Below are 101,205 nucleotides of genomic sequence, written 5' to 3' on the forward strand. Positions count from 1 at the left end.
ACTTCATACTGCCCCCCCTTGGTGGTCAGCCCCTCCCCACAGTCCCCCATCCACCCACCCAGCTCTGTTCTGTGACCCTACACCTTCTCCTGGGCCTGTTTCTTACGGTGAGGCGGCTGGGGAGTGGGCAGCCTTTCTCAGGGGCCATGAGCATGCCCCAGCACACACAGGCCACATTGTCTGTAGAGACAACCCCCCGGGGCCTCAGCGTGAGGAAGGAGGCCCCTAGCAGCCAGCTCCCTCTCCTCTCCCAGTGGAGGGCATGTTGGATGGGCGGCTGGAGGTGGGGGGATAGCCCCAGCGTGCTCTGGGCTGGCAGAGGGTGGGATCTGCCTGCCTCCCTGGCTCTGCCTACCCCAGGTACTCAGCGAGGACAGCTGGCTGTAGTGAGGCAGCCACCCAGAACCATCAGAACACAGGATGTGCTCTGGGGAGTAGCTGCTGCGATGTTTAAATTATCATCACTTCTTCTGCTGTGTGCCAGGCACTGGGCTAGACACCCCGATCCCCCAATCCGCCTACTGAATAGCAGTTCTTTGCTGACAGTAGGGTGTTAAGCCCCTTTACAAACAAGGACAGTGAGACTCAGGGAGGCTGAATGCTTTGCCCAAGATCAGACAGCTGAGACCTGACTTCAAGGTCTGTCTGACTCTAAAGTGATCAAAGATCACTCATAGTCAGGTTCAAATCCCAATGCCTCATTTTCCTAGTTGCTGTGTGCCTTTGGGGAAATTGCCTAACCTTTCTGAACTTCGGTGTCTTCATCTATAAAATGAAGATAGTGCATATCCCTGCCTTGCACAGTTGTTATGAGAATCAAATGTGACCTGTGTTTGGTGGATAGTGGGTTACACATTAAATACTGTCATGGGTTGAATTGTGTCCTCCCCACAAATTCACATGTTAAAGTCCTAACTGCCAGTACCTCTGAATGTGACCTTATTTAGAAATACGGTCTTCACAGATGTAACTAGTTAAGATGGGGTCATTAGGGTGGGTGCAAATCCAGTATGACTGGTGTCCTTATAAAAAAAAGGGAATTGGAACACAGAGACATGGACACAAGGAGACGAACATGTGAAGATGAAGGCAGAGATCATGGTGATGCTTCTTCAAGCCAAGGAACACTAAAGATAAGGCTAAGAATACAAAGAAGTTGAGCAACTTGTTCAGATTCCAAAGGTTGGCAAGTTGCTCAGTTTGCTTCTTTGCAAATGCGGCATGTAAAGATTATGCCCACCTACCTCATGGTGGCGGGTGTGACGATTAAATGCAATAATGTATGAAAAGTGCTTAGTGATGTCCTGCATGTCTTGGGGGTTCATAGCATTACCTGGTTGTGGCAAAGAATCCACTTGCCAATGCAGGAAACGTAAGAGACTCAGGTTCAATCCCTGGGTCAGGAAGGTCCCCTGGAGGAGGGTATGGCAACCCACCTCAGTATTCTTGCCTGGAGAATCCCATGGACAGAGGAACCTGGCAGGTTATGGTCCGTAGGGCTTCAAAGAGTCGGATCTGACTGAAGAGCCTAGCACACACACATGCACACACATGAGCTCCTCCACCCAGCCCAGCATGCGGTTTGCCCTCCCCAGAACACCATGTCTCTTTCCAATAGGACCTTCGCTCACCAGGCTGGCGGGGCTTCTCCTGGTTCTTCCCCATCGCTTGGGATGGGCTGTCCCTCTGCAAGAGGCCCGCCATTTACTCTCTCTCTCCTGACCCCTGTGACCCTGAACTACGATGAGGAGGCCGGACTGAGCACACTTGCTCTCTGGATGGCCGAGTTCCAGATGGACCCAGGATCCTCGGGCTCACTGCCCTCTTGCACAGTCCTTTTGGGCATCCCTGTGACCTGTTACTGCTGTCAGAGCCTTTTCAGTGTGTGGAGGGGTGATGAGGAAGCCCCCGTAAGCTCTTTTCTACCTGAGCAGATGCCTCTTTCTTGTTCCTGTCCTGGGAGTCACTGGTGGGCCTGGACAAGCTGTCAGGCTGTGTCGGCTTCCCTGCAGCTTTGGAAGTGCTGCTCTGGAAGAAAGGGAGGAGGATAGGCTGGAAGAAGTAGGGGAGACCGGTCCGCAGACTGACACAGATCAGCAGAGACCCCTGGCTCCTGCATGCCCACCAGTGTCCTTATGTGCCCAGTCTGCCTGGCACAGGGTCCTGGGTGGGCATCAGAGTGCCAGCTGGCTCCCGACTTGGAAAACTGTGAAACACTGAGATTCCAGGATGCCTGGTAAGGTACCAGATGCCTGGTAAGAACTCCCTCTGGACACCTCTCCAGTGAGGCCTAGCCCACTCCCCTTCTCTGGGAGGAGTGGTCCTGCCCTAGGAGACCTCCCCCACTCTGGAGTCCTTCAGCCTTCAGGGCTCTCTGCTTTCTTGACTTTCTGCCCGCAGCATCAGAGGCCATAGAAGCAGCAGACCAGCCTGGGGGTTCCCCATCTGGGCCCCCAGGCCTGATTCCTACATGGCAGTAGCTCTGGCCCAAGGGTACCTGGCTGGGAAGAACCAAACACCTGTACCCAAGCTCTGTTGGTTCCCGGCCCCTCAGGAGCTTCTTGCCCTGCCTTCACTACACACGTGATGTGCTCGTGCCACGACCCCCAGCCAGCCCACCCCTTAGGAGGCCAGAGGGACAGCCCGGACATCCCCTTCCCGCGATGAAGTGCCGAGAGGCCACGTGGGACAAATATCCTGCCCCTGCCCCCTCCCATAGTCTCACACACCAGCTCCTCCGGATCAGAGAGTGCCTCCTCTGGACTCCCAGAGCCGTCCTGGCTGTCCCTTCCCATCCAGGGTGGCTCTGGCCTCATTCCACCACCCTGAGGTCCAGATGTGAGCTGAGAAGAGGCCCCCCCTTGGGCTGACGCTGCCATCCTGGACACAGCTGAGCACCCCACCCCCCAACTTAGAGGGACAATAGTCCCAGCCACATAGGGGGTCCTGAGCCCTGGTTATAAGCTTCAGGGACTTGAGATGAACCTGGCTGAGAAGCCATGGGGCCTCCTGCTTCCCACATTGATGATGGGTGGTCCTCATGCATCTAGATGGGAACCCTCTCTCTGGTGGGGACACCTATGAATTCTAGGCTTCGGCCAAGTCTGCTTGGGACAAGCAGGAACACTGAAGTCTACAGCTGGTTCCTGTGGGACTGGGGTGGCCTCCATACCCACAAAGCAGGGACTCAGCCATTCCCACTGCCAGAGCCCTGGAAGCCTGCGGTTTCCAGGTTGGACTTCCTTCTCTTTCTTTTCCACCTTGTCCAAGAGCTGCATGCTCTAAAGTGAGTCCTTCAGACCGGCAGGAAGGATGGAGTCCCTGGCCCCTTCTTGGACACAGCCCAGGAGAGGGGAGGGAAGTGGTTTGAGCAAAGCACTGAACTAAGCAGATTTTAGGAGTGTCTGAATCAGACCAAGGGCAGATGGGAGGAAGGGGTACGAGGATGAGGATCTGGGCAAAAGGCATCCTCATGTCTCAGTGGGGCACATGATACAAGGCGGGGGACAGTTGGCAGAAGGACCAATGACGATTGCACCAAGAGGCAGGGCAGGGGGCAGGCGGCGTGGGGTGGAGGAGGACACTAAGACACCGAGCTGAGCTAGGAGCAAATTGCTGGGACATTTATTTACAGTGGATGGGGAGAAACTCAAGCAATAGTGAAATCTCGGGATCTGAGAGTTGAAGTGAGAAAGAGATGCAGAGATTGGAGTTTCTGAGGCATACCTGAGGATTTCAGGGACTCCTGGAACTGTGGGTTCAAGGTCCAGAGCAGAATCCATGGGCAAAGGGTGGGAGCCAGACTGCTGAGGACTAGGGAAAGGAGAAGGGCAGACCATGGAGACAAAGGGAAATAGCATTGGTTCTCTGTGGGCCTGGGGATGGACAAGGGCAGTCGCGGAGCTTCCTGGGACTCAGGCCATTGGAAGAAAGGGTGCAGATTTGGGAGAGGGGGGACGTGAGGTCGAGAGGCATCTGTGTGACAGTGCTGCCCGAGTGGGGGACTTCCAGCTCACCCCTCAGAGTGCTCCGAGGAGGATGGTTTAGTAAGAAAGGGGAAGGAAGCCCCAGTTGTGGCGTCCTGGGCCACAGTGATGCTTTCAGATACAGTATCATGTCCTCTGCAGGCAGGAGCCAGCGTGGCAGCATGAAGCCCTGGTCAGACCACATGGCGCCTCTGCTCAGCCTGTGCAGCGACCACGGGGCGCTCTTGGCCTGGGTCTGCTACTGAGGCACTGACTGTCTGTTTGGCTCCACAGAACGGAAGCTCCAGGAGGGCAGGGGAATTTAGACCGAGCTGCCTTTGATCGGCCACTTTCACCTGGCGCAGCTGAAGTTCTCACTGTGACTCTGCAGTTATCGTTCTCACATTACGGGCAGGACTTGGGGGTCCTCGGAGTCTGAGGTTTGCCCAGGATCAGACCATTCCTGAGGGGAGAGCCAGGGTGTGTCTCGGGCCAGCTGGATCCCAGAGCCCAGTGTCTCACCAATAAGTTCCCAGAAATGGGGGTGAATATCTAAGGGCCAGGCCGCCACGGGGAAGCCTGACAGCCCAGACTGAGGGGCCAGGTCTCCTGGAGGCGAGGTGTGGGGGGCGGGTCCCGGGCCTGTGTTGAGGGGACGGGTCTAGAGTCGGGAGGGGGCCTTGTCCGGCTGCCTGCAGGACCTCTAGGTTCTCTCCCCACCACTCACACTGGGCTTTCGGTTCCCTTTGGTGGTGTGGCTCCCCCCACCCCCAACCCCTGCACATATACACACGCACCATGGCTTCAACCGGAATCAGGCCTCTCACCACACCCTCAATCTGATGCCCCAACCAGGGGAAGTGGGGGCAGGGGCTGTCTCACCGTTGGAAATGAGAGGCGTGGACACACATCTCTGCCGAGGCTCCCGGGGCTGTGGAGGCCACGTCTTCTCGTTCCCTGTGTGTCTCGGCCCCACTGCGGGGGAACTTGGAGTGATCACATGGGGTAACTGATGCAGTCTCACTTCCCCTTTGCTTGAGCCTCACCATAAGACAGCATCCAGAAGCAAGGGGACCCTTCAATTTTGGAAAAGCCTGAGAGATGCTCTCTGTCCCCACCCCTTCTTCCTGATGCCGTGTCTCTGGCCCAGAGTGCTTCTTGGTTCAGGGTCTCCTGAACCTGGGGAAGGCAGGACCCAAGGGGTGTGGGCATAGCCCCTGGCCCTGGAGCTTCATGCCAATGCTGCGATCTCAATAGTACCATCACCTCCCCTTTTGCCGCAGGAAATGAGATTCACAGGACCTGCCTAAGGTCCCTGAACTTGAACACAGCAGAAGTGGATGCCAGCTCAAGGGCAGTGCCCCTGCTTCTACACACAGCCTCCAGAGGATTCTTTTTTTTAAACTTATTTGGCTGTGCCAGGGCTTAGGTGCAGCAGATGGGATCCACGTCCCTGACCAGGGATTGAACCCAGGCCCCCTGCATTGGGAGCACACAGCCTTAGCCACTGTACCACCAGGGAAATACCCCAAATGGCTTTAGATAAAGTTCAGAGGCTCTTAGGGTGGGGGTCCTCACCTGAGGACTGGGGATAGTGGTGGGGGCGGGCAGGGTGCAGGATCCTAGTCTTAGTCTCCCTTAGACTGTGGTGGGGGGTGCATTTAGCAATAAAAGAAGACTCTTCTTGACGATCATTCCAGATACATTTTCTAGTCCAACATAGAATACTTCCTATTAAGCACAACTCACCTCCAGTGAAGAAGGTTTGTATTTTGGGGGGAACTATTTTCAATTGAAATAGCAGTTTCACTTTTAAAGAAAGAAATACAGAACGATCTCCCTATCCTCATTTTCTGCATTCACACTTTAAATCTTAAAAATCTTAAATAGTGAAATATTCAGCAGATACAAATAATACAATACTTATATAAAATTATATTTCTATTTTATGTTAGGGCTACAAGAGTGGGGGAGAAGGAGAGAAATGCAAGAGAGGAGAAAAAGGACAACACATAATGAGCAATGATACAGATCAGGGGTGAAGATTAACCCAGGTATTTCTACAGAGATGGAGGCGGGAAGGGAAGGTCAAAGTTCTGATTCATCAACTAACTGCTACCCCTGTGTTTGTTAAAAACATAGGCGCTAAACTTTAAAGGGCAAAGAGTACTTTCTAGAACTTACGTATTTTAGTTTCTACCTAAGATTTAATCGATTGACGTAAATTTCCTTCATATAAAAATGTTTTTTATTAAAAGTTACTATAGAAAATAGGAGATGAAAAGACAGGCGTGGTTCCTGAGTAAGCTGATTCTAGTGGACATCAGACATTAAACTCCTAGGTGAAAACCAGTGAAGATAAGCCTCAGGGTCTGGGAACCCTACCCAGGAGACAAAGTCAAGGTAAACTTTTCAAAGGAGGTGATGCTGAAACAAAATTTGAAGAGGAGCAGGAGTTCCCAAGCGAAGAATGCTCCAGGGGAGGGAACTGGACAGTGTGAGGGTTGCGACCAGCGAGCAAGGCCTGCCTGTGGAACCAAAAAAACGTTCAGACTGGCAGACGGATGGTCAAGGTAGGGGTACGTGAAGAGGTGGGACAAGAGACCAAGGCGCTGGCCCACAGAGGTCCCCAGGGCGATCAGGGAGGGGGAGCAGGGGCAGGCAGGTGCGAAGGTTAAGGATTGGAAAGAAACAGAGTAGCCTGAGCATCCCTGTCTGTAGGCACCTCACGTGGAGCGAGTGTTTGAGTCTGGATGCCAGTGGCTGGGGATTGGGCGGCCCTCGGAAGGGTTCGCGTGCGCGTGGGACGAGGGCCAGGCGCTACTAGTCCCCCCACCGCGCTCGTACGTGGCTCGGTTGACCGCCAGTGTCCGCTCCGATCTAGAGCTCCCGGAGGGACAGGCTAGAAAGTTCCCGGGCCCAGCCGATCACCATGGCAGGGTGGGGTGGGGGGCTGAGGTTGTGGAACGACTCTTGTCGCCTCCAGATTTCTGAAGGAGCCCAGCAGTCCGTCCAGGCCACGCGCTGGCGCGCGTCTCCGCCAGGCCCTGAGCTGCAGGGGAACCAGCCTGGCCCGAGGCTCAGCCCCGTCCCTCGGTCGCTGCGTCTGCGCGGGGACCCCAGGGTGGCTCTGCGGGGCAGGGCGGGGCGCTGCCGGCGCACCGAGGCTGGGCGGCCGCGGCCCAGGGGCGGGGGCGGGTGATGCGGAAGTGGCGAGCGGGCGGGCGGACCCGCGCGGCTCCAGGACAGCGCGGCTCGGCCCCACCGCCTGGCCGAGGCTCCCGGGCGCAGCCACGCGGGCTCACAGCAGACAGGTAGGTCCCGGCGGCCGCGCGCTCCTCTCCGCGCCCGCGGGGCACCTGCTGGCGGCGGGCTGGGGACTGAAGCGGGGCGGGCGGGCGGGAGGGGTCAGCGTCCGGCTCTTCCAGGTGCCCGAGCTCGGGGTGGGGGAAGCCCAAGGCAGGACGCGCCCCGCCGTGGTGGGGGCCTCCAAGATGCCTCCTATGTCTTGATCAGAGTGGGGTGCCCCGCACCAGCAGCCTTGGTCCAGAAGGCACCCGAGGAGCCCCGAGGCGCGGGCGGCGGAGTCCGCACCGCTGCCAGGGGCGCCAGCTCTCCAGCTTCTCTCCCTTCCTCTCGCCTTCGCGGAGGATGGGCAGCGCCCGGCTGCCATGGGATGGGCAGAGCCCGGCTTGGGCCATGGAGGGAAAGCCCCGATTCCCCCTAGAATTCTGTGCTCTCCGATCCCCCTTCCCCGGGCAGCCCTCCCCTCATCCTTTCCAGAAAGAGAATGAGGTTTAAGAGGTTCATCTCTCCCTGGATCTTAAGGCCAATGGAAAGAATTCGGGCAGAGAGTGGGTAGGAAGATGGTGTCAGGCGAGGCGCCGGCTGTTCTTTTACTTGCAGCCAAGAAAAGAAGGTGCTGACCCTCCTAAGCGAGAAGTTCGGACGTGATACTTCGTAGACTAGTTTCTCTACGGCCTTCCCCCGAACATCAGAAGGAAACAATCGAGAATCTAAAAGTGGAGGGAAAGTGAGACCAGTGTGACCGTGTTGCGGGATAGGAGACGGTGAACACCTGCGCGGCCCGGGCGCGCAGTTGTCTCTCTGGCCCCGGAGGCACCGGATCTGGCTGTGGGGAGCTGGGGCGGAGGGGACTTCCCTGGCTTCGCCGCCACCCTGTGCCCATCAGAGCGGGGATGAGGGCGGTGGCGCCACCACCCTGAGGAGCGGTCTGAGAGGCAGACCCTAAACCAGCGCTCCGGGCCGGGGAGCGGATGGGGGTAGTTCAGTGGGCTGGGCCAAGAGGCGCGGCCAAGCTGCCCCGGGTGGCACCTGCGGGGACGGTCTTGTGAGCAGAGCCGAGCTGGGGCTCTCTGCGCGCCCAGAGAAGGGATGAGTGACCAGGACCAGTAAGGACGAGGGAGGGGTCGATGGAGAAAGCTAGAGTCTCCCGGGAGAGAGCAGGGTTATAGGGCTGGGTACTGGGGCTCCAGCAAGTCAAGGGAAGCCTTAGGAAACCACCCTTTTTTTGACCCTGGGGTTTCCCCCACTGCGCCTTGGCCTTACCCCATCATGCCCCCAGAGGAAGCCGAGGGAAGCGTCTTTCTGCCCACATCTGCCGCCCAGGAGTCTCAGCTCGTCTCCCCTGGAGGGGGAGGGGCTTAAGGTCTCGCTGGGCGCAGGGCACCCATGCCTTCTCCAGGAGTTTGGTGTGGAGTTTGCAGGAAACGTCTGAATCAAATTCAGGAGGTGCAAGGGCTTACTGATCGCGCACTACTGGGGGCTGCAGAGCCTCCTCCCCTAGGGGGTCCCTGGTACCCACGGTGTTTAGGCTTTCCTTGTGGCTGGTTCCTGGGACTTCAGGAGTTGTGGGGCCTGTGCACCTCTGGAGATGCTCCTGGGCTGCCCCTTCCCCTATAATAGGGCCTTCCTCAGGTCCTCAGCAGGCAACTCCTCCTTTGATGTTTCCATGGAAGCTAATGTATGCTCATCAGGCTTTCCCCCATCTTTCAGGGCTCTAATCCACAAGGCTAGTTTGGGGGCTGCAAACCTGCACAGCTGTTGAGGAGTCAGGGCAGACCCCCTGACCAGCCTGCATTCTGATGGGAAGTCAAGTCCTCCTCCCAGCAGCCACGAGGGGCATGTGTGTGTGTGTGTGTGTGTTTGTGTGTGTAGTTGCTCAGTTGTGTCCGACTCTTTGTGACCCCATGGACTGCAGCACACCAGGCTCCTCTGTCCAGGGGATTCTCCAGGCAAGAATACTGGAGTGGGTTGCCATGCCCTCCTCCAGGGGATCTTCCCCACCCAGAGATAGAACCTGGTATTCTAGAACAAAGTATTGCAGGCAGATTCTTTACCTCGTGAGCCACTTTCCTGGCGGGGGAGGGGTATAGGATGGACTTTCTCAGGGCTGCGCTTCTGGGACCCCCTGCGAATCTGAGTGACTGCTTCTATCTGGAGCCTGCTTCTATCTGGAGCGAAGCAGGGATGGAGCGCTAAGGCACTGAAATTCAGAACTCCTGGCATTGGGACAGCTTGCCTCAGGTCTAAGCCCATCTCCAGGCAGGAAGAAGCCTCCTTGGGGAGCTGATGCTGAGCCTGGTCCTGATGCCCCTAGATGCAGGCAGACCTGTGGCTGAAGCTCCCTGTGTGGCATGCTGGGAAGACCCTCTCTTGGCCCTGGCCAGGCTTTTGGTGGGAGGCCCTCTCCCGAGCCCAGCCCTGTGCTGCTAGAAGGGGCTGCACCTTACTGCCAAGAGGTCAGAGTTTGTGTTGTAGAGCAGTGCAGCGGGACTTGCCCTGACTTCCTCCTCGCCCTGGGCAGAGAAATCGACCTTCCTGGCCTCTCAGTTCACCACCTCTGGCACAACTGTAGCCTGGACTATGTGTGAGGGTCATCAGGGAAGCTTGCCTTGCCCTCTGTCAACAGAACTTTCCTCAGTCCACCTTCTCACACCCAGAATGGCCCGCTGCTATGACTGTCGCCTGTCTGTTCTAGGACCCAGGCCTTTGGGAGGCGTGGGGATGCTACATACACAAATTGGATGAAGCTCTCCAACGCTGTGAATCACACAATGGCCGATGACTGCCAGCGGGCTTGAGGGTTGGGGGATGGGCTACAGGATGAGAGATGGAGCATTTGGTCGGGGGGACCCAAATGTGATTTTCTCCACATCCCTTCCCTCCCCCAGCTCATAGTGAGTCAGGTTTCCGAGTTGTCCTGTCTGGCCACTTTCGTTTCCCCTAGGGCTGGGTGGAGGCTAGTTCAGAAAGGGGAACCGAGCCACCCATCTTCTGAGACCTGGGGGCAGGGCCGGGTGCTCTCCCACCCTCTCTGTTGCAGCCCAGCACTGAGCACTGCTCTGGGGAGAGGCCCACAGACGAGAATCCTTAGCAGCGTGGAGGTGGCACTTAGCCGCCACAACCCAGAAAGGTGCTGGGCAGGGAATTTCAGGGGACATTCTGAAGCAGGCCTAGATGATGGGGTGTGTGTGTGTGTGTGTGTGTGTGTGTCCCAGTGCAGGCCGGGAAGCCCACCAAGACTTGTGTACTCCCAGAAGCCTTTGCTCCCAGCAACAGTCCAGCCTGTGGTTGGGTGCCTTTGCTGAAGAGCAAGGATGTAGTCTGTCTCAGGGGAGGCTGTCTTGGTGTTGACTTGAACCCTAGTCTTTCTGCCACACGGGGGTATTTCTCATCCCCACCCCACTGAGTGTTTACATCAGCCACCCAGATACCTCATTTCCTTCAGTCATCCCTTCCCTGACAGGCCTGCCCACCTCAGACCCTCACCTGCCTCACAGGCCTCACAGCTTTCCTCTTGGGTCTGGTCTCACCTTTGAGTCAGAGGAGGATCCTGGGGAGAGCAGGGCTGGTTGGGGTGGCAGTGGGGTGGGGAGGGCGAGGACAGACGCCTCCAACACCTGGCTGGCCTTCCTTAGGTCCTACTTTGGTCCAGTAAGTGCAGATGCCCAGGAGGGGCGAGTGGTGAGGAAGAAAGAACGGGAGGCACTCCTGCCCTTGAAGAGGTTGCCCACTGACCTGAAAAGTAAGCAAGATGTCCGGGTCGGGGAGGCAGTGCAGGGTGGAATAAGAGCCCCACTTGTCTCAATGGAGAAGAGTTCAGGGCGGCCCATGGTGCTCTGGAGAGGGAGGTATGAGTGTTGGGGGACCCAGCCCGGAGGGCAAGTGTTGGCACCCTTGTTCCAGGAAGCATGACTTCTTAGGAAGACCCTGGCCCACCCCATCCCTATGCCACCGTCATGGCCACCACTCCCTCTCCGTCACTTATGGAGCATCTTCTACAGGGGACGGGTGGACCAGAGAGGTGGGAGAGGAGTGTGGTGCATGCGCAGTGTGTGTACTCTTACACACACAATTGCACGCCCACCTAACTCACATGTGCTCAGAAACCTAGGGCCCGGGGTGGCAGGCAGCCTCAGTTCTCATCGTGGCTCAGCCCTTTGTTCCTTCCTTGCCCATCGACAGAGTCTCCTCTGAGTCTCAGGACGGGGGCTCTGATGGCTCCGTCCCTTCTGTCGCTGACCCTGGGCTCACAGGTGAGGGGCAGGTGCAGGGGAGAAACCACGCAGGAGTGGGGCAGAGTGAGAGCGGGCTCAGGACAGGAAAGAGAAGTTTCAGTCCAGGGTCCGGAGAGGGGCTGGCAGGTGGAGGGGAGGAGGCAGGGATTCCCGGTGGCCAGCTGGCCTCTGACTAGGGAGGCAAGACTGTGGCCCAGGGTGGGGGTGGCGCTGGCTCCCGCGGGGACCGGATCTCTGTGGATCCCACAGCAAACATAAGGCGCTGCCGAACGAATGCATGGTTGGTGGAGGAACCAGAGTCTAGGAAATTGCTGCCTCGAAAAGCAGAAGTCCTAAGTTTGGTGGCCACTGTCCTTGCCAGCGATTCAGGCGGTAGATGGAGTTGGCTCATGGGATTTCTTTCAAGATATCTAGGTTGGGGGAGGATGGGAAGCTTTATCCCTGAGGGAAACCGAGGAAGGAAGGAAGCTCTGAGGTTTGGGTGTGGAAACCCCTCCCTGACTCACAGGTTCTGCCTTGTCTTAGCGGGGTTTCTTGGAAGTTGGTTTGGTGAGGGAGAGGGAGGGGGGACAGGGGAAGCAGGAAGAAAGCTAAGCAAGGATGTGGGCTCAGCTGGAGACTGGCTTCAGCGAGAACCTGTGGGGACCCTGGAGCGCTCATCTGCTCCACCTGAAGCAAGGGGACCGGCCCTTTGTCCCTGTGTGTGTCTCTGACTGTGGGCTGTCCCCCACAGACGGGTGGGGTGGGCCTGGCCCGAGTGGGGCGGCTGAGGGCAGTTCTCTCGTGATGGGCAGCTCCGTGCTGTGCTTGGACTCACAGCAGCTGGGGAATTGCTGCCCCGCCAGGCACAGAACGTCTGGGTGGGACACCCCTACAGCTGTGTACCCCTCCTTCCTTTCCCTCAAACACAAAGCCCAGACGCAGGGATCTTGTGACAGAAAAGCTGATGGTTGGAGAGGAGAACTGACTTAAGCATCTGGACAGGCTGGAGAGACTTGGGCCTCCTGTGCTGGGAGGGAGGGGGAGCCCTACGGGCCACGGCTCGGCCCCCTGATGTGCCCTGACCGCCCCCTGCTCTCTCCGGCAGACGCCTGTGCCATGAACCAGCCGGCCCCCGCCGCCCTGCTTCCGCCCCGCCGCGTGCGGCTGAAGCCCTGGCTGGTGGCCCAGGTCAACAGCTGCCAGTACCCAGGGCTTCAGTGGGTCAACGGGGAAAAGAAATTGTTTTACATCCCCTGGCGCCACGCCACGCGGCACGGCCCCAGCCATGACGGAGATAACACCATCTTCAAGGTAAGCCCTGGGCCCCTGAAGGCCCTTCCCTAGAAGAGGACTCCCCTCTACAGCTCAGACTGGCCACTCTGCCAGCTGCCTTGTGGCCGGCGACCCCAGGCCAGGGCTAAGGGGCTGCAGGCATCACTGCTGGGCAACCTTTCTAACCTGATTCCCGGAGCAAGGTGAGGACTGAGGGGCCCCAGGAGACCTTCGGGTAACTCCTCCTCCTCCTCCTCTTTGTACTTTTTCGTCACACGTGAGTGCCTGCCCAGGATGTACATTTGGTGTACACATGCACTTAAAGGACAACAGAATTCCCCCATAATCTTAATACTATGAATATTTTTTCGCTTGTATTATCAGTTTTCTCCGTGTGTATATGAAGTGCAAAGATGGAATTGAGCTATAGATTCTATTTTGTAATCTGCATTTTCTACCCAACATCAGGACTGGCTTTTCCACTCCAACAAATGCCACATTCAAATGCCACTGAATGTTCCATCGGAGCAGGGAGCACACTGGTCACCCAGTCCCAGATTTTGGACACCTCAGGTTGCTTTCAGGGTCTCTATGTTGAAGACCACACTCCCATGGACACCCTCTAAACGCTTATCCTTGGCACATCTCAAATGGTTTTCTTTGGGGTTAGTTCCTAGAGTTAAACACTTCTGGGTTGAAGAGACTGCTTATTTTTAAAGTTTTGGCCATGTATTGCTTAGTGTTTGCGCTTAGTGTTTGTCTTTTCAAGGTTCCTTTCAAATCCATTTCTCAGTTTTGAATAAGTAACATGGTCACATACTTCAACATTTAAAGTGTAAATTGCAAAAAGTCTTCCAGATGGGAGACAGTCCCCCAGACTCCCAACCTCCTTCTTTGGGACAGTTTGTATTCTTGGTCTCTTGTTTATCCTTCCTGAGGGATTTTTGTATATATGCAAGCAAATATGTGCCTATCCTTTCCCCTACTTTTGACAAAAATGGTAGATGTTTACATCTTCTTCTGCACCTCATATTTTGAAGATTACGACATGTCAGTACATAAAAAACTTCCTTCTTTTTTTTTCTTGTTGCCCAATATTCCATTTTATGGGTTGGCCATAATTTAACCAGCCCCCATTGATAGACATTTAGATAATTGAGGGTCTTTTTCTTTTAGAAACAGAGCTGCAATGAATAAGCTTATATATGTAAGCTTTTGTGTGGATGCATCTTTATCTGTCGGATAAATTCCCAGAAGTCAAATTACTGAGTTAAAGGATGGAAACATGTGTAATCCGGAGATCAACCAAATTATTCTCCAGAATAACAGTACTGGGAGTTCCCTGGTGATCTAGTGGTTAGGACTTGAACACTTTCATTGCCATGGCCTGATTCAATCCCTGGTCAGAGAGCTGAGGTCCCTTAAGCCACATGGTGAGGCCAAAAAAAAAAAAAAAAAGCATTATCATAATAATACCAACAGCCAAAGTGTACAGAGTCCACCCCGAGGGGAGACACAGCTCAGAGAGCTTTATGGGCATTAGGCCTGAGTCTTCACCACTGCGAGGCAGTGCCGTGATGGGGAGGCCAGAACAGAGAGAGGCAAAGTGACGCGACCCTGCACACAGGTGGCGGTGGCAGATTCCGATCCAAACCTAGTTCTTCTCCAGACCCCTCTTATCCACCATGTCATCCCATCCTCCTTAGAGATTATACCTGTTTGCCACCTTAAGACCAGTGAATATGATGCCTTTCAGAGCATCTAGATTTCCTTTAGCTTGTTGGAGCCTTAAGAGACTGGCCTCCTAACTCCCACTTTGCAGGTGGGCACTGGGCTTGGCCTGTGTGATGGTCTCATCCATAGCAGTGACTCCCCCCGGCCGGGAGGGGCTGGGCTTCGGTGAGGGGCGAGGTTCTCTGTGGTCGTCTGTCTTGTCTTCCTGCCCTAGGCCTGGGCCAAGGAGACGGGGAAGTACACCGAGGGTGTGGATGAGGCCGATCCGGCCAAGTGGAAGGCCAACCTGCGCTGTGCCCTGAACAAGAGCCGTGACTTCCGCCTCATCTATGACGGGCCCCGGGACATGCCGCCTCAGCCCTACAAGATCTACGAGGTCTGCTCCAATGGCCCGGCTCCCGCAGGTATCCAGCCTGGCTGTGTGTGGGCCACCTAGGGGACTATGCACAGAGGCCTGGGGTCCCTCCAGTGTGCAGTGGTTGGGGACGTGCCGCTCGGGCAGAAACCCAGGAGTGGATCACTGGTGAGGCTAGGAGCAGCCTGGCATGGACCAGGCCCCTCCCCACCGGGTTTGATTTCCTCACCCCATCCTGGTTCTTGGCTCCAGTGAATGTAGGTCAGGTGACCCAGGGAGGGGAACGCTGTGGGGTCAGGGGCAGGGTCCCCAGTGATTGCAGGTGGCTGAGCAGCCCTTCCCTCTGTGTTTGGGCAGCTCTAGGCAGGAGAGAAGCCACCTGGAGCCCTGAAGACCTTCCTCCCTCTCCCCCACCGACTCCCCTCTGGTCTTTCATTTCTGTCTCCCGCTGCAGAGTCACAGCCCAGTGAGGATAACGCTGAAGAGGAAGAAGAGGAAGAAGTGAGTTTAGGGGCACACTTGGCAGCCTGCACACGTTGGGCCTCACTAGGCCTGGTTGCTTATCCCACTCCACTGCAGGACTGGGCAGTTCCATTCCTCTGGAGCCTGCTGCTGTTTCTGCAGCCCTTCTCTGGGTTTCATCTCTTGGGATTCTGGGGACAGGAACAAAGTCACCACCTTGAACCTCCCTGGGACTCTGTTGGTAGAAAACATGCTCACGTATGGCCTCAGCCTCAGTGGTTGAGGCTTAGTAGGTATTCCCACCTGCAGAAGCAGAAACTGGGGCACCAAGAGCCTACTGACATGCCTGGGATGGCAGAGCTGGGCCTGAGGGTCTGGCCTCGCCTAAGATGAAGAACAAGGAGTTGCCTTGTGGGTCTCGTTCTTCAGCATCGGATCAGTTTAATAACCTGTCCTCCCTTCTCTCTCTGGCCTCCTCGCTCCTCCTTTGCCTGTGTCTTCTCTTCAGCTCCAGAAGATGTTACCAGGCCTGAGCATCACAGGTGGGGCTGGGAGGTGGTGTGGTTGGGGGTCTAGTATAAGGAGGAGCTGCGGGGACCACAGGTACCTGGGAGGGGGCTGAAGGGAGGCTGGGGGATGGCCCAGGGCTGAAAGTAGGTGAGCCTGGAGGCAGTTCCTAGAAGTGACATTAAAATTTTGTCCACTCCCACCTTCTATAGAAGCAGTGCAGCCCGGCCCTGCCATGGCACCCTATTCTTTACCCAAAGAGGATGTTAAGTGGCCACCCACTCTCCAGCCACCTGTGGTGTTGGCCCCCCCTGCTCCAGGCCCCAATCTTCTGATCCCTGCTCCTGGCAACGCCGCTGACTTTGGGGAGGTGTTTTCTGAGGTCCTGCCGAGCTCGCACCCGCAGCCTGGGCCCCTGTCTACCAGCCTGCCCCCCACAGGCGAACAACTCCTGCCCGACCTGTTGATCAGCCCCCACATGCTGCCTCGTAAGAACCCATGGGAGGAAGGGGAGGGCAGGCAGGGAGGAGCAGTTGGGAGGGTGGAGGATGACGAAGAGAAGAACAAAAATGCCCATACCAGTCCCTGCTTGGCTGGGAGGGAAGTGGGGAGGACTGATGATGGCCTGGCCGCAGGGCAGAGAGGGCAGAGAAGATCAGTGGGCGGCAGAATGGGGAGGCATGGGGCTCATGGGCGGGGCGGGCCTGCCTCTCTGTCCTGCAGTGACCGACCTGGAGATCAAGTTCCAATACCGGGGCCGGCCACCCCGGGCCCTCACCATCAGCAACCCTCAAGGCTGCCGGCTCTTCTACAGCCAACTGGAGGCCACCCAGGAGCAGGTGGAGCTCTTTGGCCCCGTGAGCCTGGAGCAAGTGCGCTTCCCCAGCCCCGAGGACATCCCCAGCGAGAAGCAGCGCTTTTATACCAACCAGCTGCTAGACGTCCTGGACCGTGGGCTCATCCTTCAGCTACAAGGCCAGGATCTGTATGCCATCCGCCTGTGCCAGTGCAAGGTGTTCTGGAGCGGGCCCTGTGCCTCAGCCCATGGCTCACACCCCAACCCCATCCAGCGGGAGGTCAAGACCAAACTCTTCAGCCTGGAGGACTTTCTCAATGGTGAGGGCCCCACCTTGTGTTCCTCTGGGTCTCTTTTTGTCCAGGGGCCTGGTGCCCGCCTCTGACTGGTTTTGATCTCAATGCAGAGCTCATCCTATTCCAGAAGGGCCAGACCAACACCCCACCCCCGTTTGAGATCTTCTTCTGCTTTGGGGAGGAGTGGCCTGACTGCAAACCCCGGGAGAAGAAGCTCATCACTGTACAGGTATACTCTGGTCACCAACCCCCCGAACTCAGCTTTGAATATTGGGGAATCCTGGGCCCTTGCCCCAGGGTGGAGGGGCAGGGCTGTCTGGGTAGTGTGAATTCAGCTGTTAGTTAATTGAGGACCGGCACTGCTCACACATACGCTGCCTTTTCATGAAGAAGCTGGGGCCCCTTCTGGCGGATGTAGACTACCACCTGCCCCCTGGTGGACCCCCTCATGCATAACTCGATCGGACAGCCCTGCCGATCCAGACGGTTCACCCTGTTCTGTCTCCTCTTCACCCGCTTAGGTGGTACCCGTAGCAGCCCGGCTGTTGTTGGAGATGTTCTCGGGGGAGCTTTCTTGGTCAGCTGACAGCATCCGGCTACAGATCTCAAACCCAGACCTCAAAGACCGCATGGTGGAACAGTTCAAGGAGCTCCATCACATCTGGCTGTCCCAGCAGCATCTGCAGCCTGTGGCCCAAACCCCTGCCATGCCCGGCCTCAGTGCTGCACAGGGACCCTGGCCCATGCACCCGGTTGACATGCAGTAAGGAGGCTGCAGGTAGTGACTGGCCCAGGTTTCCTGGGTGGCTGTGCAGAGATGTGGAGGGCGAAAGTTCCTGGGGGCACCTGATGAGCGGCAGGGTCCTATCTTGGGGTCTCCAGAAGTGAATCTGGGTGATGAAGAAGAGGGAAAAGAGGCCCGAGTTCCAGGTTCTCCTCAGAAGCTGAGGGAAGCTGGAAGCCAGTTTTTGCTTTGAGGACTCTGCCTTCCTGCATATGTCTCTCCTGGACTGGCTCTGGGGGAACTCGGCCACCAGCACCAGGGTGGAGGGAAGGAATTCTGCCAACTCAGGGGGGCCTAGTTGTACAGAGGGATTTGCCCCAAAGCAGTTCCTTCTTGTGGCTGCCTCATTTCTTCTGGCAAGAAGAGTCAAGTGCTGGGGGTCAGACCTCCCTGGCAGGTTCTCTGCAGGGCATGGGCCTGATTTGGGGGTTCCCTAGCTTTAGCATTGATCCCCTGGGGGAGGAAATGGCAGCCTACTCCAGTATTCTTGCCTGGAAAATCCCATGGACAGAGGAGCCTGCTGGGCTACAGTCCATGGGTTCACAGTTGGACATGACTGAGGGCGCGCGTGTGCGTGTGCACACACACACACACACACACACACACACACACAGAGCTTGAGCCTCATTTCCTCAAAACATCCAGACACACACACACACACACACACACACACACACACACACACACACACACAGAGCTTGAGCCTCATTTCCTCAAAACATCCAGAGACACACACACACACACACATACACACACAGCTTGAGCCTCATTTCCTCAAAACATCCAGAGACAGATTAAGTATTACACCAGATACTAAGTCTGGCAGCTACCTCCCTTGAGAGACTAAGAACCTGGGATAGAAAGGGGACATTTATGTATTTTTGGATTAATAAATATTAAAAACAGACTCAGTCATTGTTTTTCAGTACCAGTTGCTCCCATGCTGTTTACTGGACCATATTTCTCCTGCCAGCTAGCTCTCTTTACCCCAGCACCTGCCCTCCTGCTCTGGGGCTGTTGACACAGGGAGGGCCTGCCTTCCAGGCTGATGAGTCAGTGGGGCCTTCACAAGCACTCAGCTGGCTGGCTTTGCTTTCCAGGAGGAAGCCGGCTGAAGCAAGGGTGTGGACTTTTAAATATGTGCAGAGTCTAAGATCCTGTCCAAATAAATTTTCCCATAAGAAATGGTGAAAAAGGGCTGGATCTCAACCAAGGACCATTACTATCTGTTATCCTCATGTATATTCATTCATATGCTACTAAATATACTAGGACAATGCATACAAATTGGGAGGTCGCTGTTTGAATCTGGCTTATAGATGTAATTTTCTGACCTGAACAATTTTGCTGTTATCTTTTTATTATGGAATATTTTTAACATCTGTGAAAGTAGGGAGAATGGTATAAAATTCCCACATAGTAGCTTCAATAATTATCAATTCATAGTCTTTCTCATCTAAATTATCAACACTACAGTGGATAAGCCTGTGCATATTTATGTCTTTTTATTACTTTTGCCAGTGTATCTTTAGGATGGATCCACAGAAATGGGATTTCTGGGCCAAAGGATAAAAATGTGTCTAATTTTAGATATTGGCAGAATCTAGATAAATCTCTGAGTGTAGCTGTTTCCCCACAATCTCAACAGATTATAATGTCAATTTTTTGGATTTTTGCCAATCTGATAGGTGAGAAATAGTATCTCTACCATCTCTCATTATGAACAAGGATGAGCATCTTCATATGGTTAAGTGGCCTGTGCAGATTTTAGTGATTTTTTTAAAAAATCTTAAAATAGTTTTAGATTTACAGGAAAGTAGCTAATAGAGTGCCTATATAACCCACACCCAGTTTCCCTGACTGTTAACATCTTACACTGTACCTCACATTGCTACGGAACATTTGTCACAACTAATGAAACAAAATGCACACATCATTATTATCTAAATTCCACTCTTTATTCAGATTTCATTAGTTTTTAATCTCATACTTTTTCTGTTCTAGCACCCTATCCAAAGGATCACATTACATTTAGTGATCGTGTCTCCCCAGCCATCACTGATTTAACGGTTTCTCAGACTTCCCTGGTTTTTGATGATTTGGATGGCTTGGAGGGTACATTTTAGAATGTCTCTCAGTTTGGTTTTATCTGATGTCTCTCATGGTTTTTTGCAAGGAAGACACAGAGATGAAGTGCCATTCTCACCAGAGTAGATGAAATAATGAAGTAGGCGATCATCCCTGGACTGACTTCTCCAATACTGCAGGCAGTGCAGTGGCTACTGAGGATCCTCCTTTGGCTTCTACTTGGATTTTGATTTCTTAAATAAAACAAAACTGAAAGCAAAAAACAAAAAACCCCAGCATACCTGGCCATCATTTCCTGTATGGTAACTGTGTTGTAGTAGCCAGTGGTGGATGGAACACTAGCCGCTCTACTCCCGCCCCCTCCCCGCTCTGCTGGCCCCACAATAGCAGATATTGAATATCATTAAGTTCCAGAGTTTAAGCCAGGACAACGCCTTGCCATTCACTGCTCCCTAGCTACTAGGCTCCAGTTCCGCTTGGTAGTGGCCTTTGCCCTGGTGGCCTCTGCTAGTGTGCAGGTTGGAATCCACAGAATACTGATGCTTATGATCCCGGGGGTGAATACACCTCTTTAGCATCCAGTAGTTTCCCTCACTTCTTCAAGGCTTCTCCTCCCCAAGTTCATCCTTGTATCCGACATAATACTCCCTTTTAATTCAAGACTCCTTCCTTTTATTCAGCTTTTCACTAGCCTGAAGAACTTCTCAGCCTTTGTCCACTTGGAGAGAATATTGATAGCTTTCCCCCATTTTTGTCAGCGGAGTGTTCTCACAAGGCAACCTTCTCACTTGCTAGTAATACATCTGACCAAAATTTAGCATACCTTGTTGCAAAACCTTGGATATTTAACTTCTCTGGATTTTGGCTTTCATCCTTGTAAAGCGACTTAGTACCAGGGCTACACAAGGTGGACACATACTTTGCATTCATGAGGTGTGGATGCCATCCGAAAGATACCAACTTATTTGCAATACATTCTCAAGTTATTGATCTTTATAGAACAGATACATAAAAATTACAAGTTACATCTCCTTAGTAAAATCTTGCTGGGAATAGGCCCAATGGGTGATTTGTGTTTCACACAATTATGACTAAAATCTCTTGGCTAAGTCAGTCATGGAAATAAGGGAACAGCTCCATGGGAACTTTATGACAGATTAATTGAGGTATAAGACTCATTCTACTTCCACTAGACAATGTCAAGCAGGAAGACAATATTATATTAGGATACCTGATCCCAAACAGTTCCCTTTTAAACTGAAATATAGTTGGGTATCCTTGCTATGACAAAAATTGTTAGCAAGACTATCTGTATGAAGTAGTCTAAAGCAATCTGACACTGGAGACTCAGCAGTGAGAACAATTAACAAGAGTTCTGGTTTTCAATCCTGTAGCTGTGGAGATGTTCCTGATATATAATAGAATATATATTCCAAAGGCTATTTTTTGGTGGCTGGGGAGCTGCATTAAGCTTTCCATATTTTCCAGTCCCAGACACAACTTTCTGTGATAAAAGCCAAATTCCTTAAACAGACCAAAGTCAATGGGTCACTGTAAGGACCTAAGGCTGAATTAGGCTTCAAAATTTCCAGAAAATGAGCAGGATGGCTAAGGTAACATGCTGATCCCCAGAATTTGATCATCTTATTTCAAATACCGTTCCATGCTCAAGTTTTCTTCTCCACTTATAACACTGACTCTTAGAGAATAAAACTCAGAGCTGATATTATGCAGGGAGGTTTGTTTCAAGGACTCCAAATGCTAGATGCAACTTTGTGGTCAAGGTTATTAGCTCTAAGCCCAATTACTAAAACATACTGTATGATCTCATTTACATAAAGCTCAGGAAAATGCAAACTAATCCACAATGACAGGAAAGCAGTGGCTACTTGAGTGCAAGGGAGGATGGGAAGAGGCATGAAGAAACTTTTGGGAAAGAACTTATGTTCATTGTCTTTATGGTTTCATGTGTGTCAGTTTAGTTCAGTTGCTCAGTCGTGTCCGACTCTTTGCAACACAATGAACTGCAGCACGCCAGGCCTCCCTGTCCATCACCAACTCCCAGAGTCCACCCAAATCCATGTCCATTTTGTCAGTGATGCCATCCAACCATCTCATCCTCTGTCATCCCCTTCTCCTCCTGCCCTCAATCTCCCAGCATCAGGGTCTTTTCAAATGAGTCAGCTCTTTACATCAGGTGGCCAGAGTATTGGAGTTTCAGCTTCAACATCAGTCCTTCCAATGAACACCCAGAACTGATCTCCTTTAGGATGGACTGGTTGGATCTCCTTGCAGTCCAAGGGACTCTCAAGAGTCTTCTCCTATACCACAGTTCAAAAGCATCAATTCTTCTGCGCTCAGCTTTCTTTATAACCCAACTCTCACATACATGACCACTGGAAAAACCATAGCCTTGACTAGACGGAACTTTGTTGGCAAAGTAATGTCTCTGCTTTTTAATATGCTGTCTAGGTTGGTCGTAACTTTCCTTCCAAGGAGCAAGCATCTTTTAACTTCATGGCTGCAATCACCATCCACAGTGATTCTGGAGAGCAGAAAAATAAAGTCAGCCACTGTTTCCCCATCTATTTGCCATGAAGTGATGGGACCAGATGCCATGATCTTAGTTTTCTGAATGTTGAGCTTTAAGCCAACTTTTTCACTCTCCTCTTTCACTTTCATCAAGAGGCTCTTTAGTTCTTCTTCACTTTCTGCCCTAAGGGTGGTGTCATTTGCCTATCTGAGGTTATTGATATTTCTCCCGGCAATCTTGATTCCAGCTTGTGCTTCATCCAGCCCAGCATTTCTCATGATGTACTCTGCATATAAGTTAAATAAGCAGGGTGACAATATACAGCCTTGATGTACTCCTTTTCCTATTTGGAACCAGTCTGTTGTTCCATGTCCAGTTCTGTTGGTTCCTGACCTGTATACAGGTTTCTCAAGAGGCAGGTCAGGTGGTCTGGTATTCCCATCTCTTTCAGAATTTTCCACAGTTTATTGTGATCCACACAGTCAAAGGCTTTGGCATAGTCAATGAAGCAGAAATAGATGTTTTTCTGGAACTCTCTTGCTTTTTCAATGATCCAGCAGATGTTGGCAATTTGATCTCTGGTTCCTCTGCCTTTTCTATATCCAGCTTGAACATCTGGAAGTTCATGGTTCACATATTGTTGAAGCCTGGCTTGGAGAATTTTGAGCATTACTTTACTAGCGTGAAATGAGTGCAATTGTGCGGTAGTTTGAGCATTCTTTGGCATTACCTTTCTTTGGGATTTGAATGAAAACTGATTCCAGTCCTGTGGCCACTGCTTAATTTTCCAAATTTGCTGACATATTGAGTGCAGCACTTTCACAGCATCATTTTTTAGAATTTGAAACAGCTCAACTGGAATTCCATCACCTCCACTAGCTTTGTTCGTAGTGATGCTTCCCAAGGCCCACCTGACTTCACATTCCAGGATGTCCAGCTCTAGATGAGTGTGAGTGATCACACTTTCTTGATTATCTGGGTCCCCTATGTCAAAGCTTACCAACTGTATACCTTAAACACGTGCAGCTTATTTTATGTCAATGACACTTCATTACAGGGCTTTAAGATTGACTATTCAGTAGTTAGGAAACAGTCTACTTGGATGGCCACTGCAAGTGGCCACTTTGTTTAACTACATTTTGTTTAACATCACAAGTGACCCCTTCTCCTAACCACTGAGGCCACAAGGGAGGACAGAATGTAGCAGGAGTTTTAGGGTAAGCTGGAAGAATGAAAGACGCAGAGCAAGCCGCTCCCCTGAAATATGAAGGGTCTGGGCAGTGGGTGTGGCCTGGCTTTCAACCTCCCTCCGTACCCAGACATCTATTAGAGAACTAAGACTATTCACTCAGACAGTCACCAGCTGTACCATCTCAGATTTATGAGGCAGTGAAAAGAAGATAAAACAAACACTGATTAAATTTTAAAAAATTTATTGTTTTTTTCCTTTTGTTGCTGTTGATTTGTTCTTGAGGTGGCGACACCAGCAGACAAAACATGTCCTCGTGCCTAGCGCCTGTCAGGGCCACGATTCCTGTAAAGCATCAGGGCTTGCCTCAGCTTTCCTCTCCTGCCTCACCCCCATCAAGTCAACAATTTCCACATCTTTTAGTAATATGGTTAGCCCTGTAAACACGTTTGTCCATTCTCCCACCTTCTGTTCTCCTCTCTCAAGTCTATGGCTAAAAAATTAACTGAAAAGGAAAAAAAACCTAAAAAAAAAAAAAAAAGTATTTGTATTCCACTCACCCTGATTTTGGCTCTTCTCTCCAAAGATGACAACCCAAGGTAGATTGGAAGTGGACTTAAAGAGACTGAATAGGGTCAGAGTTGGGGTAAACATGAATTTTGGCCCTGGCAGGTCCTAATATCATTGATATGACCATGATAAAAAACAGAACAGGTTCCTTGCTTACTTCTTATGTGAACAACTCTAAAGGTGAGAATAAACAGTTGGGGCCAAACCCGAGTTGGGACACGAAGAGACTCACTTTCATTAAAAGAAGAAAGGGAAAGGAAAAGAAGAGAGGGAGGAGAGAAGGAAAGCACAAAGGAAAACCTTAAGAGAAGATCCTGACCCTTTCCTTCTAATTGCAGTTGTTTAATTCATTTGAATTCCCATCTTCCCTAAGTAAATGTTTTTGTTTCACAGAAAGTTTTGTAATTTTATTTTTCTGTGTGCACACATGCGTGCTAGCATGTGTGGGTGTAGGTGCATGTATGTATGTGTGCATGTCATTTGCTACCAGGAGAATGCTTCAATTGTAGTTTCAGTTTAGTTTTCCTTTTTTTTTTTCTTTTTTATTTCCTTAAAATTATTTTTCCTTTTAGAAACAAGTTCACTAGGAAACCAGCTCCCCTCCCACCACGCGGGACAGGCCACAGCCATCTCTCTAAACAGCGCTGATTCTCCCTCACATCCCCAAACAGGAACTCCTCAGGGTGGCCTTGGAAGGCTGGAGTCTCTCCCTGTCTGGCGGGATGCCCTGGTGGCGGTGAAGGCCCCTCTGCCACAATGGAGGTTTCTGATTGTGGGACACAGTCTGGTTTTTGTTTTCTTCCTGTCTTCTAATTAAAAAAGACATTCCTGACAAAAAAGAGAGAAGACAGTCAATTAACTGTGGTCCAGGAGATGGCAAGCACTTCACAAAGTCAACCACAAGGCAGAAGTTTCTATACATGCTCCAGTACCTCACTCTGGCCTCTGATGTAAGAACTTCAGTTTAAAAACAAAGGAAAAGAAGTAGCTGATTTTTTTACCTTGTGATTTTAAAGGAGCTACTGGTTTAATGAAATACTGTCTGTGGTTCTTTTCCAATTCTGAGTGTGCTCAGGGGTAATATGTAGGGGTAAAGAGTAAGCCAGCAGATCCAGGCTGCCGACTCCAAAACCAAACCTGGAAACTCCATTTAAGTCTGCTTAAATACTGGGGTTTCAGGCAAGATTTTATTTTGAAAGAAGGCTCTGCCTACTAAAAAAAGGTTTAAAAACCACTGACTTTATGTAAAGGGTACTATGTAAAAGCACTACGTAGAGTGGGTAAACGTGACGATTCTGACACCAGAAAAGTGAACTGTGGCTCTATCAAGTACTGACTGTGACGTCAAGCAAATTACTTAACGTCTTCGAACCTCATTTACAAATTTCCTCATTTGTAAAATGGAAATAATAATAGTAACTAATCCAGAGGACTGTGTGAGGACTATCTTACAGTTAGTACATAATATGCTTTGTATATGATACAAAGTACTTAGGATAGTACCAGACATGCAATCAGGGCTCCATAAATGTCATCTGTCACCACACATACTTACCATACTGGAAGTATCTGTAAGAAGAGGAAGGGAGGAATTTTTAAAAAAAGATATTCTGCAATAGTAACTTTCTTATGGGGGTGAATGGCATCCAAAATTCCAGCTATAGTACTAGTTCCATGGTGGGCATTAAAACCTGTGCCCACCCTCAAGTACTCCTGACAGCCAGGGAGAAGGCTGAGAACTATATACCACTCACCTGGGTGACAGGCACAGTACAGGAGTGTGAGCTATCGAAACAACCTGGTGAAGTCTCGCAAGGCCCAGCAAACTTGTTTACATTCCTCAGCACTTAGAAAACAAAAAGAAAGGTAGGTTGGTCCCTGCCTGATAAGAAAAGTATAATAGACTGAAAAGCAACCACAACTTTGAGGGACCCTGAGAACTGTCCCAGCTCTGCTCTCTCCATCATCTCTTGACCCTACTTTCGATCTTTCTGTAACTCAGGGGTAAATATTAACTAATGTATATGGGAATAATTATAAGTTATGTGGCCCTTAAAGAGTGGGCTTTGGAGAAAAAATTGCTTAGGTCTAAATTTTGGTTTCATTGTGTCTTTTAGCAAGTTACCAATCTGCCTCAGTTTCCTCATCCATTATCTACGCCAAGATGTTCTGAGGATTAAAACAGTTCCTGTATGTAAAGTGCTTAGGATAACAGAACGGCGAACAAAACAGCATTTGACAAATATAGGCTGTTACAACAATAAAACTTGGTTGTGGGACTTCCCTGGTGGTCCAGTGGAAGACTTTGCAATTCCACTATAGGGGGCAAAGTTTTGATCCCTGATCAGGGAACTAAGATCCCATATGCTGTGTGGCCAAATAATAGTAACAATACTTGGTTAAAGTCCTTGATAAATCTAAGCAAAGTCAGAACCCTCAAAGTAAAAAAGCAAGCATATTCACCTAAGGTGGATCATTTTAACTCTATGAACTGAGCTAACTTAGGTACCCTGGTTTCCTCATTCTTTTCCAAAAGCAGATTTTGTTTTAAAGCCCAGTTCAGCAAGTAACTCTCAATCAGTCTAGTTGAACAGGCTGCTCAAGATTTCCTGCTGTGGGAGGAGAAGGGAGAGAGAGGAAAGGGTTAAGGCATGAAGAAAGGGAGGAGGAGGAAGCTGCTCTTGGTCCTCAAGCAAGCACAGAGATGCCTAGGTGGTATGAACAGCCCAATATTCATTTGACCCTGTTTTTTCAAAAGGCTTCCTTTGTCTTAAGACTGTCACCAAAAAACCAGTTGATGCCAGCTGCATTCTTTTCTGCCAGTCTTCATAATAGTTTTTGGTAAATGAACACGAGGCTCAGCTAAAATAGTGGAAAACAAAGCACATTCAATTAATAATATGCTCACCCTTATGTGGCCCTCTCTTTGGTGCTGAAAAAATCAGGGACCACAGCCTATAGCCTAGGATTCAATGTCAGAAGAAAGCTCTCTCCTTCTTGTAATGGTTAAATGTCAGAGCAGGAATCACTAACCGTGATCCAGCATAAAAGAAGGTAATGAGAGCTATCACCTTAAGTGCCTACATCTGGATTCCCCAGCTATTTCTTCTAGGTGAGTGAACCTCTATCATGCATGCTTCTGAAAGTCATGAAGGAGCAAGATATGTAACTCTAGAAAAGTTACTGTGTGGTGTATTATTGATGTTATAAGGGACTAAGACAACAGGGAAGAGATAAACTTAGGATAATGTTAGAGACTCCAAATCTTTTGCGATCCTGAAGCCTTAGATGTTCTTCAATTCTACACTTCTTCAACCAGAGATCATGGTTAACTATGGAAAAGAAATGACAACTTCTTAGCCTCATACATGACACAAGAAAAAGTACTGAAACCCAAGTACAAGTACAGGAGAACTGCGGTGAGACAGGGTGAAATGAGGTATGGTTACAGTCTCTCGAATCAGCTCAACTTCTGCCCCCAATCCTGTCAGCAACTGCTCTGCTGTCAAGAGTTTTAGTCAATGTTTAACTTAAGTGTCCTTGGTGATTAAGTCCAAAGAAATGGATTTAAAATAAATAAATAAAATAAAAACTTCTTTAAAAACTAGAACTATTTTCTGTTTTCTGCCTCAGTCCTCCTGGCATTTAATATTTTGGGATTGTTTTAATTTACACTTATTTATTTATATTTATGCATTCAAAATTGCCATTATTTTTGTAGAATTTTCTGGCTTCTAGTCCCACCATTCTAATCCTTCTTATCCTTTATTTATTTATTTTTAAATAATCAAAGTAGAGTTGATTGAAAATGTGGTGTAATTTATCCCTCCCTCAACCCTTTCCCCTTCGGTAATCATAAGTTTGTTTTCTATATCTGTCTGTTGCTGTTTTGTAAATATGTTCATTTGTGTCATATTTTAGATGCCACATGTAAGTAAGATCATAAGGTTATTTGTCTTTCTCTTTCTGACTTTCTTTACCTAGTATGATAATCTCTAGCTCCTTCCATGTTGCTGCAAATGGCATTATTTCATTTCTTTTTATGGCTGAGTAAGAACTTCATTGTGTATATATACCACATCTTCATCCACTCATCTGTTGACAGACATTTAGAGGTTGCTTCCGTGACCTGGCTACTGTAAATAGAGTTACTATGAACACTGGGGTGCATGTATCTTTTCAATTATAGTTTTCTCCAGATACATGCCCAGGAGACTTTCACTGTACCTTGGAGTAATTTCATGGTCACTATTCCTCAAGCCCCATAATCCCAGCAGTGTGCTGAGAAATGTAGCCCTTTTCATCTGATCTGCATAATGGAAAGTAATCAAGCTCTAACTACTGACTTCAGCAAGAAGACACCCCCATACTGGCCTATTCTAGTGTCAGGGCTTCGTATTCCTGTCTTCTGACCTTGAGATCCTCATGCAAGTGACACTCACAGAGTAAGTACCAAGACAAGAGAAATGGGAAATGACGGCAAAATTTCTTCTGGACATGCTTAGTGGTATCTGGAAAGCAAAAATGATATTTTAGAATGAAAAACTCCAGTTTTCTTCAAGTTGGCCACTAAAAATGCCAGGGAATTAATTACCAGTACCATATGAGAAACAGGCTTGGACTTGCTGAAATGAAACTGAACCAGTTTACCCTCCCTGCTAGGATGGCAAACAAAGCAGCATGTTGAGGCAGGAGTAACAGGACCTTAAAACCAAAAGGGAGACTGAGTCATGTGTGGAACAGAAGGTTCAAGGGCATACACACATTAGAGAAAGAGAATTACTAAGAGGAGGTGAGCAATTTCAAATCCTTTCTCTAGAATCTCAGTATTTCCTCTTACTTCTGTTCATTTCCCACCATATGTCACAGCCTACTAGAGGAGGAGCTGTAAAACTTGCTTAGCAGTAAGAAATCAAGCAGGCCAGGTTGATAATGTATCTTATTTTCTTGTATTAAAGGACAAAGATCACAGATTTTTTTTTTTTCAGATATTTTTGTTTAAAGCAATGCATTATTTGGGTTCATTTTCCTTGCCTCAAGATTTTCCTTACATTATGGAATGTCCATGACTTTTATTTCAGACTTATGCTGTATTTCTACCATCATGTATTAGCCTGGATGAGGAAATATGAACTTGGTAGAGACTTATTCCATGTGTGGGTGGCTGCCTTAGAGCTGAGGGAGACATGCTCTAGCTAGTTTTGCAAGTACATAATGACATTCTGGCAGGCTCTTTTCCAAGGAGAAAATTAACATTCACCGATCACCTACTACGTGCCAGATCATCTTTAAATTTCCACTTGGTATTTCACCATAACCCTAAGAGCGAGGTATCACTAACCCTATTTTACAGATAAAAAATCTGCTGCAAAGTAACAGTAAGTGGCAAGATTCAAACCAACAGCCTTGACTTTAAGCCCAGTCCTCCTCTGAGGGTTCTCCCCATGCTCTCATTTGCCCTAATCTACGGCCAATACGATCCTGTCCTTCTAAAGAACAACACTGGATAAAACAGAGAAAAACAGAAGCAGAGAGAAACAACTGTTATTCTTCTTTCCCCTGAGACACCTTGCAGGTAGAATACTACTTCTACTGGGAAGATTCACAGTTAAAAAAAAAAAAAAAGAGAGTTTTTTAAAGGTCATCCCAATTAATATATGACTACCTACTAGAAAGGAAATCTCCTCCTTCGGCAAACTATGTCATGAAGGCAGTCACATGCTATTTTTAAGTCATGCATGTCACTTGATCTGTGGCCCAAAGTCAGTTATTTCTGGGGCATGAAGTTAGGCCACTTTGTAAACTACAAAGGAGTAATACTCAAAGATTAGGGATTTTAACATTAATAAAATTACTGGAGACTCTGGGGAATGAGAAAGGAAACTACTTTTGAGAGTAGCAAGAAATCAATTCTCGGAAAAAAAGATTAACATTTAATTTTATCTCCTTCTAAAAAACTAGGTCTGGTTTTAATTGTAAAAGTATATATACCATGCTCATGAAAAAAAAAACAAAAAAACAAATAGCACAGGTTAGCAAAGTCCTATGTACATCTTTCCATAAATTTACTACTTATTATTTGTAATAAAGTAGCCTGTGTGTGTGTGTATTAGAACAGCTTTTAAAAGTGCAAGTTGGTTCACTTACAACAGCATGAAAAAGAGTAAAATAAACTATAAAATGTGACTGAAAGAAATTAAAGACACCAATAAATGGAAAGACATCTTATGTTCACAGATTAGAAAACCTAACATTGTTAAGGTGTCAATGCTATATAATAAAGTGATCAACAGATACGATGCAATCCCAGTCAAAAATCCCAATGACATTTTTTTGTGGAAATAGAAAAACCCATCCTAAAATTCATATGAACACAGTTCCCCCTTACTGTGCTGGTATTCCTGGTGGCCAGGCAGGTTACCTCAGCAATGTGTATACTGCTTCTTTGGCCTTTATTATCTACTCAGTACTATAAATTTTCTGTTTTGAGTTTTGTAACTTTGTAGTATTTTAGATAATGTCATGTTTGTACTACTTTGTTGTGTAGAGTAAAAGGATTATGTTGAATAAACCTAGGATTAGAGTGCAAAAAAAGAAATCATATGAAATCTCAAGGGACTCCAAATAGTCAAAAAACTCTTGAAAAAAAAAGTTGGAGGTCTCCCAATTTCAAAACTTATTACAAAGCTATAATCATCAAAACAGTATGGGACTGAGATAAAGACAACCACTGGGGTAGAATAAAGAGTCTAGAAATAAATCCCTTACATATAAATGATTTTCAATAAGGATACCAAGACCATTCAATGAAAAATAGACAGTGCAGGGAAAACTGCAAAAGAATGAAGTCAGACCCTTAACATACATCACATACAAAAATTATCTCAAAATGAATCAAAGACCTAAGTGTAAATCCCAAAACTATAAAACTCTCAGAAGGAAATGTTGGGGAAAAGCTTCATGACATTATATTTGGTAATGATTTCTTGCATCTAACACCAAAAACACAGGCAACAAAAATAAAACAGATATGGAGAAATTAGAATCTGCGCACCATTGATGGGAATGCAAAATGGTATAGCTGCTATGGAAAACAGTATGGCAGTTATGCAAAAAAAAATTAAACACAGAATTGCCATATGATCCAGCAATTCCACTTCTGGGTATATGTCCAGAAGAACTGAAAGTGGGGTCTTGAAGTGATATTTATACACTCATGTTTATAGCAGAAATCATTCACAATAGCCAAGAGGCAGAATCAACCAAACATCCATCAAAGGATGAATGGATGAATAAGATACAATATATACATACAATGGAATGTTATTCAGCCTTTAAAAGGAAAGAAATTCTGATTCCTGCTACAATGCTGGATGACCCTTAAGGACATTATGCTAAGTCAATCACAAAAGGACAAAAACTATGATTTCATTTTATGAGTAGTTAAACTTAAGACAGTAGATCAATGATTATTAGGGCCTAGAGGAAGGGGGAAGGGGAGTCGTTTAATAAGTATACTTTCAGCTTTGCAAGATAAAACAAGTTTTGGGTTAATTTCACAACAGTGTGAATGCAATACTACTACTGAATAATACACTTAAAAATGGTTTAAAAAAATAGTTAGGACAGTAAATTTTGTTTGTATTTTATCAAAATTTTAAATAAAAAAAATCTTAAGTGCAAGTTGGATTATATGATAAGTTTTTTCCCCCTTTGTATCTTATATATTTTTCTGTATCATCACATGTATTTTTTTCCTTCTTCTTTTCCACTATTACCAACCTCACTGCAATAACTCATTTTTGGACCTAAAATCATTACACAACCATATGAATAAAAGCAACTGCCTAAAAAAATTTAGTCAAAATCCAATCCAGTTACAAAATCCAATTTAAGTTGCTGTTGTTAATACTATCAAGAACCATAAAAATCACATAATTTTGAGTCAGTGATTGTTTCTTAAGGCAAATAGTCAAAAGAAGCTAAGGGCTAGACATCTAATATTACTCATAATACTAAAAAAAGAAAATTAATAGAGGCACTGTAAGGAAATCAATCAATATCTTACAGCTATAAAACTGTAATTAGGAAGACTATGTAGCTATATTTAAAATGTTTATTACGTTTACAGTAAGGAAAAAAAAACAATCCAACAAACCCATACATGTATACTTAACATATTAACTAGGCTGTAAGCAAGTGGCTCATGGGACTAATGTGTCCCAGAGAGAGGTTTTGTTTGGCCTGCATTAAATTAGAATTCGCTTATCTTCTAAATTAGGCATGGCAAAAATTTCCCAATCAGTCTGCATCACTCCATAATATTTTACAACCACTGCTTCACCTAGTCAGACACCTGCATTCTTGACCCTTGAATATGGATAAGAATTGGGAAGGACTTTAAAAAGATACAGATTTCCTGAAGGATAGTGAGCTGTTCAAGGCACTGTTGTTCTGTTGGAAGACATAATGCTTCCACTTACCTATTAGGATATGTTTGATACATATGAACAATAAAACAGGCACACACGTACAGCATGGTGATATTTCCCCTCAGATTGGTTTCCAACACCAATTTGTGCAATTCAAGAGTTAAGAAGACACAAATTTTTAATTTATAAAGGTATACACACAAAAATATTCCTGGGTATATTTGTAACTAAGATGATGTAAGAAACAAAGATATTCTTTCTACACACGCCAGCTGCTGTTTATCACTCACCTAGTGACTTGTTTGTGGAAATCTGTAAGTTGTTTGTGTGTCACTGTGACGGCTCCCCCTGTTGTCTCCTTTGGCAAACCTTTCAAAGAATTCTCTAACCATCGACAAAAAGTCTGTACAGAGAAGAAGGATAAGCATTTTAAAAGGAGGCAGGGCTTACTCAATTGAGACCCTACAGGTAATAACAAAAACCCACAAGTTTTCCTTAGTAGCATTAGCGCTCCAGACTTGCAAGTAAATAAAGGAGTTAACAGAAGTACTATTTTTGACCTTCCAACCTACTGAGGGTTGGAACAGCCTATAAAGGCATGCCCAGACTCCCTTCAAGGGGGTAGCAGACATCATTTCAGATGGAGCCCTTCTACCTTGGAAGTAAAGTCTCTTCTGTATGAAGTTATTATTCTGTTTCTATCATTAAACTTATGCAATATTTAAAAAATTAGACTGCTGCCAAAAATCTCTTGAGCTTAGAGATCAAGGTTAACCCAAAGCAAAAGTTCACGTACTAAAAAGAGCAGGGTCAAAAAGTATAACAAGTAAACATTTAAAAAAGTGTATATACAAATATGAATCCAGAATCTTAAGGATTTTAAGGTCATTTCTCTCAGTAGAAGTCACATCCAGTCAGTTCCTTTGTGATAACTGCCTAGTCTTTGGGTTAAGAAAATTCTTTCTTGTTGCTCTTTTTGTTTTCTTTTTTGGCTCTAATTTTTCTTCATGTCTTTAGGTAAGATGTATGCTTTGGTTATAGTTTTTAGCTGTAGAAAAACTTTTTTATACCTAAATTTTTTACATTATGTGTTTTTCCACTATGTTAATTTAGGATCACAATGGGGTTTCCTAGGTAGCACGGTGGACAAGAATCTGCCTGCCAATGCATGAGACACAGAGATGTGGGTTCGAGCCCTTGCGTCAGGAAGACCCCCTGGAGAAGAAAATAGCAACCCACTCCAGTATTCTTGCCTGGAAAATGCCATGGACACAGGCACCTGTGGGTTACAGTCCACAGAGTTGCAAAGAGTCGGACACAGGCTGAGTGACTAAGCACATGATCACAACAGACTAGACCGAAAGTGATATTCCACTACAAATGCTTGCAAGTACCACAGAATTCTCCAAGCGTTGCCTCCAAGGAAGACAACACACCACTCAGACAGAAACAAGCAGAGGCAAACAGGAAGAACAAACTCTTAATTGACAACATTTTGGCATCCAAAATGACCCATAAGTTAACCACAGTATCCCCCGAAAAAAAAAAAAAATAGTAAGAAACTAAATTGTATACTGTCAACTAATATAGGACAAAGGAGATGAGAATATCCAATGTAGGAAAGACAGCCTTCTCAATAAACAATGCTGGAATAGTTGAATACTTGCATGTAAAACAAAGAAACTAGACTCTTACCTTTTACCACTCACAAAAAGTAACTCAAAACAGGTTAAAGACTAAACAAAGACCTGAAATCATGAAACTCCTTGAAGAATACAAAGGCCTAAAGTACTGTGACATAGGTCTTGGTAATGATTTTTTGGCAATGACACCTAAAGCACAAGTAGCAAAATAAACAAAGGAAACTACATCAAACTTAAAAGCTTCTGCACAGAAACCATCAACAAAGTAAAAAGAAAACCTAAGGAGTGGGAGAAAATATATATTTGTAAGCCATATACCTGGTAAGAGGTTAGTATCTAAAATATACAAAAAAACCAACCCACAGCAGTCTAGTAAAAAACCAAATAACCCAGTTAAAAAATGGGCAAAGGACTTCAACAAATGTTTCTTGAAAGAAGATACATGAAAGGCCAACAGATACACAAAAAATGCTCAGTGTCACCAATCATAATGGGAATGCAAATTCAAACTATAAAGACATATCATATTAAGGCCTGTTAGGTCATGATCAGAAAGATAAGAGATAACAAAGGCTTACAAATCCAACATTTTTTGTAAAGTTAAATGTATATAATAAGGTTTTTGTTACCTAGAAACCAAGTATATTTATTAAAAAGTAAGAGTACAGAAATTTTATTTCTCTTATCAATGATGTTTGGAATAAACTTGTCAGTCCACAAGGGCTCAAAGAGTGCTTTTTAGAAAAACATAAATACTACTGTATTAGATTCTTACAATGACACAAACATATTCTCTAGAATCTTTCTACTGGCTCCTTCATTTAACAATTAAACTTAGCAATGTACCTAAATTATGTTACAAGAGCATACAACAGGACTAGTTTCAAAGTTAGAGTCAGCCTCTCAAGAAACTGTCCAGAACTGAAAGTGGGTTCCTTATGAAAACAATCTTACAAAAAAAAAAAAAAAACAACAACAGTCTTACCGGTCTGTCAACCTGCATGATCTCCCAGAGCACTTCAGCCACATCGGGTAGGGTATACGGGGGGAGGCAGAAGCAGCATGTGTGAAGCAGCTGGCTTACAAGCTGCTGTCCAAGTTGGTTCATCACCTGTCCAATTAGTTCTTTCCGTAATTCAAAGTCTTCTTCATGCTGTAAGAAAACAAGAACAACAGGAAAGTGCTAATTTCAACTTTCTGAAGAGCAAGTACTCTTTCCTTTTAGTAATTTTCTTTCTCAGAAAGTATATATAATAGCTGGACTCACAAGGTGCACTGTCTGTCACTAGCAAGAAAATATTAAGAATTTAGTTTCAAAAAAAAAAAAAAGAATTTAGTTGCAAGGAAATGGGTAAAGGCTTCAGTTGAGACTAACCCTAACCCTTAGGTTTTTCATGAATAGAACACAGAAGAGAAACAATGGTTAGAGATTAAGGGTAGCGATCCTTTTAACCTTTTATTCTGGTAAAAAATAAAGTATTCCTATCTCCTTTTCTAAAAAGCAACTGAATGGAGGAGGAAATGGCAACCCACTCCAGTATTCTTGCCTGGAAAATCCCATGGACAGAGGAGCCTGGTGGGCTACAATCTATGGGGTCGCAAGGGATTGGACATGACTGAGCATGCACATACATTAGTAAGGAAACATTTTTGTTTATAAAAGTTTTTTATTCCTTCAGTTGATGGTTCTTTAGATATAATGCTTATGGGCTAAAGATATTTCTAAAAAGCTAGTATACTTTTTTCTCATGCCTGGAATGGAAGCACTCATAATTCACAATGTAGTTTTGAAAGTTTCCATGTTGAAAAACTTAGGACAATGCAACTTTTCATTTAGTTTAATAAGCAGAAACAAAGGGAAAAAAATAAACTTTGATTTAAAAAAATAAATGAAAAAAAATAAAAAGCAACTGAAAAAAGAAGACTTCTATCAAACATCTAATATTCTCTATCAAAGAAATCTTAATTAGGAACTTCCCTGGGATCCATGGTTAAGATCCTGCACTTCCATTGCAAGGGGTTTGGGTTTGATCCTTGGCAAAGAACTAAGATCCCACATGCTGTGTGTGGCCACAAAAACAAGAAAAAAATTTTTTTTTAATCTTACTTATTTTCTTCCTTTTTAGTCTTTGAATATACATATTTCTATGTATATGTTGTATATGTATATGTTCTATGTATATGTATATGTTCTATGTATATGTTGAAAAAAACCTTTTAAAATGCCTTTCACTTCTAGCTATTGTCTTCTTTCCCCTCTCTTTTTACTGTCAAAACTCTTCAATTAGTCTATCACATACATTTCTGCTCTCCCTTACTTTCAATGCTACTCCACATCTAGTCAAACCTACATTTGAAAATTTCATGAACCACTTTACCTCCAGCCAAAAAGGTCTCTGAAGTATCTACTAACAAATTTAGTCCTTTCTCTGATTATCATTTATATACCCATTTAGATTTTCTTCCAATCCATCCAAAAGGCTCCACTGTGGTCCCTCCTCATCCAGAAAGTTATCCCAACCTACTTTTTCCAAAGAGTTTTCCCTCCTCTGATCTCACAGCAATCACAACTTTTATCACTTATCTGACAATCAAATATTGCCTTACTGCTATTGTTTAGTTCTTTACAACTCTATTTCTCTCTTCAATTAGACACCAAATGGCTTGGAAGTAGAGATAGTTTAGACTAGTTGATACAGCTTACAACACGTACTATAGGTTGTCTTAAATCTACTAGTTGATATTTTGGTTAGTGAATGATTCACTATGGAATATACCTACCAACACAGATCAAATGAGATGCTTCTTTTTCCCTAAGGAATGATATATGAGGTGATAATGAGCTACAAGTAGAAAAACTATTTAATACATTGTTTATACTTACATCATTGGCTACCCCTGTATGGATGAGGTCTCGGAGGAACCTCATGACACTACAGTTGGCATCCCGGTGGTCCAGGGTAGTAGAGGCAATGGCCCACTGTAAGATAGGGATGACAACTTGGCTCCTCAGCAAGGTAACAGGGCTACGCTGAATAAACCTGGTATGGAAAGACAGGCAAGGTAAAAATGACAAAATTAGGCTATAAAAATGTATCCATGGTAAAAAGTAAAACTATGGAGATAGTAAAAAGATCAGTGATTGTTAGGGATTGAGGGAGTGGAGGGTAGGAACATGAATAGGTAAAACACAGGGGATACTGACGGTACTATTCTCTATGATACTGTAATGGTGGGTATATGTCATACATTTGTCCAAACCCATAGAAAGACCTTGGTTTCCCTGGTGGCTCAGTCGTAAAGAATTGGCCTGCAATGTAGAAGACACAGATTTGATCCCTGAGTTGGAAAGATCCCCTGGAGAAGGGAATGGCAACCCACTCCAGTATTCTTGCTTGGAAAATCCCATAGTCAGAGGACACTGGTGGGCTATGGTCCATGGGGTTGCAAAGAGTCAGACAGGACTTAGCAACTAAACAATAGGAAGACCACCACACCAAGACAGAATCCTAATGTAAAGTAAATATTTTTAAAATGATGTGTCAATGGAAGTTCATTAATTTTAATAAATGGGCCACTCTGGTGGGGGATGCTGATGGCAAGGTAGGCTGTGAGGGAAGGAGGGGGGAAGCTAAGGATATATGGGAATTCTATACTTCCCAATTTTCTCAGATCCTTTAATGTTCATATAAAATCTCCAAGAAAAAGTAAAATAACATTCCAAATTTATTTTACCAAGACAATCATTTGTGAAAAGACAATCTCTTGAGATTAATTTTTCAAGAAACACACCAGGAAAACAGGTTGACAGCCCACCCAACAGTTTTCTCATACCAACTCAAAAAATAAATAAATTAAATAAATAAATAAATAAATAAAAAGGGTTTTCTAACTTGTCCAAAAACGAACCAAAAGAAGTGTTCATTACCAACTGATTTGTATCAAATTCCTGAGCTAGGGACTAAGAATGAATACAAACATCAGTGATACTAGTAAAAGGAATTTAAGCAACAAATGGGGTGGCAGGCTAGGAGCAGAGATGGGAAGTACAGTACCAGATAATTTTTAAAGTACCTTAAAAGTCTAAAAAATTTTTATTCTGAGATATGATTATATCTTAAGGATGCTAAGCTTCTCAAGGAAAAAGTTGAAGCCAAGCATGACATCACAGTAGCGCAAAACATTAAAACTACACAGGATTCTAGAGACTGTCTAGTCAAATGTTCTTACAAAACTCATTTTTGTTGTCTTGGGTGTGTTCCCTCCTTTATGAAAGGAGCTCAGTTATTTCCCCTTGTGCTTATCCAACTCTTCTTCATTTATGGGAATATTCTGGTTCACGACTTAACTTTCGATTACGAAGAATTACTCTACCTACTTCTCTTACCTAATTTTACAGAGAAGGAAACAGGTAAATGTTAGGTGACAAAACCAAGCAATGATGAGGATGACCAGTAAGAGAAAGAGTTGCTTTTCAGAAGGACTGACCTCGTGGCTAGCCTGAATAGGTCATCCACTGTGTCAGGGTGATTCTGGAGTCCATTCTGCTGTTCTAAGAGCTGAAAGGTAGGGATGCACAGTGCCTAAAACAGAAGTGATTTTGAAATGAATGCTTGTAAATAAATGCCATGGGATTCAGACTTGCTAAATATCACAATATACACAGAGAACAAAGAGGTAAAGCCCAGGTAAGAAAAAGACTGTGATGAGATTCAGATCAAAAAAGGGAAGACAAAAATCCTTCTCAGTTGACATAAAGTCTTCACATATGAGGTCTACATTTCAGAAAGGGTTTAGGGTACAGACTTCTGTTGATGAAATTGGATAGATGTCATCTCAAAGTTTTAGAAGTTTCTCAAAGTGACAGCTCTGCATGTACTAGATATGATCTGGTCAACTAAGGGAGTAGCTGACATTTTAATAATAATAATTATGAAATGTCAATTTTAAAAGGAAAGACATCTTGGGAAAAGGAGCACCATGATTTAACTCCCTAATATATTTTCCCCTCTTTGACTAGGAGAGGGTAAAAGCAATATATAAGAAGCCTTTTACAACGCCTGCTATTTACCCTAAGGCGAGACCATCCCTGCTAAGTAAACTAGTTCACTGGCTGTTCAGGCAAGAAATTAAAAATACAATCATGCTTGAGCTAAGAGATCCTTTATTTCAAATCCACTTGCCCATCTTCCCACCTTCCCAAAAACTCCTGTCTCTGGAGAGCATAAATTAGACAGCAATAACTGTAATGACCAGCACATTTGTGTAGTCAATCTCTCTCATTCTCCCAAGCAGGCCTGTCCACAGAATATCTAGGAAGATCTACCTCCATATTAGGAAATCATTATGCCTGAGAAGGAAACCTGAAGAAGCAAAAGAATTAAAGATATGGTGAAGAACACACTGCTAGACCGTCAGACCCTCCAAGAGAACATACCTGGAGCATGTCTAGTAGTCCCTGCCGACAGCCCTCTTCCATGCCATATTCATCCACAAGGATACTACCAAGGTACAGGAAACAGGAATGCTGATGTACCTGGTAAACATTTACCATCTGCCAAGGAAAAAACCAATTAGTTCAATTATTCATCCCTCAAAGAGTATCAGCTTAAGTATCTGTCTGAGGGAAGAAATTCTGAGATAGATTGGTCTCTTCTCTTTAAGACAACATAATAAAGCTTGTTGGCAACATTTTCTAAAACATAGGGCTCAATAATTTTCAAGTACTCTATTTAGAGTTCTTTCAAGCCTTCGACCTTTCACCTTTTCAAAACAATGCTGTAGATGAGTTGTATAATACTACAGACTGGAACTATTCATAAGTTATTATCCAAGGCTTCTGTTAGATTTGCAATGCCCTAATAAAGTATACCTAAACTTTCTAACCAACAGGTTGCTCTTATATGCATTAAAGATGATTATTTAAAAAACAACAACAACAACAAAAAAAAAAACAACCACAGCAGGAACAAAGTATCAAATGCCCCTCATTTTAGAGGAGACAGAAGACATTGTTTAAATTGGTTTCTAAACTCCTTTATTTCATCTTTTGGGTAAAAAGCAGTGTTTCTAATCAAGATATCTAGATCTCTGGACAATAAAAATTTTAATACAATAAAAGTATTTAAATTATTTGTTTAGAATTTTTACCCTGCTATTCTCTAAAAATTAGGCCACTGTACATTCATCTATTCAAAATGCCATCACATGGGAATTCCCTGGTCATCCAGTGGTTAGGAATCAGTGCGTTCACTGTTGGGGCCAGGAGTCCAATACCTGGTCGGGGAACTAAGATCTTGCAAATTAAGCAGTGCAGCAAAAAAAAAAAAAAAAAAAAAAGCCATCGTAATACACATGTTTTGATCTTATTACATAAATTCAATTCTTTGATCTTGGTGGGGTGGAAGGGTCCAGTAATTGGCTCTTATCAGCATATGGCATGAAAAGAACACAAGATGGAAGCTATGAATCTGTTTAGTGTTGTATACTCAAAATTGTATGCTGTACTTAATGAATAAGTTATAGGCTGGGCCAGATAGCAAAGGATTTTTGGCTCTACTGGCTTTACAATCTTTTGATCACTTAACTTTGCCACTGAAGCACAAAAATGGCCAATAAACAATACTTAAATGATTAAGCATGACTATCAGTAAAACTTTATTTACAAAAAACAAGTGGCAGGCCCACAGGCTGGAGTTTAGTGACCTCGAATTTGTACTTTTTTTGTCATGTGCACAGATTTTTTTAACATACTTTCTATATAAGATGCTACCCTATGCTACTGGAATAAAAGAGTAATATAAAAATCATGAGTGAAAGTGTTAGTCGCTCAGTCCTGTTTGACTGTGACCCCAAAGACTGTAGCCTGCCAGGATCCTCAGTTCATGGGATTCTCCAGGCAAGAATACTGGTGTGGGTAGCCACTCCCTTCTCCAGGGGATCTTCCCAACCTAGGGATTGAACCCAGGTCTCCGGCACTGCAGGTAGATTCTTTACCATATGAACCACCAGGGAAGCCCAGAAGTCATGGGCGTATCCTCTAATAGCAAAGGGATATTAAACCACATTGTACTGGACCCATAACGTATTGCAATGAAGAAGACACTTGACCAGAACTGAACACAGTCTAAATGTAACACATACTATTGTACTCAGGGTATAGTAAACGCAGAAAAATCACTAAAAAAATTCAGATAACATATTTACCTTTACAAACTTCAATCAAATCTATAATTTAAGGAAGCGTGATCATGTAACTGCCAACTGACACAGCAAAAAGGATGACCCTGGTTCAGGATAAGAGCTTCTTTAAGAGTGAGGCAAAACTTAAGAACTTGAGGGGCACTCACTGTCAGGGTCGGTCCAATAGATGCCCTGCCCAGTTGGAGAAGGCCACTTCAGGTTGAGTGGGTGAGGTCTAGCCTGAAGCCCTGTAGTAGCTTTCCTCACAGATGAGTGCAAAATTTGAGAAGGTACTTGCTCAGAGTCCTGCAAATGCAAGATTGGCACTTTGCCTCGCCTCCGTCAATTCTAGGTCATGGCACCTCACTTGCCTAAATCTAGTTCTGGCCCTGCTGTTAGTTAACTCCAACATAAATTACTTAGTGAATTAAGTCACTAGTCATAGGTGTCTCAAAAGAATATTCTAGATGATATGATCTCAGAGAGTCATGTACAATGAGCCACATCACCATAATTACATACCAATCATGCTGACTGAATGAGTCAAATTTATTTCCTGACAAATAAGACACTTATATGAACAACTAACTACAGTGAAGAAAGAAGAAAATCTCTTCAGGCCAGAAACAGCAAAGCTTGACTTGCCACATTTTTAGAAAGGAAATTAGTATTTAATACATAAGAGCTGATTCATTAAAGTCATTCCCATTTATGAATTTTACACTGAGATGTGCTGCTATTTAGACTATCACTACACAGAACAGATTACAGGCTATCTGCCATAAAAATAACACACCTACCACGGCACTACTTATCTTTCAAATATTTTTTAGTTTGTGTTTAAGAAATATTGAAGTGTTTCATTTCATTAGTAAGAGCTTTTGTTCTAAAGCCTCCTATTTCAAAACTCTGTATCCTTTACATTTTCCATCTTACAGGGAACTCACCTGTGTGACTAGTGGCTGCAGCAGGGCCGCGGATCCTTTGCCTACACAGCGAACAGCAAAACGGAGGCACCTGCAACAACGCTCTACAATCCGATTATCAGCACGGTGCTTATTTAGAGTCTCAGATAAAATTGGCCATATCTGAGTCAAAAGTGAAAAGAGCACAAGGAAGAAAATAATGAACAACTAAGTGCTGAGAAAAACGCTCCCAAGTTGGTAACAACTGATTTGGCTTTTACATAATTTGGGGAAAACTTTCTTTACAGGAACACACATGGCCTGATTCTGGTCAGTGGGTGTGTGTATATGTGCTGGGGTTCAATACACTATCCATCAATAAAAATAACCACGCCTTAAGGGAAGCACAGTAATTCTTTACAACAGAACTAGCATGACTAATTTTACTCATTTTACTAAAAGGTAAAAAGATCTCTATTTTTCTAAACTCTGAACTTCTGATATAGGATGGGAAGTAGAACAAGTTAAAGGAAGAGATCTGATACCAATGAACACTCAAGGATAAGTGGTGTTTCTCCCCTTAAGTCTGAAAAGCACTTCTCAAAACATGCCCTCTGATCCTCATGTTACCCTGAGTTTTTACAAAGGAAGTACTGTCAAAGAGGAACCTATGATGGTTAACCAGCTTTGTCAAAAACATTCTGCCAGTACTGACCAGGCCTCTCAACAACTCTAGAATTCAAACAGTTAATCTCTTCCTACTTAGGCCTTTCACTGTGTTTCCTTACAGCCTGTTTTCTTACCAAATCTAAAATCAAAAATATTTAGTTGGATGGTTCTATTCATCTTTTCACTGATACTGAGTGCGTATCAACAAACTGAATCTTCCTACAAACCTAGAAGACAGGACCTTCTCACCTTAGTTACCTATTTAGAGTCTTATAAGGAAAAAGGAAGAAAGCCTTACTCCACAGGCATCGATTGGTACTTACTTCCTGTATGACTTTTTGGCACGGATGAGTCTGTCCATTTTCCACAACAGGATTGGTGTGTCTGGGGAAAGACAATGATCCAAATCAGTGAAAGAAGAGCAATTTCATCAAGGACACAGAGCCCTAATCCCTGTTAGTTTATTTAGTATCATTCTCACTGATTAAAGAAAACCAGATAGTCAACTCGGGGTACATGGGCTGTAGGTATGGGGCACTACAACTATCCTTTTCATTTTTTTTCCTTTTGTAAACCTGAATATGTAGTTTTTTCCAAATTAATAAATATAGTTGTCTGAATCCACTATGAAAACTCAAGTATTGCTTCATTCCCAGTTAAAAGGTAAAAGCTTTTGAAACTCTGGTCTACCAAAAGATGTTTCCCACAGTTCTAGTCTAAACTCAATGAGACACAATGTGGGCCCACCCACAATACACTGAATTCAACTATCTATCTAGTTCTAGAATCCACTAATTTGAAGGAAAGCAGGAAAAAACAAAAACTATGATTAACAATTCTTTAATTTTAAAAAGCTCAAGAGCAACTTAATAAAAATCTGCTGTCATAGTTGTTGTTTAGTTGCTCAGTCATGTCCAACTCTCTTGCGACCCCATGGACTGCCTCCCTCTTGGCTCTTCTGTCCATGGGATTACTCAGGCAAGAATACTGGAGAGAGGAGCCATTCCCTTCTTGTCCCAGGGACTGAATCCAAGTCTCCTGCATTGCAGGTAGATTCTTTACTGCTGAGCCACCAGGGAAGTCCAATATAAAAAAATATAATTTTTCTTTACATTAAGGCATTTCACCTTTTGCAAATTTTCTTTCATTTATTGTGAAATAAGACTGTTAATATGCTCTCAGAATGGTATGCAACAGGGGCTCCCCTAATTATACAAGAAAAGCATTATACCAACTCAGAAAAAGATACTTGTAGACAAGAACAAGCTAAAACAACACCTCAGTTTCAATTTCTTCCACATAGGTTTTTATACAAATATTAATTGATATTCCAGATATACCTATAGGACACATAAGTTATATTATGCAACTAAGAAAGGATCACTCTCTGAATACTGTCACTCGAATGCTTTTTTAATTGTTAGGCTCCTCTTAACATCAAAGAAGGTTTAATTTCACCTGGTCATGGAAGAGACTTCATTATTTGTTTGCACCCATACACTATTACATAGCAATGATTATGAAAGTATGGCCTTTGGAATACAATGCAATAGCACCTGGGAACTTATAAGAAATGCAAATTCTTGGGTCCTATCAAGATCCAATCCATCAGACACTCTGGGAATGGGACCCAGCAATCTGCTGCCTTGGGAACTGAAGCACCACAGGTGACTCTGATGCACGCTGAAGTTTGAGAGGGCCAGCCCTGGTGGCTCAGACGGTAAAGAATCTGCCTGCAGTGTGGGAGATCCGGGTTTAATCCCTGGGTAGGGAAGATCCCCTGGAGAAGGGAATGGCTCCTCACTCTAGTATGCTCACCTGGAGAATTTCATTGACAGAGGAGCCTGGTGGGCTACAGTCTGTGGGGTCGCAAAAGAGTCGGACCAACACTTTCACTTTTCAAAGTTTGAGCATCACTGATTCAGAGACCAAAAGAATTAATTACATTTTAAAGTCTTTTGACAAAAGTTTACCAAAAATAAATTCTTAGAATTTGCCTTTGCACCTTGTAATAGGAGTAAATTAGTCTTCTGACAGGTGCAGTTTATAGGAGGTACTCAGAAGCTGAGAAAAAAAACACTTTCTTACTTCTATATAGTAGTCTCACCAGAGATTTTAATCCAGGGCAGGAACCTGGCATTTCCCTTCTTACCTAAATATGACTGCAAGGCGATCTAAGAACACAGTGGGATCTGAGGATATGCCATTGCTGGGCTCCTGAGACAACAGCTGAAGAGACAGAAAGATATTAACACCCAGTCATTAAACATCTAAACCTATAGCAAACATGGCAACATATGCCTCTGTACATCAACCTCTGTCCCAATCTCTATTTCCTTACATCAGATCCCTGAAAGTTACTCAAAATGGTAAAAACTTTTAAATTCATATTAGCAAACTATTTTCCTCCATCTTACTGCATCCTGGCCAAGACTGCATATTAACTTTTACTATATGATCATTGTACAGTGGAAAACAGTATCATTTAATTTTTTCCCATTTACTTTTATAATGATTAGGATATTATAGACATTCATATTATAGATTATATGTATTATACTATATAATATATATTTAGATAATAATTTTATAATATAAAGCTTCAAAATTATTATACCTTTATATTTTAAGAGGTAAGGCAAGTTGCTTCCTCTTCTTTCCTAAAATTTCTTAGAGACACTTCTAGCAGTACATCATTATAGATAAACTTTAGAGTCATTTCATCAAGTTCTCCTAAAACTACCACTGGTATGTTCATTGCTATTGCACCATAAATGCAATTTGAGAAGAGCTGAAATTTTCGCAACAGTCTTCAAGGAAACATGGTAGGTTATGGTTTTGGAAGTTAACTTGAATGGTGTTTTCTCTACTGTATCTTTTAAATGGTATTTCTGATACAGTAAAAATCTATTGATTTGGGAATACTTATTTCATATATGTAGCTACTTTGATAAATTTATTAATTTTAATAATGTCTCAGTTCATTCTCTTGACTTATCTAGGTAGTTAAAGACCACCTGCAAATAAAAGAATTTTCTCTTTTCCTTTCTATCATATAAACATACTATATTTGTTTTCACCTCTTAATTAGACTCACCTTTTTCAATGCCAAAACTTGAACAGAACATAGTTCACTAAGACATTCAGTAATCTTATCCAAAGGTAATCTGGCTAGGACAAGTGCTGTCCCTGAAAGACAAAGGATGACACAAATGAAGAAAATAAAAGCCGAACTGAAGTAATTCATTGGTCTACATTATATGGCTTACAAAGGCTAACTAGTTCTATTTTTTTAAAAAGATCAGCACTGTTTTTAAATTATAGTACTTTGTTATTTACGGTTGAGCTTTTTTTATTTGGCTTAGGAAGACCATACAGACTTTCACATTGACATTCACAACTGAAGTTAATATTAAATTATTTCTCCTCAGTAGCCTACTGGTTTAAAGATGTTAAAATATGTCTCTCCACTTCCAATCCTTCAAAGAATTTAAAAATCTCCTTAACAAGGCCAATGCCAAAGCTAGTTTATATAGCATAGTACAATGGTTCTCAAACTTCCCAGAGATCAAGGACAGCCTTTACTTTTGATAAGTACTATAAGCAATTCTTATCATCAGAGAAGTCTGAGAAATAGGGACATTATTGTTATTATTACTGGAAGAATGAGTTGAAATTAGAGATTAACTCTAGTTCTACCATAACAGACCCTATGAGCTGGGTAAGACATTATCTCAGAGCATCAGTTTCTTTATCTGTAAAAATGAGTGCTTTGGACAGAACAGTAATAGTTAAGTTTGTCTTTATTTCACTTTTAAATAGTTGCAAAAATCTCCCCTTTCTCCTTTTCCCCAAATAAAATCTTAACTTGGAACTCCAATAAAATAATTAAAAAAGAAATAGAGGTAGGTAGGTTAAAGTGGGGACAGAAGGCCCAGATCCTTCCTATCCAGCTTCCCTTGTGTCACAATCCCTACCAAATGCTGAAGTATCTCCCTAACATCCAAAGGATTACACATTATGCTATATCCTTTGACTATTATTTTTTCATCTCCTAAAATTTTATTCAACAGAACAGTAATCAATTCAAACCTTCAAATTTGAATAAAATATTGAATGATTTTTCTTAACAGTCTATAACCATGGATGAATTAAATTTTTTACTTAAAACTAGAGGGGGTAAAAATCTAACACAATTTTTCCTTTTAATCCATCCCTACAGAAAACAATGTTACTAAAAAGGTTTCTCCATCTAGAAAAAACCACCAATACAACTGGGATACCACATTTTATTACAAGTTAGTTGTCATGCTATCATCAAGGTTAAATTTCACTAGAAAATTACAAGATGGCAGCAATACCCACAGTTAGTAGTGAAGAAAATATATGACCTGATTTAATGCCTCATTATCTATGCCTCTGAAGAAAAACAACAAAAATGAAAGTCTGCTTAAAAAAGAAAGTCTGTCTAAAAAATGCATATCTACATTGGCTGGTAGGGAACCTGATCACAGAAGTGAGAAAGAACAGTTAGCTGACACATTAACAGTCATCCAATCCGGACAAGGCTGTCTGACACTCACAGAAACTTAAAAGATGCTGCAAAGGTCCTATCACCCAATCTTTTATTTGATATACCAGCTGTAAGAACTTCACTATCCGACAGGACATACCAATCTGTTTGCAGAAAGCATGGTTAGAAAGAATTTTCTTTCTAAAAGCCAGTAAACTGTCAATAATCAATTACTCATAAAATAAAATCTGCTCCCTCTTTTATAAAATAACCCTTCAAATATTTAAAAACAGCCACTCCTGTAAGTCTCTTCCCCAAGTATTAATATCTCTAATTCTCCTATTATTTTGAGTTTCATCACTACCCTGGCTGTTTGCCTCTCGATCATTCAGTGTAAACTGATTAGTAATGGTTAAAGACTATTAAGTGACCAGAACCCTTGGCTTTGAGCTACAGGACTGATCTGGGCACACTACCTTTAAATTTCTACCTATCTCTTTGGTATAGCAATGTTTATTTGGTTTCCCTTTTTATTCTTTCAGTTCAGTTCAGTTCAGTCGCTCAGTCAGGTCTGACTCTTTGCGACCCCATGAACCGCAGCATGCCAGGCGTTCCTGTCCATCACCAACTCTCAAGAGTCCACCCAAACCCATGTCCATTGAGTCGGTGATGCCATCCAACCAGCTCATCCTCTGTTGTCCCCTTCTCCTCCTGCCCTCAATCTTTCCCAGCATCAGGGTCTTTTCAAATGAAGTCAGCTCTTCGCATCAGGTGGCCAAAGTATTGAAGTTTCAGCTTCAACATCAGTCCTTCCAATGAAGGAAGGACTGAACCCAGGACTGATCTCCTTTAGGATGCACTGGTTGGATCTCCTTGTAGTCCAAGGGACTCTCAAGGGTCTTCTCCAACACCACAGTTCAAAAGCATCAATTCTTTGGCGCTCAGCTTTCTTTACAGTCCAACTCTCATATCCATACATGACTACTGGAAAAATCATAGCCTTGACTAGACGGACCTGTGCTGGCAAAGTAATGTCTCCACTTTTTAATATGCTGTCTAGGTTGGTCATAACTTTCCTTCCAAGGAGCGTCTTTTAATTTCACGGCTGCAATCACCATCTGCTGTGATTTTGGAGCCCAGAAAAATAAAGTCAGCCACTGTGTCCACTGTTTCCCCATCTATTTGCCATGAAGTGATGGGACCGGATGCCATGCTCCAACTCAAAAAGGAACTATGATTTAGTTCCAGTATGTTAACTCCACTCAAAATCTAGGATCATGATATAAATTCTATAAGCACTTTGAATTAGTTCTATAGCCTTAAAACATTCTAAGAATGCATGCACACATAATCAACATCCTCTCCTCCCAAAGTGACCTTCCTCATCATTGAGTAAACTGCAACTGAAAAGGGGGATACAACGGACACAAGATAATCCCCATATGTGGCTTAGAGACTATTCTTTCTTAATATCTTAAGTAAATACCTTTTAGCAAGCCCACAGCAGCTTCTGGAGACAACATGAAGGAATCAAGGGAACGGGCAATCTCCAGGAGTCCATTGAAGTGCTGAGCCATGTGGTCTCGGCAAACAGAGCAAATGTTATGAATTGCTTTCGCTGCAGCAGAAGCCAGAGGCTTTTCACACAGACCTTTCATCAAATAGCCCAACACAGGGTCTAAGGAGAAAAGTCATACATAAAGATTACATATTTGAAACTGAAGGAAAACTTCTAGGTGTTAGAACAGAGGTTTATATTCTCCTTTAAAGCAAAAGAACCATTTTTTAAAAATGAAATATGTTTAAACCCCAAGGTATTTACATATAAAAATGGAGCTGATCTCAGTGACAAAGAGTGTCAGAGAGCCCCGAGGCCTATCTATTTATCTTGCATTTCTTACCTGTGGACATGAGCTGGGGCTTATTGCTAGGGCTTCACAAAGCATGGTTTGAAAACCACTGACTCAGTTTGAAACATTGGTGGATATAACCATCCAAGTAATAAGAATACAGTTAAAGTAAGAAAGAAGATAAAACTCAGAGAGTACCACAATACTCAGAGATTAATCACTGCTTCTAAAAAAAAAAAAAAAATCACCTACATTAATCAGGACAATGACAAGTTACCTAAAGCTGACACTTTTATACTTACCTCTTTATAATTATAAAAACCATAGAGACAGATCCTTAGCACTTTGAGAAGAATTAATTCATTATGTCTTACTTGTTACCAATGTAACAATTTATAGGCAAATTTCTATACAGCAAATCCTAGTTATCCTTTGCCTTGTAAAAGCTTCTCTATAAAAAAACCCTAAGAAAAATCATACATGTTTAAAGAACACTTTATGTGAACTATACAGTAACCTCATACCAAATCATAAAAGAAATAATCTCTGAAAGTCCATTTAAAAGTTATTTCCATTTTTAGCCAAATGAGAAAAATAAGGCAGCAACCCAGCAGGAACCCCTGCTTTCCTACAACACACAGCCTATTTAGCATGAGAATCAGAACTAGAATCTAAAACCTAGTCCAAGTAACTCCAATACTATTCAGTTCAGTCGCTCAGTTGTGTCTGACTCTTGTGACCCATGGACATGCCAGGCTTCCCTGTCCAATACTACAGGCCTCAGTGATTCTCAAATTGAATTTTTGTGATTTTGACTATTCTGCAGTAAGTATGAATATGTAGCACTGTGTCTTCTAACTGAGACACAAATTTAAACGAGATACAAGGTGGTACTGAATGATACGTGTTAACAAACAGGTAAACTCACTTTGTTTCTCTGTGGAAAAAACGTTCAGAAAAGAAAGCCAAATGTTGTGGCACATAAGTGAAGAAATTTAAGAATTAGACATTAGGTATTTTGAAAAAAAATTAATGGTATGTTGAACTTGAAAGCGGCTCAACTACAATGTAAGCCAACCTATCATATGCTCTGTATACAGATACAAGAGAACAGGAACACACATCTCTCTCTTTTATTTTTGGATATGATAGGTCTTTGTTGCTGAGCTTGGGCTTTCTCTAGTTTTGGAGATTGGGGGCTATTCTCTAGTTGTGGTGGGCAGGCTTCTCATTGCTATGGCTTCTCCTGTTGCAGAGTATAGGCTCTAGGCGCACGGGCTTCAGTAGTTGCAGCACGCAGGCTCAGTAGTTGTGGCACATGGGCTTAGCTGTTCCGTGGCATGTGGAATCTTCCTGGACTAGGGATTGAACCCATGTCCCCTGCACTGACAGGCGGATTCTTATCCACTGTACCACCAAGTACTCTTTTTAAGTAAGAGTTTCAGGCAATAAAAAAAAAAAAGATCATGTGTAAAATAAAATCAAGTCAAAAGGTAATGATAAAAATAAGCACAGGGCTTCCCTGTTGGCTCAGTGGTAAAGAATCTGCCTGCCAATGCAGGAGAGGGTTCAGTCTGGGAAGATCCCACAAGCTGCAAAGCATAAGCCCACACGCTGCAACTATGGAAGCCTGTGCTCCACAACACAAGAAGGCACTATAATGAGAAGCGCATGCACCGCGACTGAAGAACAGCCACTGGTCATCGCAACTAGGAAAAGCCTGAGCAGCAACAAAGACCCAGCACAGTCAAAAAAAAGAGAGATAAGCACAGCACATCAAACTTAATGATATTCACAAATTTAAGGATTCTTAAAACTCTCAGAATGAATCAGTCTTGAGTATCAGTGGGACTTTATATAAATTAACCTAGATAAATTCTTTCGTCTCTCTGGACTCCACTTTCCTTACCTTGAAAATGAGGGAATTAGAAGAAATTATTTCTAAACTTACTTTCAATTCTAAAATTATTTTATATGATCTTTATTTTTTCAAGACAGAAAGAGGTTATACAACTCAACACTCTTCATCTTAGTTTGTACTTACTTAGTTTCATTAATAATTCTTAGTTTTTAAATAGTGCATGTATTTAACACTGAAATGCCCTCCCTTTAGCTCTAGTCTATTGCCTGCTTCTAGGTTAGAACTACAGGAGAGTCTGATTAGCTCAAGCCTATGCCAAAGCCTGACAAAGACAGAAATATTTATGCTGAAGCAGAGTACTAGCAGCAAAGTGTCAACCTATCTAGAGATCTAATTTTCAAATTTCTCCAAAATCTGTGATCAGATTATAAAATGTACCAACTGAGCAGTAACTCATGTATCTATTCTCAGTGTCTAGAAACAGTCTACTTATAAATAAAAGACAAAGTAGGAAAACAATAGCAAAAGTAAGAGAGGAAGAAAGAAATCAGAAAACTCAGAAGCAGTAGCTGCAGAGGGGAGTGTTCACACATACCAAGGAACTGAGGATTTCGATCGACCACTTCGCTCATCTCTCCAACCAACTCAATGCTGGTGTAGCGCACAGCTGTATGCACAGTCTCCGGGAGACGGACAACTCCTTCTAGGACCTCCACGAGTGTTGGATTGTTCTCCCTGAGTTTAGAAGGCAAGCACTCAGAGTTAACAATTTCAGAGGTGAGGTTATGGCCATAAAACAGGCTGCAATGACACAAATCATTGCTAAGGGTTTCTTTCTAAATAAGTAACCATTTGGATAAAAGTGCTTAAATCTGGTATAAAAATTTTTAACCCTCAAAAAGGGGTAAAAGACAGAAATGGAAGTTATTGTTTCAGTTGAGAAGCACACTGCTCCTTAATCTTCTGAATGTCAGTGAAGTGTCTAAAGACACATCTTGCTATCAAATAAGGCTCTTCAAACTGGACAGGTAGGCATTTACTGTGGACCAATGTCTTTTAGTGAATTTACTTTATGTATTCCTGTATCTGCAGCACCTAGAACAGCGCCTGGCACATAGTGGGCACTCAATAAATAAATATTGCTGAATAACTAAATGAATAAATAATTCTTTTAGACCACTTCCTATTAGTTGTTATTCTCCAAAAGATTTCTTATGGCTGGATAATGGAAACCTTAAGAACAGGTAAGCATGGGTGGGCCAGCTCACTGATTATAAAGAATCAAGAACAAAAGCTGCAGGAATAGATAAAGGTGCTCTGACTTAAAACATGAGGGAAAATTAAAGTTATCCAAATACTTTTCATAGCTCCATGAGTTTATTTTTTCCTTTTCCTTCTCTTTTTCTCACCCCTCTAGGATATTGGCTCAAGTTCTTTTAAGCAGAGGGGAGGATGCCCCCCAAATGACCAGAACGTAATCCAGAAATGAAAGATGTTTAAATAAATCCTGGATTAGCACAAGAACACTCCTTCCTGATAAACTAAGTCTATTAAGCCCTTTATACATTAAAAAACAATAACAAAAACAAACCCACACCTGTAATCATGCAGTTGGCGTGAAATGTGGATAAAGAAAAAACAAAATAAAATCTTCTCTCATTTATGCCTTAAGTTTCCTGAAGGCACTAAGCTAGTGTTGAGACTCTACACATCCTTTCTCATACACAATCACAAATCAGTTAGATCATTAGCATAATATCTTCAGACTGTTACTGAAGGTTCCAAAAGATACCAAAAAGGGTTTAAAAGCAAATAGTATGATAAGTGATTCAGGACCAACTTCTTAATAGAGAAAAACAAACCAACTTGATCTCCTTAAATATTTCCTTGATTAGAAAGTATATAAGATTTCATTGACTAGACCCTGAAAGCCAGCTAAGAAAGAAGCACTGTACATTTTATGAATACATGCCTTAACCATCTCTCCAACCAAAGCCCTGTACAGAGAGCTCAACTGCAGGAGTCTGATTACACAGAATACAGGAAAACTTGACAGATATCAGCAACAATTTATAAACTCACAGCATAAAGTAAATTCTGTTTTTAAGGATTCATGTTGAAATAATAAATAAAATTTCTTTGCTAAGCAATGAGAAATCAAATTCTAAAAATTTTAAAATTTCCAACAGCAATAACAAAATAATTGCCCTTTGGATTTTGCTATTCTTTTAAGAGATATGATAACTATGCCATGCCTCTCTGAAAGTTACAAATGATTCTCCAAGACAGGAAAAAAGGAGAACAATATAAATAAATATTTGCAAGGATAACTTACCCAAGATCACAAAAGCAGGTGAGAGCCAAATTAGTGCCTATTCAAATGCTTTTAAGCAAGTGCCAACAATTTAACAGTCTAATAAATTTTTCATTATACCAACTTTCACAAGGGAGCCTGGATTGGAAAAATAAATCAGCATTCTTTTCCTAGCATCAAGAACAAAAGAATTTTAACTCTAGAAAATGTGGTTTAAAACATGGATATCAGCAATGCATGCTACTCTGAACTAGACTCTTAGAAGTCAGAAGACTAGACAGCATTATAGAAGAAAGAAGTTCTATGAGTTTCCAAACATATCCCACATGAGGAAAAATGGCGCAATTTTCCTTCCTCTGATATTAAGAGTTCCCAGCAAAAGACTTATAGACACTCACGGATCAACACTCTTTGCTATAGCAGCCATGATAAAGAGAACCGCTTCTGTCACCTCCCAGGGTGGGTTGCCTTCTTTCAGAGTAGAATATAACTAGAGAAGAAGAGGTGGATTATGGATCCATTAAAAGAAAAACAGAATAGAGTTCCAAAACAAAACAAAAAACCTGTTAGTTAAAATAAACTCAGCCCCTTGTTTCTAAATTTAATTATCTCTCAGAGCCGGGGGAGAATAGTATTTTCATTTTTCAAATCTTCACTAACTCTAAATCAATACTAGTTTAATATTTGAAACAAATCCATTTCGATTCCCAAGAGTATATCAAGATTATCGTCTGCCCCTACAAAATAGTATTATGGAAAAAACAAAACATATTACATGAGTGTCTTTTCCTGGTTCTGGTAAATGATAAATACATTAACACACTTAAAAATGAAACATAATGTAAAACCTCCGCATATGCACTGGCTTTACATTTATTATTTTAACTACTTGTCTGCATCAACACTAGTAGTACAGATTAAATTCCTAAAAAGTAGCTGTTCTGAAGCACCCATCACAATACCATGTCCAAGCAAGGGTGGGTGGGGAGAGACCAAAGAGAATACTCAGAGATGTCCTAAAATTTCCCAGGGATATAGCCATCAGTGGAATGTGACTGGCTGTTAGTCTAAATAAGGTTTCTGTAATCAAATAACACACTGCTAGGTAAAATGAAATTAAACAATTCTCTTGTATGACTTCACAGAAACTTTAAATATACTATTTAGGTCCTTTTCCAGTTTTAATTGACAGAACTATTTTTTTCCAGAAAAGAACATCTCATGAGACTGGTGTTCCACGGTACACATCTTGGACAAGACTCACAATTAATGTACATTTGTAAACTGAGGTCTGGAGAACAAGTAATTGGTTCAAAGTCACAGAGCCAGTGAGAGAAGAGTTGAAATCTGAGCAGAGCATCTGCCTGTGATTTAGTGGGGATCTCACTTAAATCTGCTTTCTAAGAATCCCTAACCCTTTGTAATTAGGTCAAGAAACACACTTTGCTTAATATAAAGAAAAATAGTTACAATTATATTAACACTTTCCAGATCAGATGATACCCCAAAATACACCAAATGCATGGGTTACCCATCTTCCAAATTAGGTCAGTTCAGTATGACTGATAAACTATCAAAATCAGTATTTCAGGATGGACAGCATGATCCAGCAATATGAAAACCAGCTGATATTATGCTAATGTTAGGTGACATGGAATGGTGATGACTGTAACCTTACGACCTAAAATGCCACTCACTGATTGTTAGGAAAACCTTAGGCCAGGACTCTTCTACTCTACTACAGTCATCTCTGGGATGAAACTGCAAAGGAATCTAACTGTAACTGTGAACAAAGGAAATGCCAAATAACTAAGATTGCCAGGAGTTGATACATAATTATTAAAAGCAGAAAAACTTGTCTATTTTTCCTGGCTAGGTCCAAATTCCCTTTAAGTATCTTGGGGGCTTTAAGGTTTATCTATGATCTTCCATTTCAATGGTACAAGTGGAACAGCTCTCACTAGCAAGAATATAGTGTAAAACAATAACTGAACTATTCACCTCAATTGGCTTATAAGATACTAAACAAATATAGCTACTATATGCCAGGCAGTGTGCTAGGCACCTGCATATCTACTGTCCCATTTAGCCATCAAGATTGAAGAAAAAGATGGAACACTTAGAGAAGACACAGAAGTGAACACAATTAAAATGACTGGTAAAGCTGATTAGAATCTTCAAATGGGCTTACCTGAGCAAAACACTCCATAGATCCAATCAAGAAAATCAAGTCCTTCACCAGGTCTGACACCCGCATCCGAAACTCCCCAAAGTCATCAGTCTCCTCAGGAACGCCCTCCTGAAATTTCAAATTAGATAACACTTGTTTTAAACGCACTAAGGCTTTCACTAACTTTTAAAAGAATAAAAAACCCATTAAGCAGTTCAGTCCCAATGAATAAAAAGATAAATTGCATAAATCACAAAGACATTTTACTACAGAAAGTATCTCAAACATTAAGGTATGTCAAATCAATACAACCTATCCTCTACCTTTACTATGAGAAACTCTTTTTTTGGCATGTCCAAACTACATCCTACCCTGTTGCTAGAAAAATCTGGAGTGGTGGAGGTGGAAAGTGTTCTAGAATATAAGTCTATCTATCTATTATATATATATATATCTATTAAAGTCTAGCTTTTTATTACTGAATAAGTCTCTGAAACTTTATGATTCAAGGCCTACCAAAATCAACCATTACTACAACTAGACACACAACAGAATATTAGACTTTAAAAAGAATTTTATATAGGTGCACAGATACATAACACAGGTGTAATAAAATATTAATGGTAGGAGTTAGGTAGTAGGTATACAGATGTTCATTATAAAATTATTTCACCATTGCTGTATATTTAAATTTTTTCATTAAAAAATACAGAGATCATTCACATTTCATGCTTCTGAAGTTTTTCTTATTCTAACATCCTCCTGTGAGTACACTAAGGTTTACTAATTGTGAGATGGTTATGGGTATGTATAAGAATTTTGGACCATGAGTTTCTGGGAAAAAGCCCTTAGTATTATTGAGAATTGCTGATCTAATTCAACATTCTTGCTTTAAGATGAAAAAAGTTAAAGTTAAGGAATGAGGAGGAAATAATGGTTGACTCGGATGAGATAATGAATTATGAAGCACAGCACACCTACAAATGTATGGAATTACCTACAAGGGAAATGGTACCACAGAACTAGGAAAGAGAAGAAAGAGATCAAGCAAACACAGCCATTCAAACCAGAGTAGCCCTGTTTTTATTTACTTATCATGCTTCCAAACACTACGGAGCTGAAGACAGGATTCCTCAGTTAAAGAAAAAAAAAGTAGTGAAAACCACTGAACTAAATCATCACTAAAGTTCTGTGGAAATACAAAATACCATAACTCAGATGACAACATTAACATTAAGATAAAGAGAACAGACAGTTTTCATGCCAGGTTTAATAGTAATAGGAAAAAAAAAAATCCACTCCAATTTATAGGCTGAAGGACAGAGATATTAAACCACCCAACCAAAATGATGAAATAAACACTATAAAATTTGAAATAACTAAGCAAAGAATGTGTGAAGCATTTTCCAATTAACTATTTTATAATATTTCTTGTATATTTTCTTCTAAGCAAATAGATTATTTCTACATTTTAAATTATAAAATCAGCATAAGTAATATAAACAAAAACTTGCATTTATGTGTTCAGGGGAGAGTCATGTTATTTTCCATGTCCTCACACAAATTATTTCATTTTTGTGTTTAGTTTTAATCCAACCACGTATTTTATACTATTAAAAATACACAGCACCAAATTTTACATTCTCATTTTTTCATTTAGCATACCAACTATTGCTATCTCAACTTATTGTTTTTAAAATGCATTACTTTTTCTATAGTTTCTTTTGGTTTTATTTATTTTTATTTACTTTTTTGGCTGCATGGCACATGAGATCTTAGCTCTCCAACCAGCATCCCCTACATTGGAAGTGCAAAGTCTTAATCACTGGGCTGCCAGGAAGTCCCTCAAGTAATTATTTTTAACTACTGCATTATGATCCATCAAGTTGCTACATAATAATTTATGTAACTCTTCTATGAAACTCTTCTGTGGGGAGGGCACATGGCACAGTTTGTAGGATCTTAGCTACCTGACCAGGGATTGAACTTGGGCCCCACAGCAGTGCAAGCACCAAGTCCTAGTCACTGGCTCCCCAAGGAATTGCCTCTTCTATACTCTTGTACATGGATTTACCATATTTTATGTTTATAGATAATGCCTTGTACATAACAATTTTTTTCTTCAGAATTATTTAAGGTGAATTCACAGAAGAATTACTGACTCAGCAGTACTGATTTCTTTCTACACAGGCATAGCACTCTTCATTAAACTGGTACTGACTTCCTCAGTGTAAGCTAGAGTGACAGAAAACCTGCAGATTCCATTAGCTTTATTCTCTATCTTTTCAGTTCCTTTTCAAGTTAGCACTGAAAAGAAGAGGAAATCAAGACATGATTAAATAGAGAAAAAAACTTACATGATCTGGTTCCAACTGGCAGTGGCGAGCCAAGGCATGAAGCAGCCTTTGAATGTAAGCTTTGAAGATGCCATGAATAACTTCATCATTCGTTTTGTACAAATGCTCCCCTAGTCGGTACCAAAAATTAAAGGAAATTTCTACTACCTATCAAAATAAAGAGAAAACATGGTTTATTTGGACTGGAAAAGAAGGCAGTTTATTACTAGGGCTAATAGGAAAGAAACATTTTAAACTAGTATGAGTGAAACCAGTTTAGCAGCCACCTTTTCTCTAGCAGATTATTATCTTCCCAAATTATTTTTCCATGTTAGACTCAAAACTCAACATTTAGAATGACTGGCTTTACATTCTCTGTCTAGGCCTGGGATAACTTCTCTAGCAGTACACTGGATTCTAAATTTAGAGGAACAGATACAGAAATCTCTTTAAAATTTAGTCTTTTTCCCTAAATTCTGAAACGATTTCTTTATTTTTGAGATTAAACACTTCTCAGCAGATAATCTACAAATACCTGTACAAACCACAGCGTATCTTATATGTGGCACTATTTAAAGGAGAGAAATCCCTCAGGGTCCTTGAGAGGGGCCCTACCATCCTTTTTCCATCAAAGATCCAAAATGAAGCTATTTAAATAGAACTAACCGAGCTTGGGAGTTCTCACTTCTTATACTATTAAGAGGAGATAAAGCCTTTTGAATAAACAGAGGTTTTTTTTTTTTTTTTCCCTCTTAATCTAGTAAACTTAAAAGTGGCAGCATGTCTTAGAGATTTGGAGATGAAGAAGACTCTTTAAGTCCTTTGAATCTCATTCTCATTTCCATCCATAATTTGGAGAAAATTTTTGGCTTTTAAAACTTGGAGGTACAGTTAATATTTGGTATATTTCTTAAGCTATAAAGCTCTAAATAATAACTAAAGCTTAGAGAGGGGGCCTCAGTGGAAAAGTAATAAGCTTTCTTTCTAACAGGTTCCTTCATGCTATGTACCAGTCAGCCCAGCTAAAACCAAGTAGGAAAATAGAAAAGAATCAAAGCAGAAGCTGAAATATATATTTTTTTTTAAAAATTCACAGCAGAGTAAACTCTATGACATTAATTAAAAATAAAACTACAATTTCCCACAAATAAAAAGCTGGCTAGGAGGTAACAGAATGTAGACAATATGCAACATACAATTTGAAAAATAATGGCATCAGCATAGTGTAAACACTACCTCATATTGAGGGTGCCCTGCACAGATAAGAAGCAGTTCCAGAGTTCGTAGGTCCCCAAGGCCTTGGCCTGGCGTACAAACAATTTTTTCAAGAAAAGTTTCACAAAGTTCAGTGAAAATACGGCAGTAATTCAGAACTCTGTAAAGGAAAGAGGAATAAGAACACCAAGTCAGATATCTGTATATTACGTGTACATGCTCACAGACACAGTTAATCAAATAAAGAAACAATCCTTGGCCTAAGAGACATGTAGTGATTATTTGCTATGGTGCATCACAATCTCCTTAACAAACATCTTTCCTTAAATCATATACTTTTAAACATATAAGCAAATGTAAGTTAAGTCAGTTCAAATTCTCAATTATTAAAACATCTGAAGAAAATTCCCATTAAATTACACTTGATACTTCAAAGGTCATCCCTAATTCTTACAGCCTTATCCTCTGTAAGTGCTAAAACTTACTATTCTGCATGATCACATCTCCTTCTGCATTTGATTTGCCACTTCTGGTTCAGAGGTGAATAGCAGAGCATCTTGAGGATGCAATGTATATATTTACACAGGGTCATGAAGAATGGAGGTTTGTTTTTTTTTAAATCTAGCAAACTTAAGTGACAGCATGTCTTAGAGATTTGGAGATGAAGAAGACTCTAAGTTTCTTCAATCTCATTTCCTTCCATAATTTGGAGAAAATTTTTGGATGTTAAAACTTGAAGGTACAGTTAAAATTTGATATGGTTTTTAGCTGTAAACTCTAAAGAATAACTGAAGCTAGAAACAGGGCTTCAGTGGCAAAATATGGATGAACAGAAGGTGACTTAAAAGAATCCCAGGCTGTATGGTCTACTGCCCTTAATAATTACTCACTTATCTAAATCTTCACGTGCCACAGCCATATGATAGGCTGTCTCCAATGTCAGGACTCCTTGAAAAAGTTGCATGGCTAATGCCAAGTTGGTTTCCACATTCTCAATGGCATAGAGAGCTGAGCACACGCAGTCTGAAGCAGCTTCGTGTAGATTTGATGAGGTCTTATCCTGTTGCTGGGAGGTAGCAGGAATAGAGAAGTAAGATAATTAAGCTGTAATCCAATAGGAGAGCAATTAAAGCCTGTTTCTGAACATGTACTTTATATATGCATAACAGCCTAATATTCATGGCCTTCAACAAGACAACATCCATCAATCTTCCTATTTCTGACTATTATTTCCCTATTTGACAAGCAAATCTGCCTTTTGGTACTTCAATCATGGTCACATGACTTCTAAAATTCATGTTTTCTCCCATTTACTAGTCCCTCCTGGAATGCCTTGTGTTCCCTGCCCTATTTTCCATGGAAATCGTCTCCATCTTTTTTCTGATATTCAAGCACTATTTAAAGTGAAAAGAAAGGTTCAACAAGTATCAAGGACTGAAACGTAACACATTACTGTGATATTTCAGAATACCAAGGTTAAACAGAGGTTCTAAAAGTTTCTGGGGAAAAGAGAAGGTAACTCAGAAAGAAGCAAAAATCAAGTTATTTACCTCATTAGCAATGATGCCAGTATATAGGAAAACAAGAACTTGGAAATTTTGAAGAAAACAAATATTGAATTTGGAACTTTATATCTAAGCTAAAGCATTAAGAATGAAATAAAAATATTTCTCAAGAATGCATGCAAAAACTCAGTATTTATTTCCCACATATCCTACTGAGGAAAGTATCTGAGATGGGTCAAAAAAAAAAAGGTTAATCCAATCCATAAGCTGAGTAAAGAAAAGCCCCAGGATGACAACTGGGAGCAACTGATACAAACTACAGCATATTAGAAGGTTCAAGGAGGGAGGCCTCTAGGGGTTCTATTAAACATCCCAGAGATTGGATAAATTTAGTGAAGGCATACCGGTCTTTTGTGAATAATAAAAAACAATGACATTTAAAATCTCCAAGGGGGTAAAAAGCTATAAAAGCAGGGTTGGAAAAGCACAAAGACACAAATTATTCATTAGGTTATTCTTTGAGTGGTGGTGAACTCAAGATATTCATTGTACTACAATGTTTCAAAAGTTAAATAAAGGTTCAAATTTACTCTTTGTATATACCAAGTATTATTTTTAAAATATACTTTTTTTAAAGAACTATAAGAAAAAAAGCTATATAATAAGGTCCTGGCCTAAGCATTTCTTTAGTTGCTAGGTTGTGTCCAACCCTTTTGGCGACCCCATGGACTGTAGCCTGCTAGGGTCCTCTGTCCATGGGATTTCTCAGGTAAGAATACTGCACTGAGTTGCCATTTCCTTCTCCAGGGAACCTTCCCGACCCAGGGATCAAACAGGGATCAAACAGTCTCCTACACTGCAAGCAGATTCTTTACAATTGAACCACCAGGGAAGCCCTAGCATAAAGCAAACTAAACTAGTTTTATGTGGCATGATTGCAAACCACTGAAAGAACATAAGAATGAGAATATATTGACCCTGACTCTAGAAACACTCTTAAGTAACAGAGGACTGGTCATGACACTGGATCAATAGAGAAAATAATAGCAATATATCTGACACATTACTTAGTTTGTTCTTTACCCCAATCTCAGTTTCCAAGAGTCATCACTGAAGTTTGAAGTGTATTTCAGACTGTCCTCCATTCATATGTTATCATATTTATATACTTTTTTTTAAAACGTGGGACCTGAATTTTTTAATACTGACTACTCTTTCACACAAACTGGTGAGATGAAAATCAGAATTACTATCACTAAGGTATGGCATCAACAGACATGGACACAAAGACAATGATTAGCAAATTACTAGCATCTTAATTTTCCTGAATTTTAGCTTCTGACACAAGAATGACAGCAAAAATACACTAAAAACATTATATATAATATCTAAAACGTCTCCTTGAAGAATCCATTTTCCTTTTCTTTCTTAAATCCACAGTGATATCAATTAATATCACACTGTCATCTTCTAAATAGTGTACCAGCATACACCCAGTATGGAAATACAGAGTTCATGGAAAGGAAACCATCAGGGAGAAAGAGACAAAGTCACACCCACCTCCAAAGGTCTGTTTAGCATTTGTGCTCGAGATACTGCTGCTTCTTGTTCTAAAAACTAGTCTTATTCTAAGCACTCCCATCAACCGAGAGAGAAATGTACTACTAGGCATTATTACTTTTAAAGTCTAAGAAAGAAATGTACCTTTCAGTATATAATGTACCAGTCAGTATATAAAAAGACACTACTTTTAATCTCAAAAACCCAAAATTCATCTTATACATACCCTAATGTTTAAGTATCTCAACTACAAAGATAATATTCTGATCCGTAGTTGTCTCAACCACCCAATGGTCATTATTAGAAACACACAACTTAATACTTCAAAAATAACGAAAAAGATGCCAATGGTATTTTTGTTACTTGAATTTTAATATGTAAATAACTGATTTACATATAAGACTACTTTTCTCTTAAATCTAACTACATTCTATTCTGAGCATTAAAAATAGTATCTTAATTTGATATTTGGCAACAAGGAAGGCACAGTGCTGCTTTCTTACCATACACTTCCTACTCACACTGCAAAAATCTGAAAACACTCTTATATCCCATAAGGGCAGTTACTATAAGTGACTATGTGCCAGAAATAAACAAAAGCCATTTCATAAATGAAGCCATTACTTACCAAAACCTCAAAAAGGAGTGCTAGTAACTTATTGTTAGCCATGAAGTTACTGTCCAAAACTCCTAAGTTAAACCAACTTCCCAAACAGCGAAAGACCTTCATAAGCATTTTCTCATCTGTTCCTGCTTTTTCTACACAAGTCATCTGAAAAGAAGAAAAAAAATTATAAAAATAATACCAATTTTTACATTTAAAACATTGTTAAAAAATGAAATATTTTTTACAATCACTTTATAGGTATGACACTGAGAAAGATAACAATAACAGCCAACAGTTACAAGTGCTTTTTACTTGCCGGACACTGTCTCATTGCTCTTAATTCAGTTAATCCCCACTAAAATTGTACAAGTATGTATATACTATTATTATCTTTATTATCTCCACTTTCTAACCTGAGAAGCTGAGCTACACAGAGGTAGAGACTGATTCAAAGATACATGTTTCAGAAACAACTACATTTCTTAGATTCCACTTCTGTATTAATATAATCTTATAAAGAGAATTGTCTTTAGCACTCATCATCTCAGCCCCTTCATGTTTCACAGCCTTGTCATGGCAAAGCGGTTTGCATAACTCAATGAAACTATAAGCCATGCCGTACAGCACAGCTCAAGATGGATGGACAACTACTAATAGCTCTAGAAAGACTGAACTGGCTGGGCCAAAGCAAACACTCAGTTGTAGATGTGTCTGGTGAGGAAAGTAAAGTTCGATGCTATAAAGAATAATATTGCACAGGAACCTGGAATGTTAGGTCCATGAATCAAGATTAACTGGACACAGTCAAGGAGGAGATGGCAAGATTGAACATCGACATCTTAGAAATCAGTGAACTAAAAAAGGACTCAAATGAGAGAATTTAATTCAGATGACCATCATACCTATTACTGTGGACAAGAACCCTCACAGTCAACAAAGAGTCCAAAATGCAGTACCTGGGTGCAATCTTAAAAACAATAGAATGATCTGTTTGTTTCCAAGGCAAATCTTTCAACATCACAGTAATCCAAGTCTATGCCCCAACCATTAAGGCTGAAGAAGTTAACCAATTCGTTGAAGACCTACAAATCTCCTAGCACACACACACAAAGATGTCCTTTTCATCATAGGGGATTGCAATGCAAAAGGAAGAAGTCAAGAGATACCCAGAGTAACGGGCAAGTTTCGCCTTGGAGTACAAAATGAAATAGAACAAAGGCTAACAGAGTTGTATCAAGAGAATATGCTGGTTACAGAACACCCTTTTCCAACAACCCAAGAGATGACTCAACACATGGACATTACCAGATGGTCAATACTGAAATCAGATTGATTATGTTCCTTGCAGTCAAAGATGGAGACATTCTATACAGTCAGTAAAAACAATACCTAAAAAGCTGACTGTGGTTGAGATCATGAGCTCCTTATTGAAAAATTTAGGCTTAAACTGAAGTAAGTAGAGAAAACCACTAGGCCATTCAGGTATAACCTAAATCAAATCCCCTTATGATTATACAGAGGAAGTGATGAATAGATTCAAGGGGTTAGATCTGGTAGACAGAGTGCTTGAAGAACTATGGATGGAGGTTCATAACATTGTACAGGAGGCAGTAACCAAAACCACCCCACAGAAAAATAAATCCAAGAAGGCAAAGTGTTTGTCAGAGGATGCTCTACAAATAGCTGAGGAAGAAGAGAAGCCAAAGGCAAGGGAGAAAGGGAAAGATATACCCAACTGAATGCAGAGTTCCAGAGAATAGCAAGGGGAGACAAGAAGGCCTTATTAAATGAACGATGCAAAGAAATAGAAGAAAACAACAGAATGGGAAAGACTAGAGATTTCTTCAAGAAATTTAGAGATATCAAGAGAACATTTCATGTGTATTCATGGCAAGAATACACAGAAGAACTATACAAAAAGGACTTAATGACCCACATAACCATGATAGTGTGGTCTCTCACCTAGAGCCAGATATCCTGGAATGTGAAGTCATGTGGGCCTTAGGAAGGATTACAACAAACAAACCTAGTGGAGGAGATGGAATTCTAGCTGCGCTATTAAAAATCCTAAAAGATGATCCTGTTAAAAAAGTGTTGTACTCAGAATGTCAGCAAATTTGGAAAACTCAGCAGTGGACACAGAACTAGAGAAGGTCAGCTTTCATCCCAATCCCAAAGAAAGGCAACGCCAAAGAATGTTCAAACTATCGTACAATTGTGCTCATTTCACACACTAGCAAGGTTATGTCAAAATCTTTCAAGACAGGCTTCAGCAGTACAGGAACCAAGAATTTCCAGATGGACAAGCTGGGTTTAGAAAAGGTAAATCAAACTGCCAACATCCACTGGATCATGGAAAAAGCAAGGGAGTTCCAGAAAAACATCTATTTCTGCTTTATGGACTATGCTAACGCCTCTGACTCTGTGGATCACAACGAACTGTGAAAAACTCAAAGAGATGGGAGTTCCACTATATTACCTGTCTCCTGAGAAACCTGTATGTGCGTCAAGAAGCAACAGCTAGAACTGGACACTGAACAACTGACTGGTTCAAAATTGGGAAAGAAGTATGACAAGGCTATATAATATCACGCTGCTTATTTAACTTACATGCAGAGTACATCATTTGAAATGCTGGGCTGGATGAGTGACAAGCTGGAATCAAGATTGCCAGGAGAAATATCAACAACCCCAGATATGCAGATGATGCCACTCTAATGGCAGAAAGTGAAGAGGAACTAAAGAGTCTCTTAATGAGGGTGAAACAGGAGAGTGAAAAAGCTGGCTTGAAACTCAACATTCAAAGCACTAAGATCATGGCTTCTGGTCCCATCACTTCATGGCAAACCTAAGGGGATAGAGTGGAAGCAGTGACAGATTTTATTTTCTTGGGCTCCAAAATCACTGCAGATGGTGACTACCACCAGGAAATTAAAAGGCGCTTGCTCCTTGGAAAGAAAGCTATGACAAACCTAGATAGTGTATTAAAAAAGCAGAGACATCACTTTGCCAACAAAGGTCCATGTACAGTCAAAGCTATGGTTTTTCCGGTAGTCATGTATGGATGTCAGAGTTGGATCATAAAGAAGGCTGAGTGTCAAAGAATTGATGCTTTCAAATTGTGCTGGAAAAGACTCTCAAGTGTCCTTTGGACTGCAAGAAGATCAAACTAGTCAATCTTAAAGGAAATCAACCCTGAATATTCACTGGAAGAACTAAAATTGAAGCTGAAGCTCCAACACTTTGGCCACCTAATGTGAAGAGCCGACTCACTGGAAAAGACCCTGATGCTGGGAAAGGTTTAGGCTAAAGGAGAAAGGGGCAGCAGAGGATGAGATAGGTTAGACAGCATCACTGACTCAATGGACATGAATTTGAGCAAACTCCAGGAAACAGGGGAGGACAGAGGAGCCTGATGTGCTCTAGTCCATGGGTTTACAAAGACTCAGACAGGACTTAGTGACTGAATAAGAACAAATAATAATTGATCTTGAATTAACAAAATGGAGAATAAACGAAGGGAGAAAAATATTAGAGTCCAGGCTCAGTTCAAGAGCAAGAAAAATAATATTTAAAAAAATTTTAAAGTTCAATACAATGTTTAGGAATAAGTCCATTTGAATGGACCACAAAGTGTAATACTGACAAGATAAAAAGATAGAATGAAAACATTAAAGAGAACATGGGGGAACTAAATGAAAAAAAATCTAAGTCTTTAGTATCTGCTATCACAGCCAAGTATATATTTTTCTTGATGATTGTGGACTAATTTCATCCTCTAAGTTCTAAAACATGACAAAAGACACGAGAGACTTATAGACCTTATTAAGTCCCACAAGGATATATCAATATTTTTCAGATATCATGATGATATCACCTGTCATCAATTATGATGAAGTGCTAAATCAAGTCCAAGTAGCTAAATGCACTTGATCATCATGGCAGTAATAATGATTATAAGGACTATAGCGGCTGCTGAATTTTTTTTAGTCATTTGAGTGCTTACAAAATTACAAGCTTGGGTCTGTTAACCCAGCTCAAGTCACAGTCTGAGAACTAGCAAACTTCCATGACAGCTCTACATGAAGCTCTTATAATATTGCTCAAACTCATATACAAAATTTAATTGTGTGGCTGGCTGAATTACAAACAACAGTTGAATTTACAGTCCTACCAAGTTTCTCATGAGTCAAAGTTCTGAAATTGACTGGTAAACAGTGGACTTCTTTTTTTAACAGTGGATTTCTGATGTTTGGAATGGGGACATCTGGTTGGACCCTAATGAAAGTGGTAATGCAAGTCACTTTGAGTCTCCCTTACCAACAGAAGTAGCCTCTGCCTTCCAGTGTCTGAGACTAGCCTTCCTCAGCTTGAAAGCCCTGTAATAACCCCATCTGAGACAGAGGGCTTGAAAGAAGATGCCCAATCTCTTCAACACCTTCCACAAACATCCCCAATAACACTCATAAACTAAGGTCAAATCTCAGAATGTTCTAGGGGAACAGGAGAAAACAACTTATACACCAAGAGAACTGTGAAACTGCTTATATGTGTCTTAAGAAACCTAGGAAACATGCAGAAAGGTGTTAGACTGAGGAAGGCTGGACTATAACACTAGATTGAGCCAAACATTGACACAAGTATACTTCCTTGACAGTCTTCATTTAATGAGTGTATGGAGTCTCTGGGAAGTACCAATAGGAACATCATAGTGCAAATATCTAGAATTTTGGAACAAATCTATGCACTCTTCTGCAGGTAACTATTTGTCTTTTGAAAATCAGCTTCTGGCTTGCTATAAGACCTGAGCAGGCTATCCACAGGACATCAAGTGATCATGTGGCCTGAGCATCCCACCATGAACTAAGTATTGTCTGAACTACCAAGCCTTAAGATTGGGCATGCATAACAGAGACTTGTCAACAGATGAAAATGATACAAAGAGGTTGAGTATAGGAAGATTTGGATGTTACATGGGTATAGGTGGCTCAGATTCTCTGACACCGCTTATTCTTGCATTGATTCATCCCTTTCAGTCCATGCCTGTGGCCTCCTGGGATGTTCCTTATAATCAAGCCTGGATTACAGATTGATCAGCATATGCTGGTACCACCTGAAGGCAGACAGCTACAGCATTACAGGCCCACTCCGGGACCATAGTGAAGGCCAGTGCTGAAGGAAAACCCTCCTAGTGGCCGTAACTTCAAGCAGTATGTATAGCTGTCCACCATGTCTGCAGTGAGATGACCAGAAATTTGGATCACCACTTATTCATGGACCCTTGTCAATCATTTGGATGGATGATCAGGGATTTGGTAGAAACAAGATTGGAAGACTGGTGACAAGCAGGTCTGAGAAAGAGGCATATGAATGACACATACATGGGCACAGATTTCTTCCCTATGTGAATACCCACCAGAGCATCGCTATAATGGAATTTCCCAATGATAGACAGACAAAATGACAAACTCTAACAATGTCAGCCTCTTTGCCTAGCCACCCAGTGCTTGCTCAATAGGCTCATAAACAAAGTGGCCAGAGTAGTAGGGATGGAGGCTAAACATGTATTAACATGGATTTCCACTTTACCAAGGCTTAACAGGTAAACACTACTGATGAGTGTCTGTCAACAGCAGAGACAAACACTGAGTCCCCAGTGGCACCAATTCCCATGGGGACCAGTTCACTGATTATATTGGCTTCTATCATGGAGGAAGCAGAGATTTGTCCTCATAGGAACAGACCCAAATTCTGGATATAGAACTGTCTTCCCTGCTTGTAATGCTTCTGTCAGCATTATCATTCATAGACTCAAAGAATACCACATCTAATCATCATGGTATCATATCAAATCAAGAAACTTCTATCAGAGTAAAGGAAATAAGGTAATGGGCAACTCTGAGCTCTATTAGTTTGGAGATCTGGGCCCCAAAGAAGGATGCTTCCACCAAGAAACTCAAAAATAATTCCAGTGAATTGGAACATAAGACTACCACCTGGACAATGGGAGCTTCTTATGCCTGAACCAACAGGAAAAGGAGTTACTTTACAGATTATAGAGTGACGAATCACAATTACCAGTGAAATACTGTATTGCCTCTATATAATCAAAGCAAGGAGTTCTAGGTCTGAAACCCAGAGGATTTTCTAGGGAGTCTCTTTGTTACTTCCATGCCCAAAAGGTTAATGGAAAACTACAGAAACAACAATCCACAAGGCAGGATGATTGAGGGCTCAGACTTTTTGGGAATGAAGTCTTGGGTAACTTCACAGAGTAAAGAATCCCAAGCAGCTACGTTTCTGGTCAGGGCAGGTGTCTTAGTCCCTTCAGGCTGCTATTAACAGAGTAATACCAAATAGGTGGTTTATAAACAATAGAAATCTTTCTTACAGTTCTGGAGACTGGAAGTCCAAGATCAAGGTACCAGTCTCTGCTGAGGACCTGCTCCTTGTTTCATAAACAATTGTCTTTTTACTGGCATAAACGGGGAGGGAGCTGTCTGGGGTCTCTTATATGGGCACTAACCCCATTCATGAGGGTTCCACTGTCATGACCTAATCCCCTCTGAAAGGCCACATTTCCAATACCATCACCTTGGGGGTTCGCTTTCAACATATGAATTTCGAGGCAGGGGCACACACAAATATTCAACCTATAGCAGCAGAGAAAACATGAAATAAGCTGTGGAAGAAAAAAGCCATATATACCAATTACAGCCTTGTAATCAACGTAAGTGAGGACTGTAGTTTCTATCTGCTTGTTACACCACTGCACTGGTGTTTAAAAATGTGTAAAAGAGCACCGATGGAAGCTAAGTTAAAAGGCAAGACCATGGCCAGCTGTAGAGCTATTGCCTCTCAGCTCCAAATTCACCCTTTTAGAAGTACTCTGTGAAAATGGATCTGGGCCCTTCAAATATTTTTGTTCTGTGCCAGCTGGCACTAACTTTTTGTCAGAAGGTCACTAGAGAGAAAGTGCAGAAGGAAAAGGGTTTTGCTTCCTGATTCTAGTGTGCTGACTAAGCAGCCTTTGAAAGAACATGCAGCTTCATGAGCCCCCGACTCATAGCTTTTCTGGTGTCCAGCTCTTGCAGTACATCGGCCAGCACTTTCTCCAGCAGCAACTCTCATCCTCACCAACAGTTTTTCAGCAAACTGCTCCTGGCTCCTAAGGAATGTACATTCTTCTTTAGCAACAGATTCAGTGCACTTAGCTTCTCCAGTGCCTACAGAGCACAGTGGCCAGTAGCTTCCTCTGACATTCCCACACCCAGCTGATTTTGTTGCAGAGTGCCTCTGGTGAGATGCCTTCCCTAACAACTTTCTTGGCCTTCCTAGAAAGCAGATTTCTAGCAAGTGTGAGAGGAGAGATGTTCAGTGGCATGCAGCACCACAGTGACTTCTTTACCATGACCAAACCATTACCAACAGGGTTTGAATCCCAGTCCTGGGAGAGGGGTGAACTCTTCCTTCCCTAGAAACTCTATCTTAGCCTTGATCTTAATGACTGCTCCTTGTATCTGTTTTATTTCTATATTCTTCAGAGCTCTCTTTACCTCTTACTAGACAATCCCTCATTACTACAGATGCCTATTATAGTTAAACATTCTTTATACTGAACAGTCCCAATGAATTAATAGGTGGTTTCTCTCTCCTGACTGGACCCAAACTGATACTAAAAGGAACCAAGGGTTCTAGATCTGGGGCAAAGCAATAACTAGATGAATACTAGTTATTTTTTTCTGTGAGGAGATAAAGATGTGCTCCAGTGGCCAAAGTCATAACATTTAAAGCATCAAAAGAATAACTTAAGCAAAGACCCTGAGTCAATGAAACCCATGAGCCCATAATACACTATAAAGAGAAAGTCAAGGGGGAAAAGTAACATTTAAGTCATCTTTAAAACAAAATCCTTATACAGAAAACAGGATAATTAAAAATTAAAGATTCATCCTGCCTGTCTAGTGGGAACTCAGAAGAATGCTAATATGTATGTAGAAAGAAAGAATTAGCAAAACTTTATTTTGCAAACCATGATGAAATTATTAAGACAAGGATTATAAACTTAGAATTTAACATTCATACAAACTGCATTATATTGCAAAGGGAGAAACAAACTTTATAAATGGAAGAATCAAACTGTCATCATTCTAATCTAGTCAATCCTAGCATCACTAACAGAAGGTCAACCAAAAAGTATATCTTCTGATAAATTGCAGCATGAAATATATAAGTTGTTTTCTAGCTAAAAATATTTAACCGTTTAAAACTAACCCATCAAAGTCTTTCAGTCTTTCTTACCAGGCTCCTGGGGAAGAATTAAGTCCTGCAGAAAATGATTTGAGCATCTATTTTTTCAATCATCCTATGAATGGTATATAGGAGAAACTATAGATGCCTTAGGGCATTTAAGGCTTAATTCTCTTGAGGAATTTCTACTGAGTAGGGCTGCTTTAGATATCACTTCCAATTAGAAGAATTAAAGAGAACAAAAAAAACCAAACTAAATCACACAAAGACAATCCAGGAAGTAAGATGCTTTATAAAACAACTAGTCAGTCCAGTCTCAACAAATCAGTGTCATTTTGAAAAAAGGAAGAGGAGGGACTGCGATACAAGGCATAGTTCTAGCAAATGCTACAAATATGTTAGGACCAACTCAGGAAATGTGAATATGGTCTAGGTATTTATTAGATGATATAAAAATTAACCAAAATGGAAAGACTGGAGGACTGGAAAAGCAGGCACCAGAAGGGTGGGTAAAGCATATTCTCATTTGGATTTTCAAAATCTGTATACATGTTCACAGAGGATACATACTAAAGGATTAACAACATGATAGATGGTTTGAATGTAACTTGATTATCTATATTTTCTAATTTTCTATTACATGATTTCTTTAAAATAAATGCTTAATTGAAAACACATTTAACTTTAAAAAGTAATTTTCCAATGAACTCCTAATGAACACAATTTTAAACAAAACTTTGTTTTTCAAATGAAAAGTTCTATGATGCTGAAGTACTGAAATACATTCCTGAAAAATAATCTACTATAACCACACTGTCAAGAAAATTGACCTGAACACAAGACCTAAAAATGGTATATGGGCTAAATAAGCAATTTAATACCATTTATTATTTCAGGAATCAGCAAAATTTTTCCACAGGAGGGTCAGATAGTAAATATTTTAGGCTTTGCAGACCATATCGTCTCTGTGAAAACTATTCAGTTCTGCTGTGTTAGCCCAAAATTATGGCCACAGACAACATGTAACTGAACAGCTATGACTGAGTCCCAGTAAAACTTCATCTACAAATAGCCCATGGACCATAAATTTACCCACCCTGGTCAAGGACATTAAAATTTCCACCTAATCAAAAAGGATGCAAGCACATTTAACTCTTTTTTTTTTAAAGAACAGTATACTCTATAATTATGATATTATTCAAAGGTCAAGTAAAGTCCTGTACCACCACCCTCCTGTACCACCACCCTATCAAAAACTCTCAATTTATCCCTTAGAGAGGATCCTTTCCTTAAGTAAATTTATACGCAGTTCCTGGAGCACAATCCTTACTCAAGAGCCTACAGCTGGTAGCAGGAGGAAGGAGAACAAGGTATATGTAATCAGAAGACCTGAGTTCAAATTCTGTATTAGCAGTTGTGTAATTCTAAAACCTGTTTCTCATTCATAAAATGGAGATAATACCACCCTGACAGCATTACTTAGAGGCTCAAAAAGTATAGTTTCTGCAAGTACTTTTTAACTGTAAAGTGTTATATAAACACCATAGTGTTATCATTGCCAAATTTTGCTAAGAAAGCTATTTTACAATAGTGCTACTGAATTATAAAATAACCACCAAAGCTTTTTGCACACAGGCAACAACTCAGCATTTCAAACATACCAATAGAGATACTACTGTACTAGAATAGAAGGCCAAATCTTCTATAATTTCTGTACGCCGATTAGCTCCAATTCGTAAGGAACGACTATGTACTTCTTCAGGTAACACTGTAAGGATCTCCAGCAGAAAAGGCAGAGAAGTTACATCATTGCTATATCTAGGTAAGAAAAGAGGAGAGCTATAAGTTATTCAGAGCCCAAAAATACACAATCACATAAGATAAAAACAGCCATCAGAATAACCCATGACAACAAAGTAGAATTCTCACTATAGTTAAAGGGGAGAAAAATCCGATATGCTCTTTTGGAAAGACATCTAGAAATCAAACTTTCAACTTGCATAAAAATCTATGACCCAGCAATTCCACTTTCAGAAATTTATCTTTCAGAAAAATCTCACATACACACAGAGATGTATATGCACAAGTATTTTTTTTTTAATAATAGCAAAAATACTGGGAAAATATAAAGGTCCTTCATATTAGGATAAAAAAGGTTACAGATATCATACAATGGAGAATATATAGACATTAAAATGAGTATCTAAAAAAAAAAAAAAAATGAGTATCTATGTCATAACATAAGATGTCCACAATTAAGTGAAAAAAGTATATGAAACATATTATTGCATATAACTGAAGAAAATACATGTTTACACATATTAATACATATATGCACCTCTTTATTTTAAAATGCTTAAAGGGAAGTCTAGAGGGCTATACAGTCAGTCACTAATAGTGGTTACTTATAAAATATAGGAATAGGAAGATATGAAAGTATTTGCTTTTTACTTTGAAAGCTTCCATACTGCTAGAATTTTTTCAAGGAGCATGCATAATATTATCAATAAAAAGTTTCTTAAAACAAAAAATAAACTATCTACATAAAGATTTTAATGACACACTATAGTTGGTAGTAAAAAGGACATCCACTTTGTTTAAAAATAATTTCCTAACCAAATGCCAAAATGCAAGCAAATATCAAGATTATCTTGCCAAGATCATGAGGAAATGCTTTATTCAAAGCAGCAAGCTCCATATATCTAAAAATAATACTGTCCTTTTTATAGACATGAAATGAATCCCAATTAGTAAGAAGAAACATTCTGACTATATTTTTATAAAAACCATTGATATGACAGTTAGTGGGAGTGATCCACAAGACAACGAAAGGTTTTGTACTTAATTCAAGAAGAGTGTGTGTGGGTGTGTGTGTGTGTGTGTGTGTGTGTGTGTGTGTGTGTGTGTGTGAACTATATGAGTCTTTAACGTCCCACACGACATGCTTCTGTAGTATTTAAGTTTTAACTGATTTTCTTATACTCTAACAAAGGTTAATAAATAAATCTACGCCAAAAGTTTGGGCATGCTCAGTCGCTTCAGTCATGTCTGACTTTTTGCGACCCCATAGACTATAGCCCACCAGTTCCTTTGTCCAGGAGATTATCCTGGCAAGAATACTGGAAAGTTGGGGGAAATAATCCAAATGTCCAGCTTTTGCTAACAAATTTCTCTGTGTAGGTTAATGGTAATTCCAAACGCCAGCATATAGTCAAAACAAGCTACTTACTTTTCCACCAATGTCTGTACACATCCCTTCCAGGAAGGCATCTGTAGGGCAAGGTCTGCTATTGCTAAAGCCAGCTGAGTAAAGAGAGAGATTAAATAAATGAAGACAGATGAACAGAAATAGAGTTACCAACAATATTAACTGGAAAGCAAAGAAACTAAATTTCTTCCAAACAATATGACAACTTAGACGGCAGTACCACTCTTCTTCTCAACCCCACAACTATGTATCATGTAAATTCTTCTGGGCTAACTACAAATTGCTGGGATTTAAAATTTAACCTTTAAAAATGAAAAACCAAATTAAAACATAACAAAAAGAAGTCAGAAAGAACAGACTGTAGATTTCCCTCAGACCATATCAATACTTACTTTTATTTGGCAATACCATAGAACTTCATGGACTTATACTTTGTCAAAAACCCAAAGCTACTGACAGTCAGCCCTTTGACTCACTCAGTAATAGAGTGCCATATCCCTTCTCTTTTCATATCTTATCTTGAAATCTTATGCAAAAGCCTCCTTCCTCTTCAAGAGCACTTCTATGCCAGGCAGAGAACACATGTGAGTATGTATTCACTGAAGTGTTGTCCACTTTTCCTTTGTAATGTATTTCCCTATCTAAGGTGGAAAGGCCAGATGCTCTAGTTTACCATTTCATTCATGAGACTTTTTAAAAGCTAATCAGTCCAGAAAGGATTTTTACAAAGACAACTATGTAGACCTCTGACCCAGGACAGTACTTTATCACCTACAAACTAACAAGAGTGTGTGTGTGTATGTGCGCACACACGCCCACATAACATGACTGTGAAAACCTAAACACCTCCCTCAATTTTGTTATTTAAGCTAGTCTGATATCAAATGAATTCTAAGATAAATACAAAGATTTAAAGTTTTCACGTTCTATTCACTTCAAGAATACAGCAATGAGTCTTTAAAAAGTTAACATCACTTCTCATGGCCTAGCAATGTTAAACAAAATTAACTTGATAAATCCAAATGGCTTTACAAATTTTCCCAATGAGACACATAGGATTTACCTGCGTTACAATAACAGGTGACAAGTCTTTCAAGTTCTGGATATGAGTTAGTAATGAGTCCCGTAAAGAGGCATGAGAGTCTGTGGGGAGCTCATAAAATGAGGTCTGAATCTTCATTTTCATGGTCTGTGCAGCAAAATAGCATGATTCTACATCTTGCCGGATCTGTAACAACTGGTCTGAAATCTCCCATGCATGAACCTAAAAGTGACAAAAAGAAAAGTCATAAAAACTACTTTTCTAAACAATCTTAATGCCACGCAACCTCAATACACATACAAACTTATTAGACCAAAGTATGATGAAAGAAAAAAATCTGAAAGATAAATTACCAACCAATTCAGTCAAAACTTCAAACTACTGCATATTTTTATAGCCGAGCTCAACAAAAGTACTACCTAAAATCTTCTGATTCTAGGAAGGCATGAAAGTTATCAATTGAATAAAGAGATCTAAGCCTTGCTGATTAGAATTAATTGCGTACAGGGGGAGAGTATAAAGAAAAATGTCTCAAAGTTTCTAATAAAACTAAAATGTCATTGTATAGCTCCCAATGCTAATCCATAAGTTGGATATTTCTTCTCTTATCCATTTAAAATAAGTAAGCTTTTGTTCACTCTGAGAATTGTATTTGGAAGCTATCTTAATATATCCATAAATAGGAGAATATATTGGTATTTCATATTTAAATAGGCCTACATTTCAATCTTTAGTTGCTGACTAAAACAGCAGAAAAACTATCTCACATACTTAATTTTCTTATGTTTTTATATCTGCCAAAGTGCTATATATGCTACTAAAATCATTTTCACGGGAGCATCTATGAAAATAATAAATAGAACGAAAGCACAGAATTTGGTCTCTGTAAATTTGGTCTCTTTACAAGTTATAAAAACTTGTAAGACTTAAAAAAGTTTTATTTTGAAAGATACTCTAGGAACAAACTCATTCAGTATAAAGTAAGCAACTAATTAACAACTGAAAAACTATACCAAACTGCCTCTTCATGCGAGCAGGCTGAAATGGGCTGGTAATGACACACTGAAAATTTTTTTCAATCTCAATTCAACAACAGAGCCAACTATAGAGAGAGATCACATAGATTTATTTACTTAATTTCTTATGAAGACAGCACTTCACAAGTAATACACAACAATTCTTCAAGATCTTCCCACAGATAAATGGAAAGTCAAAGAAATGGCCTATATAAGTTCCCAAAGTAAACTGAAAAGAGACTCTAAAACTCACAATATTTAATGACATAAAACTTAGCTTTAAGCAAGTAATAAGTTTATGAAAACCAAGCATGAAACATTAACTTCCTTCTTGATAAAATGTATTTATTAATTTTTTGTACTTTTTATCCCTACCATGTCACAAAAAATCTTCCAAGTCACATAGTTTTTAGCCATTCATTATCTAACCAGTAACCTAAGCATATCTATGATTTAATATGCCATCAAAATATATCTTGCTCAAATTGATATTTTAAAAAATAGCCAATAGCAAGCCTTAGAATAACCATATCCTCATGAAAACAAGAGCAATTAAAGAGCAAAACCAAAACACTATATACATGTACCACAAAACTAGGTATTATCTAGTTATCTCCAAGAACCCCAAAACATAAGTGGATGGGGACATGCCAGTGACATCTGTAAGACCTATTCAACCTTAGTAAAAACAGAAGCAGAGAGAAACAACAAGGTATCTAATGGATCTATGAGGAGAGAACACCAAAAGTTTCAATAGGCAGTCACTAGAAAACACAGAGAAACCATCTGAAGACTGCAGCTGAAAACAGAAAAGGTTTTGCCCAATCCAAAAGCAAATGAGTAAAACAGGCCTATGTAAGGTCTAAAGAGATGGAACAGTCTAGCCTCTATCAATTCTTAAAACTGAAGTCAGGGCAAGGCCCCAAATGAGGAGAAACTGCTGTGAAAAGAATATTATACAGAACAAGTACAACAGAGACAAAGGGGAAAAAGGAGAAGGGAACAAAACTAGGAAATCTTAGAAATCAAACCACCATATCTTTAAATATCATCTGAAAACAACAGAAAAGGAAGCTCTATGAAGTTGGAAATACTACCCCCTTAACTATGCCTCCTTCTAAAAGCTAAACAATTTCACAAAAAAGAAACCACTGAGTTCAAATGCCATATATATAGCAATGGGCTGGGGTGAGGGGGGGCGGGGACAACAATGAGCAGAACAGCATCACTACAAGGAAAGTAGGCCAGAAAAATATTTTAAAAACTAAAGGACAAAAAAAAAACCACTAAAGGACATAGGTGCCAACCGAAAAAGTTCTCAATAGCCTAAACTACAAAACCTGGGAGTAACAAATTATGATACTATTGGATAATTCAAAAATAAAACAAAATCCATGAGTACATACTGATGTGAGTAGCAACTAAATAAATGAGAAGAGGTTATTTGCAGGATATAAGACATCTTTTTAACAGAAGAATGCTAGTTAATAAAAGGAAAGGAGGGGAATAGAAAATCACCATCGTTATAACACCTCAGAAATAACTGCTACAAGCAAGATTCATCGATAAATGATAAAATACAACAAACTATCTCCCCAAAATATTCATTGGTTACTGTGGTGGTTTTAAATTTTTGAAGTGAAAGTCATTCAGTCATGTCCAACTCTTTGCAACCACATGGACTATACAGTCCATGGAATTCTCCAGGCCAGAATACTGGGGTGGGTAGCCTTTCCCTTCCCCAGGGGATCTTCACCAACCCAGGGATCGAACCTAGGTCTCCTGCATTGCAGGGAGATTCTTTACCAGCTGAGCCACAAGGGAAGCCCTTATTCTTTAACATTTACTATTAAAAAAGCTCAGACTACTCTGCTAGAGAGACAATGGAAAGAGGCCTAAGACTACATGGAAAGCCACGAAGCCCAACCAAGTCAAGTCTTCCAGCCACTGCCACTGGAGTGTCAAGCATGCAACAAGTCATCTCAGAGCCTGCAGAAGAGTCCATCCACCAAATGGAGCCTCATGGAGCAGAATCATTCACAGAGCCCTGCTTGAGTTTCCTCACATTCATGGCCTACAAAGGTATGAGATACAATGAAATGGTTTCTGTTTTAAGTCACAAGGTCTTGGGAGTTCGGGATAATTTGTTTCACATTAGTAGATCATGAAGACAGACAATCAGACATCATGTGCTTCCTGTTGAAAGAACAGATCACCACAAGGACAGAGGAACAAACCTGCATCTCATTAAGCCTCAGGATCCAGGTGGCAATCTGCAGGAAATACACAAGAAAGTAAACTGCATCCTAACTACGTAATAAACAAAATCAAGATTGTAGGGAAACTCAAGAGGTCAAATGACCCAGATTCCTCTACAGAACAGGGAAAGAAAGAAGATTAAAAGTCACTCAAAACATCTACCTTAATTCAACAAGTTATACATTTGCTTTGTATGGTTTTCCTATATCTGTGTTTAAGAGACAAAACAGAACAAAACTCAGTACTGCTTATTAAATTAAACTAGTATGAAGTCTTTCTCTCTGGTGAAATCTGTCAACCCCACCAGGTTAGAATCCTTGTGGAAATGTGCATTGATGGTGCAGTGTCATGTTGTATTTTAATTTAAATGGCAGAAACTAGCAAAAAAAAAAAATCAATCATATCATTCTTATTAATATTTATCTGTATTTCTATATAAATCTTATCTGTATTTCTGACAAATACCCTTATCTCCTTAAAAATAGAGATCTCAAAAATGAAGGGCAGAACCAAAAGACAAAACAAAACAAAACAGCTATGGCCCTCTGCAGAACTGTTAACTTGGGTGTGCGGATGCAAAGATTTCTTTTTCAAGCACCACTGATGATGTTTGAATATTATTTAACATGTCCTTTGAACTGTCTTTAAGAATAAATATGAATTTGCAGCCCTAATATAAGGTATCCCCAAGATATACAATGCAGGTGTTATCATAAAATTCTTTTTGTAAAAATTTAAATCACATTTTTTTGGAAAGCATAGTGAAGCTTCTTAGTATATAGGAGTTAGTTTCATGCACTACATCCTCCCTAAACAATGTGAAGCTATAACGTTCATAGCACTCATCAAGTATCTCAACATTGGTTTTACCATACTAGCTGGCTTTACACCAATTTTCCAGCCAAAAATAAATAGAAAAAATGAATTAAATATCAAAAGAACTAGTTTGAAGACATCAGAACTACCAAAACACCTAGAACATGAGCTACAGATTCCAGAGACAAGAAAGAGGAAAGTTCAGCTTAGCATTTGGCTCTACCTCTTCCCCTCAAGGGATTTATATATTTGAAATGGAAGACAAGAGGCTTAAGAAGCTGAAGAGTTTTGGGGAATCTCACAAGAATGGGGAGATAAAAAGTGGAATTCAGAGCTCACCAAGGAAGAGGACTGGGAAATAGTCTGGATTTTCAGTTGGGGCCAGTACAGGAAACAGGAAATGTATCTCAAAAAGGCTAAAATTTCTCCAAGATAAACCAAATGTTAGGCCACAAAATCAGTCTTAATAAATGTTAAAAGGGAACTTCCTTGATGGTCCAGTGTTTAAGAATTCATCTGCCAAAAAAAAAAAAAGAATTCATCTGCCAATGCAGGGGATATAGGTTTGATCTCTGGTCTGGGAAGATTCCACATGCTGCCAGGTAACTAAGCCTGTGCACCACAACCACTGACTCTGCGCTGCAGAGCCAGCAAGTTGCAACTACTGAGCGCTCATGCCACAACGAAAGATGTGTATGATGCAACGAAGATCCCAGGTGTGGCAACTAAGACGCCACACAACCAAATAAATAAATAAAGCAAAATGAAATGAAACTGGAAATTAACAAAAGGAAAACTGGAAAATTCACAAACACGAAAAAACTAAGTATCAATTATTAAACTACCAATGGGTCAAAGAAGGGAAATTAAGAAGACAGCTTGACAAATGAAAATGGAAATACAACATACCAAAACTTACATCCAAGATGGAGTGAAAACAGTACTAAAAGGGAAATTCATAGCTATACATATACACTTAAATGAAAATAATATATCGCAAATCAACAACCTAACTTTATATCTTAAGAACTAGAAAAAAAGGAAAAAGAAAAAACTAAGCCCAAAGTTAGAAAAGGGAAAGAAATAATAAAGATTAGAACAAAGACAAATAAAATAGAACATAGAAAAACCATGATTTGATTCTTGAAAAAGATTAACAAAATTGACAAACCTTTGAAAGTGTTAGTTACTCAGTCATATCCAACTCTGCGATCCCATGGACTGTAGCCTGCCAGGCTCCTCTGTCCATGGAATTTTCCAGGCAAGAACATTGGAGTGGGTAGCCATTCCCTTCTCCAGGGGATCATTCAGACCAAGAGATCAAACCCAGGTCTCCTGCATTACAGGTGAATTTTTTACTGTCTGAGCCACCTGGGAAGACCTTTAGCTAGATTTTAACTAAGAAAAAAGAAATGAAACGAAGGTAAAGACATTACTACTAATTTTACAGGAATAAAAAAGAGTATAAGAAATACTATGAACTGTACACTAACAAGCTGCATAATCCAGATGAAATGGACAAATTCCTAGAAATATACAATGTACCAAGACTGAATCAAGAAGAAACAGAAAATCTGTATAGACTATATTACTATAATCAGTGAACAGAATGAATCAGTAATCTAAACTTTCCAACAAAGAAAAGCCCAGATGACTTTATTGGTAAATTCTACCAAACATTTAAAGAATTAACACCAATCGTTCTCAAATTCACTCCAAAAACTGAAAAAGAGAGGAAACACTTCCCAATTCATTCTATGAGGCCACCATTACCTTGATACCAAAGCCAGACAAAGATACTACAAGGGAAAAAAAAAAAAACCCTTACAAATCAATAATACCCCTTAGGAATACTGATGCAAAAAAAGAAAAAAATAGTAGCAAACCGAATTCAACAGTATATTAAAGAAGGAAACTGTCACAACATAATAAAGACTACATATGAAAAACCCACAATGAACATCATTTTGATGTTCAAAGACTGGAAACTTCTCAAAACTCTTAAAAAAAAACTTTAAAAAACTCAGGGACAAAAAAAAGATGCCCACTTCTATTCATCACAGTACTGGAAGTTCTTAGCCAGAGCTGTTAGACAAGAAAATGAAACAAAAGGCATTCCAACTGGACGACAAGAGGTAAAACGATCATTGCTAACATATGACATGATCTTTTTTTTTTTTTTTATGACATGATCTTTTATGTAGATAATACTCAAGATTCCCCACAAACCTATTAAAAATAATAAAGAAATTCAGCAAAGTTGCAAAATATAAAGTCAACACCCCTAAATCAGTTGTTTTTAATACTGACAATAAATAAGCTGCAGAGGAAATTAAGAAAACAACCACATATACAAGAGCTTCCAAAAAGAACAAAATATTCAGAAATAAAGCAAGTTGTTACACTGAAAACTACAAAATATTTGTGAAAGAAATTAGAAGACACTAATAAATGAAGACTTCCTACGGTTGTTAAAACTAGCCAAAGCTCCCTAAGGTTCAGTGCAGCAGCAGCAGCGTCAGTGGCTCAGTCGTGTCTGACTCTTTGCAACCCCATGGACTGTAGCCCTCCAGGCTCCTCTGTCCATGGGATTCTCCAGGCAAGAATACTGGACTGGATTGCCATTCCCTTCTCCAGAGGATCTTCCTGACCCAGGGATCGAACCCAGGTCTCCTGCACTCTAAGCAGATACTTTACCATCTGAACTACAGGGAAGATTCAATGCAATCCCTATCAAAATCTAAGGGCTTTTTAGACTAAAGGAATCTGGACCTATGATAAAATCCTGTCAGAAACAAAAGAAATTACCTCAGGAGAAAAACATCACTGATTATCTCAACTTTTCATAAACAATATATCCAGTTATTTATCAAATAAAAGCAAAAGAGGGGGTTGGGGGCGGAAACAGACAATAGAAAATAACTTACCTAGATAACAGAATTATCAAATGAGAACTAAAATAACTGTGATATCTCAATCAAAATGATAAAATTTAGTATCACCAGTAATGAGACAAACAGATTTTAAGTGAGTCAATGTGATTCACTTTCACTGCTGAAAACAACAATTTTTCATTCACACAGGATTCTTCCAAAAACTGCTTAAGCTAAACACTATCATGAGAAAACAATGAGACAAAATAGTGAGTGGGTCATATTAAGAACAAAGACAAAATGGGCCTGAATTTGTTTTTTAATATCACTATCATTTTTAAAAAAACAGGAAATTAAAGTGATATAACAACTAAAAACAATGCATTATCCTTCAGTGGATCCTGGATTAGGGAAAATAAAATGTTTAAAAAGCAAAGAATCTGTCAAACAACTAGGAAATTTGAATATGGATTATGTATTTGATAACATAATTGTAGATCAATGTTCAATTTCTTTAATGTGACAATGATTTTAGTTTAGTAGAATGTCTTTGTTCTTACAAACAATATGCAAAAGTGTTTAGGGATACAGAATTATAAAATCTGCAATTTACTTCTGAAAGATTCCAAAAGGGAGAAAAAGAAACAGAGAAAAAGCAAATGGGAACAGGCAGTTTGAGGAGAGAGCTTATTATGAATCAGTGTTCACAATACAATTCTTTCAAGTTATGAATTTTCAAAATAAACAGTTGGGAAAAATTAAGTAGCTGGTTAACATATTTAAGAAAATTCGATATTTGTAATTTCCATTAAGAAATAGACTCTTAAAAAAAAAAAGAATCAAAGGGAAATAGGAGAATTGAAAAATATGTTAACTGAAATTAGGATCCAATTGAAAGGGTTAAACAGCAAATTAGACAACAGAAAAAAGATTACTATGCTAGAAAATAGGTCATAGAAAAACAAGACCTGAAGTAAAAATTCAAAAAAGGATAGAAGGTAAAGAAGGGGAAGAATGTAAGTGACATATGGGATATAAGTGAAAAAATCTAACAAACATATAACTGAAACCTCAGAAGAAAAACAAAAAAAGGGGGGGGGAGCCACTATTTAAAGATAATGGCTGAGGAATTTCCAAACTGATAAAAGACAGCAAGCCACAGTTTAAGAAGCTCTGTAAACCCTAAGCACATCAAATAACACTGCTAAAAAACTGCTAAAGACAAACAGGAAAATCTTAAAGGCCGGAGAAAAAGATATGTATTACCTTTAAAGCAACAGTTAATTAGACCGATAGCTGACTTGCTAACATAAAAAATGGGAATCAAGTATCTTCAAAGTACTGAAAGAAAATAACTGTCAGTTGGTTACTTATACCCAGCAAAAGACTCCTTCTAAAATGCAACAAAATTTAGACACTTTGAGACTAAAAGAAAAAATAAAAAGACAGGAAAGAGTTCATTACTAATAGAAGAAAGAAGAAAATACTAAAACTAAAGGGTGTTCTTCAAGCAGAAAGAAAATAATTCTGGATTGAAACATGGAAATTAGGAAGCAATGAATAATAATAATGGAAAGGCTAAGTATGTGAGTAAATATCTGTGAACACTGACTATATAAAACAACAGTATCTTGTGGGGTTTAAAATAAATGAATCTATATGCCTGAGTGGAATTCAACATCCACCTAAGATGTAGAAAGTTGAAAAGAATACTGCTTTCCAGCTAACAATAAATAAAATCAAGCGACATAGTAACTTTTCTTAAATGATCAGGAAGCTCAGGTCCCAGGACGAGCAAGTAAACTAAAAATTAAAGACACCTCTCCAAGGAGACAGAAGACAAGTGTTGGTTCAACTGTGGCAGGACAAAGAAGAGAGATGTGGAACACCAGACAACCAGGTAATAAAAGTTCAATTAAAATTATTAACAACGGATAAAGACTGAGGGTGGGCTAGTATGAACTATAAAACCCCTGAGACTCAGGGGGAATTCACACCACCCACAGGCTCTTATTCACGCAACTCCACCAAATACTCAGGAGAAAGAACAGGGGTAGAGCAGGAGACCAGAGAAAACCTCTTTGCTGGTACAGTCCTAGAGGACAGGAGTAGCCACAACTGCAGAAAGGATACAAAAAGCTCTGACTAGACCCTTCTCCTCTAATGAATAAAAGTCTTAATTGGTATCAGAGGGGCAGCAAACCATGTCACACACCCCACCCCCCAAGGCACACATTAAGTAAGACCCACTGCATTATACCAAGGTTAACAGAAGAAACCCCTCCTCCACCCTACAGGGCAAGGCACAAGGTCTTGAGCCTGTCATACTATAATAATACTACCACCACAGAGGTCTCCTACCACTGAAGGAAGGGTAAAAAAATTTATCCTGCACAAGACCCACCAGATGCAAGACAGAGCGTGAATGCCATAGGGGATGACAGAATCACTGAGAAAGCCCCACCAATGAGAACACTGGACACTGGAGGTGCTGAAGACTGTACTGCAGATGAGGACAACAGGGAATGATCCTATCCCCAACTCTCCCAAACAAACAAATGCTAAACACATCATATTCAAACTCATGAAAGCCAGAGATAAAGAAAAATACTGGAGGAGAAATCCTTTTTCCTTACTACTGAGGTACCCTTGACTGCAACAGTTCAGTTGTAGTATTTTATATTGTAATTATTTGGGCTTTGTTCATCTTTTCTAATAGATTAGAAAGGAAAAAACAACCTTAATTATTTCTGCATTTTTCAAAAATTCCCTAGCCATAGAGCAATATAAAGAAATATATATTAAATCAGGGGCTTCCCAAGTGGCTCAGTGGTAAAGAATCCCTGCCAATGCAGAAGATGCAAGTTTCAATCCCTGGGTCAGGAAGATCCCGTGGAGTAGGAAATGGCAGCCCACTTCAGCCCTCTTGCCTGAAAAATCCCATGGTTAGAAGGGCCTGGCAGGCTATGGCACACAGGGTCATAAATTGTTCGACATAAAGCATACACACACATGTTAAATGACTAAATATGAAGCAAATGACAAGATACTATCATCTCATAAATCTATAACATCTCTTTGACCTCCCCAACACAAAGCTTATTCTTTTGCTAGGTAGCTGGGATACTTACTGGATTGGGAGTAATCTGTTAAGAACAGAATCCACAATGTTTAGAAAGTGAGAGAGCAAAAGAAAACAAGCAAACCAGTTCTTTCCAGATAAAGAAAACAAGGGTCGTGAAAGGATGAGATGTTTTTCATTCAGAGTCCTCATTTGCTGAACTCTGCTTGCCTTTCTCGTATGGAGCCTTGGTTTGGTTTTGTTTTCAATATATATTTTGCTTTAGCAATGAAATGAAGCTCAGTATTTTCCTAGCCAAAATCTGAAGATTTAAGAATCTCAGGAAAATCTCAGCGAAGGAAAACTTAAAAAGTCTTCCCTAAATGGGAATCTTTTCTAGAATTACCTTACTTTGAATACTATCAGTATTTCTGTAATAGAAAAAAAAAGAGAGAGAGAAAAGCAGGTAATCTGAGGCAACTAAACTAAATATAAAATCTGCATCTTCTAATGCTTATTGTTATCATAGTTTTTTTGTTTTTTAACTAAACTAAAATAAGATGGCAGCTATATGTATTTCCTAGGACAATTCTATGAAGAATCAGTCTTAGAAAATTCTGATACTGCTCCTTGTGTAAATGTGTCAAGTGGAACCAAAGTGAAAAAAGAACTGTCTTCTCATTTCAAGCATCCTTATTTATCTTGATGCTGCCCCACCCACTGGTCAATGGTGCCTCTCTTTTCAAATATTTGTTCTTTGGAATAAGAATAAAAGACAAGAGTGACCTCTAAAGAAACCTGGGAAACTTGAATATCACAATCTTCTAAGTAAACTGTCAGTGAAAAATTACCCAGGATGATACTGCCAGTACTATATATTAAGAGATCATAATTTGTCCCTTTATTTTGAATTCCAGGAGGGTTTAAAAACTGTTGGCATCCAAACAACAAGCAATCTTGTTTTAATCACTGAATCATTAAGAAAATGCAACCATCCTGATACAGTAGACCCTATAAGTACACTGCTCACTGCTCTTCCCCTCTGCTAAGCTGCAGAAAGAAGAAAGGAAAAGGGATTCTTTACAAGGAGAGAATAAAGCACTTACACTTCATAGGACTTTCTAGCCACAGATGCCAGGTGCTACCCACTGAAATCCAGGCTTGAACTAAGCTCCACATTTCTGAAAGGACCATCTCAACCGAAGCCTGGGGCTCAGAGTCAGCAGGAGGAAGCTGCAGCTCCCACTAGCAGCACATTTCAAAGAGGCTGCAACAAGAGAACATTTTCCATTTAAGCAACTAATTCCAATCTTCCATTTCACAAAGCAGTAGCAGAACAGGCCTTTATATCAGTCTTTTCAAAAGATATTTCCATGACTATGTGATGAATATGAAACAGGGGATGGCCCAGCAATCCTTTGACTAACATGCTCCAAGTCTTTCATTATACTACTCAGCAGATCCTAAAAGTACTTGCCCTTTTTGTCTTTAACAGTCACGACTGCTCCAAGACTCATTTCTACAATAACAGTTCTGCTGTTATCAACAGAAACTGCTGAATCAACAGAAATCAATGAGCAGACCCTTAACAATGCAAGTCCACACCCAGATAGGGGCCTAAGGATTCATTAGCTGCCAAAAATCAGAAGCAGATTAGAGCTGCTAGTTAATTCTATATAAAAACTGCTCAAATTAAGTAGAATTACTCAGAATACTTCCCTGAAAACAGAAAAGCTCTAGCAAATAGAAATTCTGGAAATAAAGATATTTCAATGGGGAAAAAAAAAACAAATATTTCAAAGGGATTTGAAAAGTAAGCATAAATGTGTCAGATTTTTGTACTTTTTAAAAGCAGTTCAATTAATGAATAATACATTTATAAACTGTTTACAGTATACTGGAAGGAGAGGAAGACTAGGTATGAGTACAGCAAAAAGAACCCTTAAAACACTGCCAACCAGACAATGTAACATTTTAGACATATGCCCTGTAACAATATGGTACAGAGCTAGAAAATCAGAATTTCCCAAATCAAGAAAAAATCATTTTCATGAGACAAGTAAAGAACAAATTAGTTTTATTAACCTGAAAAAGAGAAAGTAATTTATTTTTTAAGTCAGTCAACTATCTTAAGTTTTTGTACCTAATCCGTTATGAAACTTTTACAAATTTAAGACATATTGCTAGGTCTGTCACAAGTTACTTTCTAATGGTTTTCTTAGACAGTGAGGAGAGAAAATGATATGAATGGATATTAAAAAGCTATAAGCTTATATTTTATAGCTCTCAAAAGAGAACCATCACTATCTAAAACTGTTATCTTTCAAAATAATTTGTTTTGCAAGATGGCCTGAAATACAGAAACTATGATGAAATGAAACTTAGCTAATACCTCCACCACAGCAGTAATGAGTAAACAAATCCCAACTCCAAACACAGAGCCTAAGTGAAAAATAATCATAAAGCCCTTAGTGAGCTCCCAGAACCATAAAATCCCCATGTTTGCATAAACAACTACTTTTCTAGAAGCAAAAAAGCTCATTTATAGAGTTAAGTTCAGTCAATTTACATTTTCACAGCCATCCCCATAATAATTGAACATATAATTAAAAGGAAGACATTATTTCCCTTATGGGAGGGAAGAGATTCCTGGCTAAAAATAATTCTTTAAAATATCAAAAGCTACTCAAATTCCAAAAGAAATACTCAAACACTGTTCAAGACAATTTGGAAGACTATAGTGCCCCTATGTATCATTCTATCTTGATCTCAATGAGAGGACTCGATAAGACCAAATGACTATACTGCACACTATGGTCTCCTCAGTTTCTGATTAAATCCCAGTGTTTCTGGGACAAGCATTTTCAAACAGTCCTGAGTCATAAAATAAACTTTGTCTCAAATCTGTAGCTGTTGGTCACATATATTATGATACTGAGAAATTTTACCAATATTTTTTCCCAACAACTATAAAGAATTCCTATCCAAATTAAAAACCCTCAGTCCCCCGTACATGTGACTATTAACCCTCAAGACTGGCCCTGAAAAAAGATGTCTGGATCTGTAAGATCAACTTGGGTTAGGAGTGACTGAAGCATGCATTCCTTGAAAATCAATTCACTGTGGACCTTACTAATTACACTGGGGAGCCCTGCTTTAAAAGTAGAAAATGCCAAGCTTGAAACCATTTCAAGCAAATGAGCAGCCCATATGAGGGTTTCCTAAAAGCCGAAAATATGAGAAATGGATTTCCTTTACTCACTGGTCTCCATTCCTGCCTATCTGAACAAGTTTTTTTTTATAACAACTCATATAAACCTGAAGAATAAGAGTACTATTAGACATACTAAGCTACACTAACACCCTGCTGAAGATTCAAGTTTTTTAATCATACAGAAATATTAGATATCTAGCTTAAGGTTTAATAAAAAATGCATTATAGTGTTAGAAAACTCTGAATGCTTATGTAAAAATATATACCTTTTTAGGACTAGTTCTAAGTATATTCTTCTGCTTTAGGGTCTTATGTATAATGGCTGAGACAGAAAATACAAGTAACAATTAATACAGAGAAAAACTGAAAAGAAGAGTGCTATGGGCTTGGGGAAAAAAGGTGAAAAAAACATGTAAACTCTGTTAACAGAAATTTCTTACCAAAAGAAAAAAAATACAAATTTCATAATATTTTCATTTTAAGAAGTCTAACCAGAAAGAGGAAAAAATTAAATTGATACTTTCAAGGGGTTCTGCATGCCAAACACAACAAATTTATTCCCATTAGCAGTACTGTGAACTTCCAATAAACAGAAATAAACTTCTCTCTAGAACTTTACCAGTTTAAAACACTCTCTGGTAATATTTCAGTACCAAGGTACACGCTAGGGAAATACAGGAGAGACAATCTGAGCAAGCTCAACTTTCTAAGAATTAAACCTGTTTTTAAGTTCAACAGAGCTTATAAGACTTCTCTAGTGGTCCAGCAGTTAAGACTCCGAGTTTCCACTGTAGGAGGCATGGCTATCTGGTTGGGGAACTAAGATCCTGTATGCCACACAGTGTAGTCCAAGAAAGGGGGCGGGAGGAAGAGTTTAAAATTCTATAAAAATCTAGAAAATAGCGTGTCAATTCCTTAAAAAAAAAAAAACAACACAGAATTATCATACAATCCAGCAACTCCCCTTCTGGTGATATACTCAAAAGAATTAATAGAAGGGATTCCAAAAGATATTTCTACACCTGTGTTCATAACAGCATTATTCATAATAGCCAAAATGTGGAAGGTACCCAAGTGTGTACCAACAGATGAACAGATAAACAATATGTGGTACATACATACATTATTATTCAGCCTTAAAAAGGGATGAAATTCTGACACATTCTACAACATGGATGAACCCTGAAGGCATAAAGTGAAACAAGCTGGTCGGTCACAAAAGGACAAATACTGTATGATTCTACTTATATGAGGTGCCCAGAGTAGTCAAGTTCATGGAGACAATAGGCAGAATGGTGGTTGCCAGGGACTATGAGGAGAAATGGGGAGTCAGTTAACTATGTGTAATGGGTACAGATTTTTCAGTTTTATAATACGAGAAAAGTTCTGGAGATGGATGGTGGTGATGGTTGTACTGTATTATTCTATTCATAAGGTACCTGGAGTTGTTAAATTTATAGAGGAAAAAAAAGCAGAATGGGGTTACCAGGAGCTGAAGAGAGGAGGGAATGGAGAATTATTCTTCAACAGGTACAGAGTTTCAGTTTGGGAAGATGAAAAATTCTAGAGATAGCACTGATTGGTGTTCAGTCACTAAGTCATGTCCACTCTTTGCAATCCCATGGACTACAGAACCCAAGGCTTCCCTGTCCTTCACTATCTCCCAGTTTGCTCAAACTCATGTCCATCGAGTCAGTGATGGACGAACATCTCATCCTCTGCCACCCTCTTCTACTTTTGCCTTCAATCTTTCCCAGCATCAGAGTCTTTTCCAGTGAGTCAGCTATTCACATTACGTGGGCAAAGTATTGGAGCTTCAGCATCAATCCTTCCAAAGAATATTCAGAACTGATTGCCTTTAGGATTGACTGGCTTGATCTCCTTGCTGTCCAAGCGACTCTTAAGTCTCCAGCACCACAATTCAAAAGCATCAATTTTTCGGTGCTCAGCCTTCTTTAGAGTCCAACTCACATCCGTACGTGACCACAGGAAAAACCATAGCTTTGACTATATGGACCCTTGTCGGCAAAGTGATGTCTCTACTTTTTAATATGCTGTCTAAGTTTGTAGCACTGATTAACTTTCTAATATTTAGCACGTTTTGAAATGTTTGTTTTTATATGATTATATTTAAAATTCTAGTAAAGACAGAGAATGAGATGGATGGCATCACTGACTCAATGGACATGAGTTTAAGTAAACTGCAGGAGTTGGTGATGGACAGGGAAGCCTGGCGTGCTGCAGTCCATGGGGTCGAACAGTCGGACACGACTAAGCGACTGAACTGAACTGAAATAAAACTATATTGATCATACTGTGGTGATGGTTGCACAACAACATGAATGTACCTAATACCACTGACCTATATACCTAAAAATAGTTAAAATGGTAAGTTAGAAAATGTAGCAGTAGGACTTCTCTGGTGGTCCAGTGGCTAAGACTCTGTGCTCCCAAAACAGAGGGCCTGGGTTCAATCCCTGGTCAGGGAACTAGATTCCATAGGCTGCAATGAAGATCAAAGATCCTAGATCCTGTGTGCTGCAACTAAGACCCAGTGGAGACAAATAAATATCTTTTAGAAAATGTAGTGGCACCCTTATAATTTTATATTCTGTTTCAAACCATCGACTCTGGTCCAAGGCCTGGGAAGATGAGAAATAAACTAATCAAAATACAGATGAATGTCACCAGATAATAGACTATAATGCCCACTGAAATACCATCACAAATCTTCATTCATAAGCTCCAATACAACAAGGACGTGAAATGACTATATTTGCACTGTCCAAAACTTGGAATGTGACAATGCAAATAAGGAATTGATTTTAACTTTATTTAAATTAGCTCAAATTTAAACAGCCACATTAGCCATATGGGTAATGGCAATCATATTAGACAACATAACCAGACTAGTACACTATTATATTCAGTAGAAAGGTCTTTGGTTTTTACCACTTATATCCTCCCACTTTCCAGCAATGCAAAGCATACAGTATTCCTATATTCACTGAACTAACTGACCCCAGAGAAGTCATACCGGAACATTTTCTATTTTCTAGAAAGTCTGCCTTTCAAAAACAGGTTTAATAGTCACTTGACTGGAAGATGAGAGCAGAAGCATTAAAAGATGTCTAGATTTTCAGGTGAATCAAATCAATGACCGCATTGCTAGGGGAAAAATCAAAGATTCTAGGTTTTAGAACTAAAAAGAATCAAGAAACTCCAAAGAGGAAAATTATTAGGAAGTAAGAAGTTTGAAACTGATACTCCATGACCCATGACCTTCCAGATATATTTAGAAGAAAATTCTCAAGGCTATGTGATAAACCAATGCCAACTTAGTGTATCAAAGCATGATTCACACAATGTAGTAAATCAACTGTATTTCAATAAAAATTAAAAAAAAAAAAAAGCATGATTCAATTCCAGTTGATTTATGTCTTTGGATTCTTTTCATCAATCTTTTCAGTTTAGAGTGAACTAGGAAACTTCTGAGATAACCTCTAATCCACAGACTATCTCCATAAAGGTAGTCTCCTTCTTCTAATCTAAGTTAAAAATTTAGAACAAATGAGTAGCACAGTTTATTAGCCCTATAAAGAGATGGTCTTTCCTTCCAATACTACACCTTCTACTCATTTTGGTTACTCAGAGGTAAACAAAGGAAACTAAGTATTCAAAATAGTCCATTGTTAAATAGGTTTCCTTTAAAATGTCTCACAATAATTTTCTTTCTTTTAAAACACTCTGAAGATATCAGTGACATCTGCCTATCACATAAAGGAAAACCATGGCTCTAAGTTGTCTCCAAGAATTTTGGTGAAAAAAAGTTACGAGTCATCAAAGTAGATTCTTCTGAAAATGACTATTTTATACAAATCTCAGAGAGAAAAGATGCTAATGTGTTGCGTGGGCAGAACCATATCCAAATTACACCTTTATACCAAATCTATTGTCCCTGTTGCTAAGTCACTTCAGTCGTGTCCAACTCTGTGTAACCCCATAGATGGCAGCCCATCAGGCTCCCGTTCCTGGGATTCTCCAGGCAAGAATACTGGAGTGGGCTGCCATTTCCTTCTCCAGTGCATGAAAGTGAAAAGTTTAAGTGAAGTCGCTCAGTCCTGTCTGACTCTTCAAGACCCCATGGACTGTAGCCTACTAGGCTCCTCTGTCCATGGGACTTTCCAGGCAAGAGTACCGGAGTGGGGTGCTATTGCCTTCTCCATCTATTGTCCCTAGGTTCCACTAAAACTATACTAAATGGCTCTAAGGTTAGTAAAGTATGGGGTTGAGACAAGTAAAGATAATAGTTTTTCAAAACATCTATTATTCAAAGTGGTTTTGAAACAAACCAGGTAGATTCTATTCCTTACCAATTTAATTTTTTTTGCTATTTTTTAGGGACTATACAGTTTTGGATGCTACTTTACATGGTATATACTACTACTTTATATGGTATAAAATTTTAGTTACCACATTTTCTGTTTTTAACTAAAGGAGATTTTGGGGGGGGGGGGGGGGCGCACCATGTGGCTTATGGGATCTTAACTCCCCAACCAGAGATTGAACCCTGGGACCCTCTGCAGTGAAAGCACAGAGTCCTAACCACTGAACCACAAGGGAATTCTTTATCAATTTCAAAGTGAAAATTAAAACCTTATGATACTACACTAGCATGATTTGTTACTACACTAAAACACTTTTTGTTTAAAATGTCACTTAGTGATCATTTCAAGACAGGATAGTTGTGGCAAAAAGTTCTCCTTTTCTGTACTCAAGTCGTTCAAAGTATAAAATGGGGGTAATAAAAACTTTTCTCATAAAGATTGTTCTTTTAAAAAATTCAAAAGACTGAAAACAGAACATCACAGGAGGCTGAGTAATACTGTTTATTTTCAGTCACCCATGGATATGTTAGAGAAACACAGCAAAAATAAACGAAATTCATAGATAAAGACAAATCTGAGTCATCCAACTGCCCCTTTGGAGATGCTACAAGCAGCTATGCGTTCAAGAACATTCTTAAGAACCTGTGTGTGTCAGGCATCTTGATCATTTAATAATCATGGTTTATTCCTTCAACTATGCATATCAGATTATATAAACTGATACATAATATATATAATCTATATATATATATATTATATACAGTCTACTGGGGCAGACAAAACAAGTTTTCAAAAAGGTAAAAATATGATAAACACAATTAAAGTGCTTTAGGTGTTGGGGCAGGGGCAAAAATGAATTTCAGCAGAAGAGAATCAAAATTAAGACTTTAGACAGAAAGAATTTAAGCTAGGCTTCGAAAAGATGGGTTAATTTCTTCATTTGAAGACAGGACTGGGAAAAAGTAATAGGTAAGCACAAAGGTAAGAAAAAAATCAATCATAAAATCAGACAAAGGTAGCATTTCCCTCCTCCTTCCCCTCAAAAAACCCACCTGCTTTTCTTTGAGATACTACAGCTTTGTGAGTGCTGATGCAAAAAGAACCAGTAAAGAGGGAGTTCGAGGATATAAGCAAGACACAGGATAATCAAAAGATCAAGATTCCTAAGAATTCAGAAAATAAGATGCAGAGCACTGAGATCAGACAAAAGCAATTGGATACACATGCTCAAGTTCTTCAAATCAGACGTGAAGGGATGGTGGTATACTGGAGAAAGAGGAGAATGACAGTAGTTGAAAAATATAATACCTAACAAAGAAAAGGGCCAGTGAAAGGAATAAGGTTTTGATGAAATTCAAGAACGAAGTAAGACTTCTTAACTCAATCAAACTGACTGAAACATCAGTTTGCCTGAGGGTTCCTTCCAAAGTTAGAGTAAAAAGTTTTTTCCCCTCAAAGGGGAGGGAACCCACAAGGACAGAGAATGCACACATGAACAATATTAACAAAACTGTGAAAACTAGAAAGCACACACACACACGCACACACACACACGCTCAGTTATCTTTGGGACCCCATGGACTGTAGCCCACCAAGCTCCTCTGTCCATTGAATTTTCCAGGCAAGAATACTGGAGTGTGTTGCCATTTCCTACTCCAGGGGATCTTCCTGACCCAGGGATTGAACCTTCGTCTCCTGCATCTCCTGCAACGGCAGGTGGATTCTTTACCACATCACCGGGGAAGCCCCAGAAAGCTAATGGGTGAGTGTTAATCCTCTGAGCAGGTCTGAGAAAGCTGAAATTTGCCTGTGAGCTGGGAGGGAAGAAGGGATAAGCATGGCGGAAGTCAACAGGCAAACTGTAGGAAATCAACCCTCAATATTCATTGGAAGGACTGATGCTGAAGCTCCAATACTGTGGCCACCTGATGTTAAGAGCAGACTCACTGGAAAAGACCCTGACACTGGGAAAGACTGAGGGAAGGAGGAGAAGGGGGCAACAGAGGATGAGATGGTTGGATGGCATCACTGACTCAATGGACATGAGTTTGAGCAAACTTCAGGAGATAGTGAAGGACAGGAAGGCCCGGCATGCTGCAGTCCAAGGGGGTCACAAAGAGTCTGACATGACTGAATGACTGAACAACAACAATAAAGGGGGCAAACTAACTCATTTGCAAAATCCCAGAAAAGCTCAAGAATCGCAAGTACTGAGGTACGTCTGAAGACAGAAACAGAAAACAGAACAAATGGAACAGAAAACAAAGGAATGGGTTCAAAAACCTTTGTCAGCAGTTTAGTTTCCTAGATTTTCTCCCTGACTCTTGAGGGACCAGGATACTATAACTATCCTCTCACCATCGCATAAGACTCAAGGTTTACTTTGGAGAGACTATAGTAGAACTCGGGACTTTTGGACAACAGGCTCACCTATGGATGGGAGTATCATATTGAAAATAGATTAAATAAAGTCTATATGGTTGGTGGTGAGATCCATCCTCCAGCTCATTCTCCCACATGCCACCAGCAGCCTAGTTTATAGCTCCCCAACCCCACCCAGGAGAAGACTATAGAGAACTCTCAGAGTAAAAAAAGTGGTCCAAGAAAAAAGACCAACAAAGACAATGAGAAAGAAGAGATGAAGGTTCCCTTTTCAATTATCTGTCAAATGAGGAAGTAATCCAAAAAAAGATGATGGGATCCAGGATTCAGTGCATCCAATACAAGAGAACGGATTTCTCTTAAGATGGTGAGATCCCAGGACAATAATTATGCAACAGACCTGGAGAGCAACCAGATCAGATTGAAGCAGGAAGATAAGAGGGCTCTCAGGAAAGGTTTTCTTCCAACAATAATGGAAACAGATTACCAGTGTGAACATACTAAGAGGATATTTATACCTACTAACAGAGTTTGGGATGGATTACTGTAGATACACAGAAAATAAAGCAAACGGTAAAAAAAGAAAAAATTATCACAAAAGTTGCACAAAAAAGAAATTATCATGGTATATATGTTTCATGATTCACAATGGGTAATGATATGACCAAAAATGTGGTATACCTATGTTAGAGTAATGGGGTATAAAGAAGTGAAAGGAGCCTAAATCCTCATCTTTCATAAGAGAAAGTCTATATAAGACTGCTGTCTTTTTATCCAAAATCTTGTAAAACTATTCCCATTTTATAACTTTTAGAAAATTTTTGAAGTCTGGTTTAAAACTATTTTAACAATAATAATGCTTGTTATTAAGCTAACAATAGTTAATAACCTTAGTTTTTATAAAAATTAAAATTATGTAAGACTTCAAAAAACCAAAAGGTATTGTATCACATTATTTGAGATTCTTGAGTCAGCAAAATAGAAGAATTTCAGTGGGTAATGTGATTAGAGCTCAACGCGTGAGTCAGTGATTTGGAGGGTTGGTGATTTTTTTTTTAGCAATGACAAGATCCAAGATGTGACTATGTGACCAGGTGACTGAGAAAAAGAAGTAAGGGAATTAAGAAGCCAATGTGTTAGCTGAATTGTCAATCCAGACGCTGAAGATGACTAAAAATGATGTGTGACTGTGCTATTTTCCAGGCCCACTTTTCCACTCTTCACTACCATGTTTTCTGCCCCAGTATGCTTGACCTCTATGGAAAAGATCAACAGGTTCCTGAGTCTCCTAGTTCAGGGTTGGGTTTGCCCAATGGGGTATCCCAAGAGGAAGTCAGGAGAATAAGGTGTAGATATTTATTCCTCCAACTTCCTCCCTGCAAAATCACCTCATGATGGCTAGGGCCCTTCAAATGAAAACTACCATTCCTCTCAAGGCAGTCAACTCCATACTCCTCTTGAGAGCTCAAGAAGTAACCACTCCCTATCTTATTTCTTATGGCTTAGGGCTATTAACTGTTTGGCTCTAGGTTTCTACACTTTAATGGCACATTATATCTGTATCTTTATAAATAGTACCTTTATAAAACAAACCCTTCTCAAATTAACCTATTTCAAGTGTGCATCTGTTTCTCTTGGGACCTGACTGACTGTAAACAGTGATAATGATGATAATGGTGAAGATGCAGGGCTGTAATAAGAGACTCAGTTCAGTTCAGTCGCTCAGTCGTGTTCAACTCTTTGCAACCCCATGAAACGCAGCATGCCAGGCCTCCCTGTCCATCACCAACTCCCAGAGCCTACCCAAACTCATATCCATAGTCGGTGATGCCATCCAACCATCTTATCCCACTGTCCTCTTCTCCTCCCGCCTCCAATCTTTTCCAACATCAGGGTCTTTTCCAATGAGTCAGCTTTTCACATCAGGTGGCCAAAATATTGGGAGTTTCAGCTTCAGTCCTTCCAATGAACACTCAAGACTGATCTCCTTTAGGATGGACTGGTTGGATCTCCTTGCAGTCGAAGAGACTCTCAAGAGTCTTCTCCAACACCACAATTCAAAAGCATCAATTCTTCAGCACTCGGCTTTCTTTATAGTCCAACTCTCACATCCATACATGACTACTGGAAAAACCATAGCCTTGACCAGATGGCCTTTGTTGGCAAAGTAAGGTCTCTGCTTTTTAATATGCTATCTAGGTTGGTCATAACTTTCCTTCCAAGGAGAAAGCATCTTTTAACTTCATGGCTGCAGTCGCCATCTGCAGTGATTTTGGAGCTCAAAAAAAACAAAGTCAGCCACTGTTTCCCCATCTATTTGCCATGAAGGGATGGGACTGGATGCCATGATCTTAGTTTTCTGAATGTTGAGCTTTAAGCCAACTTTCTTCTCTCCTCTTTCACGTTCATCAAGAGGCTCTTTAGTTTTTCTTCACTTTCTGCCATAAGGGTGGTGTCATCTGCATATCTGAGGTTATTGATATTTCCCAGATCACAAAACTAACTAAACACTAAGACCCCTGGTGGCTTCTTCAGTGGTAAAGAATCTGCCTGCCAATACAGGAGAAGCAGGCCCAATCCCTGAGTCTGGAAGAGCCTCTGGAGAAGAAAATAGAAACCCACTCCAGTATTCTTCTTGCCTGGGAAATCCCATGGACAGAGGAGCCTGGCGGGCTACAGTTCTTGAGGTAGCAAGAGTCCAATTCAACTTAGCAACTAAATAACGACAAATAAGACCATATAAAAATGATTTTCTTATGTAGCCTACAGTGAGTCTTAATTCCTTTCTGCTCTCATGTGGTCATCCAGGACTTGAGTTTCCGATTTTTTTTTTTTAAGTGTAATATTCAAAGTCGAGGTAGCAAATTTTAAAATACTTATTATGCACTTACAGCCAAGGAGCCCTCAAAAGGGCAGAGCATCTTTAAGTACTAGGTATGAGTTTTTAAAAAAAAAATGGGAAGGGAGGGGGCAAATTTTATAATATGCTTAGGTGTATGAAATGCAAAAATAAGAAAGGTAAAGTCAACAAGATCACCAAGTATACATACCCACACAAAATTAAAGCAAAGCAAGGCTAAGTAGGAAAATTAGGGGAGGAAGCATAATGCACGTGATTCAAACGCACAAAATACAACGTATATGAAGTGAAGTGAAGTCGCTCAGTCGTGTCCAACTCTTTGCGACCCCATGGCCTGTAGCCTATCAGGATCCTCAGTCCATGGGATTTTCCAGGCAAGAATACTGGAGTGGGTTGCCATTTCCTTCTCCAGGGGATCTTCCCGACCCAGGGATCGAACCCGGGTCTCCCTCATTGTAGGCAGATGCTGTGCCGTCTGAGCTACCAGGGAAGCCCGATCTGCTATTAAAAACAAATAAATATTTGAATATTAAAAGACAGGCTCCCAATAAATTAATCCCCTCACTGGACGCAGACACAATTATCTGTAATAATCAAGGCAGCTTTGATATCTATATCTTATAGAGAAGGTCAAAATCAGGAGAAAGATAAGATTAGAGAACTGCAAAGATTTTCTGAAACCAGAATTGATTTCTTTTTTATGTTGCACTCCAAAACACAAGAAAAAACTCACGAGGATAAGGATCCAGAAACCTGAGAAGCTACGAGAATACAATACTCAAACTAGAGTGAAAAGCAGCAAAGAACAGTTAAGATGTAAGCTACGACTGGAAAGGAATTACCAGACGTAACACCTAGACACCGAAGAGAGACGGATAAAGCATCCTTAGAAGATAAAGACCGGGATTGGATTTGGTTGAAGAAAGACAAAACGGAAAAGCAAAGCCTAAGAAACAAGTAGCAGCAAGTGTAAAACTTAAGAGGAACAGATCGAAGCCACAAGCAAGAAGTATAGGACTTACAAATCACATTCTACGGGGAGGGGAAAGGGCCACTTCGCGACCGACCAGTGCAACTAGTTTCCGAAAAGCGGCGGCGATGTAGGTTCGCAGCCCCACCCCGCGGGAGCAGCTCCTCCCCAAGGAAGACCTCACGAGGCCAACCGCTGGACTCCAGCTCGAGCTTAGGTCCTATCCAGCCCTTGCCCCGCGGCGCAGAACGGCCTCTCCCGGCCCCTCACCGAACGCTGCAGCTCCCCAAGCCAAAACGAGGCGCGCTCCTTTCCGCTGGGATCTGGGTCGTGGTACAGCGCCTGCACTGCCTGGTACACGAGCTGCAGTGTCGGCTTTGCTCCTTCCATGGTGGTAGAGGTGGTGGCGGCAGCGACGGCTCTGGCTCTTCTCCCGAGGCTCCTCCGGTTGCTCCGCCCTCGCGCTTCCTCACTGTGTCGGCCACGGCCGCTCCCTGACTGGCGCCATCTCCTCTTTGGCCGTTACCAGGGCAGATGGGTTCCTCGTGGAAGTTACCCCCTCGGAAACACAGGTTAGATCGTATTCAAGTTCCTGGTCGTTTTTCCGATCTTTCCACAAGACTCCACACTTCTGAATCCAGACGCCGGTGCTAGCTTCCTGACCTGCTGACTTGCCCTCCGGAGGCTGTCCCGGCAAGACAGAGACCATGCAGCGTACCTCAGCAGCCTTTACCCGGACCGGAAGCGGCTGCACCAAAACCTTTGGCACACTTCCGTCTGGTGCGTTGTAAACGGCCTCCGTGCCGGCACGCCTCCTCTTTTGTCCCCGCCCCCTCCCGGAAGCGACCCTACAGGGACAGGAGCCGGTAAGAAGTGGGTCTCGACATTTCTTACCTGGGTCTGGAGCTCTGCGACCCTCGTGGCTGGCACACCTGTGCAGCATTCCTCTCGTTGGCAATGGATCCGAGGTCTTCCCTCCCGCTTCCGACTTCTTCAGCCCTTCCCAGAGAATCTTTTAGGACCCCCGTGGACAAGTCAATTCAACTGTGGCCTGACACTGAGTACTGAAAAGCCAAAGATGACTTAAGACAGCATTTGTATGCTGACTCTAATGGAGGAGACAGACATACAATCAAGTAACTAGCGTACAAACCTGGGAAATGTGCCATGTTGAAAAAAATAGAAAATGCCTAGAACCCTCTTTCCGCGAAATTCTTACACCCAAAAGGGTGTAATTGTATTGCGCAGGACACTGACTCCCGAGTATTTGCACAAACACACTGAATTCTGGTTTTGTGTATGCCTTTCATTCTGAATCAAACATCAGTTCTACAACAATTATCAATACACAAACGAATATAGAAATCTTGGAATCCGTACTAGGGAGAAAATTTCCAAACATGGCTATGTCTCCTTTGCAATAATAAATAACTGCTACCATTTGATAAATGCTTACAATGTATGAAGCACTATAGTTACAAGGTCTTATTTAATCCTTTTGACAGTTAATAGAAACTAAATCCCCGTTTTAAAGAATCAGAACTAGGTAATGTAATCTGCCCAAGGTTACAAATTTCTTGAATGAAAATCAGGATTTGATCCAAATCAATTTGGCTCCAGAGCCTGTTAAAGAATGCCATCTCTAACATTCTGTGTACTAGTTTCTTTCTGAATTGTTATTGCCAAATGATTATAACTACCAAGGTCGCAATGAAAACAGGTACTGTACTCTATATAATTTCTGACAAAAGGAAAGAAACTTGATATTTTGGTTCCCTAATTCATCTATTCATTAAAAATTTAGTAAGACCATCTTGGTCTCTGCCCTCATGGAATTTATAGTCTAAATGCAAAGAAATACAAGTTACTCATTACACTTTAAAAGGTATATTAATATCCACAAGTAAAAGAATGATATTGGACCTACCTTGCACCATATTAAAAAAATAAAAACTAAATGTAAGAGCTAAAATTATGAAACTGTTAGAAGAAAACAGGAGTATGTCTTCATGAGCTTGGATTAGACAGTG

The 101,205-nt window shown here is 40.9% G+C and overlaps 2 protein-coding genes and 1 long non-coding RNA gene across 10 annotated transcripts; 1 reads left to right on the forward strand and 2 right to left on the reverse strand.

The window, feature by feature from the left end:
• Positions 1–1,754: 1,754 nt before the first annotated feature.
• Positions 1,755–4,935, reverse strand: LOC122674491. The gene is made up of 3 exons (XR_006334982.1): positions 4,848–4,935; positions 3,727–3,813; positions 1,755–2,028 (listed from the first exon to the last, which is right to left on the reverse strand). It is a non-coding gene; the product is annotated as an uncharacterized LOC122674491 (long non-coding RNA).
• Positions 4,936–7,013: 2,078 nt separating this feature from the next.
• IRF5 (interferon regulatory factor 5) lies at positions 7,014–20,878 on the forward strand. Of its 6 annotated transcripts, none has more exons than XM_043872954.1 (11): positions 7,261–7,279; positions 10,907–11,013; positions 11,454–11,524; positions 12,594–12,799; positions 14,709–14,898; positions 15,304–15,350; positions 15,820–15,853; positions 16,031–16,306; positions 16,542–16,934; positions 17,021–17,139; positions 17,432–18,601. In XM_043872954.1, exons 4-11 carry the CDS (start codon positions 12,605–12,607, stop codon positions 17,675–17,677), a joined length of 1,500 nt encoding a protein of 499 aa, XP_043728889.1. In that variant the 5' UTR covers positions 7,261–7,279; positions 10,907–11,013; positions 11,454–11,524; positions 12,594–12,604; the 3' UTR covers positions 17,678–18,601. The 6 variants fall into 6 exon arrangements, with proteins under 6 accessions (XP_043728887.1, XP_043728890.1, XP_043728889.1 ...); XM_043872950.1 differs by lacking the exons at positions 7,261–7,279; positions 11,454–11,524 and adding exons at positions 10,382–10,401; positions 19,871–20,878 and having other exon boundaries at positions 17,432–17,688; XM_043872951.1 differs by lacking the exons at positions 7,261–7,279; positions 11,454–11,524 and adding exons at positions 10,382–10,401; positions 19,875–20,878 and having other exon boundaries at positions 17,432–17,688.
• Positions 20,879–23,731: 2,853 nt separating this feature from the next.
• Positions 23,732–99,924, reverse strand: TNPO3 (transportin 3). 3 transcript variants are annotated; one of them, XM_043872075.1, is made up of 24 exons: positions 99,446–99,924; positions 75,358–75,558; positions 74,316–74,389; positions 72,748–72,904; positions 62,858–63,001; positions 60,055–60,230; positions 59,186–59,324; positions 57,971–58,117; positions 55,635–55,742; positions 53,842–53,933; positions 51,725–51,864; positions 48,905–49,096; positions 46,003–46,094; positions 45,058–45,134; positions 43,229–43,289; positions 42,279–42,419; positions 39,587–39,703; positions 38,638–38,732; positions 37,034–37,190; positions 35,135–35,302; positions 32,797–32,909; positions 25,829–25,920; positions 25,630–25,643; positions 23,732–24,902 (listed from the first exon to the last, which is right to left on the reverse strand). In XM_043872075.1, exons 1-22 carry the CDS (start codon positions 99,563–99,565, stop codon positions 25,860–25,862), a joined length of 2,772 nt encoding a protein of 923 aa, XP_043728010.1. In that variant the 5' UTR covers positions 99,566–99,924; the 3' UTR covers positions 23,732–24,902; positions 25,630–25,643; positions 25,829–25,859. The 3 variants fall into 3 exon arrangements, with proteins under 3 accessions (XP_043728010.1, XP_043728011.1, XP_043728009.1); XM_043872076.1 differs by lacking the exon at positions 25,630–25,643 and adding an exon at positions 86,468–86,628; XM_043872074.1 differs by lacking the exon at positions 25,630–25,643.
• Between the last annotated feature and the right edge of the window lie 1,281 nt (positions 99,925–101,205).

This window comes from Cervus elaphus, chromosome 18 (genome assembly GCF_910594005.1).
Source record: "Cervus elaphus chromosome 18, mCerEla1.1, whole genome shotgun sequence".
Classification (NCBI taxonomy): Eukaryota; Metazoa; Chordata; class Mammalia; order Artiodactyla; family Cervidae; genus Cervus; species Cervus elaphus.

What these genes read in the sequence shown, in the direction of transcription:
- IRF5 (XM_043872952.1), top strand. Translation starts at nt 7,167, where the DNA reads ATGCGGAAGTGGCGAGCGGGCGGGCGGACCCGCGCGGCTCCAGGACAG. An exon ending in GAGATAACACCATCTTCAAG is followed by an intron (nt 12,800 to 14,708) that starts GTAAGCCCTGGG and finishes TTCCTGCCCTAG; the next exon opens with GCCTGGGCCAAGGAGACGGG. An exon ending in CAATGGCCCGGCTCCCGCAG is followed by an intron (nt 14,899 to 15,303) that starts GTATCCAGCCTG and finishes CTCCCGCTGCAG; the next exon opens with AGTCACAGCCCAGTGAGGAT.
- TNPO3 (XM_043872074.1), bottom strand. Translation starts at nt 99,565, where the DNA reads ATGGAAGGAGCAAAGCCGACACTGCAGCTCGTGTACCAGGCAGTGCAG. An exon ending in CAGGGCACCCTCAATATGAG is followed by an intron (nt 58,118 to 59,185) that starts GTAGTGTTTACA and finishes TTATTTTGATAG; the next exon opens with GTAGTAGAAATTTCCTTTAA. An exon ending in TCATGCAGGTTGACAGACCG is followed by an intron (nt 32,910 to 35,134) that starts GTAAGACTGTTG and finishes TTCTCTGTACAG; the next exon opens with ACTTTTTGTCGATGGTTAGA.